General features: G+C 37.9%; 3 protein-coding genes across 17 annotated transcripts; 1 reads left to right on the top strand and 2 right to left on the bottom strand.

The window, feature by feature from the left end:
• The first annotated feature begins 32,779 nt into the window (after positions 1-32,779).
• BMAL1 (basic helix-loop-helix ARNT like 1) lies at positions 32,780-80,269 on the top strand. 14 transcript variants are annotated; one of them, XM_084287806.1, is made up of 22 exons: positions 32,821-32,930; positions 33,647-33,743; positions 48,114-48,211; positions 51,805-51,904; positions 55,972-56,096; positions 56,801-56,948; positions 59,962-59,982; positions 60,996-61,034; positions 61,223-61,264; positions 62,216-62,373; positions 64,586-64,665; positions 65,652-65,744; positions 66,632-66,749; positions 69,423-69,572; positions 70,865-71,111; positions 73,232-73,338; positions 73,667-73,817; positions 74,437-74,525; positions 76,336-76,444; positions 77,273-77,366; positions 78,990-79,092; positions 79,617-80,268. In XM_084287806.1, exons 6-22 carry the CDS (start codon positions 56,809-56,811, stop codon positions 79,775-79,777), a joined length of 1,902 nt encoding a protein of 633 aa, XP_084143932.1. In that variant the 5' UTR covers positions 32,821-32,930; positions 33,647-33,743; positions 48,114-48,211; positions 51,805-51,904; positions 55,972-56,096; positions 56,801-56,808; the 3' UTR covers positions 79,778-80,268. The 14 variants fall into 14 exon arrangements, with proteins under 14 accessions (XP_084143923.1, XP_084143930.1, XP_084143929.1 ...); XM_084287804.1 differs by lacking the exons at positions 33,647-33,743; positions 51,805-51,904 and adding an exon at positions 54,098-54,162 and having other exon boundaries at positions 32,799-32,930; XM_084287803.1 differs by lacking the exon at positions 33,647-33,743 and having other exon boundaries at positions 32,799-32,930.
• Positions 80,270-80,613: 344 nt separating this feature from the next.
• On the bottom strand, positions 80,614-111,496 carry BTBD10 (BTB domain containing 10). 2 transcript variants are annotated; one of them, XM_084287809.1, is made up of 9 exons: positions 111,429-111,476; positions 102,878-103,036; positions 90,294-90,487; positions 88,618-88,903; positions 86,439-86,541; positions 85,556-85,676; positions 84,315-84,512; positions 83,260-83,370; positions 80,614-81,760 (listed from the first exon to the last, which is right to left on the bottom strand). In XM_084287809.1, the coding sequence occupies exons 2-9, from the start codon at positions 102,976-102,978 to the stop codon at positions 81,450-81,452; spliced, it is 1,425 nt and encodes a 474-aa protein (XP_084143935.1). In that variant the 5' UTR covers positions 102,979-103,036; positions 111,429-111,476; the 3' UTR covers positions 80,614-81,449. The 2 variants fall into 2 exon arrangements, with proteins under 2 accessions (XP_084143935.1, XP_084143936.1); XM_084287810.1 differs by lacking the exon at positions 102,878-103,036 and having other exon boundaries at positions 80,624-81,760; positions 111,429-111,496.
• Positions 111,497-115,926: 4,430 nt separating this feature from the next.
• Positions 115,927-117,053, bottom strand: PTH (parathyroid hormone; the record flags this gene model as incomplete). The annotated part of the gene is made up of 2 exons (XM_084287497.1): positions 115,927-116,155; positions 116,968-117,053. 2 exons carry the CDS (start codon positions 117,051-117,053, stop codon positions 115,927-115,929), a joined length of 315 nt encoding a protein of 104 aa, XP_084143623.1.
• Between the last annotated feature and the right edge of the window lie 27,126 nt (positions 117,054-144,179).

The raw sequence follows: 144,179 nt of genomic DNA, 5'->3' as shown, positions 1-144,179 counted from the left end.
ATTTTACAAGGTCGCCTGCTAAACTTTCTTATCACTGTAAGCATATCTCAGTACCACATTCCCTCCTTCTAAACAATGTAACTCTGCAAAAACAACATTTCTATTCCCACAGTTCTGGAAGCAGAGTGCTATTGTGGACAGCCCTCAATGTATTTTGCATGCTTATAACACTGAATATTGGTATACTGCAATAAATTGTATTTTATCTTTTCTTCCATCACGTTCCAAGCTGTTAATCTTTGCTAACACCAACTTCAGTGATAGTTAGTAAATAAAGTTGTTTGAAATTAAATGAATTACTGTGTGTAAAGAATCACACAGGGATTTTCCTGCTAGTTTTTTGACATAATTAGAATTTACCTTTTTCCAAAATCAGACCTCTAAATCCAGTATATTCATATAGAAACAATGCCTTCTGAAACAGAGACATCTTTCACATATTCATTACTGTACAAAAGCCTTGCCTACTGACAACAGTATAGTATAAAAAACTGAAAATGAAATTGTATTCTCTCCTCTCTTAAAATGTCTTGGCAGAAGTGCATTGAAACAGGGAATGTTAAACAGCGAATTAATCTCTAATTCCATAAAATCTCTCTCTATATATAGTATTTGACATGTATATAGTATTTGACAAAAAGATCTTTGAATACCACAACAGGTAACTATGAAGAAGTTACTAATTATGTTAAAGATTTCAGTTTTTAGAAGTTATTCTATGGTATTAATGACTTTAACTCAGCCATCAATCTACAGTAAATTTGATTTTAATCTATATTTTCTGATTTGTTCCTTGCTTTGGAAATGAACAAATAGTCTTCAAAATGGGACAAACAAAAAAATTAAATGACTACATAAAATTTTGAGGCTAGGAAGAAAAAGGACCTAAGTGAGTGAATAGGGAGAGAAGTAAGCAGCTTCAAAAGTTTGAGGCTTTTGAACATATATACTTTTTCTTGCTTTACATTTACAGAAATTACGGTATCTTATTTATGTCAAATTTATTTGAAAAGACCAACAGAAAGAAAGAGAAACCAATATTTTTACTTTTTTTTTTTTTTTTTTTTTTTTATAATTCAATACAGGAATTTAGTTACGAAAGTAACTACAGTCAAAACTACAATGGTAGCTTGTCATTTTAAAAGATTGCTTTATTTTACCAATAATCTTTTCTATGTTTAAAGTACTCACTTTCACTTTTAAAATTAGCTCTAGTCTATCCTACAACAAACCTGCTATGCCAATTGAAGTAAGCAATTGTCAAGTAAAATGAGCTTTAATATTGCAGGAGTATGAAGAAAGAATATTTTCACTATGTTTACATATCTTATATTGCAAAAAAGTTCTAAAGTATTTGGTGTACTTTATTCTCAACATACAGTTTAGTTCATTTTTATGTACTGACCACACACTTGGCAGATACTGAGTAAGATTTCCTAAGTGAATATGAAGTTTCCAACTCCTGATAGCTAAGAAAACATTGCTATTCTGTTGGTTCAACCTCATGTGTGTCCAAAAAATGTTGCTGGTTATGCCTACACTATTTTAATTCTAAGGTGCTGAAAAATATTACAACATTATAACATTGTTAGTAGATGTTTTCATTTTACTAATATGTCACATTTGCTTGCAGGACACCTGAAACTATTTCAGAGCCCAGTGAAAGGATGGGATATTATTGTCGTAAAGACAAAAACACTGCAGCTATACTCTTCAGCTAAACTTTTTCTTAGGTGGTGAATGTAAATAAAAATAAAGAAGCCTATATCATTATCTACTATACCCCTTTTCAAATTTATATTTTATTTACGTACAGTTCTAAAGCACTGTTTCTCCAAACAGATACCACTTTATGCTAGCTTCTGTTTAAGTTTTTTGATTTCATCTAATACTTACTCTACTCATTTCACGAAGTATCATTGTACCATTATTTGTGTCAGTAAATGTATTGAACATTATGGCTTTACAAATTTTCAAAGAAAAAGATTAAAAACACAATGAACTTTACATATATCACTGAGGTGTTTTTTTAGAACATCTGCAACAGATTATACGCAAAAAGCCTCTTGCCAGGGAACACAGAAGAGGCCCTGTGGTGTTTCCACACCCAGTCAATTAAAGGATTACTACTATTAAAAAACAAGGCTTTCTTTAGAAACATAGATTTAAGCGCATTATCTGAAATTGGTAGGGATCATCTTTCCTTGTAAAATGCCAGTAGACTTACTGACATCAAATATGGAACTTGCACCTTTGAGATCAACATAAAATTCAGAGGTTTCTTTAACAAGACAAACCAGGTCCTATGGCAGTTTCTATCAGTGCAGAAATGTGATTCATATATCTCCCATTTGTCTCTTTATAGTACTAGTAATGAGTAAATCCCCTCCATTTTTCTCTTCAACAACTAAGTACTTGTGTCCAGACTGAAAAATATATCTCATTTCTTGTGTCTAAGACAACTAATTATAAAGAAAAGTATTTGCTTGGCTATTCAAAACTATCTTTGCATAGCACAAAATATTTTTTGTTGTAGTTTTTGTTTTACATAAACTAAAAAGTCCAAAACAAACACTAGTTAATCGTGTCCACTGGTTTTTATATCATGCAGGTCCTTAAGTGCTTTGGTAGGTAGATGACAGTAAGTTGATAGAAAATAATTAAGACATGCTAGGAATACAACAAATGCAGTGTGTATTACACAGTGAGTAATGAGACTTGCATAGTTCTTATCATCATTGAGGACTGAAAAATGGCACAGAGTACATGAAGATACTATGGCAGACTTTCATGTATTAAAAATAAAAGAGACATCTTGGACTACATCATGCACAAAGAACGAAAATACATGCATATATGTTCTTTAGGTCCAGACTCGGACTTAGTGACATCAACATAACCCGCCATAACTCTTCTGGATTCAGTTTGACTAATGTGGCTCATAGATCAGCCAAACACAAACCAAGATTGCTATGAAAGATGGTGCAATTTCTGTACACAACTACCTCTGGATTAAGTGCTCTTTTAGGGCTCTAACTGACTTAATTTACTTAAGCAGTACTGCAAAAGGTAGTAAATATGGTTGGCATTTGGCATTTACCAGACTATCATTCATTATTTCCTTACAAAGGTCACAACTGAGATACATAAAAACAGCTTCAAGCAAAACATTTGGGCAGCAAAAGCTTCAGAGACTTGTTCTACATGCTTTATTTGAATGAATGACTCTCCTGCACTGCTTCTTGATTTCACTAACTTAGGTACAGACATTCTACAATACGTTGTCATACAATTACTCCCATGGTATCTAGAAGGTAAGAGAAACTTGAAAAAAAAAAAACAACAAACAGATATACTCTCCCTAATGAAATCAGGCTTCAGTTGTTATTCATGCAACATACCTCTCTCAATACAAAACATGAAAAATAGCTGGTAGGGTCAAAAGTAGCTGTGGGCTGGATGCACCTGTATTTTAAAAAGAAAAAAAAAAAAAAAGAAGAAGAAGAAAAAAAAAAGAGAGCAGATGGATACAATAAAGTAATTAAGCAGATTACAGTAATACCATATTTTTTTTTCCACTTGATGAACAAATATTGGATTAGCTATGAGTCCTGCCATGAGAAGTGGCACTTGTAAGTTTGACTGTCATAGAAAACATGTTCAACTATATCTGAAAAGCTTAGAAAATAAAGAAGTCAATTATAAAGTCTGGGCCGTATTTAGAGCCATCTTTGAAATAATATTACCACTACAGAAGTACTAAAGATATATGTAGGCTTAAAATTATTAAAAAATAATGTGATCAGAATGATATGGATTTTACATAGAGATTAAACATACATCCCAGTGTATATTATCATATATAAGTTCCTTTTAGAATATATTTCATCTTCATATATATCCCATAACAGGGTCCTTCTACTCATTCTTTAAGTCTTTTTATCTTAATTAGAAAATATATATAGTGAGGTCTTAGCTACAGAAATACACAGTATTTCTGTGAGCTAAGCAGTTAAAGATCTTTAAGAAAGCTTAATGAAAGGAGAGGGATATAATGCAAGAAAGAGGTGGGATTTAAAATTCCTCAATCAAGCACATTGTCCTAATATGTTTAATGCTCCTGATCACCTCCAGACAGACAAGATCTAAATAACATTTCAGGAGAGTTACTGGTCCCAATCATGCTGACTACAAGTGCTCATGTGAGATATACAGTATCAAAGGTTTCTGTGTAGACTATTCCACCTTATTTAGCAGATTAAAAAGTATTTATATAGTGTTTTGACTTTGAAACACAATTGCTGAGTATTAAATTTCTCTCTATTCCTAAATTTAAGTCTACACTGCAGAAGATCACTGATTCTTTGGTAGGTACTGTAATGAGAAAGTCTCCTACCTTTACTAATAGGACAATTTTGGAAGTTTTTAATTTATAGATCTAACTCTTATTTACATAATTTATCAACCTGCACAGTCAAAGTTCAGCAGTTGATAAAGTGATTGCATTACCTTCATCTATTCTAGGCTAAGCTTTAAGCAAATGTCTCAGTTTTTTGTTTTGTCTTGTTTTTTGTTTTTAAATCAGCAACATCATTTCTATAGCTAGAGCAGTATTTTATTACTTTACTAACCTTAACAAAGCTTTGTGAATCACTTTTAGTCACCCCAAAAACTTTGCTTCCTAATTCATTCTCAATGAATTTAATCATGCACAATCTTTTTTTTTTCTCTCTTTTTTTCTCTCTCTCTCTCTTTTTTTTTTTTTTTTTTAAGGTATTTGTTAACAAGAACCTGAAAAGTTACCTGTAAAAGATGAAGAAAACAAACGTTATATTCCCATGTTAGTACAAAAATCAACCAAGTAGCAGTTAATCATTCTTTGTGCCAAACAGTCTTCAGTTAAGCAGTACAAAAAGCTGCCTCTCCTCCATCACCTGGAACTCATTATCTCATGCCCCCTACCATCTCCTGTGGAACAAACTAAAGTTTAGTGCATATGGCCACTGCTGAAGTTTAGAAATCAGGTAAGATGTCTCAGGGTAAGAAATGTGTTTCTCACAACGCTGCCCCAAGCATTTCCAGTGGAATGCAGTATCATCCTCTCATGAAAAAAAGAATGTGCATATAACCTCATGCTTAACTGACCAAGAAGCACTGGTTCTTTACTTTCATTCAATTTGCTCATATTCATGGCAAATAGTCTTAATATCTTATACCATAACTTAAAATTATTTCTAACTTCTTTATTTTATCTCTTGCAAAGTACAATACCCTCTTTATCTAAAAAATTAGCTTACAATTAGATCTGTGGCAAATTCCCTCGCAGATGGTCTTCTTTATCTTTTCAATACCTTAATTGGATTTTTATTTTGTGGTGATCAAGCTCAATAAAGGTCAATTTCATAAGAGCTCCCTCTTGCATTTATCGTACTGTCTACGAAGGTAGTTTTCAATCCTGAATATATTTTAAGGAATGTTTCTCAGAAACAGAAATCTTGGCTAAATTTCTAAAGATAATTTGAATACAATTGGGTCTTCAAAATTATATCAAAGGTGAAAGCTAAGATTTCCTGCATCAGGGCAGTAGTTTCTTGGATCATGCTATCATTGATTAGAAATAGAAATAAGTACTTATGAAGTTGTCATTACCCTGCCTGGGTAATTTATTTGCAGTAGTTTTATAAACTGTTATTTTGTGGTAGCAATTGGTACAGTCATTTCTGACAAAATATCATTGTTTTCTGTAAAAATGTAACCTCCCTTGTTATCCCTAAGAGTATGCAAGCAATTTCCTTCTCCCAGCTTATAAGAAGTAAGAAGGCTTTCACAGCAATCTAAGGCTATGAGTACTTCCTTACAAAAGCTTTCCATATTATCACTCCCATAGCTGTACAACATGCTAAATACTAATAGGATTAAGTTGGTATCAACTGTAACATGAACTAATGAGCATGTAATGAAGTAGTTCAAAGCCACTGTGATCCGTTAAGTAGATAACTGTATATAAGTTTCCCTTCCACTTGCTCATCACCCAGATATTTTGCCTCTTACAAAACAATGGGATTTCACAGACGGGCAGAAACTGGGGGGAGAGACATAGAAAATTATGAAATTAGCAAATTACAGACAAACAATATAGGCTGCTTATACTTCTTTGGGAACACCATTAGTTGGCTATCTTCATTACCAGGCACCTCTAGATCTTTGTAAATATGACCCTAACACTCATTTTTCAGAAGAGGTTTATGCCAGAATCCACAAAAGGGCTTTGCTATTTCTCCATTCAGCATTGCAAAACCTAATTTTAAGGTATTAAGGTTCTGTAACATAATGGAAATTGACATTCTGAGACAGGCATCCAGGACCATCTTATGAAGATGAAACATCTTACGAAGAGATCACTGAGGACAGGAAATAGAGAAAAGTAGCTACCTACACCAGTCATTCAAAAAAATATAGCAGAGGGTAACTTGATACTTCATATCTAGCTCCATGCCTTGCATCTGAAATGAAAATCCACTCTCTTGGCACCAGGAGCCTAAGCCAAGCCAAACTTTTCCTCACAGAAACAAAACACAAAGCAAAACCCGAGCAGAGCAAGGAGTGCATGTAGGCATGTCAGCCCCACAAGTCTCTATCCTTTGTGCTGGTAGAGAAAAATCGACCAGGAGGGAGGGAGATGGATGTGCAATATGTTAAAACCCATACAGGGCTTAGCTGCCAAGCTGCATGTCAGTATAGTGCTCAGAAACTTATTGTGCATACAAAACTTTTTAGCTAACATCATATATATATACATATATATATATATATATATGTATGTATAAAAAAAAAAAAAAAAAAAGCAAACATAATGGTTAGAGTTTTGGGGTGTCTGCTTTTTTTAAGGTGTTGCTAAGCAACAGTTTTGAGGATCTCAGGAATCTAATGTTAGCATGAGGTACCCAAGTAGCAAGTGGATGCTGATGCCATACTGGCATGCCTAAGGAGCAAGACTGTAGCCATGCAGACGCATCTGAAAAAAAAAACTTCCTTGTTATTCTAACCACAAAAATAAAAATAATAATAATAATAATAATAAAAGAATTTCCAATAGATTCTTACCATCAACTTACTGTCGAGAAAACAAAGAAAACACACCTGTCCTGGTAAGGACAACACTGTCCCGGTAAGCTTTAATAAAAGTAATATTGTAATGAACAAGTTGTACTTTTAACAACAATCGTATTTACTTTAGTATTGGTTGAATTAGTGCCAGAGCTTCATTTGGTGGTAGCCAAGAATTCCCACATGCTTTGTAAAGTATTATGATAGGTTTGTACTGTTATTATACAGTCAGATGTAGTTTGACTATTTAATATATATTTACAGTAGAATTTAGAGATCCAATTAGGAAGGAATGAAAGGACAATGAGATAGTGCTGAAGAATTTTAGTTAATACTACACATTAAATAGGATAGAGGGAAATTTAAAAATACTTGTTGGAAACACTTAAAAGGGCATTAAAGACAGGCATTACAGATGCCATACAGTCACCAGTTCAAACATATAAGAGATGGTAAGGCGTGGTCTAGAAAGTTAAAGCAAATAATCCCACAGTACAAGAAAGCAAACAATGAAACATCAAAATAACAAGAAGAAAAATATTTAAGAATATTTAAATGTTGCAAGGCAGTATTTGTTGCGACTAGAATGAAAATGACTGGAGTTGTCAAGACATGAAATGATAAGGGCCTGGGTGAGAGTTATGGTCATGTGAACAATGAAGAAAGTCTGAATCAGACTGAGACTGAGTAGGAAGAATTATGTCTACCATATTAGCAATAGCTAAATAAACAAACAAACAAAAAAATTAAAAGGCAATGAAGTGAAGTCTAGCATGGAATAACATGTATGATCATGTACATACTGTCCTGATAGCATGGCATTTAAGGTATGAACATTTTGCAGTGGGTTCTCATTTTCCTGGTACTTTCAGCTTCCTAATGAGAACCTTAGGCAAAGCCAAAATGAGAATACAAATGAAGAGCTGGAAGGAGGCTATACAGCTGAATCTGCACCATACACACAAATGTTTCCTAAGGAAACACTTTGATGTCTCAGGATTGGTAGAAATATGGTCTTCATATTTATCTTTCCTTTCTTGAACTCCTTCCCATGTTGCTGACAAAAAAAATATCCATCATTACACTGATGAAGACCTCCAGTGCTGTGATGCAAAATTCTCCTAAAATTCTGACTTAGCCAGAACTTCAATGTATGTTGATAATCATCCAATAGATCTTGGTACTTAGTTCTTGGTACTTTGTTCAATCTGACTTTAGAACCATTTCGTAAAAACTTTCCATTTTGGAATGAAAGGAAGTCCTTCTGCCAAAATATTTAAGTACAGAAGACCTCAGAGAGTATACTACGTTCCCACCTATTCACCAGTCGCTTCCAGAAGTATCAGTTAAAATAAAGGCAAGATGTCTGAAGATAACTGTGAAGTAGTAAATAACGTACTTCATTTACTATAAATCTTCTTTCTAATGCTAATACACAAGGTGCCTGACACAATATGTATGACATCTTTTCAACTAATTTTAAAAGAAAAAAAATTGTAATCTTCTTCCTTCAGCAAACAGTTTCATACTCTATAAAATAACAAAAAATTCATCCCTTTGTATAAAACTTGAAAGGATTAATAGAAAGGATTAACCTGTGTATCATTTTTAAAAGTTTATTCTATCTCCTTTTCTGACCAGGAAGCAGCATGCAATTCAGAAAAGTACCTTAATTCTTGACCAACTATTAAAATGACTCAATGTTGTCCCATGGATTTAACTGTTTCATAAGAACATGTTAGAAGTTGGAGGAATTAAAACCTTATTGTTAAAACAAACAAACAAACAAACAACTCTAAAGGCTGCCTTGTCATTGAAAACTACACTGTTCTTCAAAAAGGAGTGATCTTTAGTGCTTTTCATAAATAAAACCATCGCAATTCAGGGATATTTGTAAAATCTGTCTGAGGCTGAATGAATTCATGTCAGATTTTAACCTGACTTCCCTGCATTAAGAAATGTGAAGATAATTCCATATTCTCTTTGCTTCTGTACAGAATACTGCACCAAACTCAAGTTTTGAGATGACTTTCACATCTAACCTGATTATAGGAATTATGCAAAGATCATGTTGAGTAACATGATAATAAGCTGGTCTTCAAGATCATTGAAAGATTGGTGGGAAAAGTTTAGCAACCATGGGGCATACTGTTAATGAGAAATTTGAGGTTGTGAAATTTAAAAAAAATATGACAAGCCCCAAACTCTTATTCATAAGCTACACCAGCTGGACAGTCAGTGATGAGATATACTTTTCAAGCAAAAAGCAGGCTGCAGCACATCAAGATTTTCTGGAAAAGTTATGCAATCCAGTGGTACAGTAAACAATCATGAGAAAATGAAAATAAAGGAAATGCACACACCAATCCACCTCAACAGAAACTGTCTGGCTCTTTAATATCATTATGTTTAAAAGTTTTCTTCATAAAATTAACAGCTTTATACTCTCCACATATGAAAATCCAATGCACAAAATTTAAAAGAAAAAGGCATGACTTACTTAAACTAGTCAAGATTATTTTATGCCAATTAAAAAATACTACCGGAATTATACCCATCCCTCCAAACTACACAAAAATGAAACCAAAATTTCACACTGCCAAATGTTGTGACAGTGGGAATTTAAAAGTTACATCGTAAAGCAGAGCAATTGACAGTAGCTACATCAATAAAATACACTGATGTTCTACTAGAGGACTAAGCTATTTGTTTCATTATGAAACACAATAGAATTAACATCATATTGAACACACAAAATCCCAAATCCCATTTCATCCAATCCGCGAGAGAGACAGACTCCCAAGGACTGCAGTATTTTTCAGTAGCTGCCTCTTAATGACAGAAACAAGTGTGTAAACTGAGAAGTGGGTCTGGTACAATTCAGAAACACTGCATGAGAACAGGCATTTAATTTAATCTGCAGACAATTACTGGTAAAGCTGCTTTGTGCGTTGAGTTTAATTCCTGGGCTGTGAAGTCATGCAATGGTGCTCAGCAGAGCAGAAAGGTGAACGACATCCTGTTAAGTGAAAGCAAAGAGGCCATTTTACATACAGCTCTATAAGCTGTCTAAAGCGGGTGCCTGTATCTCAAACAAAGAAGACTGCTTCACAGCCACATTCCCACCCAACTAACCAAAATCACAAGCCATGAAGTAACTTGACACAAACAATGGTTAAGCCTCTGACTTGTGGCTTGAAGCACATTTTTTTGTCAGACTCTATCTGTGGACATAATTAGTTGTTTGCCAGACAATTTCTTGGCACAGCAGATAGTCTAGCACTTGAAAAACAAAATGTTTTTCTACCCATTGTGAAACAGGTTTCAAAATAGTTTATTATCACTAGCCATTAAATTAAGGATATAATTGTCTGAAAAAAAAAAGTGTTCCTTGAAAGTATGAGGAAGCCACAGGACACATGCCATTTCTGGGATGCTCACGAGGGAGTTACCTCTTAAAAATAAAATAGGAAACAGAACTGTAAACTATATAAATGTACATAACAAATCATTTATAAAGATCGTTCTAAGCCTTAAATTTCCATAATGATGTGCTGCAGCTGAGCCATGCCTGGTACCTGGAAAGTCCTAGTGCTCAGAAACAGAAAAAGGAAAAAGGGCCCCATGATTGTAAAGTATATTTGGAACTGAAGCACAAGTCTAGATGTGCTTTATAATTTCAGGCTTGCATGCACATATAACCTGAGAATGTGGTAAAATGTATTTCAAAATATATTAAAAAATATAAAAATATATATAATTATATACAAATATAATTATTGAAATTCATCCAAATACTAGTCAAAAGACTGTGCTTGTATATGTTGGTCAAGGGTGCGTGTGTTTAAGAACTGCTTGTGATTTTGTAGAAATAGACAAGGAGAATATAACTCTCCATAACAGAAATCATTCTAATTTTTGTATTTGTAACTTTGTTAGAATCGTCGGGTGTGATTTTCTATATTTGGCACCAGTGGTATCCCACCAGCTGATCAAGTCTAACAACACAATGTATCATAAGTTACTACCTACACCTATTGGGATGAACCTCACACTAGTGAAGCAACTAGTTAAACACCAAGACCTGATTAAAATTTTAAAAGGCATTCAGGAAAGTGGAGAGAAGACTCTAATTACTGTCCATCATGATACAAAGGAAATAAGCAGAGTTTTGCAAAGGGTAAAACGAGACACAAGTCACAACTGGTGGGATACACTTTTTGGATGGTCGCCAACTGTAACTGGAATTTTGAACACATTGAGTCACCCAATTATTGTTTTATTGATATTAGTTGGTATAAGTTTAATATTGTCTTTTGTGTTACTTGTTTGGAATTGGAAATTGTTACAACGAATGTCCATGTTAACCTCCTTGACAAATGTGCATGGTAAGGTATTGAGGGGTACATATCATAAAGACTGGGAAGAAAATTTTCGTATTAAGTAAAAGAATTTACTAGATTTTCCAGAAAAGGGGGGAATGATATAGTATAAACTCACTTTAGGGTAGAATAAAGCTTGTGGTTTGATATTGTATAAACTTACTTTAGGATAGAATAAAACTTGTGGAATGATAGTGTATAAACTTACTTTAGGATAGAATAGAACTTGTGATTAAAAGTTAGCAAGGACAAAGTAAACAACATCTTGTTATCTGTAGACCTTCTGTTACGTTTAAGCATTTTGTTATTTGAAAACACCCCATTATCCGTTAACACTCAGTCAGGCTGAGACTTGAGATAACTTGAGTCAACTGTCTGTTATGTCTTGTTAACTGAGACATCCTGTTATCCGCCGACCCCCAGTTAAACCGAAAGACAACTCAGCATTTTTACAGCCTGGAAAACAACTGATTAAGAAAGTGCATTACGAGGAAGACCTACGGTCTTCCTCCCAAAGACCACTGCCCACATCCTGGAGACCCTGGCCCACAATTCTTGGAAGGCTTTGCGCAAGCGCAAGGACTGATAAGCTGATTAGCATACAAAGCGAGGGTAGGCGGGGTTAAATAATGAATATGTATAGGTGCTAATTGAATATTCATTGTTTTGCCGTATAAATACTAGTTTGTCACTTCAAACATGCACAATAGGCGGAAGGATCCCCCGTGCATCCAGCGCTGCAATAAAGAATATACCACTTAAGGAAATTCGGCTTTGATCTTTAAATCATTATGGTGGCAAAGCCCAGATGATTTATTACAATTCTTATTTTTAACTTTCAGTAAAAATATCTGGAATAATACATTTCTAGAGAAATTCTTTAAAACAATTTCAAGTCAATATTTTTTCAGTAACTATAATTAATCTCAAACATGTGTTCCAATAGTGAAGATCTGACTTGTTTGTTTGTTTGCTTGTTTTGTGGCAGTAATCAATATATATGTGGTAGTGGTATCACAGGATGAAATATATAGTTCTAGACTTGGCAAATTTTCTGCCTTTAAAAAGAATACATCTGATGGTAGAGTCACATATATAAGCCGACTAGAAAACTTCTGCTTTCACAAATGCAAAGCATAAGCTTTTATTCAATATATAAATAGATAAAATATTTTTATATATAATATATATATTAAATATTTATATATATGAAATATTTAAAAATTGTAAATGCAAACAGATACTTCAGCATGACAAAGTTTCACATAAGTCACATTCAGAAACTATTAAAAGTAAACAAAGGTTTCCCTCTAAACCTCAGAATAAAAGACTTGGCCAATCCCGAATGGTTAAAAATAATTCATGTTATTCTGACTGTCACAGGCAGAAAAAAAGTATTTCAAGATCATATATAAAAGTTACTATGGAAATAAGAATAATCTTTTTATCTTTTTTTCTTTTTCTTTTTCGTTTAATAAAAAATATCAAAAAGCACATCAGGCTATCCATTTTCAATCCATGTGTGAATACGTAAAATTGGAGACATGGAAACATCTTCAGTGGTTTGGAACCCTGCATCCATACAACAGGAAAGTCATAAAATGCTCATATTTGGCTTTCTTAAAAATAGGCATCAGTTGGAATAATAATGTTAGGCTACCCAGACAAAAAATTATTCATAAAATTAATGAAATTACTTTTCTTTATCAAAAAAATTTAATTGATAAAACATATTTCCTATTTATAGGATAAATGGGTTATATATTGTATAGTATATATAACTGAGTTCCAGCTTTTCTATTCTTCAGTGCCTTCAATAGTATACTCAGATTTTAGAGTAAATATTAACTGTATGATTCACAGTGTCTAATACTATAATTTTTTTCCCCACTAAATGCAGTGTGTACATATACAAATACATGCACACACAGACACCAATGGGTAGTTTCAATCACAAAGAAAGGAAATTGAAAAAGTTAATCACTGTAATTTAAAAGTACAGAAATGAGAAGACCAAAAGGAAATGAAGAGAGAAAAAATGATTCAGCACAAGACAGATTAATATACAATGTTATAGCACCAATTGCAGATAGATTTTAGCATTGATGCACCTTTGAAAGCCAAAATAACTAGCCAGTATTCAGGTGGACAGAGGCCAAAATAAGACATACTGCTAGTAAACAGATAGCATAAATACTAATCACAGAAATAACCGGACTAAAACCAAAAAGTTTTAAAAGTTTTAAAAGTTACTCCTTCAGTGAATAAACAACAGGATTATTCAAGTTGCCAATCCTTTTCCCTAACACAGGAATATCTCACTTAAGGCAACATTCTTCATATTAACTTTCATTTATCTCACACAAAGTTCACTTTGTCATTAGCTATTTTATTGTCTCGTTCCATGCAATATCCCTATGATGCTGAAGCAACAGCAGAAGAAAGAATGTCAAAGTAGAATTGACCAACATGAACTTCACCTTTTATTCCACCAATTGTAGAGAGTGCATCTTAACAGAATTGGTCCATTTTAGATTGACAGCTCATCCTATTCATAAACTATGGTACAGCAGAAACTGATGGACTTGCCCAGAAATGTGAAAGTACTACCAAACAGAGGAGAGTACACACACATTTTATTTTATTTTATTTTATTTTATTTTATTTTATTTTATTTTATTTTATTTTATTTTATTTTATTTTATTTTATTTTATTTTGTCAGCTGGTAAAGAATTGCCAGTTGGACGTAATTGTTTGCCTTTATTTCAAAAACCAAAAATCATAGTATCCAATATCACAGTATTTCTCTACAAAAACATTGTATTTGTTCATGAACATACATGAAATGGAGACTTCTGTAAAACAACAAATCTCTAAGCAACTTACCACTCAAAAATGGACACCAGGAATTCTGTCACAAGCTGAAAGCGATGCCAAATTGGGAAGCAAAAATGAAAATTCCACTTACCACTATTTAAAGAATAAACATATTCTTAAACTGACAGAAGGTGTGGCTGAGTAAAAATTGTGTGAGAAGATACTTCAGGAGCAAAAATTAGAGATAGTCATGCACAAAGGATAACTGAAGATGATATTCCAAGAACCTAAGGATTTTCCAGTTCATTTAAACCCTTAGAAAGTAAGAAGCTGAACAGGGCATCTTGCACCTTGCCTTTTATAAGGCAAGACTGAGTGGTGACTACAAGAAGTCAGCAGTACCCTATACAGCCCAAGAACACATCTGCTTGCCATGTTCTACTGAGGGTTGGAGTCTACCAACAAAGAATCCAAGAGGATAAATATAATGAACACTAGGTGATGTAGTTTTACAGAGAAAATGATATTCTTCTGATGGAATTATAAATAAACCTCAATGAAACTTGTAAAAACTGCTGAATTCAATGCATTCAAAGGGACACTTATGAAAACAAGAGTTTGGCATCTGAATAGTATGTGTATTGCACAAGTAAGATGAAAATTAATTCCCATGTTATGTCAAAAAGAAAGAAGATACATAAGACTTGAAGTAAAGTATGAAATTACATGGATTGCACAGCTTCAAATGTTTAACTCAAGTAAAAGCCAGCTTGCCAGCCAGAAAAAAAGCACTTAGATAAAACTTCTTTAGGTATAGTAGATTTATATTCTTTGTCTAGATACAGAATAAAACTAATACGTTTTATACCCTCAATGGAACAAATTATTGCTTATAGAAATAGCAGAAATATGTAGACAAATTACTGATCTTTCTTGAAAATGCAAGAAGCTCTAGAACAGGGAGATGCAATGTTATTAGCAGGGACATTACTAGTTTTCAACATGCATGTACAGAGAGTCCTATTATAGAAATATTTGCAACTTTCACAAGAATAATTGACATTTTCCTATGACTAAGGACTAACCCATATTCTATCATGTCTTTAAATCAACACTTGAGAAATCGGTGATATAAATTCAAGAAAAATCCACTGTTAGTATAGCTTGTATTTGGTTTAATGCAGTACAAAGTGAAATTGCTGTATTCACGAATAAACCCTGCAATTTCAATTTATTTAAGAAGCATTTCCAGGATAAGTTAATTTGAAGAAGTTACTGAAAATTGGCTGGGCCATCAATTGTTGCTAGTAATGAAGTTTTTGCTCTGGTGGAGAGACCAATGAATTATAGAAGTCATTGTAGTACAAATCTTGGGAATTGTAAAAGAAACAGGGTCTCAGCAAGCTAATTGCTATAAAGTTCATTAGGTTATATGGCAATCTATCTGACAGAGAAAGAGAACATGAGAGGAAATGCTCAAGGCAATTCATATGGTTTGAAATTCCATACAGGTAATAAAAGTATGCCAGATTAGAGGCAAAAGTAAGTTGAATAAATCAACCATAATTATTCATGGCTTCAAACATTATTCATTCATTTACAGTTTATATTAAAACATTTTGAACTATAAGTCAGAAACCAAAAAGAAAAAAAAATACATAGGGATATCTTTATTTACTATGCAACTAACATTACAGTCAGGCTGGAGGAGGAAAGCTAAACAGTAAAGAGCATGACTTGTAATTTTCTCTGAAGAAAGAAAATCTGCTTTTGCTGAAACAGGGTAGGAATAACGACCATCTTGTCTGAGATAATGAGTACTTTTTACTGTCACAGAATTTCTAAGATTAAGAAGATAGGTAAGAAAGCTAGTAATGGAAAAGGTACTTTCATCATTCTGAGGCTACATGAAGTCCAGTGAGGGCAAGAATGATCTTATTCCTCTAAAAAAATCCCCAGTTCTTAAGGAGCCATCCAATTCCTCCAGCTTGTTAAAGATTTGCTCAACTCACCTTCTTACTATCATTCTGATAATATCAATCACATCTATCATAAGAAAATATTGAGTAATAACTGTATAGTCACTTAAGAAACTTCTGGCACCTAATAAGTAAGCAGACTAAGATTCTGGAAGCAGAGAAAACTGAGCAGAAATCGTTATTCTGTAATTATTCAATACAGAATTCCTGATAGGAAACCACCATTTTTGTAAATCTAAGTATGTACTCTTTCACTATATAAATGACTTGCAAAATAAACTATTTTAATTGAAGGGGAAAATGCAAACCTTCATAATTGCCAGTTATGGTATGTTTTACTTTCTTCCATGCAACCACACATTACTGAAAAAGGAACCAATATTATACTAGTATCAAGAGCATTGAATGAATGTGACTAAACCATATGCATAAGCTTTTGGCTTTTGTTAGCATTAGTATTAGCAAGTTTTTTTACTCCAAAAGCTTTAATAGTACACTTTGTATCTAAACCTTTGAAGACCTTTGCAGTAAATACACAACAAATAAACAATTACTGTATTAAGTCTGTACAAGAAAAGGATTTTGAAAATGTATCAGATTCAATTCTCAAAATTGTTTTCAGAGAATTACAGCCACAGCTTTATCTGTTCATCTGAATTATGCAGCAAGTTTACACTGACGAATAAACTTTGTGTTTATTAGCATTTAAAACTATAAATTAGCTCAAGATGCTATATATATTTGGATCCATGCATACAGGTTTTAGTACAGTGCTATTTTGGCCTTCAGAATGCAACTCCCCATTGTAAAACAGCTGGAAGTTTTGACAGGTCAATTTGCCAAAGAACAGAGTTGGTATTAGAAGTGTTTTTAAACTTTAGCTGGATGCTTTTGCTAATGTGATGTGAAGTAAAAATCAACGTTTGCATAAGAATTCTCAGGTTTGAGTCACAAATGACATATCTTGCGGACCAAAAGAATATGCCCTTTCAAAATGTTTGGCTTGCACTTGCAGGAAAACAAATTCCATCACTTTACACAGTTTTCAAGATTTGTCTTCCCACATAATAACACTGTTGAAGTGATCAGCTGGATCCTGTTGCACAGTTCTACAGGAAAATTTGGTTCTGTGCCTGCAGTATATTAAGGATCTTATTTGTTTCACATCATATAGGGGCTGGGTTCGCATCTCACAGATTCATATGTATTGTAATGGGACTCATATCAAAACACTGTATAACCGAATCAGTTTTGAATTCTGTGCCACAATTTGTGAAGGTTCTTTTCTTTCATTCTTTGTAATCTAGGCTTGCATTTAACCAATTCATCCATTATTATTTTTTTAATTTCAGAAAAAAATACCCTTAGTTCTTGGACTTTGTCAGCCATCCTTATTGTATGAATTTCAAGAGCAGAGATTAACACAGAGTCCCTAAAAAGTAATTTGCTATTAGAAGGATATAAGTCACAATGTTAGCAATATTTTTATTTCTATTGGAAAACATAATAACTGGAAGGAATTATGGCAGTCATATCATTCTAACTTAGTAAATTTTGTCTAGTAAAGCAGCAAAGCAGTCAATATTGCCCATATATTTGACATAAACTGGTTCAAAAATGTGAGACACAAGGATCTGCACTGACAAGGTTTTTAGAACAGAAATTCTGATTAAACAAACTTTCTTCCAACTTGTTGAAGAGGCAGCTGTTAGGTTCAGACAGACCTTATATGACCTGCAAAGCAAGTTCCACATCAAAGATCACATTCCTGACATACAATTTCAAACAAAAAATAAACAATTCTCTTAGTGTAGACAGAGGTCAGTATTGACTACATATATTGCCTAAAATATCACTTCTGCAACACAGCAGAATATTATTAGTCTCCAAAAGGTCATTTTGCTTTTAATGTTAGTTGTTTAAATATCTCTAGAATCCTTCTGCCTACCCCACCTCCAGACTGTGAATAAGATGACAGTTTCAGTTATTTCAGTTTGATGATAAATTAAGCCAACTATGTTACTCTGCAGACCTCAAGATCTTACCTAACCACACTCCTACCATTTTTTTAAAGTTTCCAAAAGACTTAAAAACAATAGTTGCAGATTTTTTATAAAATAAGGTTTATTACGTCAGAAGCTACTTACCGTTAACATGAATATTTTTTACTGGAGCATAAATATTCTTTGATTATATGTTTCAATTAAATTACTGGGAAAAAAAAATCAAATATCAACAGTATCAATGAAAACATTAGACCCCATTGCCAAGAAGAGCCTACAATAATAAAGAAAGAAACCATAATAAAGTATCAAAGCAAACAGTGAATCTCAGTCTCCTTTGTTTGTCCTTCACCCACACATTCCCCTACCCCCCAGGCCTGCTCTGTGATTGTTGGTCCTTCTCTTTACTCCAGCTGCAAACTCTTTGGGAAGAAGCTCAGCTTTTGGTCTGAAAAAAACCTCACCACAACAGCCCAGTTTACCCAAAATACAATGACTGAATGAAATCACTCTCAATGAATGGCCTTTAAATCAGAATCCATGCAGGAAATAAAAACTGTGGCATTCCATTCCAATAAAGTTGTCAAGACAAATAGTGATTTTAATTTGTTTTATAGCTAACAGAGCTAATATTTTACTAAATTGATAAAAATATGTGCTTCAGTTTAAAACATTTTATTTTAAACCTGAGAAGGCAAAACCAAACCAAACCAAAAAACAACTACTAAACTAAATGCCTTAGAAACTGAAGAGAAGCAGGCCACCTTTAGAAGTAATTAATAAATAAATAAACTAGACACAAAGTTAACTTCAGCAGTGAAAATGACAACTGTGTTTCAAGCATACACTGAATAATCTAGTTAAATGCTTGAGTTCCTCTACCTGTGCTATTAAAACTCAGAAAGCATTTCCTTCCAAAGTGTTCATTAATTGCATAGCAGCAATGCAAGATCCATGCAGAAAATACATGAGTAGAATCACAGAATCATAGAATCATAGAATATCCCGAGTTGGAAGGGACCCATAAGGATCATCAAGTCCAGCTCCTGTCACCACACAGGTCTGCCCAAAAGTTTAGACCATGTGACTAAGGGCACAGTCCAATCACTTTTTAAATCCAGACAGGCTTGGTGCAGTGACTACGTCCCTGGGGAGCCTGTTCCAGTGTGTGACCACCCCTTCGGTGAAGAACTTCTTCCTGATGTCCAGCCTAAACTTCCCCTGCCTCAGCTTGACACCATTCCCGTGGGTCCTATCACTGATGTTTACAGAGAATAGGTCACCTGCCTCTCCATGCAGCCTTGCGAGGAAGTTGTAGACCACAATGAGGTCCCCCCTCAGCCTCCTCTTTTCCAGGCTGAACAGGCCCAGTAGTTTCTGAATATTTGAGTAATTGATTTTAGGTGAACGTTAAACTATTATTATCACCAAATCTTTTGCAGACATCAGTTTTACACTTATTTTCATTAACCACACAATATAGATGCCTGTAAGTTACATGCAAGTGACTACACTGATGCAGTTCTGCCCCCTCCTGTTCGATTCAGCATATGCATGAGATTACAGAGTATCTCAGCACAGCAACAACAAAATAGCCAGATTCAGCATAGACCGGTTCGATGGATGTTGCAGGACACTGAACTGTCCTGCAATAACTTCTCTGGATTCTGACCTGTCACTCATCAAGTATTTATGGATAGAAAAGGATCTTTCTAAACACAAGAGAAACAATCATATCATTGTGCAACAAAAGTAAGCTGCAATTCTATTTTTGCTATTACTTTATTTGCAGAAAGATAAGCATTAATGCTTTATTTTATGTTTCCTAAATATATACTTTTATCGCTTATTCATATCTAAGATCTATTCAGATCTCTGTGTAACTTCTATAAATTCTTAGGTCATGAGAAACAGTTTTGGGAGACAACTACATGTTCAGATATCTGCTACTTAGGTAGGTTAAAAATTTGAAGTTTAATTTAATTTGTTATGATGAGTTTTGTTATTCCATTTTTTAGTAATTCTTCATATGTGTACTTGGACAATGTTTCTGCTCAGAATTGTTTAGATACGTTATATAACTATACAAATGTCACTTTTCATACACCATATTTGAATCTTACTAGTGTCCCCACACATCCCACTGTGATACTATGAACACTGAACTCCATTGACATTCAAATATACTTTGAAGTAAAGAATGTTGTGTCATTGTTGTGTCATTGCCTAACTTTTAAATGGATAGATTACCATATGATACTTCCTTTTTGGTCCATTTCACCCATCAATATATTCCCTTCTCCTACAGCTTTCCTATTGAAACAACTAATTGTTTCATGCTTTGATATGATGCCCACAGAAGCAGCTTGTGCCTCTATTGATTTGGTGATTCAGCAATTTTAATATCTGCAACTAAAACAAAAGCTCCCAAAAGAAAGGAAAGGGGAAGTCTTCCCCTCCTCAGTTAGGATGATTCTACTGCCTTTGCTGCATGTTTTGTTGAAGTAACTCTGTATATTTGACAATAAAGTGTCACTCTTTTTCCCTAACAGAGGTTTGCTCCACTACTTAACAGGGTCAACTTCTGCAATTCCAGTCAGTGCTTCACTGTGTGGTGATTTTACTCAGGTGGGCAGCTGAACTCCACCACAACTGCTCTCTCACTCCCCTCAAAGAGGAAGGAGGAGAAAATACAACACAGAGAACTCAAGGTTTGAGATGAGAAAGCTTTAATTAAAGGGAAAGGGAATGGGGAGAAAAAGAAACAAAAGAAACAATAAGTCCGCATGGAAGCACAGAGAGAGGGAAAAAAAAATTATTCTCTACTTCCCATCAACGAGCAATGTGTGGCCACGTCCTGGGAAGCAGGGCCTCAAAACGCGTAGTGGTTGTTCAGGAGGAACAGCCCCCTAGCCCACAAGAGCCCCCTTTTTATTGCTGAGTGTGACATCAGGTGTTACGGAATATCCCTTTGGTCGGTTTAGGTCAGCTGCCCCAGCAATGTCCCCTCCCCATCACTTGCCCACCCTCAGCCTGCTGGCTCTTGGGGGCTTGGAAAGAGTCCTGATGCTGTGCCAGCACTATGCAGCAATAGACACAACACTGGAGTGATATCAGTGCTGTTCCAGTTACGAGTGCAGAGCACAGCACTGTGTGGGCTGCTGCAGGGAAAAGGTGACTCCAGCTCAGACAGACCCACCATACACTGTACAAAACCTTTTTAGCACACAAGATGTTTTCTTCCTACTAAACATTTATCTGGTTTTCTTTTGTCATTTCATCTTGCTTCTCTGCCCTCAGCTACTCACTAACTGCTCTGTCCAGAGAAGATCCAGAAACCTCTCCTTGATACAGAGTTCTTCACCACTAGATAATATAATTGATGGCTACATAAGTATTTTATTTTATTTTTAATTAAAAAAAAAAAACAAAAACAAAAACACACATACACACACACACACACACAAAGCAAAACAAAACAAAACACAACTGTTTTAGTCTTACCTGAAGAAAACTTCCCAGAAAAACACTGCTCCTTCCAGCTGTGCTCTCCTATTAAGGGTATATAACACCTCTGATTCACTCACAGAAGATGCAATTCTCTGCACTTAATTTATTGGGAAGAATCCAGGTTTTGACCAGAGATGAGATGTGAAAGTCAGAAAAGGACTTCCAGTCAGTCTTTTGTAAGAAAGACATACAGCATTTTGAGATCTGAAATTTCTAGTCTGATTTTGATGTGTCTACATAGGTATTCTCTGGCAAGTAGGCATGCTACTTATTTCCACTTTTCATATCTTTATAAATGAACAATAGTATACATACTAATAAGTAATGCTTGCTTGTGACTACTTGATTACAGGATAGGTCTAAACCTGAATTGTTTGGTTTAAATACACTGCCTTCCAAATCTATTGCAAATTTAAATCAATATTAAAAAGGAAAGAAAAAAGACCCTCCGGGTTCTTGAACAGAAACTCATCATTACAAAAAATATGACATAGTTGTAATGGTTGCAAAAGACTTAAGTGCTTTCTGAGTTACTGAAAATTAACTTTTGAAGTCTATATTGTAGTGTTAAAAACAATAGTTTAATTTATATATAGTTCAATTTGTTAATTCTGTGCTTCTTACAGCAAAAAAGATATAATCGCTCTGCCTTTGGGGGTTAACAGAACCATTGTGACTGACTACTAGTAACCATGGAAATATAGAGCTAGTTAGAGACCAACATCAAACTAACAGAGGTGTTGAGAGACAGAAAATTAGACTTAGAATATGATTATAGTTATGGAGATTATGCAACTGATGTGACATCTGAGTTATCTTGGATTAGCATCATTGAGAATGTTTTCTTGTCATCAGGAGAAACCCCCCAGCTTAAACAGACACAGAAATATTTAAGACAATCAATGATTATTTATTGGCCAAACTATTTGCCTTGTAATGATAAGGCATGCGTGTATTTAACTGCTTTCTCAGTGACAGGCCAACGGCCAAACCCACAAAACATTGTTTATGCAGCCACAATTACAGTCCTTAAACATAGACATCCTTTAAAAGAGACACCTTGGAAAAAAAGGAAAATATATCTTCTTTGCCGTAATAAGAAAACTATGCCCAACAGCAGTAGAATTTTTTTTTTATTTTTTATTTTTCCCAGTAATACGTCTGGTTAAATGCTGTGGTTCAAAAAAGACAAAATGTGTCTGCATGATCAGTGCTAACCTTACCCAAAGTGACCAAACAGATACTCTCTCACTCTCAAAACCTCAACACCATTAGACAAACTGATCCAAACCCCTCCTTCCTTGCTTTTCTTCTTCACTTTTAACTATTAGAACTCTCTTTCAGTTCTCCTCCTGACTTCACGAAGGCCAAAATCACTTCCAAAGCAGAAATATTTCTCCTGAAGCACAGTAAATTTCATGCCTAGATGATCCAAATGGCAATACCACATTTCTTAATGTGGGCTCAGCAGAGACTTGTATATAGACTTTAAAATCATGCAGTGGAGGTATGTGGATCCACAAGGCTTAACAGCCTTAAGGAAAACCTTTTTTGCCCTTAATTTTCTTTAGGTCCTTAGGATTCTTTATAAGATGTAAGATATGTCATCTTTACTTTCTCAGGGACAAGAAAAGAATGATTGACTGATTTTGCAGGCTTTTATGATAAACATTATTTTCATCTCTTCTTTGTCCATTTGCCTTTCTGTTTTCTACAGAATAAACACATAGACCTTTAGGTCAATGAATATATTGCAGATTTCTGTTGGCATGACTATAATGACCAGGGCTGTAAATAGTTGAAATATCATTTCAATACAATTCTACTGGTAGTTATACTTGGAAAAAAAAAAAAAAAAAAAAAAGTGCTTTAGACAAGAGGCTGGGAGTCCCAGACAAAACATGTTATGATTGGGACCAACTGTGTGCCAAAACCAAAGAGATGGATGGTGTTACCTGAATTAATGAAATACACTTTTCCTGAGAAACAGGGAATGACCTGCTGCTTCACCATACAACCATCTGTTTTCCCCATTTACCATCATTTTAAATTTAGGAATGAAAATGAAGATACTGCTTAGACAATGCTTTCTAGCAACTTCTTGTTCATCTTGCTTAAATCTTCAGTTTTGGAGCAAACGTTTAGTTAAGGGTACATTTAAACTACATTAACTATTCTGAATTTCATTAGTATGTCCATTGAAATCTCCAAAGTCTATACATAAACTGTTACATTTTAATGAGGAACCAGGATAAAATCTGAAGAAATCCCATTGTTACATTCTTCAAATGAGTTCTACAAATAAAATCCTATGCACTATAGGCTTTCAATAAAATAGTGTTTTCTAAGTGCCTAAATTATTTTTGAAATTGGAAAGGTTTCTATGCTGTTTAAACATTTTCAAAAATACTGACTCTGTCTATTTTGCTGGTGTCTGGCGTACTAGAACCCGCTCCTAATGAGAGCTACTACTGCACTATACTAATTACGGTAATACTAGTAATATCTCAGAAATATTACACAAAAATATGGTTTATTACAAAATCCAAATGGACTCCACAGGGTTTCATAAGACATAATTTATAGCAGAATGCATTTCTAGTATTCCAAGTGAATATTGGCTGCAGTTCATATTTCCATTTTGTGTGTGATGAAAGGTATTTTGAGTAGTATTTGGGAGCTCACTAATTCAATATTCATGAGAAATACCAAGTGCAATATGCAGAAATGTTTGCAGAGACGTTAAAATACAGAAGTCCGTTTTTTTCATTAGTGGCAGAAATTTTACATCAGCTAATTAATATAATTTCTGATTATCTTAAATGCTTATTTGTGGCACTTTAGCCTTTTATCCTCTGAACTTCAAGCTGACATCGAATACCACAAGGAAAAAACAATAGCATGAAAAAAGAAGTAGGTGTACCACAAAAGAACCATGGCAAAAAAAAAAAAAAAAAAGGCATGACAATGATTTGTATTTTTATCCTGTATTTTAGTGGAGAACCTAAAGAGACTAAAAATATTTTAAAAATGCTTTGAATCAATACCCAAAGTAAAATAATATTATCCACATTTAATTAAAAATAAACAAAAGGTCAAAGACCCAGATCTAGAAATGTTTAAGTAAATAATTCCCTTTAAAAAAAATAAGGATTTAGTCTGAAGTAACTTCATGAGTCTGTGGTAGATCTCTTATACTCTCCTTCTGTGAGATTGTTCTGTAACTTTTAGCATGGTTAATGAATATTTTCTCAGTAAATAGGAATGTACTACTAAATCATAAAAGGAGTGCATTGACAAGCTAAGAACACTGGCAATATTTAAGCCCTTTTGTGGACTGCATTTCATTATTCACTAATAACTTGATCTGCGTACTTACAGATACTGTGAAAAATAGCTTTGCATCCAGTTCACAACACAACACATATAAACCTGGAAAATAAAAACAAACACAGAAGAACGTTTTCTTTTTTCATTCAAATACCTGATCCAAAGATCACTTAAGAGAGTCTATCAAATGACTTAATGAAATGTAGATCAGATCTGTAAAAAGCAGACATTCAATTCATGATTTTGGCAAAGTGTATGCTGTCATGAGTGTATTTATCCACCCTTACTAATCATTTCATGCTTGGCATTTATACATGCAGTATACACTCCGTTATTTTTTTCAGAAAGATTCTGAAGTTATGTAACCAACTGCTGATATTAAAGCATAAACAATATCTTAGGGAATAGTCACTAAAACTGAAGTAAAAAGAGCCTGCTGAAACTTTACTTAGAGCAGTTATACTGTATTTAAATAAAATTATACTATGGATGTTGTAGGTCGTATTTATGACAGGCGTAGCATTTTCCAAGACAAAATTAAAAGAGTTATGTAGGAAAAACTGTATGTTACTTTATACCATCAACATAATTGTGACACAACATAAGCATTATGGGAGCAAACCCAAGGAAATTCAAAATAATTGGCTTCCCTAATCTGCGACTTGCAACTTGAAGTTTCAATTAATTAAAAGATCAAGTTGAAAATAACAGTACAAAAGCAGATACCTAAAATAATTATTATTCTCCAAAAAGAAAAGTCAGAGAATACTTTTAGGACAGAATTTCTGTTCGTAAGAGGAAGAATTCTATGTACCTTACCAACTTTGACAAAGAGGCAGGCTCATCTTGGTTCAGCTCTCTGACCCAGATGACCTGCAGTAGGAGTACATGCATGTGAAGAAATCTCCATATAGGATTTTATTTTGTTGGGTGTTGCAAGTTGGCCTGTCATTAAGTTGTTAGAGTCCCCTGTAATCTCATGTGTTGCTTCTTAATCTCTGGTCCAAGCACCAGTCTGTAGGATACCTGAAGATGATGCAAACCTATAAAATACATATAGACATCTTCCCACACATTGAAGCAAAGAAATGGAAGTAATAAAAGTCATAAATGAATATGCAGAGTACCCCAAATTTCATTAGTTTCAAATTTTGTACAAGGGTCCAAAGCGTGCCATACCCAGGCAGTACCCGTATTTTATTCTTCTCATCAATCTTTTTCCGAAGCATCTTTGGAAACAGGTATCTTTAGCCTCTGTCATCACTGCTTGCCATTTTTTTAGAGATGATTGGAATTTAACATACAGAAAGACTTACTTCCATCTATATGAATGGATAGATGAAGTTCTAGAATTTTATGGAAATTTGCAAGCTACTTCTGCAATTGCTAGATTCTGGAATTAGGTTACAGTCTGGCATCCATTTCATATTTATGCAATGTAAATATTTCTAAGTAGATCAAAATGATCTATGTAAATTGTTTTTGTATAGAATTAACATATACAGTGTTCTCTGTTATTTGTGCTAGTCACTGGAATTTATCCCCAACATATGTTACTATGCATTCATTTTTGTTGCCTTTTTCAGGCACTGAAATGTCACATCAATTTTATGGCATATGTTGTGTATATAGATATATAGATCACATCATAGCAAAATATTACTAAGGACTAATGTTAATGTTGATGATACGCTGACCTTTATTTTAACATCAAATGGAGAGAAAATATATGTGAGAAAAGACAACACACCAAGATGGAATATGAGTGACTGAACACAACTGTAAGAATAGATGTTACAGGATTATGCTGAGTATCCTTTAGACTATAAAGATGCCAGCTACTGTGCAATTCTAATGTGCCAGCTGCTGTCCAAATAGATCACAAAATGAAAGTCCCTATGTCGAGCAAGGCTTAAAATAGAGCAGCTGATGAGTAAGGTAGTATCTCTTATATAAACTTCACATTTCATGCACTAAGACTTTGCATTGTCATGTATTACCAGGGTTTCTATTCTCCATGAAAAATCTGAAGCAGAACAGAGGTAACAAATTGTTTGACTTTCCAGTCTTTAAAATGCAGTTGTTGTTTTCATGCCACACTCAGAAACTCCCTCCTAGTCTGCTTTGTGATTCATGTGTTTGGCTTAGTAACTCCTGGAAATCAGAACAAGAGAGAAACCTTCCCAAAGTACTTCCTGTCTTTCTACATAAACTAATAACAAGATGGAGTCCTCCCAGCTTTCCAATTTACAGCACACCAGGCACACCTACGGCTGAAATACCAGTAAGACTCAGAAAGTGCTTTGTTCTGGTTTTAAAATAGCATATATCTTCTGTGGCAACAAAAAAGTTGTTTCTCTAACATTATTATGTAGCAATGTAATATTAATAGACTACTTAATTAACATAATCTGTAGATAATGGAGGAATCAAAGATCACAGTGAACGTAAAAGCTGCATTGTTTTTTGCTTTAAAAGACAGTTCCTCGTAAAAGCTGCATTGTTTTTTGCTTTAAAAGACAGTTCCTAGGCTACAACTAATCACTACTCTCTCTGAAAGCACATTACATTAAAACACTGTCAGGAATACAAACACTTGTAATGCTGAGGGGAAGTAACAACCTGTGACATGCTTAACCTCAGAGGCCTTTCTCCAAGTGCCTAATGGAATCTGTGAAATCAACGGTGAGTTCTGACTTAAGAATTAAGAATGTCAGAATAAAGTCCAGTACATGTACAAGATCAAAGGCTAAGAATAATCACTCTCTCGTTGTCACATTACAACCTGTCAATATGGAAATCCTAAAGGAATGGAATCAAATTCCACCATCTTCTAATAAAACCATGGATTGTTAAGTGCTCTGCTTTTATTGGCTTTCTAAGCACTAAGTGAAAATGGAACCAAGCCCCTAGCCTTTAAGTATTTCACTGCTTCTTTTTAGAATAGGTGTTACAAGTTTTCCTTGAATCTGGAAAATAACTAAAACCTTTTGTGTAAGCGATATGAGAAAATAAGCAGAGTTGCTGAGTGGATTACCAAACTCTTTAGAAGGCTGTCAATGAGGTACTCCACTTATAATTGTGGCTTTGCATCTGACTTAGTGTGTGGGTGTAACCCTGGCCGACTCATTTAATGCCTAGGTCTGTTTACCCAATCTGTAAAAGGGGGGTTATTATATACACTTAACTAATACAGTCTGTGACTATTAATTAGTTAAAAAAAAAAAAAGGAAGACTTCAAATATTTTAATGACATTTACAATTCCAGCTATCCCATTCTCTTCAACTGGTTTTGCTTATTTATCCTTTAAAACCATCAAGTCAAGGTTCATTTAAGTTTCCTATGATCATCAGGAAGATTTCTTGTTGCTTTTTTTCTCATTGATTCTTATCCTCATTTCAAGTCAAAGCTGTGTATGTACTGCCTTGCTGTCTCTACTCTGTGAAATTTAGCTTACAGATTTGACGAATCTGCTATTCTTGAACAAAACTTTATTCCAAGTACAAATGAAGGTTTACTCTACCACAGTGGAGTGCTGCTACTGTCTGAAATGCAGCAACTAATGCCTAACATTTTTTCCAGTATTCCAAGAGAAAGATTATGTTTCTCATACCACTGTTCAAGCAAAGCTGACACCACTCTTGTAAGGATGCAAGAAGTATGAAGAAAAAAAAAAAAGCCATAAAAGTTATAGCTTTCCTTAGGAGTACGAAAGAAACAGATTAGTTTTATTCAAAGATGCAGCTGCCAAGGGACCATAAAACAACTGTAACATTCTCCCATGAAAAGAAAGTAAAATGCCATCCTGGGTCTTAATGTATTCAATGCATGATGAAATGCTGCCAGAAATTTCAAGAGTGTCTTTGGTTTAATTCTCTATCAACAAAATAGCTGCTGCTAGATTTTTTTTTTTATTTATTTTTTAAAAATCTTACACAAGCTACCTCCAGATTTTTGCACAATTTGTAAAAGAGAGAAAGGAATATGGTATTGAATTAAAATTACTACAAGAATGATTATTTATCAACAAAAACGGTAAATAAAACTTTAGTAAATATTTAAATAACAAAAAAAAAAAAAAGGAAAGAAAAACTAGGAAGAAAAGTTCTTGATGGAAAAGAAAAAAAAATGTTATTTGAAAAGGCTGTATTTCTATAGCCTTTAAGATCTTTAATTTAGAATATTTAATTCACTAAAATGTTTTAAAAATATTTAAAATTTGCTCTCTCTCTTTCACTTCTGACATTTCCATCCTCTGAAATACTAATTAAATTCTGTATATTTTTAATGAAGTAATAGCTCTGAAAGTGTTTTGATCTCCATTAAGTTTGGATCCAGATAAAGACACAAATTATTCTTCCTGAGCCATCCATAAAGACTGAACAAGTATTGCAGAGAAGTATTCAGAATTTCTTAACACTCTGGCCTTAACCTAATTTTCCTCATTAAACCCTTCTTCCTGTTCCTGTTATGCTGCCAGATACTGAATTGCCAACTCTTGTGAGTTCCTATTGAGTCTCAGAATATTAATTGGTGTTCTTAGAAACCCTGGGGCTGAAATCTATGGATTTTATCAGAACTTTTTTTTTTCCCCTAAAATAAGTTTCTACCTTCTGAAATGATTGTAAGGATGAAGAATGGTTTTTAAAAGTACAAAAGGAAGCAGACACATGGAAACATCAACATTTATTGCATTATATTTAGTTTTATGATTTTTAATGCTCAAGTGTGGATATATTGTGGTAGGAGAAAGTATACACTCTTCAAATTGGTAAGTGTTTCCACAAACAAAAGCAGAAAAAAATAATATTTGCCTGGCTCGTGTGTTGTAATTTCTCAAGAATTTGAAGAACCATGAAAGGAATGAATAAACAATAGCACACTGAGACAAAACTTTTGTTTTATGTATGTTTGAGCCAACCACACATGAACTGTGACAGACTATAATAAATAGAACATCACTGCGACTTTTTTGGTTTTTTTTTGCATCAGTATGCAAACAGCACCAAGCTCATAAGTGGGTTGAAGCATGTCATGAGCTTTTGTGCAACATGGTGACAAATATGAGTCTTTCTGGGTTTTGTAACATAGAGACAGAACAAGAAGTTCAGATATTCTAGTCTTGTAAACTTTCTACGAGCTATAGATACTCCTACTGCAGGTAAGATTATAACTTGTATGTCACAGTAAATTTCCAAGATTCATATTGAGGAAGAGATTTGACAGAAGGGTAATACAGGGAAGTTAATATTGCATATCAGAAAATCTATAAGCAAAAAGCAGGTGTTTAAAAAGTACAGCAGCTGGATCCACAGTTTGTTGCTAACACACACAGCTTATCTTGGACATATTTTGGAAGACATTAAAAAATAAACATGTAAAATAATATCAACAAACTATATTAAAAACACCCATGCTCCAAAGACTCAGAGATGTGTCTCCCTGTATCTCTAACTGGGGCCACAAACCATGCTTCAGAGAAAAGACAACTAAAACATCAAAGAAATAATTTGGCTGGTTACTACCAAAGCAAAGCAGACTCCTTTCTGAGCATGTAAGTGGATATCTAGAACAAAATTAATGAAAAATTGCAGATTCTAAAGTGAACCACCTGATACATAGCCTCATTATACCTTAGGTAGGCTGTATTTAATGAAGAACATACCCCCTAATCTTGATACAAAGTCATAAATCTAAGTGTAAGAAAGTGGCTACTGTACTATTCAACCATGAATGGAGTACAGAAAAGCAATAGGTTAGAACACAGGCTAGTTGTTCCTATTGATAATCACAATTTTCAGTAAAACCACCACATAACAGATGTTTCTCCTGTTTCTACATCATAAAATGAAGCCAGATATGAGTCCAAATTCTTGATGTGTAAGTATGGTGTAGCCATTCACGCTTACATAGCTAAGGAGGCAGCTACATTTCTGATTAAAGAGTAATTTACCACCTTCTCTAAAACCAGAACAAATTCTGAAGGTTAGGTCAGGATTGACTGGATGAGGAAATGCTTCTGCTATTGAAACAGAAGCATCTGTGCACACGACAGAGCTGGTCTTCCTAGCAGGTTCCACAATTTGCAGTATCATCTCAGTTTCAAGTGCCTCTTCAAGAATTACCCTTTAAGTAAAAAATACCCTACCTGTGCTCAAGTTTTACCCCTTCTATCTGCTTTTTGTGTTTATAAACATGTGGTATAAGGGTGATGCAAACTCTTTCCTGGTGATAGTAGTGGAACTTAGATCTCATTAAGCTTCAAATTGTGATTTCTTAGCTCTTCAGTGACAAACTCTGCACCCTTAAAATGTTAAAGGTGTAACAGCTCTCTATAAAATGCCTTATTGACTTATAAATTTCCTGCACTATTGGTATAAATCATCATATGCTGAAAACCAGAATCTGATTAACCAGATGCTCTTATTTCCTTCACTATCTCACGAATAGAAACTACAGTATAAAAACAATTCAAAACAATCATTTACTGGGAAATATGACATATGGCCTGCCACGTTGCTTTCCTACAGAAATAACTAAAGATCATTACTTTTGGCATCCTTCCCTACAACAGTGACTGGGCTCATTAAAGCAGTCCATATGTGGCTGAATGAATAAGGAAGATTATTTCTGCAGGTGAGTAGAAACAACAATGGAAATACAAAGACTTGTGAAAAAGAAGTAGTCAAGGAGATTTTTCCACCTCCCTAACTTCTGTGCGCTAAAGCAAATCAAAAGCAGAAAAATGGTTGCTGAAACAAGATGCGTTTTCTTCTTTTGCTTTCATGGTAAACATTTTCATCTGGCTAATATATTTCGTTTACACTGTCCTGCTGGAGGGCGGTTCACCGAGCAGGGCTATCCTGACGGGGGCAGGAGGTACGCGTTCAGCATGGGGCTCCTGCGTGCCTGTGTTTAGTCCCAATTAAGTAGAAACCAAACCTTAATCCTGTCACGGGGGGCGCGCACATTCCGTGACAGTGGGGTGGCACAACCCTTTCTGCACTGCGATGTGGTAGTAGTGCAGGCCGAGCTTCTCCAGCGATGTTTTCTTTACATGCGTACAGCCGTACGCATTTTTTTTTTTACGTGTCTACACACCTTTTCTTGACATGTTTACACCTGTAACGCGGCAGCACAGGACAGGAAGCCTCAGTCACAGTGTGGCACCGGTAACGAGCTGTAGCGATGGTACAACCTCACCGGGACCGTGCTGGCGCTTGAAACCAGCCACGCTGTGGTCATGTTCCTGCAGCACGCCCCTGCGCGTGCCGGCCCTGCTTCACAGACTCTCTGAATTCAGGCTGCCCGGAGGCGCTCGGTATTTCGCCGACCTTGTCCGCCTGCCGCGCACAGCGCAGGACGGCAAAGCAGGGGAGAGGAGGGGAGAAAATGGCGGCGCCGGGGACGAGCGCGAGCCACTCCCGCCGCCCCTCCGGGTCCCCGCGGCCAACGGCACCACCGGCCACGCCGCCTCATCCGGGCCCTCGCACCTCCGCCCCGGGAGGGGCGGGACCAGCGCGCACAGGCGCCTCGCCGATTGGCTGGCGCTCCGGGAGGGCCCGGCAGTTAGCCGATTGGACGGGGCCGCCGGGGAGCCGCTCGCCCGTTGGCGGACGGGCGCGTCCGGTGCGGGGCCGGCGGAGGGTGCCATTGGCTGGAAAGTAGGTTAGTGGTGCGCCGCTGGGTGGCGAGCCAGGCGGAAAGTAGGTCACGGACGGGGCCGCTGCGCCGAGCGCCTCGCCTCGCCTCGCCGACCGACGGCGGCACCCCCGGCCCGGGCGGGGCGCGGGGCCGGCGGTGAGCCCCGGCGGGCGGGCGTGCGGGCGGGCGGCGGCGGCGGCGGCGGCGGCGGCGGCGGCGGCGGGAGGTCCCCCGGCCCAGGAGACGGCGCCCCCCGGAGGGCGAGCGGAGGCCGTCCGGGCAGCCGCCCGCTGCCCCCGCCCCGCCCCGCCCCCTGGTCAGCGGGGTCGGCTGGGCGCGGGGGCTGCGGCCGGGGGGCCGGGGCCAGAGCCGGAGCCGGAGGTGGCGGGGGGGGGAGCGAGGCGCGGCCGCTGGCGGTTCCCGGCCCCGGGGGCATCCCCGGTGGGCGGGGGGAACGCGACGGTGGCTTCCCAGGATCAGGATTTTGCGTGCCTTTTTTTTTTTTTTTTTTTTTTTTTTTTTTGATCTGGTTGGTTTCTTTGTTTAATTTCCCGGAGAATACATTTGCCTTCTTAATGGCCGAAGTTTCTGTTACTCCAGTGCCTCGGTTGTGACAGCTCTGGAAAGGTTTAGTACTCAAAAATAACAGCGAGGAAACAAGTGGGTGTGTGTACTTGCTTCTGAAGCAAATAGGCTCGCAGTGATTTTTAAGTGTTTGCGTGGTGTCGGAGGTAGAAGGGGTCAGCTGCAGATAACCATCATCTTTTAAAATTATTTTTAATCTCTTTATAAACTTGAGTCTAAGTAGAAATTTTTCCAAAACCTTGGCCTTTGAACGTTCAGAATGAAATGTCATTTTAATTTCTTTTCAGTGGGTTAGATAAAGGACCTGCCCTGGACTGTCCGGTCCTCTTTCATCCAAAGGGCTTCTGATGTGGGAGCAACTGATAACACACAGGCTGTGGCCAGGTTTGTAGGGGGAAAAGGAAGGCTGTTTGTTTGTGTAACTGTTAGTACTAACTGAATGTCTCAGTACGTGGTCTGACAGAAGGATCAAGTTAAACTCTGCCCCCAAAAGAATGCACATTTTGTGTGCTCTAGGAATAATCAGATGTAAACAGTTATTGGAGCCGTTAGCAACTGTAGGCCTCCGTCCAAATATTTTAAACCGTATTTATGTATTGAGGGGAAAACCTTTACTACTTCTAGGCTTTGTGGGTTTGTACTTCTCATGACCATTCATGATTTTATATCTACGTGTGAAAACAGACTGTAAAATAGCAACAAAATACTGTGGTTAGAGATTAACACACTGTTTCATCCCGTTTTCTCTTCTTATGCTGTGCATTTCCATTGCCATTTCCATCTGAAGACTGCCTAGGTGAGACAGAAGTACCATTGGAAACTGGGGATAACTGCTTTGGTTTGAGCTTCCCTACAAGGCCCCTCGGGATGGCGCAGGAGTGTCTGTAAACTACCTTAGCTGTAGCTGAGATTCTGCAAAGCCAGAGATGAAAATAGTCCCTCTGCCAAGTCACTGCCATCATCAACTTCCAGGAAACCTGCTGTGCTTGGGGGCCATTGCTAAGGGTATAAGTATCAGGAAGGTGATGTTCATAGGGGGCCCTTACTGGAGATGTTATTTTTTCTTCCAAATACCTGCTCTCAAAGATTCTTTGGGGAAACCGGCAATAGGAACAAATGAACATTCATCGGATTTCATTGGCAGCGCTTAGTTACACACAGTTCCTTAACACTAACCAAGACTATGATGACAAAGCTGGGACCTAGTGTGGTTGCTGCCACATGTGTGCTGCAGATGAATAAGAACGTTTTTAAAAAGCAAATTGCTATCAAGCACACTGGAAATACATAGAAACATGTAGGTTTCTATGTATTGATGAACACAAAAGCATTGTATTAATGCTCAACTTCAATCTTTTGTTTTCAACACAGAGCACTAATTTAGTGCACTGTCTGTGCACTAATGCTTTGACAGGAGGTACAGGAAAACCTGAAAGGTTACGTAGTTGTTAGGTCAAGCAAGGTGAATTTAATTTGATGGATCCCATAGTGCCTTTTTTTCTCCTAGTTCTGTAAAGTGTACACTTTTCACTTTTATCATCAGTTTGCCCATAGACAAACTGATGTTTGCACTTCAACAAACTTCGGAAAGAGGACAGAAATGCAGTAAAAAGCAGCTAGCTATATCTCCAAGTATTAGAAAGTTTAAAGTTCTCTGAAAAGTTAATTTTCTTCAACAGAAAATGTGTAAAAGCATATGTAAGTGATTGCAAAGAGAGGCCCAAAATAAATACATATTTTTAAGCTTGTGTAGCTTCCTTGTTCTCAGTAAGTCTATAGAATGCAAAGAATACTCAAGAGTTCTCTTTTTAATATCTCAAATGTGGTTTGAAACTCACTTTGACTGTTGTCATACTTAGAAAGCTTGGGACCAAAATAATTGGTTTAGATAAATGTAATAAGTGAGATGATGATGAGTGAACTCAGCAGTGACTTTTTCAGTTAGTTATTGAAAACTCTGATCATACTGTAGATGTTAGGGTCTGTGTTTTAGAGGTGCTTGAAGAAGTAAAGAAGGTATTTTGTAGCTCTTTCAAAAGAGGTGTACGTTACCTGTGGTGTATGTTTAAGTAAATTTCATATTGAATGAGGTGGATGTCAAGGCAGATAGCTCGCTAGCATGAAGTGCACGTTGCACCTGTGTTTTTTACCTCAATTCATTGGAAAACTGCAGTAAGGCTACTTATCCAAGGCCCAGACTTCATCTCCTTGGAAACCTGATCTTTCACCAGATGTTGAGAAATGTAATTTCTTTTCTAATCTGTACTGCAGAAGAATGCAGATCAAAACAGTATTTTCTTGCTTTGGTAGTCTGGAATATTTATTAACTAAAAAAATAGTCTGACATCTTGGTCTTTGTCCCAAAGAAGATCAATGGTTTCTGTTGCATTCAGTATTGTTTCTAACTTACTTTAGTTGTTACTATAATTCCTGTAATGTTTGTGTAATTTAATTCAAGAACTGGCTGATAATATTGTCTATGTGTGCGCAGTCCATATTCCCTACCCGTTCTGTGCCTGCAAGGATTCACATTTCTTCTTTATGTTCAGATTATCTTTTCTCCCTTGCAGCTGCAAAAAGATATTTCTTAGCCAAGGCGTGCAGAATTTGTAACCTTTTCAGCCTCCTGCCATTTGAGAAGCAGTTATTCAATGCCTCTGATGTCAGACACACTTCTCGGCCGGCTGCTGGTGTCAGAACAACTTGTGACCCTGAGCTGAAGCCATGCTGTGGTTTTGTAGGTTGGTCTTCTGCAGGAATGGTGCCAGTGGGCTACTTACAGAGCAAGAAATATCACTGGCAGGATTTGGAGTGGTGAAATAACATGCCACATTTCATGTGGTGCGAGATGCCGATATTCTGTACGAACTGAAAAAGCAGCCCATTCATATAAATGGAAGCAGTCAAGGAAGACGACTGTAGTTTTCATGTTTGTTTTGACAGTATTTTGTTAAAAATGTTAGTAGGCTGTTATTTTCCACAGATCCAAGGCGATTTAGTGGCACCTTGTATAAAGGAATGAACAAACGTATTGCTAAATTCTTAACGGTCCTGACTTGGGGTGTCTGATGGAAATATATCTCCCAGTGAGCAGTTGCTGTAACACTAGGGAGGATATGCTTGGCGGTTCCTTAGCTGTGTGTATTGCCATCATGTCTCTCAAATCACTTTAATAGGAAGGCATTTTATGGTAAGTCATATATGCTTATGCAGTTGCAGCTGTTTGGCCTAATTTTTGTGCCAGCTGAAAGTATGTTCATGGAATCCATGTATTTTTAAGACTGCATGTGGTCCCAGTTCAAGAGTGCCCAGAAAACTCTGCAGATAATTTTACCCATTTAGGGTTGACGTAGGTTTTGGGGGAGAATGAAATAAAGCTATCAGAGAACTCGGAAATAAGTATTATTCTTGATCTAAAGCATTCTTTGGCTTAGAAACTTCCATCTAGGTGGCTTTGCCTTTTCAAGTTTGTCTAACTTAAGATCAAGTTTGTCTAACAAGATCAGAGGGAATTTGGTAGAAATTGCTAAATAATGCTGTACTGCAGAACATTAAAAGATGAAGTGAAGAGGAAAAGTTACATCATAGGAAAAGAAAAGGGAGAAAATAAACCTAACATACTTTGATTTTAATGACTTTTGAAGATTTTTTTTTCTGTCTTCAGAACTGATTATTTTGTTGTTTCCTTGAACTAGTTTGTTCTTGGATTGCTATGAATGGATTTTTCTTATATATAGTCTTCTGATGGAGCCTTAGGAAATTCAGGACTTCTCTTCCAATCTGAAGCAAAAAATATGTATTAAAAAGTATTAAAATATGTATTAAAAATGTTTATTCTTCAGGTTGCATCTGTGCAATGTGGTTGTCTTGAGAGTGAAGCAGAATGGCTTTGGCTCAAGTTCTACGTTTATTTTTGTCCTTTATTCAAGCACCTCTGAGAACTGTTTTAAATCCTCCTGAGATCTAGGCTTTATGTTGCAGTTTGGCTATTGGTATATATTAGTTTTCGTATAACCTTTTAAAGTCCTATTAAGCTTGCTCATAGGCTTGAATGGTTTAACTGTCTTCCAGGAGTAAAATCAGGGGGTCCAAAGTATATTGCAAAAAATAAAAAGCAAACAGATGCTAGTCTTTGAGGTTTATGTTAGAATGTTTTCTGATCTTGACTTGCCATTGTTGGTTTTTTCACATTGCTGTTTTAGAATCGTCGACTGAGAAACGGGAAGCCTTTCTATTCTTCTGTTGCCTTTCCTAATGTGTCTTGTTGCCAAGCCATTTCATGTAGTCCTTGCATTTGGGTTTATGAATTCGCTTGTTATAGATGAAATGAATTCAGTGAGTTTTGTTTTGTTTTAAAGTCAATATCAACACTGTACTCTCAACATATTTAAGAACATCTTTGAGTTGTACTTATAGTTCTCCAGTTAAGAAAATTACTTAAGTTTGACCTTAGAAGGCTCTGCTATCTACAGTATTTTTTTTTCCTTAATACTCTTTTAAAGCCTTGGAGCAGTAGGGAACCTGCTGACCTAGAGTAATGTATGTTATACTGTAGTTTTAATCTACACCCAGGTTCTTATGACTTTGTAAGTTTTGAACAGTCTCCATCACCTTAAATTTTAAAAACTAAGTTCTGTGATGTTAGATGCTGTCAAAAATTTGCAATTGCAGAACTCTTATTTCAATTAATAGTTTTTGAACAGTATGTAATTTCTAGTGATACGCAAAATTAGGAAATTTTAAATGAGTTGTATTACAACACTTCATTCTCACAGTGCCATTTTTAGTGAAAAATCACATATGAGGAGACGTGTGTGTGTGTAGGAGTAGCACGTTAGATTGGAAGACTTTTATTACAAATAGTGTTGTTTCTCCTAATTTTAAAATTTCTTCTGTTTCTATTACTTGAAAACATTATTTTGAAGCAATGACCAAACTAGCCACTGAATATTGCAGTTTGTTTATAGAAACTTGTCAAGTGAGTTCAGTGATTTTCTAGAGGTACTTCTCCCATAAAACCATTTGACGTGCTGGAACTGCTCTTCTAATAGCCATTTAAAGAATAATCTGTTCAGAAGGCACTGTTGTATAATGCTTGCCTGGTAGTTTGGGTGCAAATTCTGAAAGTTACTTGTATATTAGAAATATAAGGCCAGCAACAGAATATTCCTGTTTGTAACAGGAGGAGAGAAGTAGGAGAGATGAATTCAGGCTGGTCTGAGTTTATGCTGGAATTTTCGATTTCATCTGGAGTGGAAATCCTGGGGCTTGTGTACATTTATTTATTTATTTTTCCCATCTGGGATGTGCAGCTTGGTCAGCTTGTCTGGCCATCGAACAGTCTGAAGAAAGATGAGTATTTCACTATTACAACATCTAAAAATCTACTTCAGTCTGATATAGATATCCTCACTATTAATAAAGGGTTCTTAATTACTTAATTTGGCATTATTTATTGAATGAAGTAATTCCCATCCTAATTTATCTGACTTTACTCCGAGACGCTTCTATGGCAAATGCCTGCTTTACTTTCCTACTTGAAGTAGCTCTTTATTTATTTTGCTCTAACACTTTTGACTTCATCCAGCATCACAAGGTGAGAAAAAAGTAGAGGAGACCTTTACAACAGTTGGCTGTTGCAATCTACCAGCGCTTGGCCTGCTCTGATTTACATGGGTAAAGTCACGTTGCTCAGGCGGAAGTCTTGATTTAGTTGACATGCTCAACATGTAAAACAGCTTCATCAGCTTCTTCTGATTAATTGTACTGCAAGTTAGAATCTTTTAGGAAGTTATTTCTGGACATAAAATCCATCAAAAGCAATCTGGGGCATGTAAGAGATTCCAAATGATGAGTGAAGTAGGAACTGATGTTCAGCATTCCTGTTCCTGGTAGAGGTTATCACCTTACCAGCTCAGAGCAGAATTTAGCAGCTGTATGTGGCTGTAGCCAGAATGCAAGCTTTCCATCTGCGTCCCTTATATATATATGTTCCCCCCCGGAATTCGAGTCTACCAAAGGACTTCTGGGAATCTTTGAAGGACCAGTGTGGGAATTGTCGCTATTCGGGGCGGTATCGCTAGGGCTGTGCTCAAGTACTAGGATGGGACAAAAAGTGAAAACCCATAGCCAGAAACATCTCTGCTTTAGGTGCCCAGCAAGCATACTGAGTGGGGGAATGTGATTTGGCTCAAAGATATCTCAAATCAGTCTTGGGGTGAGGAGTTTACTCAGTTCACTGATACCATACACCTAGTGGCTTCAGAAACATTTGTGGTTTTGTAGGTCAAGAAACAGCACAGCTCACAAAATAAGTAGACCTGGAGGAGATGTGGTCGAGGCAGCGAGTGTGCAGAGTGCTGTTTTAAGTATGTTACAGTGCGATGTGGTTGTGGAAGAAGGGGATCTCCGGCAGAATATTATTGCATTAAGCTGTGTTGGTTAATTTATTCCATGAAGTGGAATACATTAAAAAAAATAAAATCTGGTTCTGATACTGATAGCTAGGAGCCAGTAAAAAATAAACAACTTCGTACTTTTATCTCTGGAGCTAGACAGTGGAGCTTTCCACTATTTATTCAGCCATTTTTAAAAATTATTTTTATAGTGAAAAATAATAACTCGGCTAGACCTCTGACTGTCTTCGCTTTCCCCTTACTGGTTCTTGTGCTTCAGGGTTTCTAGATGCAAATACAGAAGTGTTTCAGATACGCATATCTCCCAGGAGCTCATTTACTATGATTGCTTGACTGTAACAGTGCTGAGTACTCATATGTTGTCAAACTGATAATTTATTTAAAAATGGCAGAGACCCAGCCATGTCTCCAGTTAGGCTTGCCAGGAAACCTGGAGGAAATGAAATATAGGAAGAAGACTAAAAAGAAGATGATCTTCTTTTCCACCAGTATGATAGGTGGTTTGGACTTCAGTAAGCTAATTGCATACACCTCTGCTCCTTTTGGGGATGGGGAGCTGTCTGCCTTTACAAAAAAAACATTGGGTTGCTGTTTAGGAATGATTCTCTGTCTTGGCAAAGATCTCATTGTGCTGTAAGTTTGTGTGCATGCTCTGTTTCCTGAAAGCAACGCTCTCTAAAACCTACCCAGGCTTCCGTTTAGAGAGAGATTGTCCATGATGTAATTATGAAATAGCCCTTTAGGAGAACTGTCATTTTGTTCAATGACATGAAAATCTGTTTTCTGTAGGGCTCTGATGTATGCTTTTTTTTTTTTTTTTAAAAAAAAAAAAAAAGCTATTTTTTTGTACTTAATGGAAAATAAGAAAAACTTTAAGTCAGTAGGCTATGGGAGAATCTGTACCTGCTACTTAAAATTAATTAATGACTATTTATTTTTGCAGTATATATGAACACCAGTAAGGACCAAATAGTTGACTATACCAGAAAGAAGCAGGACCAAAACAATCCTCTGTTCAATAAGAAAGCAAGGGAAAAGTGCCCATTGGTGTCTCATTTTCTGTTATTTGTGAGTGTAAACCATTTTTCTGGTGACTTTTCTTTGGTATCTTCAGAAAGCCTGGTAACTGGTCTCTTAACTGGTCTCTGATCTTTATTTAAACATACGCGTATATATGGAAGGTGCCTGTGTATGGTTTCTTCTTGCTCTTTTCTCTCAGCTCTGTAAATGCTGAAGTGCTTTGTTTGCTTTTTTTAATGTATGTTTTGTGGTGACGTTTTGTAATAATGATGTGTTGGCAGAAAATAACACTGGTGCAAGTTCTCATGGGTGTCTGTAGGAGCTGCTGGCAAATGGGTTTTGGAGAAGTGCAGGAAGCAGAAGAGGGAGCTTTCCTGGTCCTTCAACACCTGAAAGAACCTTGATGGACTAAGGGGTTTCTACTTAACTGCATTTATCCCTAATGTTTCTTCTTTAACTTTAGTTTTCATTTCAATTGGTTATTGTAGCAAAGTACCATAGTTTTCCACCTTCAAATACAACAGAGCATATCTTCTTTAACTCCTCCCAGTGATGTAATTTGGATGAGTCTTTTTTTTCTTTGGCAATAACATGAAAGTTTCTATTAAATCATTCCGTATTTTCCACACGTCTTTCCAATAATGTACTCATCGGAATAATTTCCACATCTGATCTAATCATTGTCTTCCACCCTTAAAAGGTGTGGTCAATTTCTGCTGGCTTCCTGTGTTTTCTGCTTCATTTCAGTTTATCTTTATAGTTTCCACATTCCTGCTTTTTAGTTTATAAACATCAGCTATCTCAGTAGGATTATTTTGATGTTTTTATGTGTCATTCTAACGCAGAACAATATTTAAACCAAATGTACCTCAATATTGAATAGCGTTTATACGAGCTCATTCATGACTGTGCTACGATGTAATAGAGACTGATTTGCTTTAACACAAGTGTTGATTTAAAAAAAAAAAAAAAGTCTTCTATAAAAAGAGTAAACTTACGCAAAGCAGCAGTTCACAAACAAAACGAATACCACTTTTCAGACTCTTTAATACTTCTATTATATTGGAGGTCTTCTGGGCTTATTCTTGTTTGAATGTCCCTATAGAAATTAACCCATGTGTTCTCTTGTTGGTTTACCATAGTAAGTTACATAGCCCTGTACTGCTGAGCTCATTGTCTCTCTCTCTCCTTTGTAGAATGCTGGTTTGATTCCCCGAATCTCCACGCTATGATGTATGCAAAGTTCTAGATTTTGCTGTTGTTGGCAGGGATAGTTTGACTCTATTTTGCATCTCTGAAGAGTTCAGTGTGAGGTTGGGTAAGTGACAGCGCTACATGGGAGAACACAGCTGAAAGATGAAGCTGGGGATTAACACCTCTTGCAATCACACTGTCAATAACAGAGGTGTAAACATTTAGATTTGCAACTTCTCATCTAATAAAAAATATGCAAGTTGTCACATGAATCCCACAAAGAGAGGTTTGTACTGTTAAAAGTCCATGTATTAAATAAACTAGTTAACTGATTCACGTGATTACTCTCTGATCTAAGCAGGGATTAGTCAGTAGTGTGGTTTCTGGCAATTTCCACCTGTGTTTGTCCTTGATGTTACTCTATTCAGGATCCTTATTAATCACATAATGGTGGAAGGTACTGTTGGGAGAGCCGAGTGGAGCAGGTTGGTCTGTTTAATTATCACTCCAATAGCCTGTGTTGCTTGATAAGATCTTACTTAAGAAATACGTGTGCCATTTCTAACTAGTTGTCAAACGGTCATGTGTCTATATATTAAACTAAAGAGATGACAACAGTCTCGGAAAGCTTATTTTGTTTGAAGTGACTGGGAGGATTCTATTGACCGGCTGTTCCCAGTGCCATGTTACAGAGAGCTGGACAAATACATTTTTGAGTTAGTAAAGAAGGATATCATGCTGGACTAAGGTAGCTTAATCTCTTTATTAATTAATCCTGATATTAAATTTGTCCTAACTTTAAAACTTTCCTGTACTTCAGAAAGTTTATAGAAAACTGAAAAGGATTCAAGAGAGAAACTGTGTTTTGCAAATACAACCTTACAGTGGGAGATCAAAGAAACATGACAGTTTAGTTATGGGAAGAAAAAGCAATTAATTGAATTCATCCTTTAGCTGATGACGTGACAGAGGTACCTGGCAGCAGAAAGTGAAATGAGGCTCAGTAGCTGATGGCTAACCTACTCAAATACAGACTAGAAAGGCTGACAGTTTTGAACAAGAGGAACTAAGCTTTGAAACAGAAAAGATGGGAGGAGGGTAATAGATTCTTGCAACCTATCAGTTGATCTGCAATATCTTTCTAAAATAAACTTTGGCCTGAATTACAGCTTATCAGTTTGTTGTATAAAGCAGCAAATGAGGTTGTTTGCTGCCTATAGCAGGGGAGATCAGAATACATGATCATAAAGGGGAATAAACCTAACCAAATCTTGTATCAGTATTAGGATAAAAATTTTATGCTTTTCTCTGAGTTGCTTTGTTCTTGAGCAGAAGGAAGCTGAGGGGGACACAGCTTTAACCAGACTGTGAATGAAGGGAGGGCTAGGAAGACTTGCAGCAGAGAAGGGGAACATCTGCAACAACTCTTGTAACCGTTCTACAAAACAACTTAAAAGTTAGAAGGCTAAAAATATTACTGGGATATTCATACTGGTATTTGGAAAAGCATGGGTAAAGTGGAGCATCTTAGAGGTTTTTGTTCAGCAGTACTAGAAAACAAGGCAAACCTTTCTTTGACAGAACCCTTTGAAGATACCTGAATGGGCTTTAGCAGATATCCTTAAAAACACTTCAGTGGAGCACCAGATTAGCTACTGAGGAAAAATACGTGCAAAAAAGTATGTATTTCTCTAGTAAGTGTAGGCAAGCTAATGCACAAAACTCTAGATCAAGTGCTGAAATGAACATTGCAGGAAAATAGGACCCTGAAAAAAGAAATACTTGTTTATAGTGATTAAGATATGATCCCCTGAAAGATGGGATTCTTTCCTATTCTAAGCCTTTTTGTCTCCCCCCTCCCTCCCCGCCCCTTGTGTTATCAGTAACGGTTTCCCTATTTTGCTGGCTCCTTTGGCCTCTTTAAAAGAGAATTGTGAGCTGTAGTCAATGATTTTAAATTTCATTTAATACTGTAGGCTAGACTTCCATAGAGTGGAGAGCTGTGTAGTAACTCAAGTGCTTAGGCTGGTGAAGAATGGGACAGCTGTCCTGCATGTTTGGTTTGGGTAGTTTGTGCCTAATGCCTTTTATGTGGTATTTTACGTACTATTCCTTTTAGGCACTGTATCCAAATTTAGTTGTCTGAACTGGGTTTTAAATTCCACTTATGAAAGCAAACACCCAACGTATAAATCTTGTTTCCTATATTAGAGTATTATTTCTGATAAAGTAAGCTTTTACCTTTGCCTTGCTAAATTCTGTTTACCAAGTGCTGAATTTAAATCTTCCACCTGGCGTTAAGTGATGTTCTGCTGCTGACTGCAGGTTAGCTGATGTAAACCTGAGATTACCTCAAACAGTTTTTGGGGAATGTTGTGAGAATAATTTACATTTTCGCTGTGGATATTTATGAAAGCATGTTACGTCATCCTTGAAAGTAGAAGTTTTCCTTGAATACTTAGAAATTTGAGATAACAGTAATAATATATCTTCACTAGTACAAGAAGAAGGTAAGAGTTGCGTGCTGTAACCCAGACTTGATTACTGTAAAGTCCTACCTCAAGCAGTGCCTGTGAGTGGCCCAGCAAAGAGGAGGATTAGGACAAGTGCAGTTACCTTCAGACTTCCTGAGCCAGGCTTGGGATCCCTCAGCACTGTGCCTGTCTGTGAGCTGGTCTCACCTCTCTTTGGCAGCCAGGTGAACATTTAGCCTTCAGGTTATTTGCCTGGGAGTTTCCATAGTCTTCCACCTCATGTGTGAAGGGCTGTGTTGTTTTTAACCTTTCAACCAAGCTGTGTTTGTCCCTCTGACTTGATCATTTTGTAGACGTTGGTCTTGCCTGTTTTCTAAGCTGAAGAGTACTAGCTTAATTGATTGATTGTTCCTTATATAGAAATCAATGCCTATCTTGTTCTACTGAGTGAAGCTGGAAAGTTTTCCATTTTCTAATAAATTGGATTTGTTGGATGGTATCCAAGTTGTCCTCCGTACTGTTTAGGAATTGTAAATAATTATGAGCATTTGTAAGTGGTAACCAATCTGTACCATTATTAATATTTGGTACAGATCTGCTTGTGGAATAGGATCATCTAACCCAACTTAAACTTTCTGTGGAGGAATGTGAACTGTCTGGTGATCCTTTCAAGGTCCTGTGGGATTGGGCTGTGGAGTGTTATTCTGGAATACAACAGTGGACTTGAAAAGCTTCTGCTTGCAACTGTCAGTTGGATGTCTGCTTTCTCTGTCTTGTATCTCCTCTTCATCTGGGAGGAAGGAGCTGCTGCTCCCTGCATTGGATGGATAGGTGTTTGACCCAAGCAACAGCAAGCAAAACACAAGCAAACAAACCAACAATCTTCAGTTTTTACTAAGAGTGCTTTTGTATTTTGTTTTGTTTTCTGAATGAGTTTTCTTTCTCTTCTACCCATGCTTGTTGTTGGCAGGATTTTTGATTTTTTTGATTTTATTTTTTTTAATGTGCATGACATACTGTTCTTCCCCACTTGCCTTATTTTTATTTTTTTTTTAAACAGTCAAGATGTCTGTATAGTTTAAGGGCCCTATTAAGTGAATTCTGAGTTCCTGGTGTTCTGATTGTTACTCTGTCTTTATTTAGGGCTGTCTTGGTTTGGTGGTGAGAGACTTTGTTCTAAATATAACAGCAATTTTAACATGCTTTTTCAGTTCTGCATGTAATATAAAAGGACACATTCAAACTTGACTATTTATTTCAAATAGAAACTATAGTCTTACAATCCTGCCTGGAAAATTTCAAGTCTTAGATGTATCTCTGGCAAGTGAATGTCACTGCTTTGGAAACTTGCTTCTTCTCAACATCAGCATTAATGTATAGACACAAAAAAAGGAACGTGGTTCATCAGCATTTTCTGTCAAGGGCTTTCCTATTGCTTTATGCCTTTCACAGAAAAATAAAATTCATGCTCACACTGAAGCAGTGAACGGAGTGGATAGGAAGCCTCCTCTAGCAAGCCTATATATTCATAAGTTGTCATTCACAATAGAACAAGCTCCTGAAGTAGAGAAAATGTTACAGTGCAGGTGTGGATTAGTAGAAGAGATCAGCACACCTTGCCTTACTTAAACCATGTGGGGATTTGCATGTGAAAACAAATCCTGCTGTGAGTAAGCTGCAAGAGCAGTTGAAGGATGTAACAGGGATATTTTAATTCACTGCTGTTGAAAGGGACTGTTCTGCTCCTTCCCATCTCCTGGCATGCCTCACCCCCTTCTTTGTGGTACTTCTGGGTATCATCTGACCTTTCCGTAGGATGGTCCAGCTTGCTAACCTCGCAGAAGACTGCTTTCTGTCAAGTTGTTACTCAGCCAGATGAGCAGATTGATTGGACACATTATGCAGACAGGCTCTGGGGACTGTGCAGTCTGTGCTAGAGCACTGGAGGGAAATCTGGGGGAAGGGAGACAGGAAAGAGAACAAAAAGGGAGCAAAGCCACTCCTGTGGCAGTAAGATGTTACAGCAACTATTCTGTAAAGCTGCTGTGAAGTTTTTGGTATGTGATGCTTATCCTGAGCTAAACAAATACAACTTTCCAAAGCCATGCAGGTTCGGATGAGGTACGTACCATTCTGGACATCACTGTGTAAGACAAGAAATATTCTGCTTGGTTTTTCCCTAAATCATCACTTGTTTTGCTCCTCTGAGTCTTTCATTGAATACTGTGATTTATGAAGCCCGAGAAGCCAGACTTTTCTGGGTGTTGGCTTTAGTGAAATGCGCATTGTGGGGTACCTGGGGCTCACTGTGGAGATGCGTCCCATTGCGCAGAAGTTCCAGTTTATCCCAGTAAGAGAGAAGGGAATGTAAAAAGCTGGTGTAGAGAGGTAGAAGAAGCCAAGAGTGTATCACCTATTGCATTCAGTATTTGACATGATGACACATCTAACTTTATTTTTTATGTCCTGTTAAAGGACTTCTCTTAATAGTCATTTTGGTTTCATAGTCAGTTGAATCCTGTGGAAGTATAGGGCCTAAAGGAGGAGTCCTGAAGTTGTGCTTGCACTATCCTGTGGCAGTACTACTGTTGGCTGGGCAACTGGTTGGCTTGTCTTCAGGCACAGCAATTCTCCTTGTAATGCTCTGCATCAGTATCAGTGCAGACCCTAGGGAAGTGCTGGGAACTTGCCCCACTTCTCAGTGTTCACTGGTGTTGCACTTTGCCACTACTTTTTGTGAATCTCTCTGAAGAGCAGAATATCAGATAATGCCTCAGTATGAGCTGTCATAACTTTGAAGTGCTGCCTTTCTAAGCGTTAGAGACAGATCACTCATTCCGAAAATCCCATTTCTTAAATGGGAGAGGCTGTTTTTGAAACATTGAATAAGTCTGAAAATGGTCTGTGTATCTTTTCTTGATGCTTGTGTGTTACATTCAGGTGCTGAATTGTTGCAGTGTCTCAGTTTTTACTATCTGGGTATGGATTTTAGTGGTAAATTGCATGAGTACAGGAAATAAAATTGTTAAACACTAATATAAATGATAAGCTTATTGTTGCTCCACATAAAGGGAATCAAGATACATGGACAAGTAGCAAGTAGCTGGGGCTACTTGCATGAGTGTGTGTGTGCATGGGGAGGGTTGTTTTCTTAAAACTTGGAGTTTGTAAATAATTATAAGTTGTAAATTTCTCTATTTCCACACACAAACCTTGTTAACTTAATGCTTGGTAAGCTGTCTTGTATGTTCTCCTGCAGATTTTTTTTTTTTTTCCTTTGGAGACTACCTACTCATATACTTAACAAAAAAGCTGTGATGTCTTTCTGCCCAAAAAATAGTGGGAGAATAAAAATGAAGCTGAGCCTTTAATATAGTACTGAAGTAGTCAGAAGGAAGAACTACTGGTATTCATATGGGTCTGGTGCATATGTGTTTGACAGCTCATTTTGCCTAAAGTTAAGTTAAAAAGAACTTTTGATAAACCAGTGGGGGAAAAATAAACCTCACAGAGATACGCATGCTGGAGGAAACAGTTGGGTGGGGAATACCCTTAGCTTGGTTCCAGGCAGGCAGAAAATATTTTGCTTTTCCCAAGGCATTCTTTGGGAGCAAAGGTAAACTGACAGCCTGTCAACTTTTCTTTGTCAGGCTGGCAGAGTGCTGATAGCAGAGACTGCTTCTTCCAGCCAGAGATGGAATTTAACAGGACCAGAGGGACTGTGAAAACCTGGAAATGAAAGTGTAAGGTATAAATATAACCCATGCCTACACTCCTTTTAGTGATATTTTTGCCCTTTTGTTTCTGTACTCTGTTCTCTGAAGATACAAACTCTGTTTTCGACCTGTTTTCTATTAGTTACGATTTGCTTGGCAATAGGTCTCTGAATGAAAGGTCTCATGCATGCCAAATGTGTTTGGGTTTGTTGTAGTAATAATGTGACTGGAAAACAGAATCAACTGTATGCAGTATGTCTGACGGTGTTTGGAACAGGTAATCTGAAAAAAAGGAAGATCCAGGAAACTAGGTTTGTCACCTTACTTAACGTACCTGAGGGACTAGAAGCAGTGTGAAGCTCAGCCTGTTAAACTGACAAATAGCTAACATCCCTGAATGCAAAAACGTAGAGTCAGGTGAGGAGATATTACATAGGTAGTATTAGACGCAACAGAGCTTGAATGTATTGTCAAGTTTTTTTGCCTACAGTTCTTCACCATGAGGAGGGGACAAGAAAATAAAAACCTGATGAAAGCACAGACAGATTCTGAGATTGCAAGCTGGGGTAGCTAACAGTACTAAAATAGTGCTTTGCCAGTGGAAAAAAAGAGTAGTGGATTGAGCAGAAGTTTGTTCTCACTTGAGTCTTTAAATCAAGGCATCCTATTGCAAGGTATATTAAAGCACACACCAAAGCTTGAGGAAGAAATCCTAGAATGGGTTTTGTGGTGTGCTGTACCACAGATCAGACTGGGTGTCAGTATTAGGTGTTTGATATACATACAGTTTCTGCCCTTTAAGTAAATGAGAAAGTGTTTTAGAATACTGATGCTTCATATGGAGACACTTTAGAAAACACATTTCATAGAACTTTGTGTGAGGCTTTTGTTTTATTGCCATTCAAAGACAACTTTGATGATGATGAACTGCAGGCAGAATACTTGCCAAAATGTGAGGATACAGGAGCTTCACTGAGTCACAGCAAGGAAATCTTAAGCTCACCCAGAGCATATCATGGTCATCAAAATAGTTAAAATGAGCAATCAGGCTTTGTGACATTATTAAACTCTAAATTAGACTTGTATTTAACTATGTGAAACTTAGCTTATTCAGTTTGGATAATTGGAGGGTGCAGATATCCTTAAAACTTGTACCTGAAGCATCTCTGCAATAGGCCGGTTCTCATCTGTAGGAGTAAGGTGAAATCTGGAAACAGAAGGCTGCATCTTATGGAGTGCAAGTGCAAAGTAGGCATTGGCAGTTGTGCATTAACAATGCGCTGATTTTTAAATTGTGGGAACATAAGGAGTGAGTTAAGTAGCTTACCTACTTTTCTTATATGCTTCTCCTGCTCTGGAAATGTCAGTCCTGGTTGTGTGCAGTCCTCCTAAGGAAGATACTTTTTTAATTTCTTCTTTGAAGTTGACTGCACACTGCAGCACAAGATAAGACATTTTGTTGACAGTTCAGAAGCAATGTGTACAATTTGGTAGACTTCACAGAGCCACTGCCTCCTCAGTTGAGATTGTTTGGTGCGTTTAGTTCCCCTCCCCCCCACCCCCCCCAAGGATTCCAATCAAAACACACTGGAAGTACATTAACTACTACAGAGGTCACCAACAGCTTTGATGAGGTTGTTACTTAAACCATGTTTATTCTGGATAATTGATTAACCTACTGGGTAGGATGGATTTCTGGCTGTCTTTCAGCCACTCAAAATCCCTTGGGTGGCTTAGGGTTGTTAAAAATGAGGATTACATTCACTGGAGTGAGTATCTAGCATTGTAACACTGACAATTCAGCAAAGTTTATATTTGGGTAATTGAGGGGATCGATTTTTATATTTTTATATTTTAACTGTGTATGGGTGTATCACTACTAGCAGAGTAATAAATTTGGACATTAAATAAATAGATATCTAGCCCAGAGGACTTAAAGCTTCTGTTGTCTATTCATTTTAGTATTTTTTTTTCATTTTCCCCCCCCTGTAATGTTGAAAATATAATACTGTGTTGCTTCCCACACAGGCACGAAGTCTTCTGAAGGACTGGAATAAATTAAGATTAAATACTACATCTTTAAACTCACAAAAATCTGTATTTTTTATCAGCATTTAACACTGGTAGGCCCTGTTTTTAAAGATAAAATATAGCTATTTTATTCTGTAACTTACACTACAGAAATTTTGGGGTGCTGTGCTGAACAAAATGTCTATGGTATTGTCTTAAAGTAATTTTTTTGTTGTTGTTGCTTAAAAAAAAAAAAATCAAAATGCTTGATATCAAGCACAGCCATTTTCCTGCAAGCAGCTGTTCTCCGAATAACTGCTTTTTGTAGCTGTGCCCGTGTCCAGTGAAGTCACACTGGATGTTTTGGTGAGCAGGACCTGTTGTAACAAGGCATCTGAAGGCTTACACTAGATGAAACTTTTGGTGATAACTGGGACAGGCTGCCCAGGGAGGTTGTGGAGTCTCCTTCTCTGGAGATATTCAAGGCCTGTCTGGATGTCTACCTGAGCAGCCTGCTCTATGGAACCTGCTTTGCCGGGGGTTTGGACCCGATGATCTCTCAGGGTCCCTTCCAACCCCTTCAATTCTGTGATTCCGTGATTTCCAACAGAAAGGCTTTCCACTGGGACTTCATCAGCCTAAAAGCAGGCGCTGGTCTGTTTCACTTAGAGAAGAACAAGAACTAGATTTATTTTTTTTTTTTAATATATATATTTGGTTCTCTTTGGTGAACCGTTTTGTTTTCCTTTTTTTCCCATGCTCTCTGAAGCTTCATACCTACAGGTGCAGACAGTACAAAAAAGGAAGGAGTGACTGATAAGCCCCATGGGAGTGCTGCCAATCACAGGGAACTTGGCAGGCTGGAGAAATGGGTTGACGTGAACTTTATGAAGTTCAGCAAAGGGAGATGCCAAGTCCTGTACCTGGAGAGGAAAAACCCCGTGCATTGGTGCAGACTAAGGGCTGGTCAGCTAGAACACAGCTTGCCAGAAAAGATCTTGGAGGTGCTGGGGGACACCCAGTTAAGCCAGCAGTCATGGAAAGTTATGAAAAAGGCTACTAGACTCCTGGGCTCTGTTAGAAAGACAGCCCTCCTGGGCTCTGTTAGCAGCAGGCTGAGGGTAGTGATCCCTCCACCTTACTCAGTACTGGTGAGACGCAGCTGTGGCCCTGGGTCCAGTTCTAAACTTCCAGCATAAGAGAAAATTATTTTAGTTACAACTTCTAGGTTTTGGAACAACAGAGATGTCTTTTGACAAAATAGCTGGAAGTAAAAGCTTTAAGTTCTTCCCCTTTTAAACAAGGAGAGATAGGGATCTGAGGCCTCTCTTGAGCTGAAAGTCCAGGTGCTTCTATGAAGATAAATTCAGAATATTGTCCTATGGCTCTGTTACCACTATGTCAGTCTAGAAAACTCCTGCGGTGATGCGATGGTGTGACTGTCTTTTCTCATAAATACTAGCGATGAACAAACCTGGATTTGGTTGGGAGTGCATGTGGACACTGTATTGATCTATTGAGATCTGTTTAAACTGCCTTTCAATTCACCTCCTAAAGCTGAAAGATGGTGTTTATGCCTGTAGACTTTTTCTTCTGTGCAGACTTCTTTCCTTAGGTCAGAATGATTCATCTTGTAGCTGGTTTAATTTCATGGGATGCCTCCCTCCAGCCTGCTGCTTTTTCCTTGGAGAAGACAGGGAGCATCTGTTTGAACAGTAAGTCACTTGAGCAGCTGAAGGCTGCTCATGCAGCCCATCTTGTGCAGGGCTGGGTAGTGGCAGCTGCTAATGTGAGAGGTGCAGGAGGCTGCTTGATCACTGCTGCTTTGCGAGCATGGTTATGGATGGGGTGGAAACATGAGCTTCTGGTCTTTGCAAAGAGCTTGGGTAAGGAAGAGCACCAAAATTCAGATGTGGCTTGTGTGCTGCCAGAGGTTGGTAAACATGGTGTTGAGTGAGTGAGTGGAAAAAAGATGACCTCAACAAGCAAAACAGTAAAATCACTTCTTTGCTCCAGAGAGTGCTGCGAGCTATATCTGCACACAAGATAATGCCATGGGGCATTTTATCATCTGGGAGTACCGAATGTTCCTGCAAATAACATTAGGGAGTTCAAGGAACACAAACGTGTCACTAAAACAAAACAGCATCACTATGTTGGACAAATATGAGGTATTCTTGCTGCTGCTCCTTAGCTACTGAAGGAAAAGGAAAATACCACTGGTTTAGTTCAAAGACCTTCTTTTGATTCACACCATTTCCTAATAAAGATTGTTAGATGTAGGAACTGCTTGTCACTTGCAGTAGCCATGCCCCTGTGTGCCTGTATGCATCTTGCATCACGGGGCACTTGCAGTCCTTGTGTTGCTGAGCAGAAATCTTCCATGGTTAGTCAGTGTGTGCACATGTGGAGTACACGTACACCCACAGCACGTCTTGGAGAAATACAGATAGCGGAGGTAAATGATCCTGTTCTATTTCGTACTCGTTCATGCTGTGACAGTTACTTCTGAGGTGGAGTTTGCAGTGAAGGGAAGAAAAAAAAATCCTTTCTGTAGCTATTTGTTTTTGGTTCGAGTCATTATGCACAGGGATGATGAGCGTATTTTTAATTATTTCCTAAGGAAACCACACCACAGTTTTCCTCAATCATTGCAAAAAAAATGCTTTAAGAAATGACACACTTCTGATTCATAAAGTTATGAATTATATTTCTTTTAAAATAAGTCTGTATTTTATGCTGGAAATAGCTGACTCTTCCCTGGGAGTAATTGAAACTGGTGGTGCTTGCATAAAGAGGTCTTGACTCCTGAGTGGGTGCTTGGCAGACTTGGTTGACCTACTTCAGTTCTGACCTGGATTTGCTCAGAGGTGTTTATGTACTTGTGATCAGCTTTCCTGCATCATTAAGCTAGTCATGTGACAGCTAACTTTTTTTTTCTTTTTAAAGGGATGAAGAGGAAGATTTGTTTCTATTGACTCATCAGCCTTGTTATAGGGGGTTAGAGAACGAGATTGGATGCAAGGGAAGGGAACCCTGAAGGAAGCAGTCCAAAATAGGCTGCAAAGAAACGTTGTCATGCAATTCAATGACAAAATATCATTTGATTCTCATCTTTGGGGGAATTTAATCAGGAAGTGGCCTACATGGCATATTTTCAAGTAGGTCCTTGGAGTACTTTGGCAAGAGGGTAAGGTTTGTAAATGGAAGATTTGGGCTTTGTTTGTATGTATGGGTAATTACTGTGTTGCTTTTCATAGGGGATTTTTTGAGCCATTGAACAACTAGCAGCTTGAGACTGAAAAGCTACTAAAATATTCCCTTTTTGAGAATGTTAAGAAACCCTTGCAATAGCATATTTATCTGAACTGTTCACTGTTTATTACAGCAGGGCATACCAATTTTTGCTCTGATCATTGCGTTGACACTTTTTAACTTTAAACCTCATTTCAGGAGATATGCATGATTCTTAATTCCCATATTGCTGAAATGTAGGACTGTGGTTGTTAGAACAGGGATGAGCATTTGGGAAATGGCAGGAAAAGGGCTGACTTTAAAAAGCAGAATTCTCAATTTCTTTTCATGTAGTTTTGCACTGCTTAAATGGTCAAGACACTTTAAGTAGCTGCTTTGAAACTGTCAAATATAGGCAATTGTTTAGACGATTTAAAAGAGCAGCAGAGTTGAATGGATACTTCTTTTTTTTTTTTTCTTTTTTTTTTTTTTTTTAAAAACTGCTTTGAAATTTATGTTTTGAGGTGAAGAACAAAGCAAAGTTTGTTTGCATTACAGCACACCGACGACTTGTGCAGTGTTCTCATTTTGAATCTGAAACTCTGGCTGTCGCAGGAATTTTGTATAAGGAAAGGACTGTGTTAAATCTATTTTTCCACTATTCTTAATTCCAGCACATCCCACCCTGAGGTCTGAGGTCTTCCTAAGTGATCAATGAAATTACATTATGCGGTAAAATGTGAGTTCAACAAGTATGCTTGCATATGAAGGTGGTCAGAAGTTTTTAGTAGGTGCATTACACAGTGCTCAGGGTTTTAGATTAGGTTCCGAGACTGAATCATGGATGTACAGTAATTGGACAGCATAAGAGGTAGTTTGGTGTCATAGTACTTTTATCGCTTTATTTGTTCCCCTTAGCCACAGGCTATATGAAGTATAGCTGTAACTAACTTCTGCACATTAGCTGAGGTCAAAGATAATGTTTTTGCATCTGAATCAAGAGCAGAGAAATGGGCAGTGACTGTGGCTTAACTGGAGGGTTGTAAATTAATCTGCAGTAATCTCATAAACCACAGTAACATAATCAAGTTTGTACTTTGTTGGGCTGCTTGAGTAGCAGAGATAAAGTAGACAACTAGGAAAGGACAGATAGGTGAAAGTAAGGCCTGGTCTACAAGTAGCTGTATTAGTGTGCAAAAAAGGCTTTCTTGTAAAGTCAGTTGTGGCTATGGAGTCGATGGCAACACACAATTTGATTAACATTTGTGTTGCTTTAGCTTTTGTCCATGGCTTTCTGATGCTCCCAACTTGCCTGGACCAGGATGTCCACATACTCATAAACACCTGACTCTTTTTCATTTTTGAGAAAGGACCACAGAGAAGCTGTCTGGTGAGGTGCATGGTGAGCCCTCAAAAGCAGTTTGGAAGGTCTGCTTGTAGAGCAGCAATGATTCTGTGTTCACACATTGGTGGTATTAAGGCGATGACTCGCCTGACCTTGGATTTAAGCACCTTGATCCTGACTGTCATTACTGTAATAGGACCAGTGAGTCCAATATGTTAAACTTACTGAAATAAGTTCTGAATTTGCTATTCTGGGAGAGCTGAAGAAAATTATATTATTGACTTAGGATTTTGCGGGGTTTCTTTATCTTCTAACTCTTAGCATATCTGTATGTGGGATTCAGTAGATTTGGTTATAATATGGCCACGTGGACAGAATACTAGCATTTTAGACTTGAGAACTTCTGAAAGTGTCGTGGGAGCTTGCTGATCTGTGTGCTTGGGAAGTTCTGCTGGCATCACAGCTTGGAAAGGCAGACACAATGATCACAGATACGTTAACCAGAAAAGAGCATATCCAGAAGACTTTTAAAGATCTTGCAAGAGGCAGTCCTGAGATGGTTTTCAAGTCTCACATAGAAGTTTTGCTGAAAAATAAGTTTCTATGGAAGGAAGAACATTAATCTGCATGCCATCCACTAGGTATACAGTGTAGTTAGGAGACACAGTTATGACTTGAGTTTCCAGTATGGGGTGTGAATTTTAAATAAAACTTGAAACATGCAGAATATAACAATAAGTTTAACCATTCTTTTCTTTGAAAATGGCAAGTGCTGTTGCAAGGAAAAATAAAATAGAAAGCCCAGCCCAATCTTATTGCTATGGCCACCTTAAAAGTAAGGCAACCAGGAGGTTTTTCTGTGTACTGCAACAGCAGTTTGCCTCGTTCTGCTAGCATGTGACATCAGATATGTTCAAATCTGCTCATTGTGAATGGAGGGGTTTTATGTGGTTAGCTGCAGGAACCAAAGAGTGATAAAGAGAGCCCAAAGGCAAGTGATGCTGAGGAGGTTCCTTCTCTTGCAGTACTTGGTCTGCACATCCCAACATTTAACCCTTTTGATGATAGATGGAGCTTCTATATATTATAAGGAAATTAAAGTTCAACCGTTGTGTTGCTAAGATTTTTTTTTTTTCTCATTTAAAACATTTGCTGTTGTCAACAGTGTCTAAAACAATGCTTGCTGCTTTTCTTCCCAATCAGGTTTTTGAAAGTACTTGACTAAACAGACTATGAGGCATGAAAATATTTTGAGGTGGTCAACTGCTTCAGGCTGAGCATCATCTTCTTCCCTCAGGTGGATCTGGGCTTCCAAGACAAGCTTTCAGGTAAAATCTCTATTGTTTTACAATTGATGGCATTTAGTAATGGATAAGCTTTACAGTGTTTCTTCCAACAGTATTAGATTTGCAGTCTAGAGGATTAAAATGTGTATCTCTTAGAGGAAAAAAGCTAATTGAATTCTTTTGTACCTTTAACTAGTCATCTTAGACCATCACTGGATTATTAGTTTTTTTCATTTATGGATTCTGCTTTGATGGAGTTATTCATTTAATTTGTTTATTTTCTATGGAAATCTTTTGAATTCTGTTCCATAAAATCCAAGGGAGGTAGAACTGTCAAACCTTATGAACTTCGAGAATACCATCTTCAAATGAAAGAGAGACATGGTAAAATCAGTGTTCCCACTAAGCAAAAGACAGACAGAACTTAGACTTTGCTTATGTTAGGTAGCAGAAGTTGGCCTCCAGTTAAGATATGAGTAAGCCTGGTTTAGTTAAGTCATTTTGACAGTTCTGTAAAATAATGTGTTTTGAGAATGGTCATGGCTTGTATGTAATATACAAGTAGATTGAAAACCAGAAATAGCCTATGTCTGTTTTATGACAAAAGCAAATAATGGGATTGTAATTTTTGCTATTCTAAGCTAATTTTTAAGCTTATACTAAACTTGAGATTTGTTCTGTGTATTAAAAATACGTATGTTTCTGGTTCTATTATGTGGCAGCATTTATCTTTTTGATAACATTAGACAATCCAATGGCAGACCAAAGGATGGACATTTCTTCTACCATTAGTGATTTTATGTCACCGGACCCTGCTGACTTGATCTCCAGTTCCCTTAGCACTTCAGGAGTGGATTGTAATAGGAAAAGGAAGGGAAGCTCTACTGATTATCAGTAAGTTGGATTTCTCTTGATTTAACCCTTCTGAAAAGAGGTTGCAACAGAACAATACAGTGGGGGGGTGACAATAGAGATATTTATGACTTTTTTTTTAATAACCTTTTCCTGACAACCTGTTGTAAAGGCTGTAAAGAAGAAAAAAGCTATTATGGGCTAAGAGGAATGTTCATTACTTAGTAATAAAAATAATGCCTTCACATTAGTGCAGCTAAAATTGAGGGCTATCAAATGGGGTATGGCTGAAGAAAGAAACCTTGGCTTAAATGAGGGGAAAAAAATTAATACTGACGAAGTGGACAACATGAAGGTTGATGATGTAGATCATTCATGTAGCAAATAGAAAGTCTCACTAACAGGAAGGATGCTAATAATTAAGAAGCAGAAGCAAAACTAGGAATAGTTCCTTCTCTTCACCTATTTTTTGCCTGTTTGTTGCTTCCTATCAGTGTGCTGCCAGTGTTTGCTTGATGAAGCTATTTTGGTTTCCCAGTTGAATATGAATCTGGGTAGTCTCTGGTTTGATGCAGTAGATCAGCCTTTTCCTTAATCAACTGATTTAATCTTATGTTGGTCTCTGATTGCAAACTGTTATTCCTGGAAAAATAAAAAAATGTTTTCTCCTGAATCAGTGGTAGAATATGGTTTCGTTTCAAGAAAGCTGCTTCTCTTATTCTTGTTTAGACGCATCATCCAAGCAATACCTTCTGTCTTAGGGCAGGTATTTGAAACACAAAGAAATCATACCACTTGTGCTTTAGAATAGTGAAGGTTGTAGTGATGTCTGCCAAATTTCCAACTGTGTAATGTCTTCCATGGTAGGTACACCAAGACCAACATCCTTACTCTAAGTCACTGTGCAACTTTCGTATGTATTGTAACGTTACAGATTCTAGCTGCAGTGTAACTTGTGAATGGGTTATATCCATTATTAACACACTTAGGGAGTCCTTCTATGGAGGACTTTTTTTTTTTTTTTTTTTTCTTGACACACATTTTTCATTGTGGGCCTTCTGATACTTGGCAATTCCTTCTACAGGGAGGGGTAGAATTTTTGATCCATGCTGTGGAAGACAATTAAGAATTAGATGCTCTGTGCATAGAGTTCCTTTTAGGAGAATTTATGTGCAAAACTTTAATTACTGTTTAGAGACCACAAACATACTGCATACATCTCTTCTGTAATATGCATTTAACCTTCCTGAAGAGTACGTGATTCCCTTTAGTTGAATTGACTACTACAAAATTCAGTGAACAACCTCAATCATACCAACTTCCTCTTCTCTAGAAAGAATTTCTCCATCTTTATTCTTCTGGGTAGGAAGCATTGCTCAAGTCTTCTTTTCCAAAAGACAGCTTGCTCTTGTAAGTTATAATTCTGCCCTTTAGGTTGTGTGTGCCTTTTATTAAATACATGAAATACCGTTTCCTCGAGTCCTAAGTAAAATCAGTTTACAACAGCTGTCACATCGTACTGCAGTTCATGTCGTGTTGCAAAGGAAGTGGTAGTAAATATTCCTATTTTTAAGTAGAACGTAAGGTAGAATTCCCTTTCTATGTGTATTGTTCAGAAATCACTGTTCAGCTTTTGCTGCCTGTTAATGATTTATAAATGGTGTGTGTCCAGTTTTATGCTTCACTTGCCAGAGAATGATGGGCGTAAGGAAGAACCTGACTGTCTTAGTGTGGTTCTTCATCCACCTCTCAAGAACAAAAAAGCTTGTTGGTCAGCTGTTCTTTCAGCTTTCTAGCAACTTCTTTTCAGTTCTTTCTGCTGCTATTCCTCTAGGGAAATTCCTGCCCAACCTATTGCTGTCACTTCAGCAAAGGTTAGCTGTTTTCCACTACAGAGTGTTCTAGTCACTTGCTGGAATCCAAGACTTCATGCACAGGTCTATAAACAGTTTCTTTTCTTGGCAGTAGTGTTAAACATTGAAATAATATTTTATAAGAAATTAAATTATCCTGACACTTCTGTAAATTACCCTCTACCTGGTGGAAATACCTCTTTTATGTTTTATTTTCTGTGTTTCTACAAGACTAAAAAGGATTTTGCATCCTGTAGCTAAAAGTGGCATCATGAGTGGATAACTGATGCCTTGTTTCTAAGTCCTATTCTAGACCCACATGCTATTTCTTTGTGAGCATCAGAAGTGCTCAGAGCCATTGACAAAATCAGTAACTCAAATGTTGAGAGATGAATAAAACCTTAAGCATTATTCAAACTTCTTTAAAAACTAATCACAAAGATGACTAATTAAGGAGTTCAGTGAATAATACATGAAAAAATAACATGTTTATTTTAAAGAATACCAACGTCCAGTATTGAATGGGAGTAAGTGCTGTATCAATGGCTAGTATGAGAAGATTTTTCATAAGGCTTTTATAGAATGTAGCCTCTCATGTTAAAGCTCAGTGGATTTCAGAAGACTCTGCAGTCTTGAAGTGATGCCAGCAGTTAACTTGCATGTAGAAATTCGTTTTCTTTTTCATACAATAAAGTTTGTGTAAAGTTCAGAATTAGGACTTTGGTACTGACCAAAACAAAATGTTCATCTGTTTTGTTGGGCAGAATTAAAATCTGAGAAACTTGGGATACATATCGGTATTTTTATTCCCAACCTTGGAGTCCTCCGAAACTCCATTTATCTAACTGCAAGGACATCGTGCATAAAGCACATATCTTTTGGTTTTGGTTATGAAACAGTATCTCAATGATTTGCATAATAGACGTAATTTAAGTTAGTTGCTTTACTAATTTTTCACATTAAGCACAATGGACTACGTTAGCTTTTCTTAAGAAGCAGAATTATTCTCTGAGAAAACAGATTAATTTGAACAAACTTGTCTCCTTAAAATACAGTCACTACTACAGTCACTACTACTGTCTTTGTTTTCATCGTGCTTTTTCATTTCAGATAGAATATAAGTTAGCTTGAGCATTTCAGTAGAAAATGAAAGACATTATTATTTCCTATATATGGTGTATTTAATTTCTCTTTCTTTTCAGACTTGATGGCTTTCCTTTTGAGTAAGTATAAATATTTCAGTAATTGGTTTCACTTGAAAAAGATGCTTGATGCTTCTCCTTGCCTTCCCTCCACTTTACCTAAGATTTTCAGGTAAAAATTAAACCAGACTAAGGCAGGCTTAAGAGCACAAGCTTAAAGCACAGTTGTACGGATTTATCTGTATCAAAACATTCTTTTCCTAATTCTTTTGTCTAACAGTCCTGTAGACTTAGGCATTCTCCATTTTATTTCCAGATACTGCTGTGAAGACTTACACTTTCCTCTCCTACTTATTTCCGTATTGTGTTAACAATATTAAAATGTAACAAGGAGGATCCTTTTTCTTTTCCTTAGATTTTTTTTTTCTGATGTTGAGACAAATTCAGTCACATACACTGCAAGTTGTACTCATTTAAAGTACGTCTGCTTAGTTTTATACAGTCTCCCATCCACTCTGTGCATTTGTCCATTTCCAATGTTCTACTGCATTATGTTGTCCAGATTATTACCATATCCTATCTCAAAATCAACTACTGTAAGGCACACTGAGGTGTAGAATGTACAGTCACAAATTAATTCAGGGCAATTTGTGAATTCTATGGTAGGTGCTTTGATAACTGCCAATGTTTGAACTTTTTAACTGTTCTAAATGCAAGTTAGTAGCCATGCTTTTGATGAAGGCATGAAAAATATCTGCTTTGATATTTCCTTTGGTGTTTTTTTCCTCTCTAGTTAACTGAAAAATATTTTTGTAGCAGATGATGACTTGAACTGCAGCATGTTTTACTGTCAAACATATCAAACCATGCCGTTTTGTTTGCTTCAAAGGAAATGCAACTGATTTTAAGAAAATGTTTTAATATCATGGAAAATGAGGAACTTCTTTAGTTCTTCCAGTTTCTTACTTTTAAACTCTTCTTTTTGTTTTCAAGATTTAAAGGTGACAGGAATACTTTGTTCTGATTTTATGGTATTGCTTAATTTGTGATATATTGCTTAATTTGTGATATATTGCTATATTCTCTTTCTGCAGGGAAGGTATGGATACAGATAAAGATGACCAACATGGCAGGTACTATTAGATACAGTTGCTAAAACGTTAGTTCCACAGTACTGACGTATGATTTCTTTCAGTGTCAGTTTGGTCAGATGTCTCAAACAGTTTCTATTTTAAAAATTATTTTAATTAATATCAGTAGATATATGATTCATTAAAAATTGTTTTCAGTACTGTAATTTTGTGATATCATTTCTTAACAGATTGGAGTATACAGACCAACAAGGCAGAATAAAAAATGCAAGGTAGTACTCTAAACAAGTATGCTGAAAAGAACGGATATCTTGCCTTTTGCCATATATGAAATATGTGGCCGTGCTTTACCTTGAAAGTTGTTTTTTCTAACTTTGACCTTTTCTCGTTTCTCTTTATCTTTACATTATCATTTTTTTCATGTATAAACTGCATGTTATAGTTTTGTGAAAATGCTGATTCAGTAGGTAACTTTTGTTTTAGTCACTTCCTGTTAGTGTTAACATGGAAATTGAAGCCTGCACATGTTTCTTATAATCTTATATTCCTAATCTCATTTCTTTCAAACTCAATAGTGGGTTGTAAAAGTGTTAATAGTGACTGTAATATGTGAAAATACAAAAACAAAAATCATTCAGTGTTTATCATCAGTTTTACTGGGTAGGAAGAGTTTAGTTCAGAGGTATCTCAAATACTTGGAAATGGAAACCTATAGGATGATTAGAAGCTTTATATTGCCACAGCAAAAGGTAGTGTTAAATACTAGTCCATTCATACAGTATGCTGATTACACGTACACAACTGAATGCTTTATCCATTGGTATATACAATTTATATATTTCTTTATCTGTAACCTCTATGATTTCCTGATATGTTTCAGTGCTAGGAACAACAACAACAAAGGTGTTGTTCAGCAGGAGAAATCTCCAGACAATTTTTTGCTGTTTCATGGATTGCTCAGAACTGAGGATTCAATGTACTATATGACCAACAATATCTATAGTTGGTAAACTAGAGCTGCAACCTTGCCTATTGCTTGTAAATGTTACTGTTCCAAGTAATGATCATATAATGTCTGAAAAAGTCTGTATGTACTTTTTTAGGGTGATTAAATTATCAAGGGGAGATTATTTTGTGTTGTTGTTATACAGGATTTGGGGATTACTATTTCTTTAATATGGTTTAATGTTTTTTCTGTTTTCCACACCACCTCACTTGTTTAGGGAGGCTCATAGTCAAATTGAAAAAAGACGTAGAGATAAAATGAACAGCTTTATAGATGAACTGGCATCTTTGGTACCAACGTGCAACGCGATGTCTCGAAAACTGGATAAGCTCACTGTATTGAGAATGGCTGTCCAGCATATGAAAACATTACGTGGTAAGTTGATTGAGGGCAATGTGTGTGTGTGGGGGGTGAGCAGGACTGGAGGAGAACACAGTGGGGTTTCTTCAGAGTCATGCTTTTACTACCCTTTTCTTGCCCCTTTGTCAAAGAGAAGTAAGTTAACACCTCTTGGGAGGACTTCTCCCCTTTACTTAGCGTGTGATGTTGCACATTCATTTATAGCTTACTGTTATCTCCTGTAGGTCCATAGGTTGCATTTTTTTTTCATGAGCTATGAGCACCAAAGCAGTTTAAAGCACTAGTCTTGTCAGGTGTAGTTATATTTGGGGAACTGAAAGGACTAGTGCCTGTCAAATTCACCAGAGCTACTTTAAAAACTGCCATGCTCTCAAGTATGAAGAGAACAATGTGTAGTCTTTTAGCAAAGTGGAGTTTAAATTCTGGAGCTTTATTTAAACAAACAAACAAAAAAAAGACATTTGAAAGATCTTCTGCTGTAGCTGTTGTTAGCTTTTTTCCTGTGTGAATGAAACTGATGTAAGAATGCTATTCTTTCCCTGGAGCTATGTATTCTGCTGGAGCCCTGAGCTTTGTTGGTTCTGTGCTGTGCTGGTTCGAGATGAAATTCTCTTCAGAACTCTTCACCTAACACTCTCATTTGGTAGTGCTGCAGGCCCTTCATCAGATGCAGCCATGAACATTTTTGCCTTTTCTCTTACCTATTTTTGTAGAGCTGTTTACAAAAGGAAAATATAATAAGGATACATTTAATTTTTACGTTCAGTTTCCCCTTCCTTAGAAACTCCTTTGACTTTACAGTTGTCATCTTTAGTACTTTCTTTTCCTATGGAAGCTGTAAGAATACAAAAACATCACATCCTAGAACAAATAAAGGAGTTTGTGGGGGCTACCAGAGTTTGAGAAGGAAGTCATGAGAAAGCAAATGCTGCCAATTGTACTTTCTATCTGGAGCTGTGGCTGATTTGTTTTAACATCAAGATACCATGTAAGGGATATGGCCTCCCTTTCCCCTCTTCCTTGCAACTGAGCAACCACAGGATGGCTTGGTTCATGGTCTGATACCCTGATCCAGCAGGGAAATTTGTAGGTGAGAAAATAATAATTTTCCATTAGCTAACCCCATGAATTATTATGAAGAAAGGTTGAGGGAACTGGGCTTGTTTAGCTTGGAGAAGAGAAGGCTCCGGGGAGACCTCATTGTGGCCTTCTAGTACTTGAAGGGAGCATCTAAACAGGAGGGGGGAATGTCTGTTTACATGGGTTGGTAGTGATAGGACAAGGTAGGATGGTTTTAAACTAAGATGGGAAATTTAGGTTAGAAATTAGGAGAAAGTTTTTTACTCAGAGGGTGGTGAGGCACTGGAACAGGTTGCCCAGGGAGGCTGTGGATGCCCCATCCCTGGAGGCATTCAAGGGCAGGCTGGATGCAGCTCTGAGTAGCCTGCTCTAGTGGTTGGCAACCCACCTTTGAGAAAGAATAGTGGTGCTGGTAATTTACAGAAATGGTCACTATTCTAGTTTTTAGGACACAAGACATCTTCCAGTCATACTTAACCTAGCAGTTTTGTAAGGTGCAGCTTTTTCTGCCACTGTCATGTTGATACTTTATAGCAGTTCAGTGGTTACTAATTTGACTCTCTTGTTTTTATGAAGAGAATAAGATAAAAAGAATCACTCTTTAATAAGATGCCTCATTGGTTGCTCATTTTTGGCTTTTTTTGCATTGTTAGGTAAAGTCAGTGGAATGTTTTGTCTTTGGCATGGCATGAGAGTACTGATTTGCAAGATCCTACCTGACAATCTGTTTACATCACCTTGTCATGTTTTACTAGGATCTAGGGAGAAGAAACAGTTTGAAGATTTTTATTTTATCTCTTACTTTTAGTTTCTGATTCTGAGTATAGGCCATGAATCAAGCACAGCATTTGAGTAAAAAAAAAAAAAAAAAAAAAAAAAAAGTCCAAAAAAACTTCCATCTCAGAAGGCATTTGTGTTGCTACATCATGCAATATTGTGTTTTTAGCTAAAAAGCTTCATTCTTTTCTGAGTTAGTACCAACAGAATTTGTCATGATAGTAAAATGAAACCAAAAAGCGCCTTTCATTTTAAAGAACAGGTGAAATGAATAACAGTCTAAAAAAGAGCCAAATAAAAATTATTTAAGTGTATATTTTTTTCTTTGTGTCACAAATTAAGTTTGTGATATGGGGATTGTTTTCTTTAGGTGCTACAAACCCATATACAGAAGCCAACTATAAGCCTGCTTTTCTATCAGATGATGAATTAAAACATCTTATTCTCAGGGTATGTTTCAGCTTTTAATTATATTAATGTCTGTGAATATAATTCTCCCAAAGTGAAACTCCAGTATTTTTCTGCCTTGTAAGTTGCTTCACAACTTAAGGATGTTTTGATTATAGAAATTAATGTATCAATCTGTAAGACTATTGCATAAAGTATCTGTGTTTTAAAGATAACTAACATCTCTAAAATTAAGCGGTATGATTTTAAGGGGAGATCTGAGGAAACTGCTGTTTTAATGGTAACCATCTGAATCTTCAGTTACTTCATGAAATGAACAAAAACAATTTTCTTACAGACTTTCTGCAATGGATTACCTTAACATGATTATTACCATCCAATGATATAACAAGCACCTTGTTTAGAGGTCACTGATGTAATGTGACAGTGTGTGTTTGGCTGCTTCCTGTGTATACTTATAGCGTGGGGAGTATATATGGCTTGTGCCAATAATTAAGCACTTTTAGTAGCTTGTGTAATTTGTGAAGAACTGCAGTGGCCAATTGCAGCATATTCAGAACTGAATTTCTGCAGCATTGTGACCTTGAGCTATAAAGCTAGGGGCTAATCCTGCATGCTTTTATGTGGTCAAAAAATAGTACTTTCAAAACTTGCCTACAGACAGATAGATAAATACACAGGTTACATTTAGTTTCTGAAATATGAACTATGGAATAAGTGCAGTTGAAATAATAATTTTAAAACAGGCATTATTAAACATCATTGTAATATTACTGGACAAAATATGGATGCTTTCTTCCTACATAAGTGATTGTAAATTCTGCCCAGAATGATGCCAGAAATGTTTGCAGATGCAAAAAAAACTTCATTGTAATTTCACATAGTGTCTGTTGACCAAGTTATCTCTAAATGTTAAAAGAGTTCTCCTAGTGTAGAAATCCTGCTGTCTACAAAGTGTTTTTAAAGGTTATGATGGTGCAATGAAGATCTATAACTTAGAAATTTACTTTTTTTCATTTCATAATTAGGCAGCAGATGGATTTCTTTTTGTTGTGGGCTGTGACAGAGGGAAGATACTGTTTGTTTCAGAATCTGTCTTCAAGATCCTCAACTACAGTCAGGTATTCTTTTCCATTTTAAGTAATATTAGGCCTTAAAAGATTTGAAAGTTATTTTATTATTATACGTTGATATGGGAGGGGTATTTGTGTGAATAGTCTGCCTTGAAAGCTGCGATTTGTTGCAAAGAAAGTTTTTCTCTGTCATGCTGCTGAAGAAGACTGCTGCTGGCTCCCATTCAAAGGAAGGAGGTAAAAAGGTACCAACTTTATTTCACTGTTTGTGACACATTCAGGTTAGGTTTTAACATTGGACTCGCGAAGTGTTAACTAATTTGACTTGTAAATAACTATAGAAAAATCAGTTTGAGGTTTCTCCAATAGCTTTACATGATTTTTTCAACTTGGTTATCTTTCTATTTCTGCTAGCATAATTACTTAAGGAAACTGGGAATCAATAATACCAAAGCCAGGTTTTTAAATATAGTCTTAAAATGAAATGGAACTTGCAATGTATATTGACAGAAATAATGAAGATCGTTATTTATACATCTGCCCTCTTTTCCAACTTTAAACATTGTATAAGCTTCAAAAGCTTTCATCACCCAGCCTTTAGCTAGATATGTACCAAATACCTACCAATCAAGTAAATATTGAAAAAGAACATTTGCAACTATGATTTTTACTTAAAACATGTAGCATACAAAATGAAACTGAAGAGAAACAACAATACCTGTTGGTTGACTGAGCATACTAATTCTGTAAACCTCTTACTGAAAATTCTGTAACTTCAAAACATCCTGATATCTTCCAATTAATCTTGGATCTGAGATTTTTGATGTTCATTGGTTAGACTTACATGTAGAAGGATTCTTTGTAATTGGTACTAAAATTGTGAATATACACTGTACATTTATTTAAATTTTTGATCAAATGTTCAATCCCTACAGAATGATTTGATTGGTCAAAGTTTATTTGATTACCTTCATCCTAAAGACATTGCCAAAGTGAAGGAGCAGCTCTCCTCTTCTGACACTGCACCACGAGAAAGGCTTATAGATGCAAAAAGTGAGTATTCTTTTTGAAAAATACTTCTGAATATTTCACTAACATGCAAAGTGTTTTGGGGATGCCAAGGAAGAGACAGAAGACAAAGTATGAAACAGATACTTGAATGTAGAAGCTTGTAGTTTTTGCATGCCCTGCAGTATAGATGCATTAACTGGCTTCACATGAGGTATTATTTCATTTCCAGGCATGAAAGGTTTAATTTTTCCCACTGACACATGAAGTATTTGTTCTAATCCTTCAGTCAGTGGTCAGGATATACACAGTATTATTTTGGCTATCCATAACTGTCAGTCATGACAGGACTTCTTGTTTTCTTTTGTTTTGCCACTTCCAGCAATGATTTAACTTTTTTTTTTTTTTTTTTTTACAAAGTTTTTAATCCAGTCATTAGAATCATTTCCTACTGTACACCTTAGTTCTAGACCATTATGGTGTTTTGAAGTAGTTCTGTATCTGTGCTGTTTTGAGATGAGTGTGAGTTTAATCTACATTCATAACAGGAGTCTGTTGCTTAAGTAGAAAGTGGTGTCTTACAACTACAGATTTCCAGGTTTTTAAGTCTTATGCTTGTCAAGTCAGAAGTTGGTAGGACTCTGTTGCAAAGAAGCCACCAGAACAACTTCAGAAACTGGAGCCAAGAAAGGTCATTCCAGGGCAGTGAGCCTAGAGGCATCTGGATCAGCTGAAGTTTTTCTAGCTCATGGTTTTGTCTGGTCATGAAACATGCTCATCCAGTTCTATCCCCTTTTTTGCATGCCTCTGAAAAAGTTAGGGCAAAAATAAATACGACAAATTAGTGTTCTCATCTGCTGTGATAGACCAACTGATAAGTTTTCAAGAACAAATATTCTTAAGAGTACTAGTATTTTTTTATTTTTTAAGTTGGCATAAGTGACTTGGGCACAACTTGTACTTTGTCCACTGAATGGCAGTTTAGAGTGTATATGGTGAAGGTCAGTCTGCAGCACCTCCTTCAGGTGACCTCCTGCAATTCTAATTTTAATTAAAACATTGGCATCACCGTTTTCCTCCTTACGTTAAAAGTCTACAGGGTCCTAGAAGGTTTTGTACATTTGTAGCTGCTCATTTATATACATCCCTATGCAGAAGTAGTTGAAGTAGTTAGCAAGCTGTGAAAAAAGTTGCTATGTGATTTAAATCCTCCACCATATCCCAGAGAACTCTCCCCTGGAGCTCTAGCTGCATCAGTGGCCTTGTTGATATCCCATGCTTCTGATGCATGCCAAGCATCTTCCTACCACTCTGGTTGTACCAGCACTCTGTTGATGGCTTCCAGATTTGACATGCATTTTTTGTACCATGTTTCTACGGTTCTTTTCCATAGAAAAGAATGTGAGAATCTCCTGCAAGTATATGATAAAGGTCAGGGCTTATTGTTAGGGCATATTCATATGAACTTTCTTTGAGGACAGAAAAATTTCTTATACATAATCAGAGGTCTTGGGGATTTGCAGTCCCTGTGTATGTCGCTGCTACCTTTTCCCCCTTCCATCATAGAATCATAGAAGGGTTTGGGTCAGAAGGAACCTTAAAAGCCATCCAGTTCCAACCCCCTGCCATGGGCAGGGACACCTCCCACCAGACCTTGTTATTCAAAGCCCCATCCAACCTGGCCTTGAACGCTTCCAGGGATGGGACATCTACAGCTCCTTTGGGCAGCGTGTTCCAGTGCCTCACAGCCCTCTGAGTGAAGAATTTCTTCTTAACATCTCATCTAAATCTCCCTTCTTTTAGCTTAAAACCATTCCTGCTCATCCTATCACTATGTGACTTTGTAAAAAGTCTCTCTCCAGCTTTCTTGTAGGCCCTCTTTAAGTACCGATAGGCCTCTATAAAGCATCCCTGGAGTCTTTTCTTCTTCAGGCTAAACAATTCCATGTCTCTTGAACTGTTTTCGTAGGGGAGGTGCTCCAGCCCTCTGTTCATCCTTGTGGCCCTCCTCTGGACCCACTCCAACAGCTCCATGTCCTTGTGTTGGGGCCTCCTGAGCTGAAACAGCACTCCAAATGGGGTCTCCTAAGAGCAGAGCAGAGGGGGAGAATCACCTCCATAGACCTGCTGGCTATGCTTCATTGTCAGAACAATGTAAAAATATGTCTTGAGACACTGCAGTTGAGAGGGTCCTGGAATGTCACTTGGTCTGTTCTGCTTTGTACATGCATATAGGCTCTTTGGGTGTGTTTTGTGATTAAAAATAAGTCTTCCAGTCTGAAGGGTCACAGGCTTATCTAGTAACTATATGTATGAAGTACTGCTCTAGTTATGGGTAAATAATCTTTCCCTAATTTTAATCTGTTTATTAATGTTTGAAGAAATCATGTTTATTGCAAAACTTGTATGGACTTTTGCCATTTATTTCTAATCTTCACATTTAGAAGCCTCTGTTCTCAAGCTTGTGTCAATGCTTTCATGGTAGAAAATGTAATCAGAAATTCTGTGTGGTTGGTTGAGCTATCCTGTGCATGTTCATGTAAATGAAAATCTCCAAAATTGTACTTCAGCTTCTGAATGAGGATATAATGACTGGGACCTTGTGCAAGTCCTCAGAAAGTTAAAACATCATGCAGTTTAATAGTATGATGTAATTATTTGTTCAGTTAACTTTTTACCCTCCAAAGAAGGCTTCCTCACTTCCTCTGTTTGCTACAGCTGGACTCCCAGTTAAAACTGATATAACGCCTGGGCCATCAAGACTATGTTCTGGAGCAAGACGGTCCTTCTTTTGTAGGATGAAGTGCAATAGACCTTCAGTGAAAGTAGAAGACAAGGATTTTCCTTCAACCTGTTCAAAGAAGAAAGGTAACAATTATGAATTTTATTATCAAGTATAGTGGCAGTCAGGCTTTTTTGTATATAACTGTTCACTTGCAGTGGTTAAGGTTTTTATATTTATTGAGCAGCATCAATGTTTCTTCATAAGATGTTATGTGAACTACGTATTGGTCTATTACTTTTCTCTCTTGATACTGTTCCATTTTTTCCTGTTTAACATATTGGATTAGCATATAGAGCCAAATTCTCCCCTCTGCTCTCTTGAAATTGTTGCTGGCAGTTTGTGCTGATGGTTCTGGTGTGGTTAATGCATCTTCAGAAGCCAAACATTACATTCATGCTTAATGTTCTAGCCCATGTCTCCAGTAAAGAGAAGCTGTTACCCTTGCTGTTCTTCTGCTCCATATTTGACAAGTAATATCTGGATGGATATCCAACTTATAAAATGAATTTATTATGAGTTCATTTCTGGGTTTAGTACATTCTGAGTAGCGGAAACAGTATTTCTACACCAGAAGTATTCGGTCATAATGTTATCTAAGGTTTGGATATTTTTTCCTCTGCAGTGTATTCTTCCAGATATATTGGAGTATATATTTTGACCACGTTTGAAAGTTTCTTCTTTTGAGTACTTCAGAGAATGCATTTTTTATTAGTTAAATTTGTATCATACTTCAGTGCTCATGCCTGAGTAAATCACTTTATGCAGTCAGGCACAAGGATTTCTTCTGTGAAAGTCTCCTTTCTTGCAGTTATAAGGCCTGCTCAGTGCTGAGGAGTATCAGTTCTTTCAGATATGGGCTGTATTATTTGTCATTGTGAATCTTAGTCTTCTCCTCCATGCGCAACTTATCCTCTGTACACCCAAACAGTGCATTTTCTGCCAGCCATTTTTTTTTTTGTAGGAGATTCATGTTAAGTTGACGAAGGTGTCTTATTTATTAATATATCAATTTCTTCAAACAATCCTTTATTAACATAATATATTTTCAAACAACCTTTTATTAACATTACATTAGCATCCTTTGCTGAAATAAGATGTGATGCAATTTCTACTTAAAGATGATCAGAAGAGATGTTAGTCTGAACGATGTGATGTTTCAGTATAAACAATGACTTTGTAGAGAGAACTTTTACATGGATGTATCTCAAATGAGCTGCATTGAAACAGGAGTGCTGAAAAAGCCCTTAGTGAGCAGTGTCACAAATATCCTGGGTAAGAGAGGAACTGTACATGTATTTTAGCAGAACTGAGAGATGAGTTCTCCAAAAGCAGTATCTATGGCCTAACTGTTTTGTTGTTTTTTTTCTTTTTACAGTGGACCGCAAAAGCTTTTGCACTATCCATAGCACAGGTTATTTAAAAAGCTGGCCACCAACAAAAGTGGGACTAGATGAAGATAATGAACCGGATAATGAGGGTTGTAATTTAAGCTGTCTTGTTGCAATTGGACGGCTGCATCCTCATGTAGTACCGCAGCCGGTCAACGGTGAGATCAGGGTGAAACCTACAGAATATGTTTCTCGACATGCGATAGATGGAAAGTTTGTTTTTGTAGATCAGAGGTAAGAATACTTGTAATTTCCACAATACATCATTCTAATACTGATTTGATGGTAGTGTGGTATTTAGAGAAGTGTAACTACTATTGGAAAAAAAGTTCTTTTCAGCTTTTTTCTAAATCCCAACTGCAAATTATTTTGGCTTTTGAGATCCAGCTCAAAGCTACCACTATGTATTTATTAGGTTTTACTGATTAAATAACAAAAGCTCCAAAACTATTTTTTACTAGACAGAATAATCCAAGTATCATTTCTGCCTGTTCATTAGGAATATGTGTATATATGTAATCTTCAGAAGAATATGCTATCCTGTTTTTTAACTGGACTTTGTAATTACAACATTTTGTTGTTTGCAATCTTTTGCAAATGCTACGTGGGTAAGTTATCGCACAGGCTGCATTAAGCTTTGGTAGTATATACATTTATCTACTTGGACATACTCTGCTGAATTAATACTTCTGTATATGATCTTATGTATTTTTAAGAAAGAAAGCTTTCCTTAAGCTTTACTTTTGGAAAAGATTTGAGAACTCAGACTGATGTGGTATCTTCTTTCAAACATCAGTTTTATTATCTATTTATTTATTAAGGCTAATTTTCATCTTTAAAAAAGAAATTGCTTGAATTTTCTTACTTAGTAAAGAGACATGACCTGAACCTTCCTTCAAAATAACTGGCATTCCCAAGGGAAAAGGGGTGGTTGAAGGATGGTAGTGGGGAGGGGACGGGTTGTTTGGGGGGAGTGTTTTTGTTTCACTTCCTTGCCAAGATGGGTTGAGACTGCCCAGCGGAGACTGTTTCACTGAGTCTGTGGCTTAGGCCCAATTACTTAAAACGTAAAAAAAAAAAAGACCAGGCTCCAAACTCTGCCAGAATCTGCCTGCTGGAATTTGTTTCTGGGGTGTATCTGCTGTCTGCTGATTTTTAGTGGACTTTGAGAGGAAGTAGAGCTGATTGTCTTGAGGAAAAATTACAGTAAGCAGAACCTTTGTTAATGGTGTCTGTCTGGTTGGGGTGTTTTGTTTTTTTTCTCTTTTGTTTTTAATTTGGTAGCAAGCTTTTTGAAATACCAGCTCTTCTGCAGCAGTACTTAAAACTGGTGGTCACTGTGGGAGCTTTGAAAAATACTTTGAAAATACTCATAGCCTTTCTGTTGTTCAGAAAGTGTGCCAAGCTGTCATGCCAAGGTATGGTAGTTTATGAACTCTGTTTTTGAAAGATCAAACCTATTATCCTGATAGATATTGAAGTCTTTCCAAAATAATGATTCAGAAAACGTTGACGACTTGGATTCAAACGTGTATACTCGTTTGTTTTCCATCTGAATGCTAAATCTGAATCCTTTTTGTTGCACCATTATAACTAGGTGAACAGATTTTATCAGTTCTTTTTTTTGCTGTTCTAATGTTCCTTTGAGATGGGAGTCACAAGTGTAATGAAATGTCTTTCTTGTGAGGGTAGGAAGGGAGTTAAGTTCAATCTTTCCTCAGGTGGTAGTTTCTGGATGTTCTTGTTGCTGGCCTCTGGAGTGCCTGCTTCAACTGCATCTTTCTTGAAGTCAGGTTCTGAAATTACTAGGGCTCAGTAGTTTCTTGTTCTCCATCCATGCCAGCAGCTCCTGGAATGCTACCAGAGAGTCTGATCAAGAGTCCCTGACTTTCCTGTACTGCAGGTGTGTTTAGTTGTACAATTTTCTGATGAGGAAGAAAATAAATTGGCTTTGTGTCTGCTTTTGATGAAAAAAAAAAATAGTTGTATTTGCTTCATGCTTCTGTTTGATTTAAACCAGATGCATAGTAGGTTTCTTAATGCTTCTTTAGGAAAATTCTATTTGTTAACCTTTTCATATGGGCCTGGTTGATGGTTTGTTGTTTGCTTTTTTGTTTGTTTTTTGTCCAACTCTTAAGGGTTGTAACTAGGGGAGAAAATGCTTCTGAAACACTTGTTACACTAAAATAATAACTTTCAGCATAACTTGTACTTTTCCCATCTTCAGAATGTGTTTCAGTAAGCTATCATTAATACTTCAACTTGAAAATATATACATATATTTTTTTTTTCCTTTTTTTTTCTTTCTTTACCTTCCTTCCCTCCCCTACCTCCTTTCCCTTGTCATTCCCAAGGGCAACAGCCATCCTGGCTTACTTACCCCAGGAACTTCTAGGTACTTCATGTTATGAATATTTTCATCAAGATGATATAGGACATCTTGCAGAATGTCATAGACAAGGTACAATTATGAATAATTCAGTAAAGAAATTTTGTATAAATAATGTGAATAGTTTTGATTTAAGAGAACTATGCAAACTGTAAAAGATTTGGGTATCTTTGTAAATGCTTTAGTTGAGATCATTGTTCTGTATGTGCCAAATGTCTTAGACTTCCACGGATTTATTTGTGAATATTTAAGGCTCACATTGGGTAAGGGGGTTGACTACAGAAATAACATTTTTCTCCAGGGATGAGAGGGAGGAATTAACTGAATTGAGTTTTCTGTGATATTGCTCATATAATCATGCTGCCTCTTCCACACAAAGTTACTTTCTGTCTGGTTTTAGTTTTGCAGACAAGAGAAAAAATTACAACTAATTGCTACAAGTTTAAAATAAAAGATGGGTCTTTTATTACATTGAGGAGTCGCTGGTTCAGTTTCATGAACCCTTGGACCAAAGAAGTAGAATACATCGTCTCAACAAATACAGTTGTTTCGTAAGTATTTCTCACTAAGTAGATTTATGTAAATACTGATTGTTTTGCACTGTTTTCAGGTGATATTTCACATGTATACATGCACGTGTTCTGTGTGGCAATAGGTGTCTTCTCCAAGTAACACCCTGGAGAAAAAAAGAAGAGCTGCATATGTGAGGGGAGGGAAATTAGTTTAATAATTGCAAGATGGGCTAAATAGTGTTTATTAAAGCTGGAAAAAATAAAAGTATTTTCTTTCACTGGGAAAACCAGGGGTGTTCATCTTTGTAGGGACTTAAGGGAGATGCATTTCTTTGCTTTGGAAGGAATTCCCCTCCACTTTTTTTCCCCATTTGACGATTTTGTACAGCTGCTGTGCCTTCACAGTGGAATTAACTTGCAGAGAAAATTGTCTTAAAGATGCTGTTTGGGTTCTGCATTGCATACTTCTGAGTTGTAACGTAGTGTTTTATTTCTGTTGTTTATCTAGCCTTGGTGTCAGTCATAGTGCTTCTTTCACAGAGGTGATAGTGACTCATGAGCTACTTAAACCCTGAAGCATTCCATTGTGACACACTGGCAGAATGACTGTTCCACAGGCCTTTTTAGCACTGATTCTTCTAATTCTTGAAATCCACAGCACCAGCATTCTTGATAGTGGAGATGCGGCCTTTCCACAGCTTGCAGCTTCTCCACATAGCATGGACAGCATGCTTCAGGCTGGAGAAGGTAATTGCCAATCATTTCCTTGCAGTCCAGTAGTCATGCATAGTTAGCAGCACAGATTTGTTGAAGTCTTACACTTAGAATTTTGCTAACGTCTTAAAGAATAATATGGCTTAGGGAAAAGAAGTGCTAATGCAGTTCTTGTCCTGTTGAACTTAAATACCAACTTTGTCTATAGCTGATCAAAGAGAGGTGGAAGAGCCAGATAAAAGAAATAAGTCTAGGGTTGAACGGGCGATTTAAAGGAAAAATGTTTGCCTTCCAGTTCTGTGGTCAGTGCCTATGACCACTCAGTGTGGCTGGATCATAAACATAGGTTAGCTGTTCAGCTTATAACCTCTGTTACCTTTGTTTGACTTTTTGTCAAGACATGAAGACTGACATCTAGTAATTGTCATGGGATTGCTACCATTGCTGAAGATGACTAAAATATCTTTTATAACAGGTGGTGTGCGACATAATGTGGAACAGAGCTTGATTTAATAACCAAGTGTTACTGGATCAGGATTGAATTGAGGAAGAGTAGGAGGATGCAATTACAGCCCATGAATGAAGGACTGGGGAGGAAAGATGATGATAGTACTTATACTTTCCAGAACTGGGAACCATTGCTTTTAGAGACTTCGCTTACTAGATACTACTTTTATCAGCTATGCACTTACAGCCATAGAACAAGGATATTGTGCTTGTCTGGAATTACTTCTTAAATTGTATACAAATGCTTAGCAAAACAGTGCAAAACTTCAGCAGACTTGTTTTTTTTAGTTATCTCTCTTCTGAAAAATGAGGTTCAGTAAGTGAACTATGGAGGAGGAATGGTAGCAAAGCACGGAGCAGTTAGCAGTGTGGTAGGAAGAGAGGCTGCTATGTTGGTATGAGGGCTAGTAATCAAATTTGGAATTATGGCAGTAATACAGTGTACAGGCCTTTCGAGAATGGAAAAATATAAAACAAACCATTCTAAACTTAATTCTTGCCACAATACTAACTTTGAGATGAAACCAGACATAGAGTATTGTTATACTGACAGTTCTTGTCCCCAGAAAAATAAAGTTGATTGAGTAAAGCTTAATTTCAAGTGGTTCTGGTTCTGCTAAGGATTTGATGAGCTTTTAAGTGAACCTTCTTGCCTCCTGATGGGTCAGAGCTTTAAAAAGATACTGAAGGTTGCTGTTGTTAAGTATAAATTTCTAAAAGATGACAATTATCTGTTATGCATAAACAATACTTTGTGGCTTTCTTCCCCTTTCAGAATGGCATCTTTTCTTTACTATGCCTTGGAATAGATCAGGCTCCTTCCTATCTACCTCTTAAGTATTGTGCAAGCATAAAGAAACAATGAACTTCTAACTGTTCAGACCTCACTTTTTCCCCCCTTCTTAGATACTTGCAGTTACCTGCAGAGGCTTAATTTATGTTCATCAGGTGACTCAGATCTATTCTGTATTGTCTGTGGTGGCAAGTTCTTAACACAAAGCAAAAAATAAACATGGCTGGAGATGAGCCTATTCAGCTACAGAATAAAGCAGCTGTGATGAGCTATTCTTTACTATGTCTGGACTAGAGGTACTACCAGGTGCTTGAAACAGCCAGATTTTTATAGGTGTACCTAGATGTCTAAGATAGACAGCATAGCTCAGTCAAAGTCAGAGCTTTCCATATATTTAAGGATACTCAACAGTTATTGGAATTGAAAGTAAATAAAGCTTAGGTAGTTCTGACAAGCTGTGGGACCTTTGCATGCCTAAATACCAATGCTATTTGGAATACAGGTGCAAACTTTTATCTCACTTCAGAAACCTACTTGTTTCAGGTGGCCCAAAAAGGACCCATCCTACTGTCCCTGGCATTCCAGGTGGAACAAGAGCTGGGGCAGGAAAAATAGGGAGGATGATTGCTGAAGAGATCATGGAGATTCACAGGTGAGAGAAAATGGTATGAAGAAATAAGAAAATCAGCATTGTTCTTTAAAAGGAAGTAAGGAGGTTTTTCTTCAAACTAAATACATACTGATACAATTGCATTGTATAAGTAGACATCTACAGCTACCTATACAGGATATCTGAGTCTGTTTTCATTTTATTACAAGACACCTGGTTATTTCTAGTCCTTTGGCAGCTGTTAACTATTTTCAAAGCTGCATTCTGTTCAGCTTTCCCAGGGGAACTCTGCCAAGGATGAAATTCCCAAGTCTAATTGCTTTTCTTTGTAATTATCCCACCTTCATTTAGTCTGGGAATTTGTCAGTTCTATAATGAATACATTATTTATTAATAAAAATATATATACATATATTAACTATTTCACATGTCCAGCATACTTCTGTAGCAGTAGCCCATTTAATGAGTCTAGGGGAGTGGAACTGAGCTCACATTAGTTTCTATCACTGATAGAAACTGAAGTGTAACACACAAAAATTAGGTTTTCCTCAGTATCCAACACTTCTCCCGTGTTCCATCTCTGTGAAGGCTGTACAGGAACAAGTAAGGGAGAAGGAGGGTAGCATAAGAAACAGCTTAAGTTTGTAGACTGAGCAAGCTGGGCCACTTATCCACAGACTTTATCTAGCTGCAAATAAAAATTTACTGCTGCTGATTTGAATAACGTTGAAAATTGAAGAAACTAAAAATGAAGTGCATGCTTTTAAACACTGTATGCCTAATATTAAGATTGGCGTTTGAAACTCTGAGTCTCTGGAACCTAAGTCTCAAAGCCCCTGGTAGATTCATTCCGTGTTACCCATACAATAGGATAAGAGGATCATCACCGTCCAGCTGTGGTTCAAGTCCACTGAACATTACCAGCACACCACCACCTGATACATCCTCCCCAGGAAACAAGAAGGTAAGAACAATCTGTACAGTCTTGTAGCAGTAGTGACACACAAATCGTGTTATAGAATTATGGTGTTGAACTTTTAACTGCTTGGCTGAAAACGTTTGACAGCAGGTCAAAGTATTCTTGGAGAGGGTGGGAGGAAAATCCTGTTACAGTAGTCTGTGAAGTGCAGAGACCAACAGTTCTTAAGCACTGACAGCTTTGGAAATCCACATGCTCTTTACTTTTTAAAAAACAAACAAAAAACAAACAGAAAAAAACAACAACACAGAAGTAGGGAAACAGCTCTCTTCATGTCTCTTGATCCTCCACTCTTTCACACCACATACTGGTGAACAATGGAATTGCTATCATTTGAGCACTGATGATGCTCAAATGAATTTCAAGTTATACTGTACTGCTGTAGCACAAAATATGACACTTAGATACTTCACTGTGTACTGACATTTTATTTTTAAATCAATTCTATGTATCGTGCCGCCTTCTAAGATCACTTAAGTAGCGTTCAAATACCATTGCTAACACTTAAATGCAGCCAGTACAAGTGCTTTGGAGGTTAAGTCATCTAGTAAATTGCTACTTATAGATGCCATATTCAAAGCTGGAAGAGCACTTATCCAAAGCCTTATTCTGTGCATTCACACACTGCTTCAGATTTAACTTTTTTTTTTTTTTCCCCAGAAATTGTGATGACTATACATAAGAATTGCTTGACTGGAGCATATAATTGACACTAAATATTTCCATTTCTGGCCTTGTACTTGAAAATAAAACTTGAAGTTGGAACAAACTGAGTTGTGGTTCTAGGAACAATCATTCATGCTCCTTCTGCCCAAGAATAAGTCACCATCACATATAGCAGGCTACTGCAACATAATGGAATAATGGAAAATACACATAGATATATGGTATTTCTTATAGTATGCTCCCTCAATATTTTGCCTTAGAATACTTAGTTTTCTATAAAGAACACACATTCCAGATGATGCTGCCCTCAGAAGGAAGCTCAAAACTACACCCTTTCTAGTGTATGCCTATCCAAGCTGTTCAAAACTACAGTTCAGGTATTCCTTTACTATTTGTTTAAAAAGCCCAGAGAAGGCACTTTTGCCTGGTGTGAGCTCTGGTGTACATGGTAGTGCTGTGCTGCTCTGCACCAAAAAAATTAAGACTTTAAAATCCAGGAGCAATATTCAGCTCATGCAGTCTCCCTCTACCTAGGAGGATTGTACTCTTAAAACTGAGAATCTTAATTGGCAATATGCACTGTATTTGTAAATTCAAAAACATTCTGTAGTTAGCTGTGATTACTCTTACTTGTAGATGGAATATTTACAATGATAATGCCCAGAAATCCTTTCAGGACTTTTTCTGGCAGTTTTTCAGAAGTTTAGCATGTACTGCTGACTTCCCCCCACCAGAAAGGAACAGATCTACTGTCTGATAAGTTTGTAGACAATACAGAGGAAGGTAGTTCCTAGTTTACAATTAGTCTGATTAGCCTTTAGGTGCGAGTTGTTTTCTTTTTTCTTTCAGGAAATCCATCCTTCCTATATTAAAAATCCTAATCTAAAACAGTTGAGACTTAATGCAACATTTCATGCTGTTTTATGGTTTCTGTTTTCTCAGATCCTGAATGGTGGCACTCCAGACATTTCTTCAGCTGGGTTACTATCTGGGCAAATCCAAGACAGCTCTGGTTACCCATATTCTGACAACTCCTCTATTCTTGGTAAGTGAAGTCATACACAAATGCACCCAAGTATCAGCTAACTACACAGACAACTGTAATAACATGATGGCTGTTAGAGATGGCCTGTTTTTTACCAGCTGCAGTACATACCCTACCACTTTGTTCACCTTAAGGGGGTAGCTACAAGGAGTATCCTGGCACTGTGCTTTGCTAGCTTACTTTGTATTATCATTTTTGAAGCGGCAGTTGGATACCTTTCTTTTCTTGCTGACCTGGTATGAATTAGCTGAATGCCTGACCTGCTTTTTATGAGTACTTTTACATAACTAGAGATGAGAAGGAAGGCTCACGGGCCTGGTCTGATCATACCTGAGAAGTGACCTAACCTTTGTGCTCTGATGTGCGGGTGTCAGTTGTATCCCTGAAACTCTGCTTATCAAACATGTTAATACTCCCCACATAGTTGAGCCTGGTCAGGTATTGTACTTCAAGTCATATGGCAAGTGACTGTAGCAGGTGCACACAAAACAACTTTTGACAACTTACTGCCTTTATATTTACAGGGGAGAACTCGCATATAGGCATTGACATGATTGACAACGATCAAGGATCAAGCAGTCCTAGCAATGATGAAGCAGCAATGGCAGTAATCATGAGCCTTCTTGAAGCAGATGCAGGTCTTGGTGGCCCTGTGGATTTTAGTGATTTGCCATGGCCCTTGTAAGTGGTGCACCTTGCTTCAACATCCAAATATCAAAGTGCATTTATTGGTGGAGTTCTACAGTCTGTGAAGCTTGTTGGATTGAGAAGCTTTTATGTATGAATTTCATAAAAGCCATATCAGAATGCAATTCATTCTACCACATGTAACTTCAGACAAAGTGGAATAACCCGCTACAGTGTTGTGTTGATTTGGTTAGCTGTGTATAGCTTGCAATACCTGTATATTTTGGATTTTGTTGTTTGATTTTTTTTTTTTAAATCACTGTGCAACTCACTGGGATGAGTGGTAGCTTTTATATGCAAATGACCATTTCAGATGTATGGTGTGTTTTTACACTGCAAAACAGTCCCCATGTGGATATTTCTTATACTAATTGTACCATAAAGCTGTTTATTCTTTCTTGTAAGAATCCTTTACTATAAATATTGTTGAAGTGTAATGTACTAGACAGTTCAATATTTTTAAAATAAACGTTTCCCTTGTTCTAAGATGGAGCATTTACTTTGATAAATTTGATAGAACCCTGCTGAAGATGCATGCTAGCAGCAGTTGCCTATTTATCAATTCTTTAGCTTTGGAGGAAAAAGGTAAGAAAAACAATGCCTTACATACACTTACAGCATTTTTATCACTATGATAAATTTTACAGAGAAGCTATTACTTGTCAATTACTATTTCAACTAAGAGAAAAACTTAAGAATAAGGTGAATTAAGACAGTCTGATAGTGCAACAGATTTCTTTTTAATTTTAGGTAATACCTGTTTTTCACTAAGGTGGTTAATATTAAGTGATCTCCAACCACCCTGAGGGAAAAAAAGCACTTTCAAAACTCATCTGTATACATAATCTCATTCACAGATAATTCAAACCCATTAAAATAATGGAAATTTTATTTGCATGAAAAACTTGTTTACAATCATCAATAAATGAAGAATGAACCATTTGCATTTTCCTATTTCATGACACTTACGAAAAATTTAGTAAATAAATATTTGTGAACATATTAAGGTAAGGCAAAATTTAAGATAAAGCCCCTATCCCTCGTTCACAGCTTTTGACCATGGCTCACACTGCAAACAAGTGAAAAAAATTCACTGAAGAACAAGATGTTACATGGGTAATTGAATCATGTCCTCAATCCAAAAACCCAATGGTAAGTAGTTTTGTGCTCAGCCATATACAATAACTTTAAAAGGGTCAATCTATTCAGAGCAAAACTATTTACAATTAATACTTTTGATAGAAGCACTTTGTTAGTATTGTGCAATACTTTTTATAAAAATGGCTTGAAGTTCCATTTATCAACCATTTGTAAAGTGCTACTATCAATTCCAATTCTGCATGCTAACCCCAGTGTAACAATACTGAAGTACACTAGCCACCAGTATCCCATTGTTTTCAATGGGCTTAAGAGTGAGGACAGTCCAGTGTACAAATAACCAATGTCACAAATCTACTGGTAAACAAATACATGTATGTAACTAACTCCTGGATGTTTTAATCTGTACTCTCTCAAAAACAATCAGATACTCCACCTGGACTTCTAAAAGGTCCATACTGCAATATCCTAAACACTGTTACACAATGGAGAAAACTGGAATTGCAGTGTAATATGAATTGAGTACAGAGTCACTTTAAAGTAGCATGCTTTTGTTTTCATAACAGTCTAGATCAGAGGAGGGGGTTTTGTCCTTCAGTATCCATCTCACTGTTATTAGGTGGAGGATGAATAGGCAGAATATCCAACTCATCTACTTGGGGGGTAGGATGCATTACCACAAGCTGGTCCTGGGGTATATCTGCTGCCGCTGCTGCTAAATTTGTGATAGATTTGCTTTTCACACACTGAAAGTCAACATGCCGACTCTTTCCTTCCTCCTTCTCCCATGACATCCGTATAAATGGCCTTTGGACATAGTTGTAAATCACCTCTGGCCTTCCACCTGGTCGCTTTTTCACTTTCTCTTTGTATGTAGGGTAACCTACAATACAGAGTACAGCATAAGTTAACGTTTCCTGTACTGTCTAGTTCAGGGTTTTCTTTCACACTCACAAAAAGCAGTATGTGGAAACAATGAAAGTTAGCAGTTGTTACTATCAGCATCCTGCATGGAAACATTCAATTGTGTAGTTCTTAATGTTATCTAAGCAGGGACAACATAGAGACAGAGGCTAAAATACCACAGAAACTGTAACGAAAGAGATTTATGCTATTGATAATGTCGATGTTGTCATAAGACAACTCTCCAAATTTTACAGGCAATGCCAGTTGATTTTTCCTTGGACCAGAAGTGTCAATCTGTTTTTAATATACTAATCTGGAAAGCAAGAAACAAGACCTCAAAGGTAGAGAGCAGTGTTGCTCTGATCAGTGGTTTAAATTTGCAAGCAGAATCTTAGCACTTTCATCTCACATTCAGCCCAGTTCCCGCAGTTCAGAAAATACATAGTTTTAAACCAATTAACAATTCTGGTTATGCTATGTTCATTCATGTCATCTCTCCCTCCCTGCCCTAAGTAATTTTCATTACTAGGAAGTTGCGTATTACTGTGGGGTACTAGCATTACAATTTAGTTAAATAGTTGCTCTTCATCTAAAATAAAAAAAAAAAAAAAAGCCAGCAGAAATAAGCTGGTGTTAGCCAGTGTTACAGACAAAAACAGATCTTGTTTAGTTTAATGGCATGTCAGTCTGAAGGCTTGCACTCTGTTCAGCTGAACTTATTTTTAAGGATTGCAAGCTGTTAAAGCATTTGCTTTTGGTTGGCAAGTTACAAATGTAACCATGACAACTTGGTAAGTGAATGCAAAAAATCCTTCAAATTACAAACACTGGATTTTTAAATATTTGGGCCAACAATCAGGAAGAAAATGAAATACAGAGCAACCCAGTTGTTATATTCACAATAAAAATCTAAGACTGTAGTTGTCTAAACTGTAGTTGTTTTTTGCAAGGCCAAAGCTGAAACTTTACAGATCAGCATCCTGAATTTACAGGACTTTTATTTCAGATTAGTATTTCTTTGCACCTTAGTGATCCGTTTGATAGGTTTGTATTTCCTGAAAACATCTACCTACAACTTAATTTTTTTCATTTCAAGCCCTGAAAAAAGCACCAGGCCAAGAACAGAACAAAGCTGTAAAAATGCACTGTGACTCAAAGTACAGTAAGAACAGAGAACATTCTGCATGAAAAATAAAGGGAAAAGACATTAAATGCAGCTGTAAGACAGGAGAAACCACCTAAGTTACTCTGTAAGCAGTCTAGCAGATAAATAAATATTACAGGCTCATGACTGATCTGCAATCAGGTTTTCCAGCTGGACCAGTTGTTTATTAGGTACCACTCCCCCAGCCAATATATCATCTAGCTTCAATATGAAAGATGAATCACTGTTTCTTTAACTATACAGATGATCATCAGGTAAATACAACAAACCTGCTTCCCAAAGAGTTAGTTTGTAAGCAATACTTTTCTTACCTTCAATGCCCAGTCGGATCTTCTTGAGTCCTCTTTCTTTCAAAACAGATTTGGCCACATCTCTATTTTCAATGTATTTGAAGAATCGATACAACTTCGTGCTGTAAATAACTAAAAATATATTTTAATTAGGAATAATTGTATTAAAAGATTATATTTCTAATCCTACAAACAACAAGATCTCATTGTCCTGCTCTACTCGTGTAATTCTATTTCAGAATGAAGGGGAGAGACTTAAAAACTCCTTAAAATATCCAAAACAGAAATCAGAGAAAAGTAGCCAAAGGCACTGTGAAACTTGTTGGTTTTGTGTTTTATGTTTTTTCCCCCTATTAATTTATCCTGTTTCATACACTTTTTTTTTTGCTGGATTTAGGAATATAATAAGACAATTCACCAATCACATTGTATACTCTATACTCTCAGGCCCCTCCACAGAAAAGGACTTCTCCCCCAACCCCCCCAAGATGGAATTCCTGCAGACATTCTAGTTGGGCTGCACATTTTAGGTGGGGCTATAGGTTAGCATCCTCCATACAGCTTAAAAGAGACTTCTAGAAAGATCTTAAGCTATCCGAGTACTAAGGGTACTTCAAGCTCCTACATTCCCCTCAAAACTGAATTTTGAGTTTTCACATTGAAGAGATTTCTAGCAGCAAGGACACCATACATCCAGGGAAGAAAACACAGTTCACAGTGCTTTAACTGATCTATAGATGTAATTCTTACACTTCAAAATATTGACACCCCTCCCCCACCCCCCCCAGTTGCTCTCACACAATGACTCCTACCCATCTTTCTGAGAACTTTCTGAAAAAGTATTTCTTTCTCCCCTCATTGACTGGTATTAAAAGTTATCTCCTCTTTTTAATTAGACTTGAACATAGCACACAACATATGCTTGAACAAAGGAAAAAAGTAAGAAAGCTTTTGTGAAGCATTAAGGATTTTGTAAAGACTTTGCTAACAGTGCTTATGTGTAAATAAGTTGAATGAGCACGTTGACTACTACTACCATAGAGGTGGCTTGGTGGAAACAGTGAAAATAAGCTTACTTTGTGAATACTCCTCTCCCATTTGTGGAGGATACTCTTCATCCCAGTCAACAACATCATCATCTGTCAGCACAACAATGTGGCACTCCCTCTCACCACTTTGGGCACTGGCTACCATTAATGGGAGAATCATTTCCTCTAGATAAAACTCAAATTGTTTGCGAGCACCATCATTTGACAATTCATGCATGAGAGCACCTGGAACAAAATTTTAAATAGCAGACGTTTTAAAGATCGGTAAAGAAATGAAGGCAGGAGCAAGGAACACAGCAGTTCTGTTTACTGTGTATTATTTACTGCAGACATCTGTAAAGACACTGTTAGTTTATTAGTTTGTGTAAGATCAGAACTTTTTGAAATTTTTACCAGAAGTTCAAACTGATAGGATTATCCTGCAGATAGTAACATTCTGTTGGGTAAACACTGGCATGACTTCACATAGACCTCCTTAATGTTTTCACTACCACTAAACATTTGATAATTGTATGCAAGACTCTTGGGCTTCGTAAAAGGAAACACTATTTCAGCCAGTTGTTAAGGAGGAGCACATGCAACCCACTTTTTGTAAGAATTAGCTTAAAACTAAAGCCTCTCAAAATCCTCCTAGTATCGCCTGTGAAATCCTTCTAAGGGCAAGGTGCACTGAATGTGACTCAGCAGCCAACACAACGTGAGGTTGCATGTTATCACTGGGCACTACACAAATAACACGAGATCCCAGGAACCAAAGACACACCAGTTCATTTTAAACATTGGCCAAAGCTTTGCCTGTGTTCAGGAAGAAACAAGCTGGACAGTTGCTACGTGCTCAGATGAGCCTTACATCATCAGCAAAGCTGTAGTTAAGCTAGCAACGCAGCTTAATTCTCATAAGCAAGGAGGTAAGTAACTTACCCTCTCTTCTGCAAAAAGATACTACTTAACATTACTGTATTTGTACTGCAAATTAATCAAAGAAGTTTAAACTTGTTAACCTTCCATACCACCCACCATAACAGAAAAATATTTCAATATCTGATATCCAAATATCTAAACCATTATTCTTCACAAGCTAGCTGCACATCCATCACCTTTAGAGCCCTATTATGTAAGAGAGATAATAGGATGTATCTTGCTCATGTAGTATCAGACATGTTCCTTACTTTACTAAAGGATACAATTCAGAATTAATCCATGTTTAGTCTTAAGTCTAAACATGTAAGTCTTTTTTTTTTTTTTTTTTTTTTAAGTTCCATACTTACTGAGATCTCTGCATTTAATGGTACTATACTCAAAAGAGATACAGAGATAGTCACATGCTTCTCTCAATTCAGGAATTGATATCCCATCAGGACAGCGTATCACTCCAGTCTTGTAGTAATCCTGAAGTCATGCAGCAAACAAGCAAGCACAAATCACTTAAACATCTACTGACAAATACATTTCAGCCTCAAAAAACAAATTATTTCTCCACAATAAAGCCCCGTGAAAAGAAACATACAACTTAATGAATATTATTGTCCTCAAATTCATCAAGTTACTCAGATAGTTGCTTTCAGAGCAGTAAGCTGTGGTTAAAGCAATTGTTTAAGCAAAAACTATTAATAGAAATCATTTTGGTGCATGTATGATGATTTTTATATATATATACTTCACTCAGCTGTTGCTATTCTACTTCCACTGACGAAGCAGTATAGCATCTCTATTTCTTTACGTAGACATGTAATATGTAAGGGCACATTTTCTTCTGAGACTGAAGTTTGCTTTTCTCCTGTGGCCTGCAGTAAGTTAACTTTCGGTATTGTATTTTAGCTAATTTTATCACAAGAAGGAATGAATAGAATACATCTGAACTAGGTGAACTAGATGCATAGAAGGTAAATAGATTTCTGACAGTCTGTATTTTTTTAAATCGTTTTTATGTATTCACCCTGGCTGTCACATGCATGTAACTAAAAAACCTAAGAGTGTTTTCATGTCAAACAACTTCCCCCTCTTGAGAACAATACATAAAGTGTTTGTTCCATCCAATAAGTCCAGATACGTAAGTAAGACTAAATCAAGAACTTACATTTCTTAATACTTACAGTGCTTGTGCTAACAATACTTTTAGTACCTGCCTTTTTTCACTCCATAAAAACTCACCAGAATAGCACGAAACACGGTAGACCCAATTCCTTCAGCAACTTCATACTCTCCTTTTTCATTAGGACGTGTGAAATTATGTTCTCTGCCTGATCCAAACATCCTGATCAAAAATAAGTAGTTAGTTATGTTACTATGTCTTGTCTTTGCTATGATTTTTTTTTACTTTTTTGTGAATCTGTGAAGTTATACATCAGAAACTGCACTCAAAAAGCAAGGAATAAAACCAGCCTATTTATGTACATACAGTTTGGCTTGTAATTAGCAAGACTACTAGAAAATAGAAAGCTCAGTGGAATTCTGGAAGGACTAGCTTTCTTCAGCATTAACTTGCCAATATCATTTGATCATAAGAGTAGTCAGACCAAGCCACTTCCTGACAGTTCCAGAGGCTGTGGGAGAAACCCCAAAAAAGCCTCTTTGTCCATTTGTGGTAGGTGTTGCAGTAGACCAGACTCTGTTGTGGAATTCTATTTAAAAACACCTGAAGTAGTTTAAGAAATAGAACCAAGTGTTCAAGCACACGCAACTCACTACAGTTTAATTTAAGGTATTTAGTTAATTCCAAACTTAAAAATAACATTCTGATAGAAGATGAACAAATAGATAAAACAAATTCACTTTTTTCACTTAATGATTTGACATGCATTTTCTGACCACTTTTCAAGCCAAGAAACATTTTGGAAAACAGCAGTCTAACAGGATACAGGCTTGAGGCAAAGAATATGTTCCTATTTTAGTTACTTTTACCTCCTAGTGCACTTTAGTTAAGCAGTTCCTGCTCAGTGTCCTGTGAACTGACACTGGGGAAGAGTGGGTTTATAAATAACTTGCATTTTAGAACACTATTTCCACATTTTTATTAACCTACTTGTGAATTAGCAGAAGATAAAATAAGCTTGTTCCTTGAACCAGTCCCCAGGGGAGAATAACAGCAATACACGCACAAAAAAAATCTACTATATTAGCCAGCACCACTTCCTCACACACACACGCAGAGCTTTGGCTGCACATGAAAAGAGATACTGTTTCAACACATGCTGATACACCACCAGTTTGTTAGTCTGTATAGTTTTTGTGTGTGTGTGTGTATACACACACGCACATTGTAAGTATGCAAAAGCCTTCCATAAATTAATGATTGCTTCAACTTATTTCCCTTTATTTTTTTATACAGAACAGCTTTTTTGTCTCTCTGTAACTCTTCCCTCAACTTTCCACAAAACAGGGAACAAGGTACCATTTATCCCACATAGGGGTTTTAAACAAAGCATGAAGTTAGTTCATTGTATATACTACCTGTGCCTTGACAAGTAGCTTCATATATACATAATTATAATATGATTATATCCTTTTGGACTGAGAAACATCCAAAATGCTTGCTTTTATTTTTTATTTTTTAAATAAAAAAGCCAAATCTAAAGCAACACAGGCAAAACAAGTCTTTCTTGCTGCAAGTTTGTAAGCATTGCTCTCTACATCTGGATAATGTGAAAACAGTCAGTATCCAAGCAAGTAAAGTATAGAATCTTCTCCCACGTAAACATGTTAATAAGTAGCTCATCATAGATTCTATAGGAAGTATTGGACACAAATATGTGGACTTTCATTCAACTACTGATCATTTTAAACATTAGTTCTCTTTGCTGAGAGACTCTGACATGTTATACCGAGAATACTCATTTGATATTCCCCTTTCTTAAAAGCATTTCAGAAGATAAATCTGTTGAGCTTGAATACTGTGCAGATAAGCCCATTAAAAAAAAATAAAAAACCACCTTCAAGTTTTCCTCCTTGCTGCTTTTGAAAAAAGTTATATGTTCATGACTTTGTTTTATGAAACAACTAGGTTTAAAAACAGATAGCATGAGGCAGACTCAATACAGAAGTGATACCCGGAAAGACAGAAGGAAATGAATATCATTCTCATATGAAATGTTAATTTACTTATGATGTCTCTAGGCAATATACATCCACTGACATCCCCGCCAAGCAGAGACCTTTCATCTCTTTTTTCACTTAAAGACCTTTACAAATTTCTAGTATCAAGTGTTAGAAGATCAGCTGAAGCAATGAGTTCAACTGCCATTTAAACAGTTTTAGTACCTTTAAAAAACACACCTACAAAATGACTCTCAGCTATAGTTAGAGATTAAGGAGAGGAAAAAAAGATACAAACCTGCCCAACATTGTATTAGGCTGTGCAGTGAAAATAGAAGGATCCACAACAAATCTGGTGTTGTCCACTATGAGTGTTACCCGTTCAGAAGTTCTTACATTCCGAGCTCCTTCTTTTCCATTTTCATATACAAACACCATTTCTCCACCAGCCTTGCAGCTCCCATCTGAACTTGACTGGCTACTGTTTCTGCTGCTGTTCACCATGCTAACAGTGGAACCATTAGGTGAAGTCTTTTGAGGACGAGGGCTGCTTGGTCGAGATGAACTGTGATCCTTTTCTCGATCTTAAGAGGGGAAAAGGTGGGAGAAAAACAAAAACCAAGAATTATAACTTCACATAAGCACTATGCAGTTTGTATCTTTCCAGGGACATAACATGCCAAACAGATAAAAACTTAGTTAAAGCTATTCTAGTTAAAGAAGACATCAAAAATTGCTACTGTCTAGATATGAGAACACAAAGTTTCTACTACTTGGTGATGACAGAATGGTTTGGGTTGGAAGGGATCTTTGAAGATCATTTAAAGTCCAGCCCTCCTGCCACAGCCAGGGACATCTTTCACTTGATCAGGTTGCCCAAAGCCCCATTGAACCTGACCACAAACTCTTCCAACAATGAGCTATCTGAAACTTCTCTGGGCAATTTATTTTACTGCTTCACCATCCTCAGTGTGTTTTCGTGTGTGTGTGTGTATTCTTCCTTATATTCAATCTAAATCTTCCAACTTCAAGTCATTACCATCTTGTCCTGTCACCATGGGCCTTGGCAAAACGTCTCCCCACGTATTTCTTTTAAGTTTCCTTTATGTATTAAAATACTGCAAATAAGGTCTCCCTGGAACCTTCTCTTCTCCAGGCTAGACAATTCCAGCTCTCTCAGCTGGACCCACTCTAACAGCTCCACATGTTTCTTGTGCTTGCAGCCCCATAGCTGAATGCAGGACTCCAGGTGGGGCTTCACAAGGGCGGAGTAGTAGGGGAGAAACCCCTCGACCTGCTAGCCATGCTTATCTTAAGGCAGCCCAGGATACAATCAGTTTTCTGAGCTGCAAGCACACACTGCCAGCTCACATCCAATTTTTTACCACCTGTATTCCCAAGAACTTCTCCAGAGGGCTGCTCTCAACCAATGCATTACCCATACTGTACTGATATCAGGGATTGCCCCAACCCAGCTGGTAGGATCTTGCAGTTGACATTGCTGAACCTCACAAAGATCACATCAAACCACCTTGTCTCCCCAAACTCTTGACAAGAAAATTTTTGCATTCTAGTATTGAAAAAGCAAATCAACATAGTATTGGAGCTATGCATTGCAGTTTTTGTTTAGTGCTATAGGTTAAAGAAACAAATCAGGTTTTGTCACTTAATTAAAAAAAACTCTCTACTTCTATGTAGTCAAGCCCTACCAAATAAACCAGAAATTTAGTCTATTCTATTCTTAGGAAAACTAGATCAGATCATTCTTGTGATTCAAATTAAATACAGTCATAACTTTTATGTATTCCTACATGATGTTCTAGCAAAAAATGGTACTGCCAGCCCACGGTACATCTAAGAAATCTGAATGTTGTGGCATCAACAAAAATAATGCTTTTTATTGTATTTCTTTAACAAAATAGTAATTAAGCTTAAAAAAAAAATAATCCTGAAACATTATAGATCTGAACACACCAGAATGGTACTGTCTTGTTGGTGAAGTAACATTCCTGATGCATGGAGTGAGCTGAGATTCTGTCCTTTCATGGGATGAGTCACGCGATCTGTCACTTGATCTGCGTCTGTCCCTTGATCTCTCATGTCCACCACTTGCCCCATGGAGGCTCATTTTTGTACAGTCTATTCCTTTAGCAACACGAGATGAGGTGCTGAAAACAGAAGAAAAATGTTCAGCATTTCAAAGTTTCAGAAACATTTTACATTTAAATTTTAAAGGCATCCAGAACATGTACATAGAGTGTAAATTGTGAAGATTAATATTATTCACATCCATTTTCTTTCTTTGCTGTACTCATATTGACATTTGCAAATGTAAACAATGGTCTGGAACATCACGACAACAGCAAGAATTAGCTGGTTATTGCTCCATGACCTACGAAGAGATGCTGCTTGATCAGATGAGACTACCTGCAAACCTGCAATCACAAAAATCCCTTCCAGAACAGGTTACTCAAACACAACTGAATTATTTTATTTAAAAATAAGAGCCAAAATTAAGTGCTCTAATCAAACAATGAAATCAAAAGTTAGGGGTCATTTTTTTCAATAAAACCTGGTTTGGAAAACATTTCTCAGAGCACAGGCTCTTAGTATTGAGTTAGCTTTTTTCCTCCCATTGCAACTTGCCCTTTTTAAAGTAGATCAGCCTTTAACTAGTTAATACGTCAAGACACACCAGCCAGAAGTTTACCAGCCAGGAGTTTCTGTGCATTCTTTTTTTGAATTTTCAGTTACTCTTTGAAGGAGCAGTAACAAGTGATCACAACTAATACAGCAAACATACAAATTACATTGTTAAAGCTAAGACCTACAGCACTGTCAGTAACAAGCAGGACATTTTTTTTTAAACTAGCAGATTTTAATTTAATGGTTTAACTTTTTCACAGTCTCAAAACAAACAAAAACATCTTATGTTACATTCCCTATATTAAGATACTGATTCTATTTTGTAATTAATTAAACCTATCAATAAAACCTCTCAGTTTCAAGGTTCACTACTCTCAGAAACTACCTAAAAATTGAATAGCATTTTGCAAAAGCTATTGCTGAATTTTACATATGCCTTTCGTTTGTACTCTTAAATACGATTTCCTATCAGCAGAGCACAGACACATCTGTGTCTTTGTACCCCATCAGAATTCCTAAATCACTTCCTTCGCTATCTGCCTTTCAAGCACAGACGTGACAATGTTCCTCATTTATGGGGCATATGCTTAACTGAGAGAAACTTTCCCAAAACCTCCAGTACTGGGCAACTGAGACAGAAATGCAGGCAGCTACAAGATCTGACAGGCAAAGACAGGCATCATTTCCCACAGGATCCTCAGTGTTCCACTTGCCTGCAACCTGTGAATCACACCATTTACCAAAAGACCTTAAACATGATTGCTAGGAATGCTGTAGCATTCAAGAACATGAAGAGGTAAGAATAAGGCCCTAGCTAAGAAGAAATTTTTACAAGTATGAACAAGCAAGCTGAGCAGAATATTCTACTTTTAATAGAATAATTTTGTTTCTAAAGTTGCTTTGAAGTAGTGACCAAAAAAAAACCAAAAAAACCCCCCCCACACACAAAAAAAAAAAAATCACCACACAGGACTAGTCCAAAAAGTAAGCATCTAACTCAACATATTTCAGCTTTGTGTTTCAGTGACTGATAAGAGGAAGAACATAAATGAGAACAAAAAACCTGTAACAGATCTTCATTTTACACTGGTGCTAAAAATGGCCCAAAATGAGTATTAACACAATGCAATGAATAAGAAATATACCTCTCAGCTAAGGAACACAAGTTTCCCCCCACACCAATTGAGGGAAAGAGCTTGATAAAGCAAGTTTGGTGCAGACAGAATGTACTGCAATACTGTTTCCTGCCAAGCTTAAAATATGCTGCACTAAGACATGCATCTTTAAGATGAGAAGTCAGCCAAAGGTCTATTGAATAAGGCAAAACAACTGCAAGACTTGCTCATGGCTGGAAGTGTTCAGATTTTACAGTCTAAGGATTAAAATCCAAACATTTTCATTAAATTAAAATAGTATTTTTCACAGGACTTCCAACACTATTTTGAGTATATGAAGATGTATTTCAGCACAGCTAATCCATTTCCTTACTTGTTTTGTTCCTTTAAATTCTGTATTATGAAAACAAAATGTACAGAAGTTTGCAAGGGTAAGATCTGCCAACCTCCCTTTCAAGGACCATCAACAATTCAGGAAAATCTTTGCACCTTTCTTTCATATTTACTAAAGCATACAGAAGCTAACCATTTAAATAGGTATGAAATACGACTCCAAAGCATCAGAAATGGAGGACTGTAGCTTATAATTAAAACGTAACATGAACCCAAAGTCTGAATGCTGTTTATATATGATTAATTAATAATTACACTACAGCTAAACTTCAAAAGAAATAGTCACGCACTTAGGAAAATTCCATCTCACCTACACCTATGGGGTCAGAGCACGTTGTGCAGATACAAACCAGCTACCACACTTGCACCCAGCAGTACTGCGGAGAATATCTCAGCAAACCCTGACAGAGCCTTTTGTAACAGTGCATTTTGATCCTAGTCCCAGTATTTTTGACCATGCTGTGAGGAACCTGAGTTTTGCAGGTGCCAGATTTTATAGCATCTAAGTGCATGCCTCTGTTTCTCTGCAGCTGAAGAGCTCTAGTTTCTTTAAGGGACACATGCTAGAAAACGAAACCAAACCGCTGTAAGGACAGGTAAACCTATCATGCATTTTGTCAGAGCTGACATGAAGCACCCTTTAACAGCGATGACAATTGGAATGTGTTTCTTAATCCAGAAAAATATGTGAAGACACATTCCCCTCAAATTGGTGATTCAGAGTGCACGTTGCAGTGGGATAAGCCCAGGTTAATAATCTCTTGGCAGGAGCTACGAAAAACAGGTGCTGCAGGAAGTGGCACTGACTCAGTCGGCCTCACGCTTCTTCCATGCTTGTGCGAGGGACTAAGCTGGTGGCCACTGTCAGCCACAGCCCCGTGCTAAGCCTGGCACAAGCCTGGACACAGCACCTGCTGCTGCCCCCAGCTCCGCGGCAGAGGCTGTGAGCCAGGAGGGCAGGACCCTCTCACCTACCCAGTCATTTCTGAGCCTGGCAGAGTAGCAAAGAGTGTTGAAGAAGAGTTTTTGAGATGCAGCTGGACACGCCTTCTATGCTGCCCGTGTCTCCCTTTAACGTACAGGTTAGTGCTGACTGTGAGCTAGCACATCACCTGCTAGCCAGGAGAACGCCATGCAGAATGCAAGGCTTTTGAGATTCAAGCAGTCTGGCTTGAGACAGCACTGAACCATGAATCTCCCTCCACTCATCTTAATAACAGCCATTTTCAATGTCAGTCTTAAATCTCATCACTGTTGAATCACAGTACGCAGGAAGAATTAAACGCATTTCTTTGATCCACTGGAGACACTTGTGACAAAAATTTGAAGTTCTACTTGCAGGCAGATAAATACTATCACTGAAGTACAACTTTGCTCTACAGTAAATGAGGCAACTAAACTGAGTTTAAATCTGAGCAAGGAGAATATAAAGGAAGGTGTGGGACCTAGCATAGCGGAAGAGACACTTACTGGCTTTAATCTATGATATTTGGACTTGGAGAACCCTGTCACTGAGCAATTGTATCAGGCTGAAAAAGGAGCTACGTCTTTGCCCAATACATAGGAAGGACAACCTGTGACTTATATTTTACTATGAAGAGGCTTTAGAAGTTGCAAGCATTTAAAAAAAAAAAAAAAAAAGACATCAAAGCTACCAATTTTTTTCCCCCCCCAATAGAAGGGCATTTTAGCAATATCGTCTCCCCCCATCTTCCGAGCAAAGCCACTGGGAACAGGAGGCTGTTTCCACAGTGAAACGCAAACTCTTTGCTTCACTCCAGTGATGCAAAACTTGTTCTGAGTTATTTCATTCGTTAAGTTAGACCAAAGAATTTGCTGTCTCTCCATAGTTTTAAAACATGGATTTCTGAAGCTGCTAACCAAGACTTGCCTGTGCATTTTCTAGAAGTCCAAACCTTCATTGAAAATCAGGCTTTCACTACAAACCTGTTGCCTACAGGCAAGCCAAAGGGGTGTTCACAAGGGAGCTGCATTGTGTCAGCACAGCTCCCCTTGGTGATGAGAGCCACCAACAAAAGCAGAGCAGCTCTACTCACAAGACCAGGCAAATGGTTAGTTAAATACCGTGGTTCATAGCTGCACTACACAGACTAGATACAACACCAGTGAACCACCAATAGAAGTGCCAGGAAGCCCCTGGTCTTATGCAGCACCTGGCTGTCACACTATTAATCTGTAATTTCAGCCTACAACAGTCAAGGGCACAGCACATTACTTCAAGCCTCTGAGAAAGTCATTATAGTCTCAGATCTCTCTTTCTCTCTAAAAATAAATACTGGCAATTTGGATCTTTCAATTAATTTCCCAGCTCATGACTAACAGCTGTGCACTGCACCGGGGAAGCTGCAGGCAGGGATGGAGGTACAAAAATTTTCTCCTGGGTGCTTAACAACATTGCATTTCATTTAAAACAGTAAGAAAAAAAAAAAAAAAGTAAATCAACAGCCTCATTTCCTCATTCACTAAGCTGGAAAAAAAATCATTACGCAAACTACCTAGTCCACTGAAGTTTATAAAGGAAAGGTTAAGACTATCTTCCTTTGTCAATTGCCTTCTGACTGGAAAGAAACCAGCCATATGAATATCTACGCATTTAGACAACTTTCACAAATTCAACATATTACTTTTCCTGGCTCCAAAGGAAACCTGGGAGAGTAGCATTACAACTATTCAAGAACCTTAGGTCAGTAAGTGAATTTATTTCCCTCCTCAGTCACTGATAAAGGAAGCTCTGCCTTTGTAAAAAGAAAGGGCCATTTTATTTAAAAGCAGCTATCTCACAAAGAAAACCAAATAAGCAAAAGGGTTTATTTAAAGAAACCTATTTAATATGAAGGAGGAGAGTACCATCAAAATGGTACATTTGTCATACTAGTATGCTTTCTATTTGCGCAGCAACAGAAGAGCTTTTTCTAAAAAAAATGTGAAAGCTCTTCAATTTATGATTTAATGATGCTTTGGAGTTATCTGTGGACAGAGAGCTTCAGTTTGTCTTTATACATAACATATTGCTCTGAATATATTACTAATGATTAAAAGAAGTGATTAAACTGGATTAATTCTACTGCCAAAACAATTAGCATTTATTCCAATACAAAAAGTTTGTGTGCATCCCACTGAACACTGCCAATAAACACACCTTGTCCACAGAATTATGGTGGCAAACTGATATAAAAGCCATAAAAAAGCAACCATAAAAAATAGCATAAAACTGTATATAAGCATAAAGGATGCAGCAATTGAATATTAACTAAGATTTTCAGCCTTTTGTTCCCTCCCTTTATCTTCTAGAACTTGTATTAACTAACTCTTCACATATAAACTTAGGATCTTTTCCTAGGATGATTCACATAATCAACATTTGCAGAAGGTGGATATAGAGCTTTATATAGACCAACTTCCAGCAATATTTCTATTAGGTTTTAGAGAAAAAAAAAAAAAAAAAAATCTGTTCTGCTCCTATGACTATGACTTACACAACAACAATGCTTATGCCCCTCTTCCTCCCCCTGAAGCCTGTTCTTTGTCAGCAGATATGTAAATTGACCGGTACACACAAAGGACAGTGCTTTCCTTGTTACTCGTTCTGGTCCTGAATATTACCCACAAATTATGCCTGTTAACAGATACGCACCTTCCTCTGGTATCTATCAGGGAGGAAACACAAAAGCATGGAAATAATCTTGAAATCAGAGCACAAAGGAATTGTGTTCCTTCCAAGAAAGCAGCTTTGAAAGCCAGATCAGCATCCTTTGGCATTACTTGTTAAGTTCAGCATATTTGATATTGCCATCGTCTCTTCAGCAGTTGATCACACCACCAGCAAGCCTTACTTTTCCTCCATCATCTTCCCCTCAAGGACAAGAGGTTGCAGCTAGGCAGTCCATTAGGCATTGAAAGACGTGAGCCCCTCTAGGTATTAATCCACTTCAATTCCTCCCAGTCACTGACTCAGCCATGCGTAGTGCAGTCCTGACGTCTGACCTCGCAGCCTCCTGTGAGCTGAATTCAGCCTTGCCATTCCCCTGCTCCAAGCAGCCATTGGGTGACGCGACTGACAGGCAGGGCGAGGAGCGCACGAGAGGAGAGCTGCTCGGTGCCACGCCAAGTACCATCTGCGAAGCTATTTCTAGTCCTGCCAGCTTGTCGGGCTTCAGCACACAAACACCACATCTGAAAAGGTTACTGCTAACTTTCTCTTGGTACACATCCCATTTGTGGTCATGATCATTCAAAATACACAAATTCGTGTGAGTTTCAGAGACACTGAATTTGTTCCTGTAAAGTCTGTCTGGGTTAACACTTAAAATTAATTCACCTTTCACTGAGCTCATCAGCAGATAAAGCAATAGCTTCTGGAGGCTGCATTTTCTTCTCAATTTTTTTTTTTTTTTTTTTTTAAACTGTAAACGTCTGTCACAGCAAGTTTATGGTAAGAAAAATGACTGTGCTTTTTGACAACCTAAATATTAGCACACAATTATAGCAATCAGTGTGTTTGCTGATCTGAAACCAGCGCATCAACTCCTGATACAGCACATCTTTGCATCAATAGATCATCCAATGCCTGGCAACAGAATGAGACCACTGAATGCAGAAGGAAGCAAAGCACATGAGAAAATTTTATCCTGACATGTATATTAGAGGTTTTTTCTTTGGGGAGGGATAAGTAAACATTATGCTACAGCATTTTAGAATGAGTCTTGTTAAATGGCTGTAGGCTGATTTAAGGACTCACCATGCACTGGCAGAATAGCTTAAAAGCAAGTCTCCTAATAAAAAAAAAAAAATCCAGATGGGATTTGCAGTAGCAGGGAAACAAAAATATGAAAGTTGAAGGCACAAGGGGGATTTCAGCATAAGACTGATGTTGGAAAGAGGAAGTCAGTAAGAAAAATGAGACTTGTGACTAGAAGGGCAAGACAGCATCGGCACTCCCACCTGAAGAGTCAGTTCTTTAGATCTAGCAGGCAAAATTTCTGCTTGTGCAATTTCAATTATCTGAGCCAGTGAATTTCCTCCTGCTTTTAGGATTTCCTGAGGGTTTACACAACCACCCTCCAGAGGCAGAATGGCCAGTCTTATAAGTAATGTCTTTCAAAATAATTCACAAAAGACGTGGCTACAAGCAGCCATCCAGAAAGCATGCTACGAAAGTCCTCTCACAGACATTTCCCACCCCTTTAGACACACAGAAGCAGGGAGCAGCAGCCGTGCTTAACCCAAGGCTCAGTCTCTGACCAGCCAGCCCACGGAAAGAACTCTCCGCTTCTACAGGGGAGTGCTCCAGGATCTTCCCTCAGCACAACACAGCAGCTCTGCAAACACATTTCCTACTCAAAAATTCTTAGATGCTTTTCAGCAGGCCCGCTCAACCATGAGCAATATATTTCTTAGTAATTCAGTTCCTTTTCAGGAAGGAAACAGACAGCTTCATGTGTGTTCAGTTGCCAAAGGGATTTTTCAACAGCAAGGAATTAACCTTTAGATAGATGTACAACCATACCTCATGTCTTCTGTCAAACTACCCCAACACATGACCTCTATACAACAGTACTTGTTGCTTCTATTTATACAGCAATGCCTCCTCCATATTCAAAAAGGAACATATAATATTTTATATAGGAATTTTTTCATAGTTTTAAATTTTTTCTTATCTTTAAGAATATCAGAAGCATAATATTTTTCCTTGGGGCTAGGATGCATATCCATCTATTAAAAATTAGCTTCAGAAGTTTATATTCAAAAAGAATTGGGTCCAACCACCTACTGAACACGTACAGAGCCATTACAGTTTCTACTCTCAGAGCAGAAATGAGCAGAAGAAGGAGCAATGAAAGGAGCAATGTAGAAGAAAATTCCCCTAAAAATTCTGGGAATGTACATGAACATAACAGTTTAACCTCTACACTATTTTGTATCTTAATAACAAGTCTGAGGAGATTTGCATGATTCTAAAGTCCTCTACAAAAAAATATCAGATGATATTTGGTGGCCATTTGTATGCTGGAGAGATTCAAAAGGAATCTGAAAGGTCTGTCTTGCAAAGAAGACACTAAGGTTGTCACTTTTTGTTGTTGTCGATTTTCCAAAAATATTTACAAGCTGCCTTTTCAGAAATGAAGAAATTCAAAAGGGAAGGAAAAAAAAGCTGTTTAAGACCACTGTCTTAGGGGCCTTACAAAACATTATTAATCTGATAGGTTTTTGAAAACAATCAAGTGCCATCCATTTTTCTAGATTTCAAGAGCATCTCTTCCCAGTTTATCCCAGTTCTTCTGAGGCCTTTATATCCACCAAGATGCCAGATTAAGGTCTTGATCTGTCAATGTCAGGCTGCAATTAAAAGCAGGCATGCCTGCAGGTAACAAAGTAGATGACACAGGGTAACTTTTTCATAGGCTATGACTTAGGCCTGATTCATTCACAGGCTCAATTGTATTAGTGGCATGCATTGTGTAGGCCTGCCCCATCCTATAAATTGCTCAATGGCAGAAACCCTATTTACAAGGATAGAAACTCGTCCTGCAGCAGAAAACAGATTATACATTCTGATATAATTCCAAGAATGATAAAAGGAGCCTTTTGGAATGCTTCATGTACTTACAAAATGCTGAGGCAAGTGGCATTTTCATTCAGAACCCATGAGTACATCCTCCCCAGCATGCAAAAATATTAGCTGAAAAAATTCTCAGCATTCAGCATCTGCACAATAATTTGTCATCTATGGAAAATTTTTCAAACCTCATGATTTTTAAAGATTCAGGAGTCATGAAAACAGAATCATGGTACAGCCACATTTTGTTCATTAATGTAGTAGGCCAGAGAGGACTTCAAATCTAATACTATCTAAACAGAGCAAACAAATGTGGGACTGTCAAATGAGTCTAAAAGAGCAGCAGAGAGAAATCCAGAACAAATATTAAGAAAGAAGCAAGTTTCAGACAGATTTTCCAGCCCAACTCTAGACAAAGCACTTAGTGTGACAGAATTAAAATTAAAATCTTCCAACAACTAAAGCACTACGGAAGCTAATAAGCAATGTGGCAAGCTAGCAACCAATGCACAATTAATACTAAACACAGAGCAGCAATACTTATCAATGAAAACATGAATGACTATTTACTTGAATCTTAGCCACTGTTCCGTCAATATTTGATTCCCAAAAGTTTTCTTCCATCTTATTCAGGTACTTGAATAAAAATTATCTCCAAGGTTTCCATAATAGCTTGGACAAACAAGACTGTATTGTTACTAGTTACAGACAGTTTCAACACCATATAATTCCACCCTGTCGGGATCCTTCAATTTATTCCAGGGATCGCTTGCATCATTATATTTTTGGTCCTTGTCTTCTGCTTCACCACCCATCTCAGAACAAGAAAGAAAAAGGAGGAGAGAAAACAATGCTACAGCTTGACAGAGGTTTCAAAAGTTGGGGCTGATAAACTAAAATAAAATAGACATGTTAACCTGTTTAATATGGGCATCCCCCTGACAGCTTTGCCACAAGCCCTTTGCCTTAAGCAGATGGCATTGTGAAGGGAGCAGGGGTCAACAGCTCTCCTTGCCGCTGCATAAGCCTCACATGCAGAAGGATGGCTCACAGTCCTGGATGGTTTCTGTGAGTCCAGACAATTATTTAAGCTATTTTAAGAACATTACGGCTGGTGGATTGAACACTCCAAAGCTTCAAGAAGTGACAAGCTAAGCATCTGAAGTATTACTCCCTTGTTGAGATTTCTTACAAAGTTCTTACTTCACATTTTCATTTTTAAAACCTGAAGTATTTTTTCCTTAATATAATAAGAATTGTTTTGAAAATGCAAGACAAATAAGACTGCAGTACTCAAACCTTTTAATGAAGCATCTCTGTTCGAGTTCTACCTTTAAATTTGTTTTCAAAAGCATTTTTCCCTTATGCTGCATTCTGCATGGACTTCTCTTGAGAAAAAGCATCCATTAAGTCAGAAATTATGATAATATGTCAATATTCAGCCACTTCAAATCAAATCATTTGGTTTAGGCTTTTGAATAAAGTACACTATTTTCCAATAACTTGATTTGCTGAAGAAATCAAGTAGCTCAAATGAAAAAGGTAACAGAATATTTCTCCTTAATGTATTCCTTACTCCGTAACAACCTCAAACTATAAGCTGGATTTTCATTCACAAAGCTTTCCAAAACGATTCTGCGTTATTTGTAACAGAAGTGTTACTTTAAACACTCTGTCCCTACCATCCATACTAGAACTTCCATAATATGTTGGCTGCTCAACATTTTACTGGAAAGATGGACTATGTTTTGCCAGAAGTGTGTTCAACTTAACTGCAGTTATTTCTGATGGGTATGCCCTGAGTTCAGATTTTATGAAGTGATCAACAGCAGCTTTTCTGAAAGGCATAAGTCACAGCTTTCCTCTAATTAACTCCTGTCTGCATCAAATAATCTTTTCAGAAAGCTGCATGGTTTTTTTATTTAAACATGTCCCCAAAATATAGATAATCCACATCAGGCCACAGATGGAAAGATGCGTATTGTTTCTGTGTTCTGGATTTACCTAGCTTCAGCTTCCAGCTGCTACATTTTATTATGAATTTGCTTCCTAAGACTCACCATTGTATTACTGTTTCTGCAAGGATCTCTGCAGACTGCTCAAGTTGCCATCACTTAACCTTTGACTGTTCCCTGTCTCACAAGATACTTAGATCTTCTGTCTTCAGAATCCACTTTAATCAAAAGCTTCCCTGAACTGCTGATACCTGGCTCCCAGTAACTTCACCATGTGTCCAAGAGGTGCATTAGCCCTTTTGATCGTATGACGTTACTAGAGGCTTCTGTTCAAGTAACTACCCACTGAGACAGTGCTTCTCAATGTCTGAACTGCCAATGACAGAGTTTATTCAATCCACAAAACTGACCAACATTCTTTGATCCTAAGTGTTTAATTTGGCATTTAGCAATATCAGAAACGCATGGTTCATTTGCTTCCATTTTATCAAACCAGTCAGATTGCACGCTGTTAATGAGTCCTTTTCATTATTTAATACTTCCTCCATCATTCATCATCTGCATTAGTATCTGCTCTAGGTTTTATTCCAGATCACCAGTCAGGAGGTAGCATGGGATCTAGACTCAGCAACAAATTATTCATTTGCTATTACAGCCTGGCACCTGACAGTGAACAGTCCTCCACTCATATGCCCTATGTTGTTCATCTGGTGATACTGGGCCCCATCTTGACCCTAAATAAGGAGGGCAGATCAACTGCTTACCAGACACTAATCTTAACAAAAAGATCAGCTGTACAAAGCTATATTCCATAAACCCATAGTGACCAGCAGCAGGATCCTCCCTCTTCAGTTCTGCAGCAACCATTCCTTTATTTGCTGTAGAAGTAAGGTCACAAACAGGCCTATAATTACCTGTGTCTCCCTGTAAACCTTTTAATTACCAGTGCATTCTTTTTTTTTTCCCCTACCCTTTTGGACATTTCTCAATTATCCAAGATTTAATGACAGGAAAATAACCAACAACATTAATTGCTTGCAAACTGCTTTGGGCAATGCTGCAGTCCAGTTTACCTGGATCTATACAATAAAAATGTGAATTAACTTGCTGTTACTGAACATGCTCCTTCACTCTATTCCTATCATCTTAAACGTAGGAAAGCTTACATCACTAACAATTTAAGCTAGCTAACAGATGTTATATTCAGTGTTTCTAAAAGGCCAATGAACTCAAAAGATGCACGCTTTTTTGGATGCTTATATTGGATGTATTTCCAGCAACATGTTCTTTCACATACATTTGCTAGGTAACTAATTGGCTTAAGTAATATTTTTTTAAACACAATATGCTGGAAAAACACTAGTTAATTTCAAAATATCTTCTAGAAGCACTTAGAAAACATCCTCATGGTGGTGGAAGCAAGGTCAGACACACAGCTTTACAAAGAAAGTGCTATAAAGCATGATACTTGCATGTAAGCAACCATTAGGTATCATCATGACCAAGTTGCAAGTATTTTAAATGTGCTACTTAACAGGGAATACCAAATGGCTAAAAAACAATGAACAGGAAGCAATTCATTCATATTAAGCGCCCCAGATATTTAGATGTGTCTTGATATACACAAAAGACATTTAGGAAAAAAAAAAAAAAGAGACAAAGATCTCACTCACCATAAAGCAAACGTAAGCACAGATAAATTAGGGAAACTGACAAATCAGTTAGGTAATATGTTTTAAAAGAATTAAGTAGCATTCCTTTTCAAAAGAACTATGAAATTTATGACAGGACTTGCCACAACCAGATACAGTAGCCTTTAGAATGGTTTTTTATTGTAGTTCTGAGATGCAATAGATTGTACATAGCACCTACCTTGAATGTTTACAAAGTTTACGAGGTCTATTATGCAATTTCCGATCCCAATTCTCTGGATCACTGGAGTTACTGTCATAAGGATGAGGCCGTCCTGCCATTCCACTGTAAGCTTCCTCACACTACTGCTCTCAAAAGCACACATGCAGCACTCACAACCTACATTAAGAGAGCAGTGTTTACCTTTAAATAATGCCATACAGGAAAAAAGACAGATGCATAGTTTAGTGTTGTTAGTTTTCATTGTTTAAAAATTACAGAACATAGGGTATTCTGAAGCACGACTTCTATATCATAAAACCATAATCTTTTACACATTTGGTTAATACCTGCACTAAAAAGATTTTGTTATAAGTACCAGTTCTGTAAGTGTTGGCAGATAACTTCAGCTTTTGCCACAATTAATTGCACTGTGTCCAAATAGAAAAGTCACTGGTTATAAAACACAAGGCAAACATCACTTTCTTTCAAACGTATGAACATAATTCAAAGAAACATGCCAATGTAAAAAGATTAGTTTTACAATTTGAGTGGCTGTCCAAAACGTAAACAGAATTAAGATTAACATTTTTATCTGAGTCCTTACTCCAAAATGGAACAAACAACACTACTGAGAAACACTCAATCCAATCAGTAGACTGAATTTTGCAGTAGAGACCAAAATTTCATAGAAAAATACAAATCATCATAACCCTACCCTTGGTTTGACTGAGGTACAATATTATGTTGAACACCCACTAAAAACTCACTACCAGGTAAAATAACTTTGTGACTGTAATTCAAAATAATCCAAAACAACTAGTGTTAAAGTCAAGCCTAGAAACAACCCTTTTGTCAAGACAGTTTTATAGATCAAAATGACCTGGTTACAAAAGCAATGAAGCAGCCACAAGTGACCAGCTGATGGTTCTATAGCACCTACAGTGGTTGGACTCAATGACCTTTGAGGTCTTTTCCAACATACATGACTGTATGATCTGGAAAAAACCAGTAACAGATAGACAAGCCTACCACATTTCTCTTAAATCTTAGGCTAAATATTTTAGAAACATCACATTCTCACACCCCCATAATTAGTATATTTCCATTACATTCTATGCAACTTATCCTTTTTGGAAGCAAGTCCCAAAGGAACTGAGACTTCTCCTTTAAAACACTGTAGCTTCTCAAATAAAGACCTTGTTGTCATGGAAAAGAGAAAAGCTCCCAGCTATATTTAGACCTGAAATTTTTATTACAGGGGAATAGTAGAGAACTAGCTCCTTAGAAATGTTAGTTGCATACCAGTTTTTCTTTCACGTTCCATTTTAACAAAGAAAATAGTATGAAATCTATTTCCCAGAATTAAATATTTTTTGCAGCTAAAATGAGTAAACGGATTATTTACAGTCTGTCCTGCAAATCCCTTATGTTCCTGTATAACCAAAATATAGATATTTGCTTAACCTTTTGTCTTCAGCACCATTCACATGTGAACTGCTGAGCAGCTGCTTAGTCACATTGTTAAAGCTGCAGCCTTTTATGATCTCCACCAAATGGTTGTTTTTTTTCCTGCTATAGTTTCTATAATTCCATACTATTTCGTTAGAAGACTAATAAGGTCAAATACAAAGTCGTAGAAAGAAAAAACATTTTATTAAAGGTTTAATGCATCAAAAATTATAGCAAATGCTCAACTTTCTCATGCAAAAAGTCCCAACGAGCATTTCAGTGTGTATTATACCTGGAAATTCAGGTTACCAGAGCACAGTCACTGCATGATGATAGTACATACTCAGAAGGTTATAGGATCTACGCTCTTATATCAAGTGTGTTTAGATACTTAAAACAAACAAACAAAAAAAACAACCTAAAACCTAGTTCAGAATGGAAAAAGTCTTATTAAGGAGACAAGAGAAAGGAAGCCTGGTTTACAGATGCAGAACCGAGTTCCTTCAGCAGCTGTCATTCAAGACACAGGCACTGTACGACACACTATTTTAATGCGCAAGCAATACAAAAATAAGGACAACTTTTATCCTGGATCAAAACAAATTGCATTCATTAGACCGAGTCACTCAAGCAAGATACACAGCAAGTTTTACTACTCGTGGCAACAGCAGTTTAGATGGAGAAGCACAGAGCACTCTCCACCTGGGACGACACAATTACTCCTTGGCAATTACTCCCACCTGGCAGGTCACCATCTCCCAGCTGTTGACTAAGGCAGGTACCTGGGGAGACTCCCTTCTTGCTGAAGCATGGCAGTGATAGGCTTGTGCAGCACCATACACACAACCTCACTTTCCAAGCTTCTGTTTGTTTCCACAAATTCCCTCTTCCCATCTGGAGCCTTATAAATACCTCATTCTCTCACATGGACCCAAACCACTGCCTGATCAGGCCCAGTTTGTCAGCTAGCAGCTAGGTCTTACTTATTTCATTAAAATAAGGACATCAGACATGGAAAAACAGCGGTTATTACAAAAACTGCAGCTGAAAAGGTGCTTTAAGGTCACTAAGTTTCGTCAAGCTTTCTGCCTTCTTCACCTTGTTCATTTAATTAAAGTGACAGGCTTGACATGAGGGTATAGTTCCACATGCACTCAAAACTTTTAAGTAGGATCACTTCCTCAATCTGCTTTGCTGTGCCGTGCCAGGTTTAAGCTATTACAAACAATAAGTGACAAAAGGTCAGAAAGGAGTAAACAGGACTGCCCCCTATTCCCTTTTCCCAGCTCAAAGCATGTGAAAAGCCACAGGAGAGTTTCAGCAATGCAGACTGCAGGAGTACCAGACCCACAGGCAGCTGACACTTGGAGCACAATTCTGAGACCAAGATCAACAACCTGAAGCGTCCAAAGTCACATCTTGTGAAACTTCTAATATAAATTCCCAAGCATACCATGCTAAGGACTTACAAACAACGTCTCCCCTGCATTCTCCACTCAAGGGGACCTTAACAAACAACACTCCTCTAAGAAACAACTTGTTATAGCAAAGCCAATTCTTCTCAAATGTTGTTGAGTGCTTTCAAGCTGATTATAAACAAATGTATTTTTTAGTTTTATTCCAAGTTTTAACAAACCCCTAGAACCGTAAGTAACAGAAAAACATCATAAGATTATTCTTATTGAAGATAGTTACTTTTTCAATTAGCAAATGCTGCATTGTGTAGTGTCTAACTAGTCCAGCTGATTAATTTTAAACACTTTTACAAATCCACTTTTTTCTGCAAAAGAAATAAATGCTTCAACCATGGTTAAAATGATGACAGTTTTTTGGGGGATTTTTTTGTTTGTTTGGCATAGATTGACATTGTGGGCAATACAGGTAATTTACACAAAAGCAAATCTCCTTGCAGAACACTCTGGCATTGGGTGTAGAACAAAATATAAGTGCAGGAGGACGTGGTCCCAAACACCACCCGGTGCCCCCCATGAAATCAAAAAAAATACCTGAAAAATGTTGGTAAAGGTACTAGAAACACATTAAAGAAAAAAATTGGATCTGAAGATCTTGTGTAAAACACACAATACTGGCATATTGGCTAACCTGATTGCTATTTAATTAGCTAATAAGCAATTTTCTAGGTGCAAATAGGGATTTCTGACCCCTCTGCAAACAGCTAACGTACTGAAAATTAGCACAAGGAGAAACTCTGTAGAACAGTACTGCTACAAATCAGGAAGCAGACAGATTTTCAAACCTTTCAACATAGCTAGAGCACTATAGATTTGCTAACATCAACTTGAAACTGAAATTGTTACTAATTTGATTTTTTTAGGCTATGGAATCACAGAATCACAGAATTTTCTAGGTTGGAAGAGACCTCAAGATCATCGAGTCCAACCTCTGACCTAACGCTAACAGTCCCCACTGAACCATATCCCTAAGCTCTACATCTAAACGTCTTTTGAAGACTTCCAGGGATGGTGACTCCACCACTTCCCTGGGCAGCCTGTTCCAGTGCCTCACAACCCTTTCAGTGAAGAAGTTCTTCCTAACATCTAACCTAAAACTCCCCTGGCTCAACTTAAGCCCATTCCCCCTCGTCCTGTCACCAGGCACGTGGGAGAACAGGCCAACCCCCACCTCGCTACAGCCTCCCTTGAGGTACCTAAAAAGAGCAATAAGGTCGCCCCTGAGCCTCCTCTTCTCCAGGCTGAACAAGCCCAGCTCCCTCAGCCGCTCCTCGTAGGACTTGTTCTCCAGACCCCTCACCAGCTTCGTCGCCCTTCTCTGCACCCGCTCAAGCACCTCCATGTCCTTCTTGTAGCGAGGGGCCCAAAACTGAACACAGTACTCGAGGTGCGGCCTCACCAGAGCTGAGTACAGGGGGACGATCACCTCCCTAGCCCTGCTGGTCACACTGTTCCTGATACAAGCCAGGATGCTGTTGGCCTTCTTGGCCACCTGAGCACACTGCTGGCTCATATTCAGCCGACTATCCACCATCACTCCCAGGTCCTTCTCTGCCAGGCAGCTCTCCAACCATTCCTCTCCCAGCCTGTAGCTCTGCTTGGGGTTATTGCGCCCCAGGTGCAGGACCCGGCACTTGGCCTTGTTGAACTTCATGCAGTTGACCTCAGCCCATCGGTGCAGCCTATCCAGATCCTCCTGCAGAGCTTTCCTACCCTCAAGCAGATCGACACACGCACCTAACTTGGTGTCATCTGCAAACTTACTGAGGGTGCACTCGATGCCCTCGTCCAGATCATCGATGAAGATATTAAAGAGGACCGGCCCCAGCACCGAGCCCTGGGGGACGCCACTAGTGACTGGCCTCCAACTGGACTTGACTCCATTTACCACGACTCTTTGGGCCCGGCTATCCAGCCAGTTTCTAACCCAACGAAGCATGCGCCAGTCCAAGCCAAGAGCAGCCAGTTTCTTGAGGAGAATGCTGTGGGAGACGGTGTCAAAAGCCTTGCTGAAGTCAAGGTAGACCACATCCACAGCCTTTCTCTCATCCACCCAGCGCGTCACTCTGTCATAGAAGGAGATCAGGTTCGTCAGGGATGACCTGCCTTTCATAAAGCCATGCTGACTGGGCCTGATCGCCTGCTTCCCCTGCAAGTGCTGCATGATGACTCTCAGGAGGATCTGCTCCATGAGCTTTCCTGGCACTGAGGTCAAACTGACAGGCCTGTAGTTTCCCGGGTCTGCCCTCCGGCCCTTCTTGTAGATGGGCGTCACGTTTGCTAGCTGCCAGTCGATTGGGACCTCCCCCGATAGCCAGGACTGCTGATAATGGAGACTGCTGATGATGGAGACACAGTAAAATTGCAGACAGACACGCAACAGGTTCAGGAAACTAGCAATGCACATAGTAGAGCCAATAGATGCACTCCAAAAACCAGTAATTAACATGTTTACACCACTACTTCAGGAGCTCATAAAAGAACGTATCATATACTAACTTGTGATAGCAGTAGAACAGATTGTGTTCAATAATATTTCAAGCATATTCATTTCTGTGCTACGACAAAAGGTAATACACAAGAGCACACAGCAGTTTGAACAACATTTAGGAAACATCCAATGGTGGACAGAAGAACACATATTTTTGTGAGATGCAGGGCTTGCATTCTTCAAGGTACCGCAGGTGGAAAAAAAATCTTGAGTAATCCTTCAGGAAAGGAGTAAAGTTAACCTCAAACAACTTTCTATACATTTCTAGCCAGACACATATTTATTGGGCATAAATGTAAGGCTGCAAAGCTCTGAAGCCTGGCTAACTAAGATTAAAATAGCCCAACTTTTGAGGCAGAAGCCCAGGAAGTCATTCCAGAATCAGGTGGAACAAGGGACTAATTGCTCCAGCTGTCAGTACAGAATACAACATGAAGAAAGAATACTACTACTCAGCAGTCTTACGGCTACTCAGATTTAAGCATTGGTCAGAAAGGCTTCCTAAAGTAGGGCAGGTTTCAGCAGCTCATCTGCTCTAACCAGCTTCATCAGTGAAATGCCCCGTAAAGCTGAACCAGGTTAATCAGAGGGGTCACCAGCTTGGACAAAACCTGGCAGTATTTGTGACAGGCAATCTTAAAACTCCCAGTTACTTAGACTGTACAGACTGTTTACTGCTCACTGCCTCTAGGCAAAGCACGAAAGCATAAACAACAAAAAACTTACAAATAAGATTTACTAGGAATGCAAGAACAGCATGATATTACATCCTAATTAAGGAATACAGTTCAAAGTACACATGATAATAATGCAAACACCACGTATCATGGAAACCCATACCTGCCAAGTGAGTTTCTTGCAAGCTAGCACAGACAGCAGCCACAACTTAGCCACACACAGCAGCTTTACGAGTCCTCACCATTGAAATGTTATCAAACTTACAATGATAAAAGCATAGCTAAGAAACATCCTTTGCAATGCAGTACTAACACTGAAGCTAGTAGGTCAAGATTGAAGCTTCTTTTAATGAGTAAGAAAAAAAAAAATCAATAGAAACAGTCACATGAAGCTGATATTCCCCCATTTTTATAGCACCATGAGTAACAGATACCCAGTGACTATATTGCAGGCTTTAGCTGTTTTATGGTCATATTATAAAGTTATCTGATATTGAAAACCTAAAAAGCAGAAGGCAGGTGATTTTTTCCCCCTTCTATATTAGGGTCCAATGAGTAAAATCAGACTAGGTTTACCTCTAAAATAAATAAATAATAATTTAAAAACAATGCATCGAGCAACTTCTAGACAAAATCAGAATCCTCATTGCAGTAGCAGCACAAAGTTGGGTTCTATCACTGCCATCACACATGGCTCAGCAACATAAAACAAAGAAAAGACATAGGACTTTGTAGCACGCCTCACCAACAAGGAGATGAATACCATAAAACAGGGGATCAGGTAGATTTCTTTGTCTACAAAGTAACAAGCAAGGTCTATAGCACTGATCACACCAGCAGTAACAAATAAGTCTCAGCAGCAAAGAAATCCCAAATATTTTTCCACAGTTTGCATGAATTCTAAACTAGCACTTGGTTGTATATGTATTCTTAAAAGCTACATGCATTGATAAGGAACAGTACCATGCCCATATTTAAGCAACACTGTTGAGGAAAGCAGTGCTGAAAAATATTAGCTCATTATGAGATTTTAATTCTTCTGTATACATAGAGGAGGAGATAACCCCAGTCTCAAGCATATAATTTAAGAAAGAATACAAATTGGAACAAAGAGACAGGAAAAAACAACAGTGATGACATTTGTGATTAATAAATCAGCCACACATCAACCATTTTACCATTTTCAAGTGCCACTGTGAATAAAAAAGGAAAACTGGGCTCCAAGAATGAATACAGTGAGTTACATGAGATAAATGTAACTGGATAAAACTGGATAAATGTGCTGAAAAATTTGTCTGAAGAACTGTGTGAAACAGCATCATGAGTAGATTTCAATGATGACCACAGACAGGACACCATTCACTCTAATGAATTTTTGGAGACAGAAATGGGACAAACATAGATGTAATATTTAAAGTCCCTGGGAAGAGAAGTTGTCTACCTTAACAGAGGAAAAAAAAATATCTGTGATGTTTTGCATGAAAGAGACCTAGTCAGAGACGATAACAGATTGACAAAACTAATGCAGTGGAAGAGTATTCCTTAACTACAGAGAAATGGTCAAAAATCAGCTAGTTCCTTTTAACTGTGTTCAAGGTATATGAGTTCAAATTAACCCCTGCAAGATGATGCAGAGGGATATTTTTAAATCAGATAAAACAAAACAAGTGCAAAGTGTTCGGTCAAGAACTGTCAACTGCGTGAAGCTGATAATTTGAGCTGCATTTCTGGACCATCTAGTTTAATAGCAAATAGAAAAGAGAAAAAGAGGGTCTTCCAGAAAAAGAATTATTGAAGGTGAAGCAGCACTTAAGTACTCCTTAAATAAGTTACCGAAAATGATTCACGAAGACAGAAGCAGACAAAAAATAAGTCAAACAAAAGATGACAGTCCAAAGGCTACTTTGGAAAAGCCAGGTTTTGAGCAGGTAGTTGAATTTTTAGAAGCCAGCCAACAGCGAGGGACAGAAAGATACAACAGACATCCTCTACTTCGGGCAGAGGAGCCAGGCAACTGACAGGAACAAACCTGGGGAAGATCTGAGACGGAGCTGGGCCCCAGTTCTGAACAGAAAGAGTTCTGGAGCGACAGGCGGGGTGAGATGGGGGATACAAAGGACAGGATGCAGAAGCAGAAAAAAAGACGTAGCGCTGGGCAGCTAACACATAGTTACACTGTGACAGCTTCACCACGGAGGGATTAAATATTTTTCTGCAAATAAGATGTGGTTATGTGGGGGAAAAAAAAATATATATATAGAAGATAATTAGTTCTGGCAATCCTAGGGCAGGCACAGCTCTGCTCGGGGAGCAGGGCAGGGCAGCGTGCGGGGCGGCTCTGCCTCCGTGCCGCCCTCGCGCCGCCCGTGCCGAGACCCACCCGGCGCTACCGCGACGCCCCTCTGAAGGCGCCGTGCGGTTCCCCGGGAGCAGGGCCGCAAACACGCCCGGCCCCGGCCCCCCCGCCCGCCGCCACTCACCCACACGGCGCCGCGGCCGAGCCCCCACCGCTGCGCCCAGGCCCGGCGACCACCACCTCTCGCGAGAGCCGCATCGTCGCGCAAGGGGAGGAGACGGTGGCGCTGAGATCTCGCGAGACTTTGAGGGCGCGCGGCGACGCAGTTGCTACGGGAGGGCCTTCCTCAGAGGCGGCGTTGGGGAGCGAGCGCCGCCCGCTGCTTGTGGTGAGCCGCTGCCGGGTAAACCCGAGAGACGCGTTTCGGCTTAGTGCGGTCCTCTGGGTTCCTCGGGCTGCGCCATCTGCAGTCCTGTTAGGAATATACTCGGTGACTGTGTCTCATTCCGTGATTCCCCTGCGGGGCTGCCATGTTCCGTGTTACGGCATCTTCAGTGTGCGCAGGTGCCCCAGCTGCTGGGGTGACACTGAGCCCTGAGCGCTCCCCACGCAGGGAGAAAATCAGGTACCACGCTCCAGCCGTGCCCATGTCTGAAAGCAACAGCCGTCTGTTTTCTAGGATATCCTTTATTATCACCACTGTTAAGCACACACATCTTTACTATCAGGTGAAGAGCTGAAGAACTTAAGGTAATGAGTGCTCAAGCAAATGAGAACTAGTGGAGGGTCTGGAAGGAGGAAGAGCAAAGCCATGCTGCAAGTTTTGAATGTCTGTCTGTTCCCCTTTGGGCATGGTGGGAAGCCAGTTTGGTTGCACAGTGGTTATTTTGGGGCAGCCCCATTGTGCATGGGGGCATCTCAGAGCCTCATAAAATGCTGTTCTAAGCCTCTGTTGGGCCAGACCTCCCAGGGAAATCATGCAGGTAAGAGGGAATTTCAATCTATATCCTGTCTATTCACCTTGAGCAGGGTTCTTAGTTAAGAAATCAATGCAAGAAATGCTGGAAACAGTAATATTATGGATTGCACATCTATTTAAGCGCTTAAATTGCACTAGCTGGCTTTTGGGCAGTGATATTGAAAGCTTAAGCCATTTTTAGCTGATTGTTATGAAAATGGAGAGAAGAAGATAAGAGCTTAAGAGGGAAGGTAAAAGAGGACGAGAGATGTCTGAATGTGAAGAAATACATGTGACAAAAATTCCTTTGGACTCAGTTATGTACATCTTAGCTATTGTGCAGTGAGTCATTACCAGAGTGACACCAGCCAAAGTAATATTTGTGATTCAGGTGGGAGTGTTGCAGAAATGTGCCTGATAATCTGAGTTTGGGTATTGTCAGACTTAAAGATGTATTGCTGTTGTTTATTTTTCAACATTACCAAGCCAGTGAAAGAAGTTGACAAATTGGCTATCAAATTCCAAAGACTGGAACTTGATAGCCAATGCCCTTTGACCCAGGATTTCTGTCATTACTATACCAAAATGCCCCATAAAAGACAGAAGCTTTGCTGCAGATGTGAATCCGTTAAATGAATTCTGTTTTCCATTCTTTACAGTAGCCACACAGAGGCGAACCATGCAGTTCTAGAAATCCATGGGTAAAAACAATGACAGCCAATGCAGGCTGCACAAAAGCATTTGAATGTGCTAGCTAGGTGAGGAGTCAGATGTTACACACTATTTAACAGTAAGCTGAGCAATACAAAACAGCAATATTTTCAGCAGCGTTAGTTAGAAGAAGCTAAGAAAAACAAATCACCAGCAGCAGGGTTTGCCTACAGATCTTAACCATTTGTCTAGATTTTAATTGGAGTTCTCATGATTTTAGCTTTGTTAATATTTCATGCCTTTTTTTTTTTTATGTGCCACTGTTTTTATTTCCCCTGAGAATGGATATTGATGTTAATGCTTGATGTTTCAGTGATGAATCATGATGAATCACAATTATATTTCTTTTTACTGATAATTTTATCTAAAAGAGGTGTGTACAGTAGATGTCCATCTGCACAGATGTTTGAGGTGTTTGAGGGCACAGGTCTTAGCAAAAGGCCTTTGTCAAACCAGAAAACAAGGTTTTCTGCCTTGGATGCATAGAAACTGCATTCTTCAAGGAAGGGATGAGGCCTTATAGAGACACTGTAGGACCGCATCTTTGGGAGGCTGATCCTATGGATGAGAAAGGATGTGGACTTACTACTTTTCTAACCTTACCTCACTGTAACAGGAGACACAGGAAGTCTCCATTGGTGGTCACATGCATGTCTGATTCTGTTGTGAAATGCGAGCAAACTTCAGTGCTTAGATGCAAATAGAAACGCTGGTGTAAATCTAAGGCAGGGAAAAGAGCTTGCATACACTGGAGAATCATGACTGAAGTGTCTCCTCCAGCAATGTTGTCTGGAGATTCGATTTTGGTTCATACTAGCTGACAGCTAGTATTTGGCCATGTGCAAGCTCAATTCTTTGCCTCTGGTTTACTGTTCCTGTAGGAAGATAGGTGGTCAATACCATTTGTTTCTCTGTACTGTTAATTCTTCCATAGATCTTTATCATGCCTCTTTTTATTTCTATTCTGGCTGCTGTTGTTACTATTTATAATCATACGTAGCTGCTTTAGTGGTCCTATTTCTTCCTAGTCCCCTTAATCTGTGAAACAGATAACCAAAGTTGCACACATTAGGCCAGGTGAAGATGAACTTGTGCATTGTAGGTAAACACCTTTATTTTTAACCATCAGGATGATTTTGTATGCAGGAAAGATTAAAGGAAAGATTTTTTTTTTTTTTGCATTTATATTGCTGTGATAAAATAAAATGGTTTGATAATCATGCCCAAAATGCTAAATAGTGACAGCTTAGTCAGTTATGCTTTCAAGTAATGTCCAAGAGCTTTTGGTCCACTTTATTTTGTAATACATATGTGCGACATAGGTACAAAAATGCAATTTTATTTAAATTAGCACAGATGTCAGATAAAAGAATAAATAGAAAGTGCATTTTAAGGCAATTCTACAAAGAGACAAGTGGTATGGAGTCATTCCCTGTGTGTTGGGCACACTGATGTGTACTGCTATGTCATCTGCTTGCTTGCTTGCAGCACCAGGGCCTTTAGATTAGTAAAGATACAGCCTAGATTATGAACTACAGTTCACTAGTTATGAGTGCCTTTCTAGCCTCCAGCAGATTGCATTTATATTTGTAATTATTTATGAGTTTTTCACTAGGCTCCCCAAGGTGTGCTAGGCATCAAACAAACAAGAAGTGATATGGGAATACACAGATGTTTTGGCAGCAGTTTAGAGCAGCAATTCATCTAGGTTTGAATTCTGGCAATGGCAAGTTTGGAGGAAACTGCCATTACTCCTGCCGAGAAAACAGTCTTGTTAGTCAGAAGTGGTTGAGCTCCTAAGCACATATTTGTATATACCATTCAAAATAATTTTGTATTTGCTGCCTTTTTAAAAAATATTTATTTTTTCCCATCTGTATTTATGTCCAATTATTTTTGAATCCTGCTCAGAGTTTTCATGTATTATATCTAATGGTTCTTGTACCAGATGTTGATTTCTACATGCTAATTTTCATTTCAGGGATTCAACAAACTGCGATCCCAATTTTATAAAAGTGTACATGTGAAATAAGTAATTTAACTTATGAGAGCCAGTAGTCTCACAAACAAACATTATTTACCCATGAGGCCTAAACACAATATGCAGAAATTCGTAGATAGATAGTTTATAGACTGAAGGATGGACAAATGTAAGTATTACAACATCTTTGTTTCAATTGTGATTGTCTGGTGTAGAATCCTTCCCAATTATATAGTTAGGGACATGAATAAATATGTGCTACCATCTCTGCTCCCACGGTTTCTGCAATTAATTATGGATTGTCATCCTTTGAAAAAGGGGAAGTTAATCAAACCTTCCCTTTGTTTCTGTGTTTTACAAAATTCCATTCTTCTATTTCATATAGAACTTGTTTTAATTTTATTTCATTCTACTTTAAACTTAAGCTTTACTTTCCTGCTTCTATTTTTCATATTTGCAGTCTTTAATCTGAAATTATTATCATGCAGCTTTTGCTATGCAATTCAGTTTCATCTGGTTTTAGGCCTTCTTCTGAAAATAAATGTGGATTTAAGTTTACATATTTTCATTAGTACAAAGTTAAAGTTTAACCCTTGGCCAGATGCATTTATGCACTGTTGATTAACAGGGCAAGTAGACCTAATGATTACAGACAAATGCTCTCTGTATAAGAGTGGTAGAACTGGTCTTAAATGATTTTTAGCTTTCTTATGGTGTTGTTTGTTTGTTTTTAATTTCCCTGGAAATTTGTAAGGTATATTAGCTATTTAAAAGATACCCAGAAATTAGCAGCAATGGTCATGGATGGCCTGTAAATACATTTTTTTTATTTGGCTGTGAAATGCCTAACTCAGTGGGGCTACAGTCTTGAAAGGAGCCTTTAATCGTTATTGTAGTTTGAATAAATAATAATAAAATGCCCTACTTGATCAGTGATCTACAGACACATGCTTACTTGGACAGATATAATGCTCTTGGTCTTTTCATTATGGCTTTCTTTTAAAGAGTACATCCATATAAGCTTTGTCCAGATCAATGTTTTTTTTTCTGCCCTGGTGCCCGCAAATTCTCAGGGAGCAGCCTCCGACTTCTTATCTCCCCCAGGATGATATCATCCTTGTTTCGAGGCCCCTGGGTCCTAGCATCCTCAAGGGCACTGTGCACATCCTGCAGTTTCATCTGAAGCCAGTCCTGTCTTTCCACAGTGTGTCGATGCTCTCCAAGGTTATGCATTAATTGCATCTCACTCACTGATCTTTTCCTGAAAGAAAGGAAGGCAAAGGAACAGATGCAGAGTCTTTTTGAATTCGTGATTTTCTCTCAAAACCCAGGCTTGGAAACTTTTGTAATGTTCAGCAATACAGAGCTGTACAACCTTCCTTTCTAATTTGTCAGAGATAGAATAACATCTGGAGAAGAGGAGGAAGGTGGATGGTAATTTTTAATGACAATAGGTATATTAGTCAGAAGGCATCAAAAATGGGAAGTAGTCCGGTTCCATGATAATAGTGTTTGTATATTTACCATTTATTTTATCTGTTGTAGTTGAGCTTAGGGCTTAACATGGCAAGAGTTAACTGATTAATAAAATTATGGTATTTGTTCAGAGTACTCTTCTATGAACACTAGAGTTAAGGAAGCATGGTTTCCTGTGGATTTGTATCTCAATGCTGATTGATGTTAGTGCCCACAGGTGAGGTCCAGCTAGACTCTTGCACAATAAGAAAGATGTTTTTCTATTTAGGATCCTCCAAACACGTAATCAGAATCACAGAATCATTAAGGTTGGGCAAGACCTCCAAGGTCATCTGGTCCAACCGTCCACAGTGATCTTCCTAAGAGAACACTTACATGACTTTTCTTCCTCCACTATTTTCAAAAAATGTTTAAGAACTCTGTGTATGAGATCTCTAAAGATGTATCTAGAAGACAGTGTGGCTGGCTGGGCCAAGGGGTTCAAAAACAGGGATAGAAAGCCTGACATACACATAAACTTATATACAGACAAACCATCTTCTCAAGAACAGCTAACATTATCCTGCAAAATTTCAAAGTGTATAATAATGTACTTACATCATTGGTCTTCCATCAGAGTTTGTAAAAAAGCATATGGCAGATAAAATCATTGCAGTCTTGGCCAGTCTTATTATAGAAGTCATTTTGTCTGCAAAGATAGTAATTAATACATGTATAAATCTGTATTTCAGGTAATTACTGTTCTAAAAAAGAAAGGTTGAAGAAAGACATCAGAGAAGTGACTTTAAAAGCATTCTTCTCATGAAATGGGTTAGAGTAAGGAATGCAACAGAAGAATTTAGTTCTATACTAAGTTTTGTGAGCAACTTACTTTGTAGGCAAGTCTAAAAAATTCTGTGAGCCTTAGCTGCTCTGCATCATCCTTATCTAGGTACCCATGTTTTCAATAACTGGCTGAAAAGCATTGTGTCCTTTTAGTACTGTTATTTATCATTTATACTTGATATGCTCCAAGTCTATTGAAATACTTATATATAGCTATGCCAGTGAAAAAGTTTTGTTCTTTTAGCTATTTCTTTTGTGTCATCTAGTTGCATTATCTTTAGAATGAAGAAGCTGACGCTCTTCTTGACAATTTTGCATAGTGTCATATCTCTACTGAGTTATTTCATTCTCCATTTAGTAGAGAATCTCACAATAATCTCACAATAGAGAAATGAGAATTAAGCCCTACATTTTTTCATTATAAATCCTGCCTTGCCAGTATGATTTCCACTCTGCTTTGTATATCATCATCAGTATTTCCACTTGGTTTGTACTTGAAGAATATTTGTTATTGATGATGCTACAGCAAGCAGGTATGACACAGACAAAATTTCAGTTTCCAGTTTGGATTTTCAGTATTGGCAGCCAGAAAAGCTTTTTTTTTTTTTTTTTTTTTTTTTCCTTCTTTTTTTTCTAGAGCTTAAGAAATTTGATAGACGGTAACATAAATATTAAAAATATAAAACTCCAGAATGCCATTCTTGCAATATTTTCTGCAGTTTCACACTAGGTCAGAAAAGCATTTACTATATGGCATCTTCCTTGATAGAATGAATGTGGTCCTAGCAGTTCATCTAAGTCAATATTAAAAATTTCTAGTTTACTGTGTTGGACTTCTGCATTTCAAACATACGGTTCAGATAACAAAACAGCTCGATCTTACATACATTCACTTTATCCGTAAGATACTATTTTTAAGTTTGAAAAGAAGCTGAAGTAAAAGCTGAATAAAGAATCAATGATAAAATCTTATAGGTAAGCCTTCTAGAGAACTTGGAAATAAAATATATACTTACCAGATACTATCTTAAACAGATTTCTCGTTTGGGTATGTCGGCAGATGACTGTCTCTTGATGTCAAGTGTATTTAAAGACTACTGAATTGGTTAGTGGGCCCTTAAATGTAACTCTAAAATAGAGCTTCTAAGTAACTTAGAAGCCCTTTTATTGTCTCAGTTGATGTCACTCTCAACACACACCCTCCTGACTCTCTTGTACCCACCCTCAGATGCTTTTGTTAATTTGGCATTTACAGGGAAAAGAAAGGTCTCAGCGAAAAAGTATCCTTGGTAGCTGTGAAGAAGTTTGACTTTTAAATTCAAGTCCCCTTTTACTCATAGATCTATGCCCAAGACAGTGTGATCTCTGAAGCTGGTTGGAAGGATTTGCAGAGAAAGCTTTGTGATGTTAAATGCAGGCAGTGGGTTAGTGATCTACAAATGCAGGATAAAAAATACTGAAAAGCTAATATGTGTAATAGTTGTGAGAAATAAGAATACTTATACCTGTAAGAATAGGTAACTGACACTTTAGGTCGGATTCCAGGTTTCTTTGTAAAAGAATATACCGAAGAGGAGCAGAAGCCCTGAGATGATAGAAGGTCATGTTTTTAATGAGAAACTGATGGTACTGAAAAGTCATTAAAATATAGTGTTAGAACCCCATTGCACCTACACTTACGGATATACCTGAATCACTCAAATGTGTTAGATAAAGTGGAGGCATTTGAAGAGGCTGTGATATAAATTAGTACTTTAAAAAATTTGGCAAAGAAATAAAGAACTCTGCCTACATTCTAAGAAGTAAAATGTGTAAATAATACTATCCCATATGTATGAATAAAAACTATTTTTGGCTGCATGATAGTTTTCGTGCAGTAGATGCTTCTTCTGATTTCTAGCGCATTTAATCAGGAAAAAAAATATATGTTTACATCTGCACACTTTAACACACCATTCGGAAGCTATCATTGCTTTTACAGTGAATACTATTTAGATTATGCTATCTATATACCTGTAGTATTTCACAAAAAGGCAGAACAGATATTTTATACTATTGAATTGTGAAGATGGTATTGTCATGGGGAAAGGAAGGAAACACAGAAGCTCCAAAAAAAATCCAAAAAGTGTTCATGGTTCCCTCAGTAAATAGTAATCTGAGAAGTAAAGAAATAATCCACTTAAATATGTTCAAGAGATCAGATAGAGCTGGCTTCCAGTATTAATCGGTTGTCAATATCCTTCTACCTACACAAATAAGAAAGCATACAGAGGTTTATGGGGATGATATATTTTCTTAGGAGATTTATATCCACTTCAGCAACTAACAATGCTAACCTGAAGGCTTTAGCGACTCAACATATAGCATGGGCATGACATTAAAAAAAAACATGCTTTCGTATAAACTGGTAGCAACAGATAGTGAAAATGGGCAATGAGCCATTAAGAACAATTGCAAAATGAGTATTAACAAACCTGAGCTGCAGATGTTACTCTTTCTATTGAAGTTGCATACTTTACAATGCACATGTAAATCTGGAAGAGACCCCAGGCTGGAGCCTTGAAAAAAATGAGACAGAGAAAGCACCAGAGTATATTGCAGTTGAAAATACTTCATTGACTTCAGACAGCTTAGAGTCTGTTAGTGCAGATGCCCTTAAGACGTGATTTTAGCTGGCTGATTTGAAGCATACGTAGTCTTTATAGCAACTCTGAAAAAGGATTGCTTATTCAATGTCATTTTTATTCAAAGGTACTAAATTTGTTGTACCAAAAATCTCAAGCAAAGATTGCTAAACTTGATCATTTGAAAGGAAGTTGCATGTGAAAAAAATATAGAAGACAAATTAGAACTGCAACATTTTCCCTGAATGAGAGAAGATACAAAAATAATAATAAAAAGAATTAAAAATTGAAATATAGATATACATTTGTTAACTAATAGAGCCTGTGATAGTTACTATATAAATTTTTCATTACAGTTAAATATTGCTTAATCTGTATATACTGAAAAAAAATATGTTTTGGACTATCCCTGATACCGAGAAATCAGGTTATTTGAAAATACTTATCTCATGTCATCTGTGTTCACTAAACATGGCATATCAAATGTGTGAATGACAGTTAGTGGACCAAATGAATGTAATTCTTTTACAAAATACTGTAATTGTGAACATTTTCCTTTGAACACAGTGTATTCACTGAGTAACTCTCAGCTGAAAATGGTGTTGAGCTCTTTTAATGTTTCAGAAAGATGAAGATTCATGTTCTGATTTTTTTTTTTCTCTTTCTTAATCATCCCTGTAAAACAAACAAACAAACAAAAAACAATAAAAAAACAACAGGTCTCTTTTGGGCACTACTTAATGGAAGAGGAGAAATCGGGGCTAACACCTGCTGAAATGCTGTTCCGTGGGAGGCTTAAAACCAGAATTTGTAGTCACTGTGGTATAAAGAGGTATATAAACTCTTAAGGAACAAATGCAAAAATAAAATCTCTACTGTGAAAAAGCATTTCATCATCCTTTGAATTTATAAGTGTGCATATAGATAATGGGTGGAAAAAAAAATCACAATTTTTTTAGGAAATTACCTTATGTTAGTGAGAATACATTTCTACAGCACACAAATGAGACAAGAGACAATTTTTGCTTCTCTTGGAACATGACGAGAAAACCCACAATGGATTCTGAGTTTCCATGTTCTGAAAATGGCAGGCTATCAGGCTATGAATGAGCCAATGTATAAAACCGGGTAGAACTGAATAGAGCAGTCCAGAAACTATGAACTGTTAGATATCTCAGGTATCTACCAGAGAAAGGCAACCAATTTGTCAGTTGGTTGCAAGGAATTGTATGTTGTTGCATTATCAGAGAGAGAGATGAAAACCTGAAGATGCTGAAATGACAGGGTGGGAGGGAAAAGATGACCACAGCCTATTCCTCTGACAAGTCTGTATCTTGATCAAAGAACTACCCTTCCTTAACCTTCCCTTATAGATTGTACAGATACTTTAATCAACTGCACATGAAAAAAACCACCGTGTTTCTTTGTTTGCAGGAGGCGTGACACCTTACTTTGAATTGGTACCATTGCATGTAATCAGACACTCAGGTTGAAGACAAGTGGAAAGCAATTAGACGGATTTTACAGCCAGCTAGGTAAACAATGGCTGTATTCCAAAAATACTGAATACTGAATAATCTACTTTGTAAAGTCTATTCATTTTTGTTAGGAAGAAGTATTATATTGTACCTTGAAACTAAACACATCCTGAGGTACATTAGTGGAATATAATACTTTCTAGGATTATATACTAAGTGACCAAGAAATATTTTCACAAATCAATTATATAATCTGGTGTATTAATATTCCTTAAGAATTCTGGATTCTAATCCCCTAGATTTAAGATTTAACTGTTAAAGTTATTTTTTTTCCATGTTATTTACAAAATCATTTTTTTGCCACTGTGGTTGTTCCGGTAGACAGTTCCAGATAAAATGTATTCTAACTGCAACTATGACTAAGAGAATATTAGTAGATCGTTGAGCAAGGGAACAGATCATTGGTGGCCCACTGGATAACTGGTGAGACAACCTTTCTAAATGTGTCCAAGGAATGTTCTGCCTTGACACAATGAAGATCCAAAGTGACAGTCAGTAAACTCTTTAGAACTTCATTTGATTGACAAGATTTGTGGCTTTTCAAATACCACAGCAGCATGTTTGGTAATTTATTTAAGCAATGCTGGGTATCTTCAGGTGCCTTTTGAGTTCTTGCAGCTAGATGAAGCTTCTACCACATGCCAATTTCCAATTAGATGAAAAAACCTGCAGACAAGTGAAAATCAAAAGGTGGTCTACCATGTTCATAAAATGTGTTTTTTGCAGCTACTGAAATTTGGAAATAATCTTTATCCAGTTACATAGCATTTTTCATCTGAGAATCAGAATGTTAACAAATCTCCCTGATTTCTTTATAAGGAAAGTAAAAAATTGATGCTCTTTGTTTCTGTTTTATGGAAACAAATACAGATTAAATGCAAAGATCACTGAGAAAAAGATTAGGAAGAAAACAGAAGCTGGTAGAGTCTAGTCCCATTCACCTGACTTTAACTACACATGGTTGCCTAGGGACTTAATCTAGACACTGTAATGGTAATTTTGATCCAGATTATTTTTAGAATTTTCACTGATTAAGTGAAACATGCAATGTCTAAATGGACACCCATTTGTGCTGTCAGTGTAACTTATCCAAGTTACATAATGGAGATACCCAGTTTATTACGAATTACTATTGACCTATCATGGACATGTCAGGCTTTGATGACATAATCATGAATGTATGAGTGTTTGCTCTTTGCATGCCACCCTATGTCATGGCTGCATAGAATTTCATATAGCATTACATGGCTGTTTTGAAGCCTAAATGGAGAGCTGTGCTTACCTCATCTCTTTCTCATGAGAAGAATCTGAAACTTGGAGAAACAGCCCAGAACATCCAGGAGGAATGCTAAAATGGCTGTTAAGCAAAGTCATGACGATGAGGTACATCTTATTTCCTACAGAGACATTTCAATGGTCAGTAACGAAAATACAGTTGTATAACTTGAATGTTAAGGAAGCTTTATTTAAATTTCAACTCATAGGTACTGACACATTGCTAAATAACTTTTAGGGAATTGTAGACTAAAGGTATAAATGTTTATAGAACTGTATATGAAACTATAGATATTACTTCACATGTTAAAGTTCTGATAAATTATTTTATAGTCAGTAATTACTTAGTGGAATATTAGCCCTGATGACAATGAAGCATGTTGTCAATGTCTTGCTGAATACATTGCTATAAAGAAGCATAGTGTACTTCATGACCTTTTTCAGTAGGTAAGAAGCTGGTACAGAATTCAAAAGTGTTGTTGGATCATCAGATTTCTGGGGTCAATACCAAATGGAATGGTATATGTATATGCATATGCAGACACACAGTCCTATATAGGCCACGGTGTTTATTGGCCTATTACTAGCTGTAAGTACTTGATTCAGGCTTGAGTTCCCATTTAATGACATGAAATGTAGTATTGCTCTAATGGGGCCTTGTGTTCTTTTTTGTTATCCTTGAAATTGACATGGCATTCCTGACAAGTGACACAAGGTGACCAGTTTTGAGAGTATAAGTAATCCCTGAAAATGCGCAGAAAATGCATCTAGCATTGATGACAGGGATGAATCTAAAATCCCCCCCCCCCTCCCTTTCCAGGTTTAAGAACCTCACTCAAGGCTTAAAGATTTAGGAACCCTCTCTTGAACATGTATCACACACACACACATTCTAAAACATTTTCAAATCCATTAAGACATCTACTAAAACAGTTCTGAGTAATTACATATTAGTATCCACTGGAATCTAGAGGTGGGAGCTAGGGAACAGCAGATACCTACAAGTAAGAGATTTGACCTAAAAAGACTGTTGTAACTGAATATGCTAGTTCTGCATAAAACAGCATTGACAACTCAGGATGACCCAGGATGGAGCAATGAAGGTCTGCATTTTTTATGCAGGTAGCCACATATTTTCCTATTCTTTCTACTGAAAAGGCATTTCAAGTTCATATTCCCATATTTTTTGCAGTCACTGCAGATGAGCAGATAGTATCCAAGCAAGCGATCTGGAGCGTGATGAAATCTCATGGGAATGATGTATTCAATTTACAAATGAAAAATAACATTTCAGACTTCTTCAGTCCAGTGAATGTTCTGAAAAAAAATCCTTCATAAACAGCTTAAAAACGTGGAGAATAGAGAACTGGCAAAAAAACATTGTTTTGTTTGGATTATGAAAGAAAATACTGTGTTAGGTGCTATGCAAACATGCAGGAAGATGGAGACCTTCTAATAACTGTTACTAAGGACAAAAATGTGTTGTATTGTATACAAAGTGTTTCAGTATTTGAGATGCTAATTATGGCAAATAAAATGTTTTAAGTTGTATGTTAAAGAACTTGTCCCAGATAATCAAATACTTTAAATTAAAACTTATAGATAGCAAACTTTATTGAAGATTAACTCAATTTGTTGTCAAATATTTTTACCTGAAGTATCTTCAAGTACTCTTTTAACTTATTTGTATATTTAGTCTGTATATATACTATGCTCTGAAGTAATAATATATTTTCTTTATTTTCCCTCCTTTATTTAGTCATTATTTTTCACTAAATTATTAACTTGATATTAATAATTGTCAATATCAAATTCTTGAATTAATAATTTTATTTTACAAAACTCAAAAGACATTTTAAATACTGCTTATTTGCATTTTATGTATATTTTAAATCCTTCCATATTGATCAGTAATTTTCTGAAAACTCATTTTTCTTCTTAAAATTTCCCGAAATGTCAGTACTAACATGAAATTCTTACAGTAACTATCATAATATAATTAGTCAGGAAGTCCAGCCCCTTATGTATTTTGACCACCAGTCACTTCTTTTTCTCCTTTTTACTTCATTCTTTTCTGTGGTTGGATTTGACAATGTAGTCTATGGTAAAATGCATTTTATGGTAAAATTCATGAGTCGCAGTGCTTAGCAGTTATTTGATTTTGTTTCTTTGTTTCTCTATGTTTCAGTCTCTATGTTCAGCTGGTGAGATAAAAAAGAAGAAAATGGTTTTGAATCTAAAAATCATCAGCCTGGCTTTTTCTATTATGATGTTCAGTAGAGAAGAATGTTATTACTCTAATGTAGTGGTAATTTCAGTGAATTACATGATACTAGTCAGTATGTCTCTTGGATCTTGCTTGCTGGCATATATATTTCTTCTCTATCACCAAACTACACAGTTTATCTTGATTTTCCTGATAAAACATTTAGTTCTCTGCTTAGCCTCTGCTGAAACATATTCCTAGGCTGCTTTTCTCCCTCCATCTGAAATTTACATTCCTTATCCTAGTTTTCTAGGCTTTTAGTAAAAGGCACAGATCCACACTTTGTTGCACAACATATTGTCATTTTAATTATGCATTTTGAACTAGGATACTAAGAAATCAAAATTTGCTTAGCTCGCATTATGCATAAGTGACAATATAGAAGGCTGAGTAGTGAAGGACCCAGTCCTATATTTCTGCTCTCATTTTCTACTACCTTTTGTTTTATATTGTAATCTTCCTATTTCTTAGCATAGTAAAGTGAAGGTGAAAATTAACCACTTCCATCTGTGGCTCTTCATCACCTGCCTGAGCAAGTCACTTCATTTTTCCATGCTTCAGAGTCCATATTAAAATGGCCATCCCTATACAGTCCTGTCCCTAATGTGATTTTTTCAGTGGTAACCCATATGTTAGGAACAGGCTTTCTTCCATTAGCCAGTTAACTTTCTTCCCTTTGACTCTTTTCCCCCTTCTTACTATGCACTGCAAAATTCTCTCTTGACTGTATTTTAGTGCTTAATAAAAGACAGCAATGAATATATATAGCAAAATATATATTAAAAAAGCAGAATCCGTAAGAAGCAGCCCAAACATACACGATACTAGTGCAAACCATTACTTCAATTCCTTATAAAAAGTAATTTTTCTAATTCTGTATGATCTCAAGACTGAACTTGTTGGTTATGGGCTTCATTTTCACATGAATTTTTATGCACATCCTAAACCATAATCCCTAGCAGCCTTGTGATATTTAAGACAGAAGAAGAATTTAAGCAATGACTCATTAGTTTTCTCAAGATTAATGCCCTGTCTCCCCTTGCATACACTGGGAAACTCCTTTTAAAGGAGTCTCTGGGTATCTCTAATACAAATGACCTGAAAAACAGTACAAAGGCACAGTCAGAAGCTGAAAGGAAATAGGACAAACTAATGTGCAAAGGTAGTAGTAGTATTCTGGACCCAAAAATCTGTTTGTATCTGGGAGATCCATAAACATTTGTGAGAATATAGATTTACTAAGGTGCACAGAAGAGATGGCTTGAGCTGTTTTTGTTGCATGCTAGCATCTGTGCTGTAACTATAGGAATGGACTTTATAAATAGCCCAACCCAGTTACCTTTTTCAGAACTTCAGGGATAGCTAGTGCCCAAAATAGATGAATTACATAAGTCAGTTCTCTAAACATACTCATTCACTCTGCAAACTGGGCTCTTTGTGCACTGCTGTAAAATTAGTGCATCCCTCTAGCTTACATTTAATACTCACTGGAGCAGTTATTCAGTTGACACAGTTACACTAACTCAAAGGAGCAGTGCTAATCTTCAGCATCGGACAGTTTGGACTTTGGCTGCAGAGGTTTGTTAAAGTGCATTTAAAAAGAAGAGCAGATCTGAAATGTCAGACAGTAATGCAAATTTTGAAGTTAAATCAGCAAGGGCTAAAAAGGCCTACTTCTGTACACACCAGACTGGATGCACATGGCTGAGTTATATGAGGAAGGGAAATACTCAGTCTGAATCATGCACACTTGCAAGATTGTCCTTGGACTTAAGATTACAATAGAAGCTAGAGAAATGTTTCTTCCTCTGGAAAACAATAGTATTTAAGAAGCACCTTACACTAAATAGATCTTACTCTGGAGTTCCAAAATCTATATTTAAAGGAGGAATTGTGTACAAATCTGGAGACCTAGTGTATTTTAAGTGGAAGTGTCACTCTTGGACCAAATACTGACTATCTACAGTTCTAAGGGCCTTTTACAATTCATTTGTGTCCTGAAAGGATTTGCAAACCGAATACTACACATACCTCAATACATGCAATTTTGTGCCCAGTTACTGGTTTCTCAAGCTGAGCAGTTTCTCAAGCTGAGCTCATTGCTACAGTGGCCTAACAGCCTAATAATTTAAAAGAACATTGGGTTGAAATGGGCAGATCTGAAGACACAGATGCTCAAATATGACCTCATCACATTAAGAATATACCTAGAGGAACAGTATCCTTCCAGCAGAGAGTGTTCTATGGTTATTTTATCACTAATGCCGGAACAGTGCTCTTGCTTATTGTAATCCTCATACTATCTTTGAGGGAAGAGTTAACTACATGTACATCTATTTTACAGAGGAGCTAAAAGAAATAAGAAAAAGTCTATAAAACTCCAAGCTGAAATCTACCTAGAATGATAGAAAATATCAGTGAAAGGCCCCTGCATCACTGTATGTAAGTGGAGATACTTTCTGTTAAGAGTGTTCCACACTGTATAACATTATGGTTGCAGAGACCAAAAGCTGAGCTCATTTGGTATGTGGAGTCCTGCATTCCAGACGGCAATGCAGACTACAGGGCTGTGAGTCTATTACTGCACTGTTATGCAATGTTTACGAGCACCCTGCCACAAATGATCTACCTCCTGCAAGAGGCACATATTTCCTGCTTCAGTGGAGCTGCAGTCTCATCTTCCCTGTATTTGTCTTCACAGAGGTATTACACAAAATCTGCAGATGTTTTTTTTAAAGTTTGTTGGGTGTTATTAGATTTTCATTCTAGGTATGTACTACCTACACATCCTTATTTTATTTCCATCAACCATCACTGTTTTATCCATTTGTGTTATGTTTCTCTCCCGGGCTTTTGTTCCTAACTTATGATCAGTCATATGGCACACTGCCTGCCATGTTTATGAAGAAATATGAATGCATATTTCTCTTCTTAATTTATAGCTCTGTTCTCTGAAGCATGAAGTAAAAGCTTTTTTGGAAAAATATGAATATTGAATGGAATGATTGTCATTTTTTGGATTTTTGGGAAGACTCAGACTGACAGCTGTTATTGCTAGTGTCAATCCCACCTCTATGCAATAAAACACTCCTCTGTATTATCTCACTGCGCAAGTATCTTAAGTACTTTGTTACAGGCATTTACTTACACCCTGGTGCTGTGACAGTGAAACACGTGTCATTCAGCCTTCATGGCTGCAGTGTAAATAACATTAGACTAACCAGGTGATGGTATCACATCAATAGTTTGGATTGCATAGGAAATAAGTTGCATTTCTATTTTTTTGAGTACAGATTACAAACGAATACAAAGGGCTTTTCAAATTTCCTAATGTTCTGAAGAGACTATTGTCAATGTAACAATTTTAAAGGAAGCTTTTGACTATCTACTGTTTCACAGAATCATTCTGATTCCTAGGAGCCTTGTAGTCTAACCACCTGCTCAAAGCAGGTTCAACAGTGAATTCAGGCCAGGTTGCTCAGGGTTTATCCAGTTGGTTCTTGAAAATCTGCAGAAGCAAAGATCCCAGAAGCTCTCTAGGCAGCCTGCTTCAGTGTTTAATTACCCTTAAGGGAAAACTTCTTTACCTTATACCCAGTCAGAATCTGACCTTTTTCATTTTGTGGCCATTTTGTCTCATTCTCTCACAATGCAGCCTGTTTTTCTTATCTTGGGCACCCCTCTTAGGTATGAAAAGGCTGTTATTAGGCCCTCATAAGCCTTTCCAGGTTGAACAAGCCCAGTTCCCTCAGCTTCTCCTTATAGAGTAACTATTCCAAGCCCCTGAGCATCATGGTGGTCCTCCACTGGATTTTGGATTTGCTCAACTTGGTCATCTTTCTTGTACAATAAGCCCACAAAGTGGACACAGGATTCCAGATGCAGTCCAGTGTGTGCTGAGTAATAAGGTATAATCACTTCTCCCAGTCTGCTGCCTAAGGTGCTGTTGATATGTCCCAGTATGCAGTTAGCCTTCGTTGCTCCCACAGCCTACTTACTGCTGATTCATTAAGCTCACTGTTCACCCAAGCCCTGAGCTTTTTTCAGCAGTGTTGCTCTCTAGCCAGTCAGTCCTTAGCCTTTACTATTGCAAGGAATTGGTCCATCCCAGGTGCAGGACTTTGCATTTGTCCTTGCTGAATTTCATGAGGTTCCTGTAAACCCATTCTTCTAACTGAATGTTAGGTCCTTCTGAATGGCAAGCCTGCCTTTGAGCTTTTGACTGTACTCCCCAAGTTGGTGTCACTGGCATTTGCAGTATAAAGGCACATTTTGACAGGTCTTGCCTTATTTTTCTCAGAATTCTTTAAATATGTTAATAAAGTAATAAAGAAGTCAAAATGCATGTAGACCTTGAGTATGACTTGATTCAGTAATTCCTGTCTTCCTAAGAATACTGCATGTCAAGAGCTGTCATCCACTTGAGCATGAATTTTTGTCCCCTCATGAAAAAAAATATCCAGATGCTATAAAAATATTTATGTGAAAGGAAATAATACTTGTGCATTTAATTATTATTATTTTTAATCCATGTGTTTTTACTTCATTTGGGATCTTTATCATGCAATACTTTGCCTAGAAGTTCGCTTTGGCAAGTTTCATAGGAAATTATTACCTCTTAGGGGGTTTCAACAAGCACTGGCAAAACATTCAAATACAAAAGCTTTTGAAAATCTGATCTACGTGCTGCATCTCAACAATAAGTACTCCAGTATAATTAAAACTATGCCATTAGTCATGAATATCTGTAATCAAGGGCAGATCTGCTGAGATGGATGTATCACAAAGCTCATTCTTTGCCTAGCATGCATTTTCTTTGTTTCATGTTATCATTACATCTCTGCAGCTAGTTGATTTCTTGGGATATCTTTCTTAGAACCAGAAAAAAACAAACCAAAGGTACAAAATATTACTAGGGAGGAAGTGTTTGAACTTACCGTACTGTCTAAATCACATATACAAGTAGAAGACGTACTTTGTAATTCCTTTTCTGTTTACTCAGTATGTGCACATAGATTATATCCATGTTTTCTGACTCAAAAGAGCTCTGACAACATTTTCAAGAGTTTCGTGACAGCGGCTTCCTTCAATGTAGATTAAATAGAACAAATTTTCTTAAGTGGCTCTTGCACCCGAACTGTAAGGATCTTCCTTTTCCCTTCCCTTCCCTTCCCTTCCCTTCCCTTCCCTTCCCTTCCCTTCCCTTCCCTTCCCTTCCCTTCCCTTCCCTTCCCTTCCCTTCCCTTCCCTTCCCTTCCCTTCCCTTCCCTTCCCTTCCCTTCCCTTCCCTTCCCTTCCCTTCCCTTCCCTTCCCTTCCTTCCCTCCTTTCCTTCTTTCCTTTCCCTTTTTTTATTTGTACAATTTCACAAGCACTATTATGTGAGTTTCCTCAGAGAGCACTGCTCTCACAGGCCTAATGCTCTCACTGGGGAAACTTCTAAACTCCCTAGACTTCGGTCTGTGTTCTTAAAAAGGAGAATTTGCCTTACAGATGAAATTCCCTAGCTCCCAGATTTCCATTCTGAGAGGCAACATGCATTCATTAACAAAGGTGGCTCTTTTACCATTATAATGGTAGGGATGCACAACATGAAGTCCTTGTCATAGCAAAATTAATTTTGTATTAAATACTGATATCTAATGACAATTTATTTATATAGTGAAAGTACGTAAGGTTTTACTAAAACCCATGTAATTTTTAAAAAAGATTGGTAAATTGTGCACCTGAAGAGCTGGTGATGTTTTAGGGAGGACATTGGCTTGTAAGAGGCTCCCTCCAGCTCCTACCATAGGGATAAGTTCAGGATCTTAGGTTTTAATTGTTGTTTGGCTTTGGGATCATCTCTTCTACAACTGTTTGCTTTCATGACATCCACAATAAAAGATTCAAGTGTCCCATGTGCTATGAGCAAGTATAGGGGTTTACTTGCTGGGGAATTAAAAATTGGTAAGCCTAAGGGGAAAGACCACATATCATTTTTGCATGGAGCAACATCTATTGAGGCATTTGAATGCAGCCACAGTGCATGATGTATGCTATTAGCAACACTGCTCTCACGTGGAGAAAAAGAGGAAGTTTTCTTTAGAGAAACAGTATGGCCTTCCAATGATCAGCAAGAGCACAGTGAATGAATGAGTTTGCTCTTGCTACTGAAACAAAAAAATTGGGATGCTTTTTTTCATATTGAGAACCAAGTGTTTCAGTGTATGAGAAGAAGAGATAGCCAAAAGGTCTCCTCCTAAGAAAAATATCTGAACAATTTTACTAAGCAGATAATACAGAGTGTGACTGAACCCTTCCATGGCCACTTCTGTATTAACGAAGAGAAAAGGGGCCAAGTTAACCCTGGGGTAGTTCTGATGAAGTTAATGTAATTGTGGTTGTACAAAGATGGAATCTGGACTGCAGTGTAGCTGATTTCTGGCGATATAAGAGTTGAGAGATGAATGTTGACAGATTTAGAAAGGATGCTTTAGGATGTTACCAGCTTGTCTGTTCACTCTTTCTCCTAGCTAGATGTCACCTTTACAAATACTGAGCTTCATGAATTCGGCGTATGAGATTTCTAATCAGCTGCAGAGCAAAGAGTGACAGATTTCTAGCCAGAATAAACCAACAGAAGCCAGGCCTATATGCACAAAAATTGTAGATATTTGAGATAAAGAAGCTATAGGTAACATATAGATGTAGTAATAGTTATTCCCATAGTATTTTATTCACACAATGGCACTTATATCACTATTCCAATGCAGTAAAACAATCTTAACCTCCAAAACTGTACATCTCCAAAAGATCTCTAACCCTAACCCTAACCCTAATCTGCCTCTTATGAAAATAAACTGTGTCTGTAAAGCTGTATGTATTAAGCTGTTTCTTATTCTTAGCTGTGAGATGGTTTTCATGGAAATGGAACTTTAAATATTTTCAAACAAGTAATTAAGAATCTTTTGAAAATATCTTTCCTTTCACTTTTTTAGGACTTTGGCTATATCAGGGGATCCAACATATAAGAACTGAGAACTATTGACCTATGTTAATATAATTTCACTACTTAGTTCCTCCAGTGCAAAAAACAAATAAACAAAACAACAACAAAAAACACGGAAACAAAATTCCTTGAGAGTTTCTAATTTTTAACAAGAATAAAAGTTCACTTGTATATTCTTTATGTTGATTTCTCCAGGGAGATTTACATATATCTTCAAGTATATCATTTGGTCCTTAGGAAATTTGTGGTTTCAGTTGTCTTATCATTAGAAGTGTAATTATCCTTCAAGTACGCTTTAACTCCAATCCCAGAAAATTTTTCTCTCTCCTTCAACTTTCAAAGCTTTGTCTTGTGTTAGACTTGGAAGGAATGTTAGACTTGTTGGCTGGCCACAGTTCATTTTGTGACATTTTGTCAAATGACATTTGTTCCTAGCTCTGTACCTCTGACAGTGACAGTTCAAGTGCTCACTCTGACAAAGAAGGGAAGACTATTGCAAGCCAATACTTTAAAAGCTGACTCCTAGTGCCTCATCTTTGAAGGTGAAATTGCAAACAAGTCACATCTCTGTGGAAAAGATGTTCAGATAAGTGTTTTCCATTTTTAGAGGGCTCGTGTAATTTAACAAGAAGCTAAATCCAGTCAAGCTGCACAGAACATAAGCTATGTATTTGACCCATTGCAGGTGCTATGTGCAGGTCACATGTTTTCTAGACATAAACATAAAACAAAAAGTAATCCGTGACCATTCAAATTTTGTTCCCTGTTAGCAAACACTAAGGAAGCACTGAAAGTACAATGTGTAAAAAGTATATTAATAATAAAATTAAGACTATATCTATTCTGGGAAACTTGATGACAGATGACAGAAAGGAGATAGTGACATCCCAGAGAAGACAGTAGGAGTCTGAATGGATTTTTTTTTTCACGGAATGTTTATTAAAATGTTGTTTCATCTCCTGTTCAACCTCTGCAACTAGTGAACCAGCTGAAAGTAGTAGCTGTTTGAGGTTTGTCATCTCTGTGCCCCTGTGTACAATGCATGATCAAGAAAGGAGGACACACCTTTCTCCAGGAGGAGGTTGAGCAAGATCTGACAAGGTTGGTAAAATTAAGCAAGGAGAGGGAGAGACAGAGGAGGAGGAGAAAAGAACACATTCACTTGGAGAAAAAAGGCCTTTTTTCGTTTAGCTGATGTGAGGAAACAAAAAAGCATGATTGCAGTTTTTAGAAAGTCCTTTCCTGGTCCCTTTTAAATTTGTCTGTGTCTTACAGTAATTTACCCCTAAGCAAATCAGGAAAAGTTAAAAAAAAAAAAAAAAAAAAAAAAAAGCATGGAGAAAACTGGAAGGGAATGGAGCTGCAGGAAGAGCAAGAAGTGAAAGGGCTACAGAGCCAGGGGACTGTAGCACCCTAGCACAGAGCAACCCTCATAGCCACCAAATATTACTGAGATGTCAATGGGACTATGCAGATTTAATGAAGCAGACTGAAATGCTGTAAAATCTTTATCTAGGATATGTCTGCTCAGCTAGGTGAAGATGCAAATGCAGTGTGGATCGGCACATTCAGGCTACTTATAATCTAGCTACTTAATATAGCAACCATAATGAAGGCTGGGTGAACAAAGCCCCAAAACAACAACCTCTCTGAAGATGTTTTTGCTGATAGTAGCGAGGCTTGAGATATTTATAATATAGTGGGTATGGATAAACCTGTCAGATTAAATGGTCTGGATAGGCGTAGACTAATTGGTTAATTGCAAATGCTCATACAACAATGTGATTTTTTTTAAGTGTTTTTAATTTGGGAGTGTTTCTTAAAAGTATATTGAACATAACTCTGAAAGCACCTAGAATAGGATTCTGAAGAAAAAAAAAATTACCCCAGGAACTGGTATATATTTATACTTAATATATATATTATTAACTAACAGCTATTTTGAGGATTATCAGGATTATTATGAGGATTTTTTTCAAGTGTTTTAATACTTGAGCTTTATGCATTTCCACCAAGGCTAGAATACCTTTGTGAAAACAGAGCCCTAGTAGGTCTAGGATGCAAAACTGAATTCAAATGTGATTTTTTTTTCATGACAGAGATATAGTTATACTTTACAATATTTTAAAGCCCATAGTAAATCCATGACAACAGTACATACTTTGGAATTATTTCAGAAACCTATGGATGCATCTGGTATTTGTGAAGAAAGGAGGCTCATTGTCTATCACATAAAACAGAAGTATATAGACATATTTTTCCACACTCTTATATGTATTGTAGCATCTTGTGTTTCTTTTCACAAAATGCAGATTAGCTAAAATGCCACACAGTGAGAAATCAAAATGTCTTACAGTGAAAAATCAAAATCGTCTATGGAGTCATAAACATATCCATAGTCTTCCAAAATACTAATTTCTGGACACAGGTTACTTGCACTATTTCTAATTCATTTCAGTTTAAACCGAAAGCAATCTACAATTTCAGTGGTGTTACAACTGCTTTGCCTATGCAAGACAGCTGTCAATACATGTAATACCTAGCAACTCCCATAATTCCCTATCAGATATTAAACACATAAAGTATAGCCTCACAAACGATCATACTGGAAGCATATGGCTTTTACTGCATGTGAAATGGTATTTAAATGCACTCAAGTGGATGCTAATGCTGGTGTACTCCAATATGGGATGTTGCTTGAAGAAATCTTAATAGATGTCTCAGACCATGGCATGCAAATATCATATGTTTTCAGCATACAGAGCTATGGTATCCATACTTCCAAAGACTAGCAGAAAGACTGCATCATTCTTCAGCCCTGGGTGTCATGAAATTATTATACATTTTTGATCATTGATTTCTCCCATTCTACTCTCTGCAAAAGTTGCTGGAGATTTCACCCCAGTTTGTTCCGTATCACAACAATAACAACTGTAGAAGAAAAATAATCCCTAATCCACAGAAGTTTTTTTTTTTTTTTTTTAACATTCTTGAATTAAATTCAAAAACAAATTGTCCATTTATTGAATCTTGAGTGCAATGATACAGAGTGTTATTTGCCTCTAGATGGTGCTCTGACATGGAGATTAAAGAGTTTCATTCGCATTATTAGTACAATTTTCATAATTCTCTCAAAATCAGCATAAACCCTCTCAAACAAGCAAGAAAATAACTTGCTAGAATGTATACAACTGTACCATATGTTCAATTCTGAACAAATTCATAACTGAAATGTATATTTTTTAGACAACTGATGTGATACTGATAACCCAGATTGTATGAGTAAACTAATTTTAATTCTAAGAAGATCAGCATTGAAACCATGTAATACTCTTCTCCAATATAAAGGTGCAAATTCTATAAACCTTTAAACCATGTAAAGAACATTATTAAAATAATAAAATACATTTGTGGTTAAATAATACCAGCTCCAGACAGGTAATATTTCAGCATTACAAACTGGAAAACAAGTCAAAAGGACTATTTGTTTTCCTCAAATCCTTGAAAATTGTTCTGCAAGTTTGCGTGAAGGTGATTTAACACTTAGTCTTTTAAATAGAAAACACAGCTGTTGTTTTCCACTTTGCATAAGTGTGCTTCCTAGAAGCTTTTCTATGGAGGAATTATGACTAGAACCTGCTTCGTAGCGGAGAGTAAACATAGTGTAAGAGCACAGCAAGTGCCTTCCAGTTGAGAAGCCCTATTTTTCAGGAGGAAGTAGGAGAACTATGTATCCTCTCAGCAGTTCCAGGCAACCTGTTCTTGTACAGCTGTGTAGCACATCCACATGCCACTCTTACGTCTGCAGCTGTGCTTTTGTGCTGGAATTGCACCTTCACAATTACCACCACTCCTGTCTGCACAAGTGTGATCTTTGAGAGTTGCAAACTAGTCAAGGACCCAGGGATCACACTTTGGCATTTTAGAGTGAAGCCAATTCTTTCTTCCAAGAATGCACTCCACTGTTGACTGCGTGGTTTGTGTGGGTCTGTACCAGCATATTTCTGCTCAGCGTTCTCTTTCACACTGGTGCAAATATTATGGCAGCAGATAGAGATAATTCATATGTCTCAGTAAATTCTGACAATGAATGTTGTCTTTGATCAGGAAGGAAGTCTTTTACATCATTTGTAAATTATGTACATTCTTTTTGGGGGCCCTTTTTTTTTTTCACCAAGCCTCTCATCTTACTCTTGCATGGTCCTTCCCAGATACCTCTAACTGAGGCATAGTACATCAAGAAGAAGCTTCCTTGATTCCACCATTTGCTTCCTGATTGTTCTGCCACATGCAGCTGTGGCACACAGGAACATTTTGGTCAAAAAGAATGCAAAGGAAGTTTCAGGAGGCCAACACTCTCTTTCTGACAAGTCTGAAGTTCAGGTTTGCTCTTAGGAAGTGAGTAGCATTGTCTAATTTTTGTAGTAACTTAACATTCATCCTAAATACCTTTTTTTTTTATGACCTTTCTCCCATGTAATGACAGCTACGGTTGCTCTTGTCCCTTTCTTTATAGGCTCACATTAGCATAACATCTATTACAACATACCATTCTTTATCCCTTCCCTTCCTTTACTTGAGATGAAGTCTCTTCTCATACAAACTATTCCAGTTCAAGGTAGATTACCTAGTTGTTCAAAATGAAGTTCAGGATGCCAACTTCTTTTTTTGACAGTCAGTGTTCCCACATGTAAAGAGACAATCCTGAATATTAGGAATTCAGAGAATTCTGGGACTAGCGTGATTCATTTTAAAATAAGTAAAAAGTATTAGAAACAAAACAATTTTTATGAGAGATCATGTTGTTAGCAATAAATTACAGCTACTCTGAGAGAATAATGGCTGAAAGATTCTGCACACAACCTGAAATACAAAAAGTTGCAGGTGTAGTACAAACAATATGCGTACCTTCACAGTTAATAACATAATAATATAATCAGTACAAGAAAACAAGTTTTATATTCATTAACAGATAGCTCTAAGATCAGAGCTCTGAACTGTCTGAAACTGGCATTTGCTGTGACTTTTAACATCTGAATACACTGAAAAAGAGCAACTGAGACTCTAGTTCATGCTAATCCCAGTTAGAAAAGAAAAGAAAACTGAATCTTGGAGACTGCAACATGAGAGATTCTAGAAAATTCCATATGAAGTATTGTTTCATGACAGGGATGACTTCAACAACCGCTTTTCTAGCTTTAGTGTGACACAGCTAGTGATTAAAGCCATACGGAGAGATTATTCAATAATACATGTATGTTCTCGCTGTGGTTCCAGTATTGTTTTGTTTTGTTTTTTTTCCATGTAAAATCTTTTATAAGGAGTAACTTCATTTTATTTCTCTAGGATCTGCTCCACTAGCCACTTTTAAAACAGAATGCCTTGCTCTATGTTTTTCTGCCTTCAATAATTTAAAATACTAAATCATTTAAATATACCAACATGGCAAAAGCATTTCCAGAGAAGTCCCAAACTAAGTTAGTGGTACATTAAAAAGTGTATGCTTCTTATGAACATGACAGACATCTCCTTAGCTCAACATATACAATTCTTTTTCACCCTTCAGGATTCAAACACATCAGAAAATTGGTGCACATAGAATTTCATAGTCCATGCTTAAATATTAATATTTGCTCCAGTAGTGAATTGATGTAAGAGCAGTTGTTATACTGAATGTCTTGTTCAAAAAGAAAGTGCAAATGGAAGGTACACATCTATTAGAGTATTTCCACCTTTCATAGTTTTATTTGCAGAATTACATGTTTAATTAACCAAGAATCACTTTTTTGAAAACTTCGTCAAGAATGAGTATCCTGGTTACAGCTGGGATAGAGTTAATTTTCTTCATAGATGTCCTGGTTTCAGTTAGCACAGAATTAATTTTCTTCCTAGTAGCTGGTGGAATGCTGTGTTTTGGCTTAGAATGAGAAGAGTGCTGATAACACCCCGATGCTTTAATTGTTGCAGAGCAGTGCTTATACTAAGCCAAGGACATCTCAGCCTTTGCTCTGTCCTGCCAACGGGCAGGCTGGGGGGTGCAGTAAGAGCTGGGAGGGGACAGACCCAGGACAGGTGACCCAAACTAGCCAAAGGGGTATTCCATACCATCTGACGTCATGCTAAACAATATATAGGGGTGGCTAGCCGGGGGGAGGGGGCCGGACTGCTCGGGGTTAGGCTGGGCATCGGTCAGCGGGTGGTGAGCAATTGCATTGTGCATCACTTGTTTGTACATACTATTATTACTTTCGTATTATCCCCATTGTATCATCATTATTATTATTGTTATTATTATTTTTGTTATTTTTTTTTTTTCCCTGTCTTATTAAACTGTCTTTATCTCAACTCACGGGCTTCACTTTCCATTTCTCTCCCCCGTCCCAGAGAGGGAGGGGGGAGGGTGAGCGAACGGCTGCGTGGTGTTTAGCTGCCGGTCGGGTTAAACCACGACAGTCTTTTTGGCGCCCAACGTGGGGCCCGAAAGGTTGAGATAACGGCAGATCTGATCAGAGTGTGTTAAACTAAAATTGGTGTAAGGATTAGACCTGCTTAATAGTCACTTGTCATGATGCTGATTGCTTTAATCACAACTCTGCTGCGCCTGTTTTCCAAATTGAGTATTATAGTACATTATTTTCCGTATTTGCTCTCTGTAGTGTTGTTTCTCCTCTCCGGGCCCTGGTTTCAGACCATTATGGTACTAAGTGTTATAGCAATGGCTTATGAGACGATAAGATATCTGGTCATGACTCTAACTTGGTATTTATACTCAGTAACATCGTGGACTCTGTACTTTGGAAACAGCATCTTGGGAACTATTAGCAATTATACCTATTGTTTTTCTCCATTAGAGAGTCAATCTGTGGAGGGGAAAGGGGAGGATATTTTTCCTTACTTGCTTACTCTCCCTTTCTCCTTCACCACCCCTGTATCCTCCTGGGTCACTCTGCCTTCCTCCTTCACCACCCTCTTATCCCCTGAGCTTGTCACAATAGCTCTCCAAGATATTGAATATTTCTGGAATACTCAGAATACCATAGTCTTGTTGTTCTGCCTCATGAATGCACTTCAGATTCTGCTTAAAGTTAAACAACTACTTATGAAGCTCATCCGGAGATCTGCCCGGAGGCAGTATAGTTGTGGGTGGCAGGGAGTATGGGTGGATATGGGCAGGCATCTAGAGCAGTTGGCACCCCCAGTGTGTTGGAAATTCACCCCTGAACAATGGCAAAATCCTCAAAAACTGGCAGAATGCTTGAAAAAAAGGTGTAATGATTCTGGCAGTTCCAAAGTAACACAAATCATTGTAACGTGCTGGGGCCTGGCTCATGCCTATCGAGCTGCCATTGATACTGCTGTCAACTTAGTGACAGACCCTGCGGCCACTCCAAACCCTGTGACAGATCCAACGGCCACTGTGACCCCTACGGTGGATTCTGCAGCCGCTCCAGTCCCAGTTCCTGCAACTGCTCCAGCTCCAGCTCCTGAAGCCGCTCCAGCTCCAGCTCCTGCAGCTGCTCCAGTCCCAGTTCCTGCAGTCGCTCCAGTTCCAGCTCCGGCCGCTACTCCAGTCCCAGTTCCTGCAACTGCTCCAGCTCCAGCTCCTGAAGCCGCTCCAGCTCCAGCTCCTGCAGCTGCTCCAGTCCCAGTTCCTGCAGTCGCTCCAGTTCCAGCTCCGGCCGCTACTCCAGTCCCAGTTCCTGCAACTGCTCCAGTCCCAGCTTCTGAAGCCGCTCCAGCTCCAGCTCCTGAAGCCGCTCCAGCTCCAGCTCCTGAAGCCGCTCCAGCTCCAGCTCCTACTGCTGCTCCAGTCCCAGCTCCTGCAACTGCTCCAGCTCCAGCTCCAGCTCCTGTAGCCGCTACAGCTCCGGTTCCTGCAACTGCTCCAGCTCCTGTAGCCGCTCCAGCTCCTGTGGCCGTGTCAGAGAAACGAGCTGTAGCAGTGCAAGTTGACCCTGCAGAGGGCATTCCAACCCCTGTGGCAGACCCTGTAACAAAGTCAGAGAAACGAGCAGTAGCAGTGCAAGCTGCCCCTGTAGAGAAGGTGAAAATATGGTACAGAAATTCAAGTCGTTTAGAACGCAGAGAGTCTTCTGCCAATCCAGGTAAGGCTTCTGCCAAAACTAAGTATAGAGATGACGAAGATGATGACGACGCTGGGCCGTCAAGGATTCAGGAGGAGGAAGATGAGGATGCTGAAAGAGCAACAGTAACTACCCGAAGCCTAAACGAGCGCGAGCTACGAGATGTGCGAAAAGATTTTGGTCGCTGTATAGGTGAGCAGCTTGTCACCTGGCTGCTCCGGTGCTGGGACTCTGGAGCCAATTGTGTGGAATTAGACGGCAGGGAAGCCAAGCGGCTGGGATCCCTTGCTCGAGACGCCGGCATTGACAAAGCAATTGCAGATGGAGCACGACCCACCAGCCTCTGGAGGCGTCTCCTCTCAGCTGTGAGGGAAAGGTATCCCTTCAAGGAAGATATTTTATGTCTACCAGGCAAGTGGACCACTATGGAGAAGGGAATCCAGTACCTGAGGGAATTAGCCGTACGGGAAGTGATTTATGAGGATCCAGACCTCAAACAAACATCCACAGATCCAGATGAAGTCAAGTGTACACGACCCATGTGGCGGAAGTTTGTACGGAGTGCACCATCATCATATGCCAGCTCATTGGCAATAATGGCCTGGAAAGAGGATGAGGAACCCACAGTGGGTGAAGCGGCTAAACAACTCCGGCAGTACGAAGAAAGTCTCTCCTCTTCCTTACAGGCCTGCGTCTCAGCTGTGGAGAAACTTTCTGAAAAGGTTCACCAACTTGAAGAGAATCTATTGTCCTCCCCACCTGAACCAACCAGTGCCCACCGACCAAAGGAGAACACTTGGGAGAAACTTTCTGAAAAGGTTCACCAACTTGAAGAGAGATTATTCTCCTTCGCACCTGTACAAAGCAGTGTCTCAGCTGTCAGGGGTAGGCGTTCACCCACACAAGGAAGACGATATGGTGGGTACTCACCCCGTGCCACCCTGTGGTTTTACTTACGAGACCATGGAGAGGACATGAGAAAGTGGGATGGAAAATCTACCGCGACCCTAGAGGCACGGGTACGTGAGTTGCAAAAGAAAACAATCAGGAAAAAGGGATTCTCCGAAAAGTTTGCTGCTCCAACTTCCAGCAGACAGTCCTTCAAACACAGAAACGAGGAAGATTCTGACCAGGATTAGGGGGGCCCTGCCTCCAGCCAGGGGGAGGAAAGGGACAATCGAGTTTATTGGACTGTGTGGATTCGATGGCCTGGCACATCACGCGCACAGAAGTATAAGGCTTTAGTAGACACCGGTGCACAATGTACTATAATGCCATCGAGCTATAAAGGACCAGAGCCCATCTATATTTGTGGAGTGACAGGGGGATCTCAGCAGTTGACTGTATTGGAGGCTGAAGTGAGTCTGACTGGGAATGAGTGGGAAAAGCACCGCATTGTGACTGGTCCGGATGCTCCATGTATCCTTGGCATAGACTATCTTAGAAGAGGATACTGCAAGGACCCAAAAGGGTTCCGGTGGGCTTTTGGTATTGCTGCCTTAGAGACAGAGGGCATTAAACAATTATCTACCTTGCCTGGTCTCTCAGAGGACCCCTCTGTTGTGGGGTTGCTGAGGGTCGAAGAACAGCAAGTGCCAATTGCTACCACAACTGTGCACCGGCGGCAATATCGCACCAACCGAGACTCCTTGATTCCCATCCATAAGCTAATTCGTCAATTGGAGAGCCAAGGAGTGATCAGCAAGACTCATTCACCTTTCAATAGTCCCATATGGCCAGTGCGAAAGTCTAATGGCGAGTGGAGACTAACAGTGGACTATCGCGGCCTGAACGAAGTCACGCCACCACTGAGTGCTGCAGTGCCGGACATGCTGGAACTTCAGTATGAACTTGAATCGAAGGCAGCCAAGTGGTACGCCACAATTGATATCGCTAATGCATTTTTCTCCATCCCTCTAGCAGCAGAGTGCAGGCCACAATTTGCCTTCACTTGGAGGGGAGTCCAATATACTTGGAATAGGCTGCCCCAGGGGTGGAAACACAGCCCTACCATTTGCCATGGGCTGATCCAGTCTGCACTAGAGCAGGGGGAAGCTCCTGAACACCTGCAGTACATCGATGACATTATTGTGTGGGGTGACACAGCAGAGGAAGTTTTCGAGAAAGGGAAGAAAATAGTCCAAATCCTTCTGAAAGCCGGTTTTGCCATAAAACAAAATAAAGTCAAAGGACCTGCACGGGAGATCCAGTTTTTAGGAATAAAATGGCAAGATGGACGTCGTCAAATCCCAATGGATGTGATCAACAAAATAACAGCTATGTCTCCACCAACTAACAAAAAAGAAACACAGACTTTCCTAGGTGTTGTGGGGTTTTGGAGAATGCACATCCCAAATTACAGTCTGATTGTAAACCCACTCTACCAAGTAACTCGCAAGAAGAATGAGTTTGAATGGGGCCCTGAACAACGACAAGCCTTTGAACAAATCAAGCAGGAAATAGTCCATGCAGTAGCCCTTGGGCCAGTTCGAACAGGACCAGATGTAAAGAATGTGCTCTACACTGCAGCCGGGGAGAACGGCCCCACCTGGAGCCTCTGGCAGAAAGAACCTGGGGAAACTCGAGGTCGGCCTCTGGGGTTTTGGAGTCGGGGATACAGAGGATCTGAGGCCCGCTATACTCCAACTGAAAAGGAGATATTGGCAGCATATGAAGGAGTTCGATCTGCTTCGGAGGTGGTCGGTACTGAAGCGCAGCTCCTCCTAGCACCCCGATTACCGGTACTAGGCTGGATGTTCAAGGGAAGGGTCCCCTCTACGCATCATGCAACTGATGCTACATGGAGCAAGTGGGTTGCACTGATTACTCAGCGGGCTCGAATAGGAAACCCCAGTCGCCCAGGAATATTGGAAGTGATCATGGACTGGCCAGAAGGCAAATACTTTGGGATATCATCAGAGGAGGAGGTGGGTCGTGCTGAAGAAGCCCCACTGTACAACCAGTTGCCAGAGAATGAAAAGAAATATGCCCTGTTCACTGATGGGTCCTGTCGTATTGTGGGGAAGCATCGGAGATGGAAGGCTGCTGTATGGAGTCCTACGCGACGAGTTGCAGAAGCTGCTGAGGGAGAAGGTGAATCGAGTCAGTTTGCAGAAGTGAAAGCCATTCAGCTGGCTTTAGACATTGCTGAACGAGAAAAATGGCCAGTTCTCTATCTCTACACCGATTCATGGATGGTAGCAAATGCCCTGTGGGGATGGTTACAGCAATGGAAGCAAAACAACTGGCAGCGTAGGGGCAAACCTATCTGGGCTGCTGCATTGTGGCAAGATATTGCTGCTCGGGTAGAGAACCTGGCTGTGAAAGTACGCCACGTAGATGCTCATGTGCCCAAGAATCGGGCTACTGAAGAACATCAAAACAACCAGCAGGTGGATCAGGCTGCTAAGATTGAAGTAGCTCAGGTGGACCTGGATTGGCAGCATAAAGGTGAATTATTTATAGCCCGATGGGCCCATGACACCTCAGGCCATCAAGGTAGAGATGCAACATACAGATGGGCTCGTGATCGAGGGGTGGACTTGACCATGGACGCTATAGCACAGGTTATTCATGACTGTGAAACATGTGCTGCAATCAAGCAAGCCAAACGGTCAAAGCCTCTTTGGTATGGAGGACGATGGCTGAAATATAAATATGGAGAGGCCTGGCAGATTGATTACATCACACTCCCTCAAACTCGCAATGGCAAGCGCCACGTACTTACAATGGTGGAAGCAACCACCGGATGGCTGGAAACATATCCTGTGCCTCATGCTACCGCCCGGAACACCATCCTGGGCCTTGAAAAGCAAGTCCTATGGCGACATGGCACCCCAGAAAGAATAGAATCAGACAATGGGACTCACTTCCGAAACAACCTTATAGACACTTGGGCCAAAGAACATGGTATTGAATGGGTGTATCACATCCCCTATCATGCACCAGCCTCCGGGAAAGTTGAACGATACAATGGCCTGTTAAAGACTACCTTGAAAGCAATGGGCGCTGGGACGTTCAAAAACTGGGATACGCATTTGGCAAAGGCCACCTGGTTAGTCAATACTAGGGGATCTACCAACCGAGCTGGACCTGCCCAATCAAACCTGTTACGTACTGTAGATGGGGATAAAGTTCCTGTAGTGCATGTAAAAAATATGCTGGGTAAAACAGTCTGGGCTACTCCTGCCTCAGGAAAAGGCAAACC

The sequence above is a fragment of the Netta rufina genome, assembly GCF_964035555.1.
Source record: "Netta rufina genome assembly, chromosome: 5".
NCBI classification, from domain to species: domain Eukaryota; kingdom Metazoa; phylum Chordata; class Aves; order Anseriformes; family Anatidae; genus Netta; species Netta rufina.
Note: the sequence above shows the minus strand (reverse complement) of the source record. Positions and strands in the feature narration are given on the sequence as shown.

Bases quoted from the DNA above. Each gene is read 5' to 3' on its own strand.
- BMAL1 (XM_084287800.1), top strand. From the start codon at position 56,809: ATGGCAGACCAAAGGATGGACATTTCTTCTACCATTAGTGATTTTATG. The intron at 61,265-62,215 runs GTAGTACTCTAA...TCACTTGTTTAG, and splicing joins GGCAGAATAAAAAATGCAAG to GGAGGCTCATAGTCAAATTG. The intron at 73,339-73,666 runs GTACAATTATGA...GTCTGGTTTTAG, and splicing joins TGCAGAATGTCATAGACAAG to TTTTGCAGACAAGAGAAAAA.
- BTBD10 (XM_084287809.1), bottom strand. From the start codon at position 102,978: ATGGCAGGACGGCCTCATCCTTATGACAGTAACTCCAGTGATCCAGAG. The intron at 85,677-86,438 runs GTGAGTTTTTAT...GCATGACTTCAG, and splicing joins CCGTGTTTCGTGCTATTCTG to GATTACTACAAGACTGGAGT. The intron at 81,761-83,259 runs GTAAGAAAAGTA...TCTGTATTGTAG, and splicing joins GATCCGACTGGGCATTGAAG to GTTACCCTACATACAAAGAG.